Source organism: Elephas maximus, chromosome 1 (assembly GCF_024166365.1).
Source record: "Elephas maximus indicus isolate mEleMax1 chromosome 1, mEleMax1 primary haplotype, whole genome shotgun sequence".
Classification (NCBI taxonomy): domain Eukaryota; kingdom Metazoa; phylum Chordata; class Mammalia; order Proboscidea; family Elephantidae; genus Elephas; species Elephas maximus.
This window is the reverse complement of record NC_064819.1, coordinates 101,105,747-101,249,521: the sequence shown is the minus strand read 5'-3', so window position 1 is coordinate 101,249,521 and position 143,775 is coordinate 101,105,747. Positions and strand designations below refer to the sequence as shown.

Below are 143,775 nucleotides of genomic sequence, written 5' to 3'. Positions count from 1 at the left end.
TCTTAGATGCTGGGCAAACACCAGGCGAGGGAGCAGCCCTAACCAGCTCAACGTGTCTGCCGTTGGCCGTAAAGACGGGGCTTATTGGTGCTATGGCGACAGAAGAACTGAGGAGTCACAAAACAGCCTGTTTGGAGGGGAATAAGAAGGGAGGTTTATTACCCACAATAAAAGAAGAATGCTCAGACCTGGAACCAGCCCATTCTGGTGAAGCAGAGATAGGAGCCACCTCACCAGGCCTCCGGGACCGTAGGTGGAGAGATGGATGAAAGTCAGCAAGATCTTTGCTCCTTATCCAGCTGGGATATATTCCCTCCCCGATGGGCTTTCTGACGGGCTTTCTGACCTTTGCTGCCCTCCATCCTCATCTATCCAGGAAGAACCATGCCCAGCTTCCTATCTCCCCTGATGCTTGGGTTGGCTGTCTGGGTTCAAATCCCAGTTCTGTCACTTCTTGCCTATATGATCTTGGACAAGTCACTTCACCTCTCTCAGCCTCAGTGCCATCATCTGTAAAGTGGGGATAATAATAGAAGCTACCTCATAGGGTTGCTGTGGGAATTATATGAGGGCTTGTGAAGTGCTTAGCCCAGTGCATAACACTTAGTAAGCCCTCGGCAAATATTATTATTATGGCTACTATTATGTTGGAGGAAAACCTGATAGCATAGTGGTTAAGTGTTATGGCTGCTAACCAAAATGTCGGCATTTCAAATCCGCCAGGTGCTCCTTGGAAACTCTATAGGGCGGTTCTACTCTGTCCTATAGGGTCACTATGAGTTGGAAATGACTCGATGGCAGTGGGGTTTTTATTATGTTGGAGGCCTGGTGGCAAAGTGGTTAAGAGTTCAGCTGCTAACCAAAAGGTCAGCAGTTCGAATCCACCAGTCACTCCTTGGAAACTCTATGGGGCAGTTGTACTCTGTCTTATAGGGTTGCTCTGAGTCAGAATTGACTCGACTACGATGGCTTTTTTTATTATTATGTTTAGGAATCCCGGTGGCACAACAGTTAAGCACTCAGCTGCTGACCAAAAGGTTGGCAGTTCGACTCACCGAGTAGCTCCGAGGGAGAAAGATCTGTTGATCTGCTCCGTAAAGGTTACAGCCTAGAAAACCCTATGGGGCAGTTCTACTCTGTCACCTGGGGTCACTATGAGTCAAAAATAATTCAACAGCACCTAACAACAACAACATTATCATGTCTAGTTTATAATTTGGTGATGAGTCTATCTTTTCAACTAAACCATGGGTTCCTGACTTCTCATGTCTTCTCACATACTCTGTGTCATTCCTGCCTCCTAACAGTCCCATGACATACTTATTATCTGTCCCATTTTAAACATGATTGAACTCCGGACGATCCACCAACTCCCTGTCCCAAAGTCACTCAGCCAATACCATACAGGAGGCAGGTCACAGACTCTGTGGCCCTTCCACTCTGCTCCCAGGGCCTCAGCCTGGGTGACCTCTAGTGGCTCCCAGTTCTGGTGCCCTACCCCTGTGACTTGGTGCTGGCCTGCTGAGCAGTACACAGTTCAAGATGGTGGTCCAGGACTCAGGCAGGAGATAGTTAAGGAAAACTAACCTCAACTCCAGAGAGAGCAGACAGTTGGGTCTGCAGGGATGCCAGGAGGCTGAGAGGGAGCTGCCAGCTCTTCAGACCCAGTAACACCAGCCCGAGCTACCTCGACACCAGAGATACGCTGCTGCTGCACACCCAGATACAAAGACACGTATGAACACACAGGTACACGGGCACAGACACCCATAGAGATACAGGGGCACAGACATATGCACACACAGAGACACACACACAGACCTACACGGACCCAGAGATGTGCACAGCTATGCACTAACACAGGCCCAGCCCCCAAGTACAAGGAGCCATTGTACCTGCTTCTTACTAAGAGGCTGAGTGCTGCAATGCGGGGCCTTAGGGCTTCTTGTCATGTAGGAGATTTTGTGAGACCATGGAATATCCAATTCACGGGCCAGCACTATAGTGAGAGGAAAAGGGGTTCCTAGAGTTTTTCTCAACAGGAGTTTAGCGTGAAAGGGTCAGATGTCAGAGAATCTTAGGGTTAGCAGGTGGGATCTCACCTGACCCTAGTCTAAACAATTTTTATGACTCCCCCTACCTTCCATGCCAGAGGTTTCAGACTTTAGTGGACTTCAGATTCAACTGGGGCACTGATTTTAAAATTCAGATTTCTAGGCCACCCCACCAGATTATCACCTGTATCTTGAACCTGTGGAAACTGAAGCACAGAGAGAGTAGGTAGCTTAACGAGGACCACACAGCAGAGCCGGAGTATGACTCCAGTGCTCAAGCTCTGAACTACCATGTTAGGTGGGGGTTCCAGGCAAGGATATTTCCACTGGGGGGCTAGAGGCTCGGAGAAGAAACTGAGGCATAGGTCCAGTTGTGTGGGCTGGCTCAACAAGGCTGCCAGACACAGAGGCGATGTCTAGTGGTCAAGGACCCTGGCTCTGGATTTAGCATGGCCTGTGTGACCTTGGGCAAGTGACTCAGTCTCTCTGAACCTGTAGCAAAACCTGGATATCAAGAGTTGCCACCACCCAGGGCTGTTGTGGGGATTAAAAGAGTTAATGCACGAATCCTAGCCCGGGTAGGTGGTGCTTTAGCTTCCTGCAGACTTAGCCTTGAGTGACCCCCTGGTGGGGGCTGGGTGTACTGCCAGGGCAGCCACCTGAGGAGGTGTAGTCTGTTTCTCCTGGGCCACCTTGAAGCCACTGTGACCCACCTTCCCCTCCAGGAAGGGGGCAGAAGGAAGGCTGATCCCGGCTCCAGATGCAGCAGACCTGAGCTGCTAATAGAGTTTCCTGCCTCCAACTGGGACTACCATCTGTGCAGGGCTGGAAGGACCCACCCTTCTCAGTAAGCTAGCAACTGACAACCCGCCATGCTCTCTGTCCACTCGAGGCCAGAGCTGCCATACCCCCAAACCCTCAGCCTCTCAGCACAAGGACAGGGAGCAGAGTCGGAGGAACAAGTCGATCTTGAACTCCTTCTTTCCCAGGGATGCTTAGCCAAAAGGGCACGGAGGTGAGGCCTGCTTCCTCCAACCAAGCCTTGGCCTCAGAACTACACCTGATTGGTCCAGCCCATTTCTATGAGAGGAGGATGGCAAGTGATCAAGAGCATGGGCCCACAGCCAGACCGCCTGGGTTCAACCTATGGTGCTGACCAGCTCTGCACCCTTGCGCAAGTTGCTTAACCCCTCTGTGCCTCTGTTTCCTCATCTATAAAATGAGGCTAGTAATAGAAGCTGTCCCCCAGTGCTGTTGTAAAGATTAAATAATAATACAGATAAAGATTTCAGACAATATGTAGCACAGACTAAATGCTTAATGATCATTATCAGCTGCCGGTCCATCTGGCATCGTTGCAGGCATTGGGGACTCTAGATATATATTAAAAAAAAAAAAGAATGAGACAGACATGCTTTGAGGCCTCACCATCTGGAGGGGAGGGGGCTGATGTGTAGGAGGTCAAGATGGTGGGATAAGGGCCACAAGGCTGGTGAGGGTGAAGAGTGGAGAGCATGTGGGAGGAGGAGCGGGTGAAGTCAGGGGAGTCTTCTGGAAGAAGAAATTGAAAGTTTGGGCTGAGGCTGCCATACCTGGCACCTGCTTTTCCCCCTCAAACTGAGAGTCCCTGAGGGCAGTGTTATGTCTCCCCTCAGACTGGGGCTCCCTGAGGGCAGGACTGTGTCTCCCCTCAGGCCGGGGCTTTCTAAGGGCAGGAGATAGTATCTCCTTTGGTGTCACCTCACTTATCTCCAAGGATGAGACTTTGGCCTTATGGGTGCTTTAGGGAGAGGGTGACACATGTTCTCTTCACTCACAAATTTCCTGTTATCCTGTTTGGGTAGGTGGACAGTGAGACAGAGCATTAAAAGCCCTGGACAAGAATTCAAAAACTCAGTGAAAGTCACGGAGTCTGTCTATGCCAGCTTCTAATTTTGGTGGTCGGGACTGAGGGATGTCATGTTGGGGACACACCCTCTTCCCTGGTCCTGCCCCCAACTCCCGCCAGCAGCTTTCACAAACCTGGTCCTGGCTACAGGGACAGGAAAGAGTGTAGTTGGCTCCCTGACACCCAGTCCCTCTCCAGTGCCCAGTCAGAAGGACCATCTCTGCACCTGAACTACAGGAATTGCCTGCAGTTGAGGAGCTACCCAACTGGTAGTGTTTATTGAATGAATAATTGCAAACATGCAGACCAGCCACCCTCCCAGTCTAAACACTCACCTCTGCCAATCTCCATTTTTTTTTTAAATAATGTTTTATCGTCTTTTCAGTGAAGGTTTACACAGCAGTTTAGTTCCCATTCAAGAATTTTTACACAAGTTGTTCAGTGACATCAGTTACATTCTTCACAATCCGTGAACATTTGCATTATTTCTGTTCTGGTTGTTCAATTTCCATTAATCTAGTTTCCCTTTCCCCTCCCTCACATTCTTATCTTTGTTTTAAAGTAATTGTTGACCATTTGGTCTCATATAGTCGATTTTTTTAAAGGAGCACAGTGCTTACTGGCGATACTCATTATTTTTTGAGCCAATTTGTTATTTAGCTACAAGGTGACCTCAGGTTAGTTTCCCTGTTCAAGGTTTGAAGATTATGTCAGGGCGATAGTCTCAGGGGTCTTCCAGTCTCAACCAGTTGGGTAACTCCGTTTGTTTGTTTTAAAGGAATTTGTGGTTCTATTTCACATTTTTATCTCATTCCTTCAGGGTCCACCTATTGTGGCTCTGATTAGAATGGTTGGTAGTGGTGGCCGGGCACTATCTAGTTCTTCTGGTCTCAGTGTAGATGAGGCCATGGTTCATGTAGACTATTTGTCCTGTAGACTATTTTCTTCTTTGAGTCTTTGATTTCCTTTTTTCTGTTTTCCTCTAGGAAGGTGAGCAGCAAGATAGAGCATTAAAGCTATGGACAAGAATTCAAAAGACTTGGTAAGGGTTGAGGTTGGTGGTTGAGGTTGAAGGACATCGTGTTGGGGACACACCTTCTTCCCTGAGTGTACTTTAGATAGCAGTTTGCAAGCTTTTAAGACACCAGGTACTACTCATCAAACTAGGGTATAGAACATAACTTTATGAACCATATTATCCCAATTAACCGATATGTCCTACGAGACTATATCCTAAACCTTCAAACCCAGAAATCCAGTCCCACGAGGTGTTTGGTTATGTCTAACAAGTATCCATAACTGTGCCTCCAACAGCCTCCATCTTTCCAAGCTCTCCAGGCCCAGCCCGCATGTCCCAATCACCCCCACCCTACATTCTCTCAAACTTCTCTGACCCCCATTGCTCTCAAGTGTGGACCTCATCTTCAGTCCTTAACTTCAATGCTCATTAGACTACCCAGGGGAGTTTTCTAAAGCACTAACACTCAGGCTTCCCCACCAGAGATTTTGATTCAGTTGGTCAGGTTGGGGGAGATGGGCGGGGGGAGGCATTGATTTTTTTTTTTTTTTTTAACTCCAGGTGATGCTAATAGACAGCCAGGGTTGACAGCCATGGGACCAGGCTGTGGTCCTCTCCCAAGGAAATGGGATGGTTATTTTTTTAATCTCTAAATCCCAGTGCCTGACACTGTGCCTGGCTCATAGTAAGCCAAAACCAAACCAGTTGCCATTGAGTTGATTCCTACTCGTAACGACCCCACATGTGTCAGAGTAGAACTGTGCTCCATAGGATTTTCAACGGCTGATTTTTCAGAAGCAGATCAACAGGACTTTCTTCTGAAGTACATCTGGGTGGACTTAAACCTCCAATCTGACAGGTAGTAGTGGGGGACTTAACCATTTGCCTCACCCAGAGACTCTCGGCTGGTAGCAGTCACTCAATAAATATTTGTTAACAAATGCTTGCATGACAGGTGAGTGGGCCGGTCCCCTCCCTAGTGGTGCCTGAAGGTAAACAGGGCTGGAGTCCTTCTTCTCCAGCAGGTGAGGCAGTGATTAAGAGCTAAATTCTGTTGACTGAAGTTCAAACTCTGCCCCTTCATTGGTCTTGGGGAAGTTGAACCTCAGTTTCCTCATCTGTAAATGGGGCTAATAATAGCCCCTACCCTACAGAGTTGTTTTGAGAATGGAGATCATATCCGTGAAGGCTTAGCTCAGGCTGCTTATATTAATCAGGGCCCTGGAAAGAAACAGATGGTTCATTCAAGCTACTGAGGAAAGTTAACCAAAAGGGTTGTTGGCAAAGATGCACGCAGGGTTGAGGGAAAGCAATAAGGGTTAGTACAGCACCCCAGGGGGCTGGCAATATGGAGCTGTTACTACTCCTAGGTCTAAAAGCGTACAGGGAGGGAGCAGCTACTGGTAGCTGGAGATAGAGCTAGGAGAGGGGCTGGGACAGGAGACGTGAGTACTAAGGAAACAGTCACTGCCATCCCAAAATAAATATGCACCCTCACTCACCGTTCTCCCTCCCATCTCCTACTGGTGCCTCCCATGGGGCAAAGCCAACCAGAGGAGGAAACGAGAGACCCTGGGGATGCAACCACACAGGTCAACTTCCAGGGGGCACAGCACAGGGTAGGAGAGGGCCGAGAGAGGATTTGGAGGGGCAGACAGAAAATATCGCTACCCGGACATATGGTAAATGCTGATTAAATATTATTACTGTTATTACTGTTTATTCAGCTCATGTAGACCCTCTTATGATATCTGACCTTGATATTTAGCTGTAACGTACGCACAGGCCGGGACCAGGTCCTCTGTAGCCCTGCCCACATAGGCAGGCACCCAGTACACACTAAAGGAAGGAAGAACTGAAGGAAGGAAGGACAACACAGTTCCATATTCAGCCCTGGGCATTAGCAACGTTTGGCAAGCCATCCAAATGGCTTTGCTATATAGCAAGCTTCATTAAAATGGAAGCACATGGCTCTAGTATGCAGATGGGGCCATTTTATTACTTTTTAATTTGTTTACAGAAAGCCCATGTTGGTGTATACCATCTTTGCAAATAGTAACAAATGGGCATATTTGCTGCCTCCAAAGCTGTGGGTCCCTGGATAGACAGGCCGAAACCGTGTCTCAACACTGTGTTTGGTTACTCTTAATAGAATCTGACACGCTCTTCAAAATGCACTGGAGGCTAGATGGAGGGAAAACCAGTATATATGTGTGTGTGTGTGTGTGTGTGTGTGTGTGTGGTTCTGGGCCCACTTTCTTGATCTACACATATGTGACTTGGCCAGGTGTTCTACACGACTTTTGCAGCTCTCATATTGCACAAGTTCGTGATTTCTCTACCTTTACCACCCTGGAAGCTACCAATCTCCCTGAACCATTAACTTCCCAAATTCCAAAGGAGGCCCTCTCCACTAAAATGAAATAAAACCTACAAATTACTAAACGCATTTTGAAAATGGGTGAAATTGAGTGAAGAATACTTAATACGTGTAACTATTCAATTGGCAGTTCAAATACTTAAACTGTAGTCCCTCCAAAGCAACAATTTTATATAAATCCATCAGAGCCTCAAATCCCATTTTTACTTCTTACTAGCTGTGCAATGTTGGAAAAGTTAATTAACCTCTCTGGGCCTCAGTTTTTCATCTGTAAAATGGAGGTAATAATGGTATCCTCCTCCTGGGGTTGTTGGGGCATTAGATGAGTCGGTTCTTATAAACCACCCAGACAGGGTATGACAAGCACATAACTATTAATTATCATATTATTACACAGGGAAGCAGTAGCATTTTTATTAAAGAACTTAGGACAATCTCTGTTACATAAAGTTGCACACTCAGTAGACTCTATACTGTCCTGACCACTCTGAAGGAAGTGCCCTTACCCCCATTCACTCTCAATCCCATTGCCCTGGCTTATTTTCTTCAAAGCACTCATTGCAATTCAAAACCCACTTACTTGTCTTCCTGTTTATTGTAAGTCTCTCTCTACCGGAACGTGCCCTGACTGGTGTAAATGGTTAAGCGCTTAGCTACTAACTGAAAGGTTGGTGGCTCAAGTCCGCCCAGAGGTACCTCAGAAGAAAGGCCTGGAGATCTGTGTCTGAGAAGTCATAGCCATGAAAACTCCATGGAACACGGTTCTACCTTGACACACATGGGGTTGCCATGAGATGGAATCAACTCAATGACAACTGAGGTTTTTTTTGTGTGTGTGGGGGGGATGCAAATTGCTAAGCACTTGGCTGCTAACTGAAAGGTTGGCGGTTCAAGACTACCCAGGGATGTCTTGGAAGAAAAGTCTGGTGATTTACTTCCAAAAAATCAGCCATTGAAAACCCTGTGAAGTACAGCTCTATTCTGACACACATAGGGTCACCAAAACGTAGGCTCCATGAGGGCAGGGACCTTGTCAGTTTTATTCATGGCTGTCTCCCCAGCACCTAGAACAGCATCTGGCTGCTGCTCCATAAATACCTATCAGGCGAACGAACGTCTACGTCTGCAAAGCATGAGGTGTGGACTGAACATGAGCTCTGGAAACTAAAATAATTGTTATGATGGCGTCTGGCAAGGCTGGGCCTGCACAGGCACTACATGTGTGTACGGTATGTCTTAAACACACACATCTAACCTCTGAATCTCACCTCATAGCGTTGTCCATTAACTGGATTTTTGTGTTCACTTTTAGGACAAAACCAGATCAGAAAAGAACCTCAAAAGGAACAAAATAACATTCTAACCCCTGAGGAGAAGCCCCAGGCTCAGCACCCTTAGTCCATCTTCTGGCACTCCCCTTTAGGCGTCTGTGGCCTGGGATGACGTGGCTTCTTGTTCTGAAAATGGCTCCTCTCAGCAGGGAGCAGGGGCTCCATGGTGAGGATGACGTGCCCTCTTGGGTGTCCAGCACTTTACAGTAAAGTCCTCTTGATGCCATCACCCCACCTGATTTCCCCTCATGAGGAGGGAAAGCCCAACTTCATCTATTGTTGTTGTTAGGTGCTGTCCAATTGGTTCTGACTCGTAGTGACCCTATATACAACAGAAAAAAACACTGCCCAGTCCTGCGCCATCCTCACAACTGTTGTTATGCTTGATGCTTGAGCCCATCGTTGCAGCCGCTGTGTCAGTCCATCTTACTGAGGGTCTTCCTCTCTTTAGCTGACCCTCTACTTTACCAAGCATGATGTCTTTCTCTAGAGACTGGTCCCTCCTGATAACATGTCTGAAGTACTTGAGACGAAGCCTTGCCATCCTCGCTTCTAAGGAGCATTCTGGCTGTACTTCTTCCAAGACAGATTTGTTTGTTCTTCTGGCAGTCTATGGTATATTCAATATTCTTCGCCAATACCGTAATTCAAAGGCATCAATTTTTCTTCAGTCTTCCTTATTCATTGTCCAGCTTTTACATGCATATGAGGTGATTGAAAATAGCATTGCTTGGGTCAGGTGCACTTTAGTCCTCTAAATAACATCTTTGTTTTTTAACTTTAAAGAGGCCTTTTGCAGATTTGCCCAATGCAATACAGCGTTTGATTTCTTGACTGCTGCTCCCATGGGCATTGATTGTGGATCTAAGTAAAATAAAATCCTTGATAACGTCAATATTGAGCATTATTACCATCATTTTATGCATATGGAAGCCTGGAGTGGAGAGAAGATGGTGGCAGGACCGACTTGCCTGCCTTCCACCAGTCTGCGCAGGGCTCGTTCAATAATTACTTGCTGTGTCCGCAGAGAGGAATATCGACAACCCTGCTGAATAAAGCAAGGAAAGAGATTTGTGCATTTCAACTAAACTTTCGACTTCGAGGGGAATAAAACTAAAAGAGGTGGGCTACTCTCAGTTATCCAGAATATTCTATTAACCAGAAACACAGACTCATACACACACACCACCCCCAGCACTTCAACTAAAAGCATACCTTAAAGATCATCCTGTTGAGTGCTTCTTGGGATTTCAGATATTACATGTACCCCCATCAATCACTCCAGCAAAGATTCAGGGCCCATCGTGATAAAAATCGAGAGCCCACTTTTCCTGAGAAGTGTTGAAGTGTTGTAGTTATTGTTTACAGTGTTTACTCAACACTTTCCAGTTGCCGTTGAGTTGGTTCTGACTCATGAGGACCCCACGTGTGTCAGAGTAGAACTGCCCTTCATAGGGTTTTCAGTGGCTGATTTTTTGGAAGTAGATCACCCGGCCTTTCTTCTGAGTAAACTTGAATTTCCAACCTTTCAGTAAGCAGCCGAGTGTATTAACAGCACCACCCAGCGACTCAACACTTACCAAGTACTTACAGATGCCAGATACAGTCCTAAGCCCTTCCCACAAATTGATTCATTTGAACCTCACGACAACTTCATAATGTAGTATTACTATCTCCACTTTAGAGATGAAGAAACTGGGGCACAGAGAGGTTAAGGAACATGCTCAAGGTCATATAGCTGGTAAGTGGCAGAGCTGGGATTCAAACTCAGCCATTCAGACTCCTGAGCTCAGGCTTTTAACCACTATACCCCACCATCTCTCCAAGGAAAAAGATCTTAGTAAGTTTTAAAGAAGCAAAACGACACAGCCATATTGTTAGGAATTCATTTCAGCACTAGGGTTTTAAATCACCAAGATAATAATTAGCTATGAAAAATCATGATTGTACCATTGGATGTAAAAGTGTCCCTTTAATAGCGTTGTTGGTGGGTCAGACTGGCAGACAGCATGTTACTTTGGCTGGTGGACATGTGGGAAAGCGTGTTCGGGTCACAAGTATAAAACACTGTGTCCCACGGTGATTACTCTTGTGTCCCAGGAATGTTCCATTCATCTTGCTTTTGCTCTCCTTTGACACATTAAAAATAAAACTGGAAGAGGTTAGGTGACTTGCCATAGGTCACAAAGCAAGTTAGCGGGAGAGCCTAACCTACTCAGTGCGATTAACATTTAACATCTGCCACCTGATGTAGTTAAGTTCTCTGTGCTAAAGGCCAGAGACAAGCCCAAGACCAGGTCATGGTGAGCCAACTCATTAGCCAGCTGAGGGCTAGAACCAGCGCCTTCCGTGGCCCCAGCCCCAGGCCAGCTCTATTTTCTGTGTAAGTGCACCACCTGCTATGAGGCAGTCACTTAAGGGTTTTAGCCCTTGGTTCTCCTCAGGAGAGGAAAAGGGAAAGGCCAGATGCCTACTGGTCTTTTCATTTGGTGGCCAATGAACCCGTTTCACCTCTCAGAAACTTCCAAATAACACTCTCCCTTCTAATCATTCTAGGAAAATGAAAATTGACTCCCACCTGCCCCTCCTACCACCTTATTCAAGCTAATCGCTCAGGGAGAGGGCCAGAGACTGCTTCTTTGTGTGCCCTGGCCTCCTCCTCTTCTTCACAGGCCCCAGGAAGTTGATAATCCCCTCTGATGTCACTGTCCTGCAGGGGGACATGAAGACAGAGGTCCCCGGCCAGGTGATCGGGAAGGGGGAAAGCAAAGAAAAGGGGGCCCGGAGCCCCACTGAGGGCCCACATTGGAGGCTTTCCTGCGCTGCAGCCGCAGCTTATTGCAGCTGATTTCCTTCCCCTTGCAAGAACCGCAACTCCACAGGGTTTTCACAGCATATTTGTGTATCTGGCGCTCTCAGCTCGCCTTCCCTCAGGGACCATAACAGACACCAAGGAAAGAAACAACATGGTCTTCCATAATTTCAAAGTCCGTTCCGGAGTCAATAATAAATTAAGAGCTGGGGGTGGGATGGAGGAGGAATGGATGTGGAAGGCCCTGTGCGCCAATGTGTGTGCCAGTGTGAGCCAGTCCCCCCAGCAACAACTTCTAGGAGTTTGGAGAAATAGTGGGAGCACTGGGGACTGAAGATGTTGAGGGACAGGAGACTGGATCCTTGTGGTACCAAAGCCTGTGGGTCCCCAACAGCCAGGTTGGCTGGGAGTGGGATGGGGAGAATTTAAGAATATTGTCTCCGACTTCTTTCCCTCTCCCACTCTGTGGTAGGTGGGGGCAACAGAGCAAGCCCAGTGCCTCTCGGAGCACTCTGGTGCCCCCACGCTCTCTAAGAAAAGGCAGGAAGGCTGCTTCAGAGAAGACTGGAAAACCTCTGTTCCTGAAAGACTTTGAAAACCCTGGTGGCGTAGTCAAAAGGTCAGCAATTCAAATCCACCAGGCGCTCCTTGGAAACTCTATGGGGCAGTTCTACTCTGTCTTATAGGGTTACTATGAGTCGGAATGGACTCAACGACAATGGGTGTTTTTTGGGAAGACTTTACTAAACCCACTTGCCTCTGAGTGGATTTCCAGACCAGTAGCCACACTAGATGGAAATTCTAAATGCTTGTATAATTTTGTTATTCTTTTTTTTTTTTTTGGTCCTAGGAAGACTGTCTCCCGGACTAGGGGCCCCATGGACAGGGAGCCCCCTGAAGACCAGTGGCTCTGCCATCAGACTAGAAGTTCAATCAATTCTTGTCAGGAGTGAGATCGTAAGGGGACCCAGAAGCAGCCAATCAGGGCACTGGGCTTGTTGGGCCCTGAGAAGATGGGGTGGAATGAGGATAAGATGGCTGCCCTGAAATACCTGAAGGGCGGTCCCCTGGAATTCATCTTGTTCTATGTACTGCCCCCAGTTAGTAAGAGATGATACGGGTTACAGGTTCTAGACTTTGGTTCCAGAAAAAGATGAATTTTCTAAGAGAGTAGGTCAGTTAGAGGTGGTCAGCCTCCCGCCACAAGAGGTAAAGCTTCTGAGGAGGGGCCTGAAGGCACAAGGTGGCAGCTAGACTGGATGGTCTTTAATATTCTTTAAGACTCAGGAGTTGACCCATGATGAACGGATGGATGGACAGAGGGACGGATGGGTGTTCCAGTCTCATCCACCCCTGCACCTGGGGCTGCCCCTCCTGATAACCACGGGGAGGGGCCAGAGGCAAATATGCAGGACACAGTGACCCAGCCCCCGCCAGGGAGGCCGCTAAAAAAATTACTCGGGCAAACAACTGCAGGCAGAGAATGGTGAACAAAGTAGTGGTTGGTGCGGGCTTTGCTCCCCATGGCCTGGAAGAAGGCCCCACTGTTCGCCAGCTGAAGGGACAAATAAATAGGAAAATAAATCTTCCTTGCTGACCAGGGTAGTATTCCATCCTCAGCCCTGCAGGGGAGGGAGTCCTCAGCACTGCACACTGGAGGGGACCCACTCATTCTTCACAAGGGAAACTGGGACAGCAAGGGAGTGACCTGGCCACAGTCGCATGTCTAAGAAGGGGTAGGAGCAGGGCAAAGACCCAGCTCTCCTAACTTGCAAGCCAAGCGCTCTTTCTCCCGCTCTTAGCTGCCCTACAGCACCATCTGCTCCTGCAGCAACTGGAATTCCTTTTAAAAAATATGTTCATCCCAGGCAAGTCCCAAAGTGGACAGAGAAATGATAGATCTGTTCTTTGCTGGCCCAGGAAGAACAGGCAGAACGAGCTGCTGACATTTCTGGGATACCAGGAAACGTACTACACTCAAGGTCTCCAAGTCTCTGCATTTCCTCCCCACTGCCACAGCCTCTCCCAGGCAATGGGGAAGCAGGAGCATTTGTCTTCCTTCACCTTCCTGTGCCCCATTTTCTTTTTTCTGGGGGCCTCTCTACACCTTAGGTCACTGGATGGTGCAAATGGTTTGCACTTGTCTACCAACCTAAAAGTTGCTGTGTTCTAATCCACCCAGTGGCACCATGGAAGAAAGACCTGGCAAACTGCTTCTATAACAATTATACAACCAGAAAATCCTACCGAGCAGTTCTTCTCGATACATGGGGTCGCCATGAGTGGGAATCAACTAGATGGTAACGAGTTAGGTTTGGGGTTTTCTCCACACCTTGAAACCTAGCACCTGGTTCCTCCACATGGCTCCTGGTGGGCTGATAAACTCCTCCACTAGGAGAGGTTGGGGATTCAAAGTGTTGCCTCTCCCAGGAGAATTTACGTTTTAAATCAGGCTGTGCAAGAGTAATGTGTAATCTAGAGTACAAGAACCTCTACATCAAGGACTTTCAGACCTGATGGGGGAAAGACGTAGGGGATCTGAGATGCCTTCGTGGCACCCCTCAAACTACTCCCTGATGAGAAAGGAAGGCTGGGGTGGGGATGGGGACACTGCACAGATAACAAGGAACTTGGAGCCCAGCCTGCTATGCACACTGTGAAGAATTGCACAGCACCCTGCCCTAAGCTGAGGACAGCCCCCTCCCCCAAGTACCAATGGCAGGACCATCCCCAGCCTTGTGTGTTCTGCAGGGACCCATTCCCCCTCCCTGTTTGTTGGTAAATCTTGGAGAACAGGAACTAGGGTGTTCACTACTAGCTCACATCTGGGCAGACCAACCACCATGATTCACCACAGACCGCACGCTTCCTCCCCACAAAACAGACAGCCTATCTCACCTACTTGGGCCACCTCCTCGGGCTCATTAACCACACACTATCAGGAAGCCAAAGACCGGCTGCAGTGCCCTCTGGGGGTCGCTGGAGACAGTCCCTCCATCAATGCCTCTGAACTGGAGAAGCAGAGTGGATTCTGTGTAGGGGGCTCCTACTGATACCATTCAGAGGACCTGGAGGCTTGCTCACAGGCTTGAGAGCAGAGCAAGGCCAGAGCTCCTCCTCCCCTCCCTGGCCCCCTTCCTCCCCCGACCAGGGCAATTTCCCCAGAAGTGTGCTCACGCTGTGCCCTGCAAGCCTCAGTACCAATTGACTGGATTTCAATCAGAAACCCATCTCCCTTAAGGACCGCTTTGGATAAAAGCAGAAGTAACCTGCAATCTAGATGCTGATGCCAAGCCATAATGGGGGAGCTGGAGAGAGACAGCCTGCCCAGCTTCTGCCCCAGTCCCCAGTGAGGATGAAACCAGGCCACAGCTGGGCAGTCTCAGCTTCCAGGGGCAGGGAAAAGGGGAAGCCTGATCTCCCTTCGTGTTTGCACAGGCTAGGACAGGCCGAATTGCTGGGCCTGGTTGCTGGCAGACAGACAGCCAGGGAGTCCCTGGGTAGCCACGTGGTTAAACACTCAACTAACTAACTGGGAACCCACCCAGAGGCACCTCCGAAGAAAGGCCTGGCAATCTGCCAGTGTCCGGCAGGTAGCCTTGTGCGGTGGGCATCCCCTCCGTGTAGTTCCTGAAGCGCCCTCCGCTTTGGCCCCTATAGGCCGGCTAAGGGGGAGCTGAGTGTCCTTGAGAGTCTGAGAGCCGGAAGTAGCACTTCTCCCCAATACCACCCCACCCCCACCCCCGCCCTCAGCGCCAGCTGCCACATTCGGCCACTCGTTCCTCTCTAGGCCTCTGTTTCGGTCAGGAAAGGGTCACTGGGAGAGAGAGAAGTTGCTCTGGTCCCCCTTCCAGACTCCGCACCCTGCCGCGGGCTGGGCGGGGCTGCAGGGACAGGAGGGACCCCGCAGAGCGCTGGCGGCTCTAGTGCGCAGCGCTGGCAGCCTCCCTTGTAAATAATGCACGCCTCCCGGGCCTGGCTGCAGCAGGTAGTGTATCAAAGTAACATCGCGCGGCGAACTGCAGTGTAATCGCCTTAATTTAGGGCCCCGTGGGTGAGCCCGTTTCGGAAAGGTCGCGTGCCCGGACGGGCAAGGTGATTGGAGCGTCTGCGCAGGCTTTGACCTCTGGATTTCCTCCAAGCTAAGTGAGGCCATAAAAAATTCAGAAGCCCAGGCTGTCTCCAGCAAATGGGGTGTGGGCAGAGAGATTGTATTATCTATCTAGACCCTCTAGATGGATGCACGGGCTGGGAGAAAAGCGATGTCTCTGTGTGCGCACAGCCCGGCTCCTTGGTTGTCCGCGCCCTGGGCCCATCTTCTCCCAAGTGGCCGAGAGGCCCGGGCGGCGTGTCGGGTGCCCTGCCAGGAGCGAGGAGATGTTTTCATTAGGACTTGAGCGGCCCTAGCTGCTGGCCCGAGGATCCGTCCTTCCCACGGGCTGCTCGACAGCCATCTTCTAGTCCCTCCTAGGACCTGGCTGGGCCGCCGCGGCTCCTCCCCCTGCGCCGGGAAGTCGGGACATTAATATTCCTGCCCAGATCCCCTTGAGGGGCCTGCTGCCCGCCTCCCCGCCCCCAGCCCCGCCAAGGAAAGGCATTCTGGGGTGGAGAGATGATAACAAGAAATGTATTTGCAGGCTCCCTTCTAACTTCTTGATGGGAGCCAGCTGGAAGCGCACGAGCTGTGCTGTCCCTCTGCGCTCTGCTCCTGGTAACCTAAAAAAAAAAAAGAAGGTGATAATCATTGGCCTCTCTCAGGAAAGACAAAGAAATGGAAAAACTTATCGGGCACTGCAGCCTGTCGTATTGCATTAACCGAAAGCCTAGCGTCTGTGGGCCAGAGGGGCTGCTCCGTGTGTCTTCATGAAGGGCTCTCTTCCCACGCCCGGAATACCTAATTCCCCAGACCCCGGAGCTCCTGTTCTCCTTTGGCACAGCTCCAAAGCATTTTACATCCTTTAATGAAGAGAAACGGCAGGCACCAAGATTTCTTGGACTGACAATCTGCTGATGTTCACCAGTCCCATTCCGCCACCCACTCCCACTCCCAGTTGTTTTTCTCTTGCCTGGGCAGTGAGCTTGGGAGCTATGAGAGGCCTGAGAAATCAGCCGTGGTGCATCCTTACAGCAGAACATTCTGCAGCGGACCGGGGTGAGGGAGATTTATGTGCCTGTGGACATGGAAAGATGTCCAGGATATATGGTTAAACAGAAAAAGCAAGTTGCAGAATAGCATGCAGGGTACAATCTCATTTGTGTTACATTTTAAATAAAGGCTATATATACTCACACGCTTGCATATGCATAGAAAATGTCTGGAAAGATAAAAAAGAGACTGTTAACAGTGGTTGTCCTGCAGGATGAGGTGAAGGAGAAGGGGACTTTAACCTCTCCCTCTTTCCCTTTCTGTACTGTTAAAATTTTTTTTCAACAAACAATTGCATTGAATTCATAATGTAAACATAAATCTTTAAGGAAAAAAAAAAAAAGAGAGAGAGAGAAGAAAGAAAAAGAAGTCTTCCAGTCCTGCCTCTTTCTTTGAAACCGAAGCCCAGGAGGAGAGGTGGAGGGGGGCTTTCCCAGAGTGCACAGCCATCACTGCCGGGCTTTGGCCCCTGCCTTGCACCCTCTCCACAATCAGGTTCCTTCTCAGATACACAGCTCTGCCCTCCAGGAGGGAATCATGGACCTCCTCCTAGAGCAAGAAGGGCCCCTGGCAGGGGTGTGAGCTGATTCAAGGGAGCAATCAGATAAAGGCCAACCAACCAACCAGTTTCTGTTGAGTTAATTCCAATTCATGACTACCCCATGTGTGTCAGAGTAGAGCTGTGCTTTATAGGATTTTCAATGGCTGATGTTTTGGAAGAAGATTGCCAGACTTTTCTTCTGAGGTGCCTCTGGGTGGACTCGAACCATCAATCTTTCAGTTAACCATTTGGACCACCCCCGGACTCCCAGGTAAAGGCACAGGGAACCAAAGACAAGAGTCAGAGACAGATATGGAAACATGGCTGGGTGGCCTGGACTTGCCCATGGCCTGTGCCCTTGTCCAGCCCAGTCTTCTGATACAGCTGGCTTCTCTGGGTTCAGGCCTGGTGAGGGTGGGGGTGGAGGGTCATGCCTAAGGTGACCAGCCATCTTCATTTGCCCAGGACTAAGAAGGTTCCCAGGACACAGGACTTTCAGTGGTAAAACTGGAACAATCCTGGGCAAACTGGGACATGTTGGTCACCCTAGTCCTGCCAGACATATCTGCAGCCGCCCACTAGCGTTTGGCAAGGACACTCCTCATGGTCCCAGGGTGATGTCTCCCAGAGGATTTCTCCAGGCAAGGACAGCCAGCCCCTGCTCTGGCTTTTCTGAGAACTACAGGCTGCAAGAGTTAATTTACATCTTGTCAGTTGTGTTTTGCCCTCAGCCCGAACTCACACACACACACTGACACCTCCCTGCCTCCCTCAGTCTATCCAGAGGCACGTCAGCTGGAGCCCAGCTAGACCACCCAGAGCCCCTTGTGTCTCTTTGAGCAACATAATCCTCCAGAAATTTCAGAGCCTTTAATTACACACGAGGTGCGTCGCAATTTCTCATCTCTCCCTCCCCACCCCAGGAGACAAAAAGGAAATTTCACACCCTAGTGAGCCCAGCTCTTCTGTTCCTCTTTGATGCCAGCCCGGGGTTACAAAGCAGGGACAGGCAACACGTGCCTCCTCTGGGTCCTGATTCCTTTGCTGCTTTTGAAATTCGCAGCATGTGTCTTAAAGATCATAATCTGATTGGGACACGGCCGATTTATGGCCCCCTGGCTTCCGCACTGCAGCACCAAGCACCCTGCAGATGCTGCCTCCCACATACCCCCACCTAGGACTGGTAACCCAGAAGGAGAGAAGGCCAAAGATAGGCAAAGGTGTGTCAAGAAAAACGAGAGGTCCAAAGTCAGTTCCTGGTCTGTCACTAGCTGGCTGTGTGACTTTGAGCAAATTGCTTCCCCTCTCTGTTCTTCAGTTTTAGCTAGTTTCTAAAAAAAAAAAAGTCTCTAAGACCCCCTTATTGTTGTGTGCTGTCTAGTCGATTCTGACTTGTTGTGTGTGCTGTCGAGTCCATTTAACTCATCGCAACCACATGTGACAGAGTAGAACCACTCCATAGAGTTTTCTAGGCTGTAATCTTTACGGGAGGGTATCACCAGGTTTTTCTCCTGAAGAACTGCTGGGTGGGTTCAAATTGCTAACCTTTGGATTAGCAGCGAAGTGCTCAACAGCTGTGCCACCAGGACGCTTTAACACACCTTTTATTGGCTTTCCTCCCTTCCCTGTCTCCTTCCCCTAGGGCTTCCTGAGATCACCCTCCAAATAAACTGCCTGCACTCAGAACTTGCCTCCATAATTGCTTTGTGTGAATGCACTTTACAAACATCACCTTCACTAGTCACAACCCTGTGAAGTGGGTGTGATTGTCCCACATTACAGATGTGGCATCTGGGGCCCACAGAGGTTAAGTGCTGTGCCCAAGATCACATGGCAGGTAAGTGGCCCAGAGGGGATTTGAACCCAAGAGTATATGACTCCAAAGGGTCTATATCTGCCCGCCCACCTCCCCCCGCCCCCGCCCCAGAGGCTGAGTCCTGCCTCAGGGTGGGATATCTCATCCCTTCAGAGCTACAGCGGCAGCTCCTGTGCTCCAGGCAGGGAGAAAGGGCTCAGAGGTAGGCCCATCTGTGAAATTCCATCCTTGGCAGCTGCTGAGGCCACGCAGAAGCTCCTTTTCCAATAACATGGATGCCCACAGAGCCCTTGAGTGGTACAGTCCCAGGCAGAGCAATTAGACTTTTGGTACAACAGCCTCCAGTGTAAGAGTAAACGTGTGGGGACCCTTGAGAGAAAGTGGTACCCAAGGTGCTGGGGATGGACCAAACCACTGCCTCTCCCAAGGGGGCTCTGCGTCTCCCAGCCTCCAGCAGTGTTTGCTGATGGTAGGAGCAATGGACCATATGCCAAGACTCAGGGGAGCCAAACCTCACAGGCATCGCCCAGCACAGAGACCTCCCTTCAGATTTGGTCTCTATTACAGTTCCTGACGTTTTACACCAGGTTTTATACTTACGGACAGCTTGTATGTGCATGTTTCCAAATTCACAAAAGCCTTCCTCCCTCCCTGCTCCCCAGTTTTCCTCCCTGAAGACAACAGCTGGACACCAGCCACTGTAGCTCATTTACTATAATCATTCCAGGACTATTCTCTGGGTAGATAAGCACACAGATGTAGGCATTCCAGACATACTGTTCTTTTTTCTCCAGAACTATATGTTGGAGCTCTTTCCATGTCAGTTCATAAAGCACTTCCTCCTTCCTTTAAATAGTTGCATAGTGTTCTATGTATATGTGTCTCATAACTGATTTCACCAGTCCACTGTCAATGGACATCTTGAATTATTTCAAATCTTTTGCAAATACTAACCTTCTACGTATGTTATTTTGCTCACTTGAAGATATATCTACAGGAAAAATAACTAGAGACAGAATTACTGGGACAAAGGATACATGCATTTGTAATTTCGAATGATATTGCCAAATTGATCTCCAAAGATGGTGAACCATTTACACTCTTGTCAGTCACTCACCATGCTAAGCGCCAACTATATGCACTTATGTGCATTGCTGACTTTGGCCTCACAACAGCCCTGGGAGCGTGACATTATTACCCTTACTGAATGAGAAAGTTGAGAGAGATTCAATTTTGCCTGGAAAGACCCAACGAACCTTTCACTGAATATTTAATTACATGCTAGGCTCTGTGCTAGGTGCTTTATGTTTATTATCTTATTTAGCCCTCACAATAACAGGATGAGATGGGAATTCTTACCACCGTTCGTTTTACAGAAGAAACAAGTGTTGGAGCTCAGAGAGGTTAAGCAGCTTTCACAGCATTACACAGCCTATAAGTAGCAGACCCGGATTTGAACCTTCTCATTCTGGATTTGAACATCTCAGTCCAAGGATTCCTGGTGGTGCAGTGGTTAAGCAGCTTAGCTGCTAACCAAAAGGTCAGTAATTCAAACCCACCGGGTGCTCCAAGGGAGCAAGATGTGGCAGTCTGCTTCTGTAAAGGTCACAGCCTTGGAAACCCTATGGGGCAGTTTTACCCAAAACAGGTTTGGTTTTTTCAGTGCAGGTCCAGAGCCTGGGCTGTATATGCTCCCAGGAGTCTTATCACTGACACCCTGATTACTGCCTTATCATGTACCCAAAGCCCCTCTAGGCCCTGTGGGGGGTGCGCAAGGCAGAGTCCCCCACCCTTGAGACATTAGACATATAACTGAGAAGTCAGAGATTGGTAGAAAGTCAGAGCTGGAAAACACCATGGAAATGCTTCATATTAGGGAATCTTTGCTCCCGGACAGGGCGAGTGGGATTGGAAATGAGAGAGGAGATGTGGGTTCTACCTGCATCGATGCCTGGGAGTGCTACCAGTTACCCTTTGTTAAGGAGCCCATTCTGATTCATAGCAACCCTATAGGACAGAATAGAACTGCCCCATAGAGTTTCCAAGGAGCCCTGGTGGCTCAGTGGTTAAGAGCTTGGCGGCTAACCAAAAGGTTGGCTGATTGAATCCACCAGCTCCTCCTTGGAAACCCTGTGGAGCAGTTCTACTCAGTCCTATAGGGTCACCAGCAGTTGGAATCATCTCAGTGGCAAAGGGTTTGGTTTTAATCTTTACGGAAGCAGCCTGCCGCATCTTTCTCCTGCAGAGCTGCTGGTGAGTTCAAACTGCTGACCATCCAGTTAGCACCCAAGTGCTTAACGACTGTGCCACCAGGGATCCCCCTGGGGGGGCTACTGGGATGCTAAACTGCCCCCTCCGTGGGACAGTCTTGCACAACAAAGAGTTGTTCCCCTTGACATGCCCACACTGCCCTGTTGACGAACACTGCAATCATTTCTTTTGGCAGAAGAGGAAATAAAAGGAAGCCTCAGCTTGGGGAAGGGATGGGAGTATGACCAGTTCAAGCAAAGCCAGGACTCAGACTTGCTCTGCTGGCCCCAGGGCCAGTGCTCAGGGCTCTGAACTGGCCACAGTGCTGCCTCCCACACACACTTTAAAAAAGAGAGTGGTACCAAGCAGTTTAGGGCGTGTCAGGGGGGAGAGGGCTCATTTATTAAGCACCTGCAGCATTGACATGAACATTTAAGTCTGACAATAACTCTATCATCTTACAGAAGAGGAGACAGGTTCAAACAGTCCCAGCTGAAAGGTTGGGCTGGGAGTTGGAGAGAATGGGATAGGGAAGTAGGTGAAGATTTGGGGAAACACCTGAAACCTGAGCAGCAGAGGGGTTTAACATCAACTGTAGCGTCAACTATGATATTGACTATGGTGGGTTAATGGGGCTGATGTCAGGTTCTTTTTTTTTTTTGATGTCAGGTTCTTGAACCAGGACATCACTTGATCGAAGTTCTGCTTTAGGACACTGACTTTGGTGGCAAAGCTGTTGCCCCTGCCTGGAATGCCTTTCCCAGGCTGGTGTACCTGGAGAACTGCGGCTCAAGCGACGTCTCCTCTGTGAAGCCTTCCTTAACTCCCAGGACAGTTTGTGCATGGTTCATCCACACCCTTTGATGAATATGTCTAGACTTAGACTCGGCGCCCCTGAGGGCAGGGGCTGGGTCTTATCTTTGCATTCTCGGGGTTTGGTGGAGCTCAATAAATGAATGAAATAAATGAACGAATGAGGTGATGAAGACCTGCCTGAGATAGTGGCAGCAGGAAGAAAAAGGAAATGTGAAGCCAAGGTGAAGGGCTTCATGGCTGGTTCAATATAATAGTAACAGCTTACGCTTATATAGCACTGAATAAAACTAAAACAAACCCACTGCCGTCTAGTCGATTCTGACTCATAGCAACCGTATAGGACAGAGTAGAACTGCCCTATAGGGTTTCCAAGGCTGGAAATCTTCAAGAAAGCAGACTGCCACACCTTTCTCCCTCGAAGTGCCTGGTAGGTTAGAACTGTCGATCCTTTCAGATAGCAGTCAAGTGCTTTAACCCCTGCGCCACCAGGTGCAATTTGAAGACTGTTATATTATGAACTCATTTATCTTCACCAAAGCCCCAAAAGGCTGGTACTATTATTATCCCCATATGACAAATGAGAAAACTAAGAGACTACTACACAGCTAGTAAGTGCTTAAGGTCGTCCAACTAATGAGTGGTAGAGCCAAGGTTTTATCCAGGCAGTCTGGCCTAGGGTCTGTGCCCTTAACCTTTAGATGATTTTATACAATTTAGGACTGAAACAGGTGAATAAAGTCCAAAACATCCATCCAGGGACACTGGGCTGATGATGCTCGGAGACCCCAGGTGTTCTGAACTGAATCTGTTGCATTATCCCTGCCACCCCCCAATACCTTTCAAGGACTCCCTCTCCCTGGACCCACTTTTCACCTCCCTCCCATTCATCACCTCTTGAAGGCTCAGCCTAGCACCCTATCAGGACACAAACTTTGGTTCCCACAAAATGCGCAGCCTGGAAGGAAGTGGCAGTGTCCTTTCCTGGCAGGACCCAGTTTGCAGAATCAGGGGCTGGGACCCCCATGCGGGAGCTGGCAGGAGCAGATTCCACCCCACCCTGCTGGCCTGCCCCAGTGGGCTCCGGGCAAAAAGCCAGTGCAGCCGATAATACCATCTCTCGGCTACGCCTGCACCCTCGCCCAAGTCACCCTCCACACGCTCAGGTTCCTTTGTGGTGGGTGTTTTGATTAATTTTATTCTAATTAATTCAGTAATCTCAAGCTGTTTGCAAAATCTGCACTGAGCGCTGCTCAGTGATGGATCTGCAGAAGGGGCTGCAGACAAACAGGATTCATTTCTCCGTTGGCGCTATATATATCTTACAGCTGCGAGAGAGTGGGCTGGGGAGAGGTGGAGGAAGGCTGCCTGCCTGCTGGCTTTTTAGTATCATTTTCCGAATGCCCTCTGCTTGCCCAGGATGGGGGCTTGGTGACTGCCATTGGAAGACAGGGACCCAGAGGGTTCTCCAGCAGGCAGGTAGCCAGGCTTGTTGGCAGATATTTGAACCCTGTTTTTGCCTCTTTCATAGGTCCTTGAGTGGCACAAACAATTTGTACTGACTAGTAACCTCGTGGCGTAGTGGTTAAGAGCTACGACTGCTAACAAAAGGTCGGCAGTTTGGATCCCCCAGGCGCTTCTTGGAAACTCTAAGGGGCAGTTCTACTCTGTCCTACGGGGACTCTATGAGTCTGAATCAACTCAACGGCACTGGGTTTGGTCTTTGGGTTTACTAACATAGAGTTTGGCAGTTTGAACCCACCCAGCGATGCTGTGGAAGAAAGGCCTGGCAATCTACCTCCTACTTCCATAGAGGTCACAGCCAAGAAAGCCTGATGAAGTATTTCTGCTCTGTAACACATGGGGTCACCATGAGTCAAACTCTACATCAACAGGTTTTTGGTTTTTTGCCTCTTCCTGTTTGTGGAGCCTCAGGTGGTTGGCTCAACCACATTAACTTCACCACCTCACCTAGAAAGTGGGGATGAAAGGCCTGCCCTGGCCATCTCGGGCACTCAGAATCAGTCAGAGTGTGGGAACAGGCTTAGGAAACTTCAAAGACCTGCAGCCTTAGAGTGCTGCTGATGTCATTATTGGAGAGATAATAGGTGTGATGGTTAAGACTCAACCCAGATTCCCCAAAGAGGTGCAACATAATTAGCAATCAGGGAACTGCAAATCAAAATCACAACGAGACACCACTTCACACTGACTAGAATAACTATGACAGACAAAAGCACATATTAGAGAGGATGCAGAGAAATTGGAACCCTCAAACACTGCTGGTGGGAATGGAAAATGGTGCAGCCACTTTGGAAAACAGTTCAACGGTTCCTCAAAAAGTTGCACATAGAGTTACCGTGTTACTGGGTGCCCTTGAGTCCATTTTGAGTCATAGTGACCGCATGTGACAGAGTAGAACTGCCCCATAGGGTCTTCTTGGCTGTAATATTTACAGAAGCAGATTCACCAGGTCTGTCTTCCACAGAGCCACTCTGCTGGGTGGGTTCAACTTACCAACCTTTAAGTTAGTAGCTGAATGCTTCACCATTGTGCAAACATGGCCCTTTACCATATGACCCAGCCATTCTACTCCTAGGTATATACACAGGAGAATTGAAAACACAGTTCCACATAAAAATTTGTACACGGATGTCCATCATAGCATTATTCATAATAGCCAAAAGGGAAAAACAAGTGACCATCAACAGATGAACGGATCATCAAAATGTGATTTATCCATACAGTGGAATATTACTTAGCCACAAAAAAATGATTCACGCTACAACATGAATGAACTTTGAAAACATTATGCTAAGTAAAAAAAGGCCACATATTGTACGATTCTGTTTATGTGAAACTTCCAGAATAGACAAAACCATAGAGGCAGAAAGCAGATTAGTGGCTGCCAGGGGCTGGGGGGAGAGGAAATGCAGAGTAACTGCAAATGGGCACAGACTTTCTTTTTGGGGTGAAGGAAATGTTCTGGAATTAGATAGCGGTGTTGGTTGCACAGCTTTCTGAGTATGCTAAGTATCACTGATTGTACACTTTAAAAGGGTGAATATTATGGTATGTGAATTATATCTCAATTTAAAAAAAGTAGATTTTCAGGGTTTGACTCCTGCTCCAACCTCTTACTAGCTAGGAACCATGAGGAGGTTACTTCATCTCTCTGTGCCTCAGTTTTCCCAGAAAGATGTTTACCTGTGTTTTATTGACTATGCAAAGGCATTCGACTGTGTAAATCATGACAAATTACGGATAACATTTTGAAGAATGGGAATTCCAGAACACTTAGTTGTGCTTATGAGGAACCTGTATAGAGACCAGGAGTCGTTCAAACACCTACTGCATGTTTTAAAGTCAGGAAAGGTGTGCGTCAGGATTGTATTCTTTCACCATACTTATTCAGCCTGTATGCTGAGCAAATAATCCAAGAAGTTAGACTATATGAAGAAGAATGGGGCATCAGGATTGGAGGAAGACTCATTAACAACCTGTGATATGCAGATGACACAATCTTGTTTGCAAAACGTGAGGAGGACTTGAAGCACTTACTGATGAAGATTCAAGACTATGAATAAATCTGTCTTGGAAGAAGTACAGCCAGGATGCTCCTTAGAAGCAAGGATAACGAGACTCTGTCTCACGTACATTGGACCTGTTATCAGGAGGGACCAGACCCTGGAGAAGGACATCATGCTTGGTAAAGTAGAGGGTCATCGAAAAAGAGGAAGACCTTCAAGGAAATGGACTGACAGAGTAGCTCCAACAATGAGCTCAAGCAGTATGAATTGCACCTCAGCATAAAGAAAACAAAATTCCTCACAACTGGACCAATACGCAACATTGTGATAAGTGAAGAAAAGATTAAGGTTGTCAAGGAATTCATTTTACTTGGATCCACAATCAACATCCATGGGAGCAGTGGTCAGGAAATCAAATGGCATGTTGCATTGGGCAAATCTGCTGCAAAAGACCTCTTCAAAGTGTTAAAAAGCAAAGATGTCACCTTGAAGACTAAGGTGTGCCTGACCCAAGCCACGGTGTTTTCAGTTGCCTCATATGCATGCGAAAGCTGGACAATGAATAAGGAAGACTGAAAAAGAATTGATGTCTTTGAATTATGGTGTTGGTGAAGAATAATGAATACACCATGAACTCCCAGAAGAATGAACAAATCTGTCTTGGAAGATGAGCAGCCAGAATACTCCTTAGAAGCAAGGATGGTGACACTTCATCTCAAGTACTGTGGACATGTTATCGGGGGCGACCAGTCCCTGGAGAAGGGCATCATGCTTGGTGAAGTGGAGGGTCAGCGAAACAGAGGCAGACCTCTAAGGAAATGGACTGACACAGTGGCTGCAACAATGGGCCCAAGCATAACAACCACTGTGAAGATGGCACAAGACTTGGCAGCGTTTCATTCTGTTGTACATAGGGTAGCTATGACTTGGATTCAACTCGACAGCACCGAACAACAACAAAAATGGAAGTGATAATAACATCACCTCTTTGGGTTCTTATAAGAATTAAATAAATACGTACAAACCTTTTTTAGCATGCTGCCTGTCATGGAGTCCAGCACTATACATGATAACTATTATTATGATTATTTTAGTTGCCTTCATTCCTTTAAAATCTCCCAAATGCAACACAAATGCCCATTTACAGGAACGCTTCTCTGATTAACCATTAACACATCTTGCACCCTAGTCCTAAAGCACCCAACTTTCATCATTTCTCTGAATGTGTTAAGTCTTGGTCCATAATCTCTATTTTCTCTGCAGGGTAGCCCATTTTTCTTCTTGCTCAATAAAGCACCCTAGATTGCAGGGCCCAAATTGCCCCATGTCTACAACTCCCACCATTTCCAGGTGCAACTTGGGTCATCATGGTGGACTCAAAGGGGTTTAGCCCAAGGCTGTTCCAGAAGTCCCATCCATAGGGACTTAGGGACAAGATGGTTAGAAGGGACATCGTTTTAAAGCTGAGTTTGCTAAATATGCACAATGATTTTATTTAAAATCTAAATAAATATTAGAAAGTTTTTAAAAATTGAGAAAACATCAATTGTCTATATGAAGGGTTGTTTTTCTTTATTTGGAGGGATATTAGAATGGGCATATGGAAATGGGGAGGGAGATCTCTCCCAAGACACCCTTAGAAACTGTACTAGTGCCATGAAGGGGAAAACAAACAAATCAACAAGGTAATGAACTAGGAGATGACTGGCAAGGCAGGTGATGCTTTAGATGTTTTAGGGCCTCTCTGAGGCACTGTTTTTTGAGTCAAACCCTGAGAAATGAGAAAAAGCCCAGCATGTAGCAATCTGGGGAAAGAACACCCCAGATAGAGAGCATGATCAGTGCAAAGGCCTTGAGGCAGGAATGAGTTTGGCATGTTTGAAAGGCAGAGAGCAGTGAGTGAGGGGACAGTGGAACAAATCAGAGAGGCGTGGCCACAGGGTCAGACCCAAGGGCCTGGAAAGCCATGGCAAGGAGCTGGATTTCATTCTAAATGAGCTATGAACACTTGGAGGGTTTTAAGAAATGAAGTGACCCGATCTCATTCATGTTTTTTAAATGTTCATTTAGCTGCCTCTCTAGCATCCATCTATGAGTCCATCCATCAACCATCACCCATCCATCCATCCATCATTCCATCCATCTATCCATCATCCGTCCATCTACCCAGCCACACACAAGACTTACTATACACCTATTTATTATGTGTTAAAGTCTATGCCAGCCACTGGCAGGTCAGAGATAAGTGAGACATTGCCCTCCTCTCATGGAGCTCAGCTTTGAGGAGAAAGTGAACACACAGAGGCTTTCAAATTCAGGGTGGTAAGTGCCATGGTAAGGAGCCCTGATGGCACGCAACGTTTAAGTGCTTGGTTGTCAACTGAAAAGTCAGTGGTTCAAAACCACTAGCTGCTCTGTGGAAGAAAAGACCTGGTGATCTGCTCTTGTAAAGATTACAGCCTAGAAAACCCTATGGGGCAATTCTACTCTGTCATATAGGGTTGCTATGAGTTCGAATCGACTCGATGGCACACAACAAGCACCATGATAGAGGTGTGGACAGGGTGTGTGTGGAGGAAAGGACTAGGGGCCTGGGATTGGGGCCAGAGAAAGCTATTGGTTAGAGCAGTGATCCTCCAAATTATGGTATCAGAATGCCCTGGAGGATTTGTAAAAAACACAGATCTCTGCTGTGCACATCCTTCCCCACGGTGTCCGATTCAGTAAGTCTAGGGTGGAGTCCAAGAATTTTAACTTTTAGTAAGTTCCTAGGTGATATTGATGCTGTCGATCCAAGGGCCACACTTTGAAAACCACTGGGCTTTCAACTTCTCCTATAGACCAGAAAGGAGTCCCTAGGTGGTGCAAACAGTTAGGTGCTCAGCTACTGAGGTACCTCAGAAGAAAGGTCTGGAGATCTACTGCAAAGCAAAGTCATTGAAAATCCTATGGAGCAAAGTTCTACCCTGAAACCTCCAGGAATCCAGCTCAGCACCTGGGAGAGCTTCCAGAAGCTCCCTTCAAGCTTTCTCTCCCCTCCTCCTACCCAGGCCTAAGAAAGGGGAGCCACCTGGGGACAACCATTTCCCTACCATCCCCTTCTATGCCCTGCTACTTGGAAAGGTCATGGATTCCACCTACTCCCTCTTTCTCTCTCTCCTATCCCTGGGAGGCACATCTTCAGACGGTCTGTCCTGCATCTAGAGGAGGAATTTCATTCTCAGCTGCCTTCACTGATTCCTTCCAGGATGCAGAAGGCCTCAGTTACAGAAGCACCCAAAAACCGAAAAACCAAACCCAATGCCATCGAGTCGACTCCGACTCATAGCGACCCTATGGGACAGAGTAGAACTGCCCCCATAGAGCTTCCAAAGAGTGCCTGGTGGATTTGAACTGCCGACCCTTTGGTTAGCAGCCGTAGTATTTAACCACTACACCACCAGGGTTTCCACAGAAGCACCCAGCTCTTCCCAAAACTGGACCCCGGGCTGGGGCCCTAGAATCCCCAACTCATCTGCGTGCCAAGGGCCCTATTCCTTTCACATTCCAATGGGAGATGTCTTTCTCCCTGTCCCCTGCTCCCTGCCTCTGTCCTGCAATTCCCTTTCTCTCCCACCTTATTTCTCCAGCCCTGTCCTTTGCCCATCCCATCTGTGCTAAGTTTGGTGAGTTCTCCCATGAACACCTTCGTTACCAGAGTTTCCGGTAACCATGGCCCTCGGCCTCTCAAAGACAAAGAATTGAGGCTTCCAACATCAACCAGAACCTGAATTTCAAAATTATAAAAATTCCCCAATTTGGCATTCCTGACTGACCCTCAAGACTAGAAATTTCCTTGGTTTTTAGGGGGCAGCTCATCCAGGTAGCCCCTCTCCCACCAAATTGTAAACTGCCTGAGGGCGAGGAACGTAGCTACTCAACTCTGACATTTTACATGCTTAGCACGGGGCCTAGCACCTAGCTTAGTAAATGGCCACTTTAGTATTACTGTTGCTATCTTTACTGCATTGTTGTTGTCAGGTGCTGTGGAGTCGATCCCGACTCACAGCTACTCCATGTGACAGAGTAGAACTGCCCCATAGGGTTTTCTAGGCTATTGTCTTTATGGGAACAGATTGCCGGGTCTTCCTCCTGTGGAGATGCTGGGTGGATTTGAACCGCCAACCTTTTGGTTAGCAGCCAAGTACTTAACCGTTGGGCCACCAGGGCTCAATGCCTGGCACACAATAGGGTTTTAATAGTCTTGCAGGTAAATAAATAACAGAACCCATAGTGGTCATTCTCACCTCGCTAGCCTCGCCTCCTTCCGCCTCATTCACCTGTAACAACTTCTCCTTCATTTGCCTTTTTTTCTCTCCTTAACTGCTGCCGTGTTTCATGTTTGGAGCTGGAGCATTTGAATGATTTTTGTGTGATAACTCCCCACTCCGACGTCCCAATCTTGGAGGCTTGGGAGATGAGTGTCAGGAGATTTGGTGGGTAATGGGCTCTGAGCAGTGGAAAACAGCCCCCTTTACAGAGATACAATTATACAGGTTACACTTCCCTGGGTTCGGACACAGCCACGGACCTCGGGGAGCCTGGTGTCAGAGTGGCTGGCACACAGGGCCACATTATATGGAATATTCTCCACTTGCTGTAAAACTGTTGACAAATACATATAAAATGCAGTGGTTTTCTTTTCCTTTTTTTCTTTAGCCAAACACTGCAGGCCCTCGTGAGTCACAAAAATTTTGAGATATTACTCAGGAATATAGGAGGAAAACTCCATATTTCCCCCTGTCAAAGGTTTGGTTTTCTTATTTATTTACTAGTGTGCCACTGGGTAAATTGAACCCTGAACAACATTAAAAGAAAATAAACATATCTCTCAGCCGCTCACGGACTCAGCGCTCACCAGGGACCTTAGTTATCAACAAGCCTCCCTGGCCAGGGATAAAGTTACAGCCGGGAGGCAGGATGAGGAGTCAGGGGCCTGCAAAGAGGGGACCTTTAGCTGCCCACTCCAGGAGCGTCCTAGCCCCCCTCCCCATCTGTCATCCTTCAGACCCCAATGGATGAACAACACCACATGGTGTCTACAGGATGTCCCAGCAGCTCAGGAAAGGCAGAATGACTCCCTTTTTATCCCCATCCTTCCAGTCCCTGTGCCTCTCACCATCCTGAGACACCCACACACACATCAGCAGAACCAAACGAGCAATGTCATCTCAGAGTCATATCTACATGGTTGAAATCAGAGGGTGGGAAGCCTGAAAGCATTCTTATGGTCTGTTTACAGTCTCTGAGAATCGATACTTCTGGGGGGTAAAAAATATATATATATATATATACACACGCACACATATCTGTGGTGGATGGATGGAGCCCTCTCACACTGAAAACCATGACAGATGAGTTTTGTTTGGACCTCTATGCATTTTAAAGGTGAATTTAAACTCACTAAATTAGAATCTGGGTTCCAACACCCACCCAGCCCTGGCCTCCTCTCTCCCTCAACAGTGGTGGAGGTGGGAGGGGCAGTAAACGGGGTCCTCATTCAGAATTCAATCTCACCTGAGTGGTGTGACTGCGTCTCTCTGTGCCCAGTTTCTGTGATGAGAAAAGCTGAGTGCTCTCACCAGGGAAGCAGGCCTGGGTTTACAAGGGCAAAGGCTGAGGCCCCACTGCTCTGTGGTCTTCAGAGGGACCCTCTCTCACTGTGGCTGTAACTCAAGGCTGACTGGGATCAAGGCAAGCAGCTCACCCATGCTTCATAAATACGATACCCTTTCTCACACTCATTCTCCTGCTCAAGAGTCTGTAGTGGCTCCCAATATCCCACAACAACTATGTTTCCCCTCCCGTGCCAATTGCAATCCACAGGCAGGGGCTACCTGGAGCTCTGTGTTGAAAAGGACTCTGAGGCCGCATGTGATTCAGCAGGGAGAGTACGATGATTGTTTAGTGATGTCTGCCATGGATGAAGGAGGGGAAATATGAGGCACTAGTGCTGAATATGTGTTTTCCCTGTATTACAGAATGAAGTCCAAACGCCCCTGCTGGTTTTTCAAACCCCTGCACAGTCTGACCCCTCATTTCCTCTCCAATGTCACTGCTTCCTCTTCAATAAGGCCTCCCCGGTTACACCGGCTTCACTTTGTATCTGGAATCTGCTACCTTCAGCACAACCTCAGTGCCTTTAGTCAAGCTGGTACCCCTATATCCCTCATACGTGGATTTAATTCCTATGACTTCTTCAGGTTCAGCTCAAATCCTCCTCTTCCATGAAGTTTTCTTTACAGCTCCAATGCACACCGGCTCTCGCAGGTATTACCACATACCATAATACCTGAATGTTAGAAATGTTTCCTATTTCCAAGTGCCCTGGAGGCGCAGTGGCTAAGGGCTCACCTGGTAACCAAAAGGTCAGTGGTTCAAATCCACTACCTACCCTGGGGGAGAAAGACGTGGCAGTCTGCTTCCAAAAAGATTTACAGCCTTGGAAACCCTACGGGGCTGTTCTACTCTGTGCTATAGAGTCACTGAGTCGGAATCGGCTCGATGGCAGCGGGTTTGATTTTTTTTGTTTTTTTCATATGCCCAACCTGATTGTAAACCTCCCCAGCCACCATGAAACAAGCATTGTATCTTAATTTCTTCTGCTTCCCCAAAGCACTTCACACAAAGCTTGCCAGGAATCAGCCTGGCCACAGCACTTGGTGATTGTGAGGCCATCCACAGATTTAACCTGGTGTTTTAAGACCCCTAGAATCTTAGAATCTGTGCCTGTGGGGCTGGTGATGAGTCAGATGGGCCTGGCCTGGATCAGGAGTCCCCAAGACCCAAGCTCCATCCCTGATCACTGTGCATCCTGTGGCCTGGAGGCAGAAATCACTTAACTAAATTTCTGGGCCTTGATGTGCCTGTCTGCAAAATGGGAGACCCTATTTTGGCCACCACCCCTTTATGAGAGGATGGGAAGGGGCTGAAAGACACACCTCAGTTGGAGAATCAAAGATGGCAGGAGGAAAATGTCTCCCAGGCCAGCAGGGCCCCAGTCCATTAGCCCTGGCAGGCCCTTCTCAATCAAATGCACACGAACCCTTCCTGACCGCCACACAGGGACCACAGCCACCCTTTCTCCAATACACAGTAAACCAGAGCTGCTCTGTCCCACCTTCCCCCCATGTGGCCACCACAAATGGTGATTACAAAAATTAGGGAAAAATGTCTGTGACACAGTTAAGTGGAAAAGCAGGACACAGCACAGTATGTACAGCAAGACTAAAAAAAAAAAAATAGTACCACAGTATAAAAAACACTGATAAGAGGGCAGACTCTCAGGCTAGCCCCCTGGGTTTAAATCCCAGCCCTGTGTCTTACAATCTTGGCAAGTTATTTAACTTTCCTGTGCCTTAGTTTCCTCATCTGTAAAACAGAGATGACTAATATTGGTTGGGGATTCTTAAGGTGGTACAAACAGTTAATGTGCTTGGCTGCCAACCCAAAGGTTAGAGGATCCAGTCCACCCAGAAGTACCTCAAAAGAAAGGATTGGTGACCTACTTCTGACAAATCAGCCATTGAAAACCCTACAGAACACAGCTCTATTCTGACACACATGGAGTCTCTATGAATCAGGATCTACTTGATAACAACCTTTTAAAAAAATATATATATATATTGGTTGGTAAGTAGCTGGAATGAGTTACTCCTCAGAAAGCACTTAGAGTAGCGCTTCCTATCACTATAGAAGCCACTGAAAGATTCTGGAAGGTGTGGGCTTTTGTCTGTTTCATTCACTGCCTTATCGCTGCACCTAGAACAACACCCAGCACGTAGTTAAAAAAAAAAACCCATTGCTGTTGAGTCAATACCGACTCATAGCGACCCTATAGGACAGAGTAGAACTGCCCCATAGAGTTCCCAAGGAGTGCCTGGTGGATTCAAACTGCTGACCTTTTGGTTAGCAGCCATAACCCTTAACCACTATGCCACCAGGGTTTCCCCAGCACATAGTAGGTATCAACAAATATTTGTTGAGTGAGTGAATTGGGGAGGGAGGAACACAGAGACCAATTAAAGGTAAACGCACACACTGTGACCATCAGTACAAGTTTTTTCTTCCGTAAACATTGAGCACTTTCTGTGTGCCAGACAATGCACTGGGAGTGGCAGGGAACACAACACAGGGATGAACGAGGCAAGGGCCCTATAGCAGAAACTGCTGGTTGTCCCCATTTCTATTCTCCTCTTCTCCCATAGTCATGGGGCTTTTGGCTGGGCTCGTGGCCACACAGAATAATGACTACAATTCTCAGCCTCCCTTGCAGCTAGACATGGCCATGTGACTACCTTTCGACCAAGGAAGTAAAAAGGAAAGTGTCCAATGATCGCTTCTGGGACTTCCCTTAAGAGATAGTTTGCACTCATACTTACCCCAGCTGTCTGGATAGTGAAAGTAATGGCTGGAATTGCAGCAGCCATAATAGAATATGAGGAGATCTTGGGAATGGTGGCCACTCATGATACAGCAGCAAAATAGTAGGAGACTAGGTCCCAGAGGACTGTGGGGAGAGGAGCCACTATATCAGCCTGGACTCCAGACTTTCAAGAGAAAAAGAAATAAAACTTCTATATTATCTAAGTCAATATTTGGGATTTTACTATTACCTGGAACCTATCTCAATTTTAACTGATATTGACCCCATCACTAGCAGCTCTCAGTCAGCAGGGGTAGGCACACAAGAGAACAGACCAACCTAGTGTGGAGATAATGGTTATACACAGAATATGGTGGGAAGAAGCACAGAGGAAGGACCACAACTCAACTTGTAGAAAGAGGGGGAGGGGGGAAAGGGATGTGGGAAGGCTTCCTGAAGAGAGTGATGGCATACATCAAAATCAAATCCCAAAGAATGGGGAGGTGTTCTTAAGACGGTGGGAGTTAGGAGCTGTGTGCTATACGTAAGACATATGCTGAGAGCTTGGGGAGCTCTGGAGAGAGAGAGAAAAATTCTGTCCTGATGGACTAAGAAAGGTTTTCCAGAGGGAGTGAAGCCAGTCTCTGAATGATGAGAAGAACTTTGATAGGCCAAGGTTGGGAGGAAGGGTATTCCTGGCTGAGGAACTGCAAACGCAAAGGCAAAGAGGCAAGAACTGAATGGCAGGGATAGACTGGCATGGCTTGAGTGTAGTATGCACTGGGGTGTGGGTAAGAATAATGGAAAACGTGTTACAAGTGTTTCAAATCCTATGTGGAGTAAGATGTGGAACCTGGGTACCAAGTGCTAAGTGTTTTAAGTGTGTAACATGTATTAACTTGTTTAACCTACAGCAATTATATACTATTATAATCTCCCTTGCATTCATCATCGAAAAGAATGTTTCAACATCTATCCTGAAGTACAAAGCTGTCAGTGATAGGATAATATCCATACGCCTACAAGGAAGACCAGTTAATACTACTATTATTCAAATTTACGCACCAACCACTAGGGCCAAAGATGAAGAAATAGAAGATTTCTATCAGCTGCTGCAACCTGAAATTGATCGAACATGCAATCAGGATGCATTGATAATTACTGGCGATTGGAATGCGAAAGCTGGAAACAAGGAAGAAGGATACGTAGTTGGAAAATATGCCTTGGTGATAGAAACAATGCCAGAGATCGAATGATAGAATTTTGCAAGACCAACGACTTCTTCATTGCAAATACCTTCTGTCACCAACATAAACAGCGACTGTACTTTTTTTTTTTTATACACATGGACCTTGCCAGACAGAACACACAGAAATCAAATTGACTACATCTGTGGAAAAAGATGATGGAAAAGCTCAATATCATCAGTCAGAACAAGGCCAGGGGCCGACCGTGGAACGGACCATCAATTGCTCATATGCATGTTCAAGCTGAAACTGAAGAAAATCAGAGCAAGTCCACAAGAGCCAAAATATGACCTTGAGTATATCCCACCTGAATTTAGAGACTGTCTCAAGAATAGATTTGATGCACTGAACACTAGTGACAGAAGACCAGATGAGTTGTGGAATGACATCAAGGACATCATCCATGAAGAAAGCAAGAGGTCACTGAAAAGACAGGAAAGAAAGAAAAGACTAAGGTGGATGTCAGAAGAGACTCTGAAACTTGCTCTTGAGCATTGAGCTAAAGCAAAAGGAAGAATTGATGAAGTAAAAGAACTGAATAGAAGATTTCAAAGGGCATCTCGAGAAGACAAAGTATTATAATGACATGTGCAAAGAGCTGGAGATGGAAAACCAAAAGGGAAGAACAGGCTCGGCATTTATCAAGCTGAAAGAACTGAAGAAAAAATTCAAGCCTCGAGTTGCAATAGTGAAGGATTCTATGGGGAAAATATTAAATGACTCAGGAAGCATCAAAGGAAGATGGAAGGAATACACAGAGTCATTATACCAAAAAGAATTAGTCGATATTCAACCATTTCAAGAGGTGGCATATGATTAGGAACCGACGGTACTGAAGGAAGAAGTCCAAGCTGCTCTGAAGGCATTGGCGTAAAACAAGGCTCCAGGAATTGATGGAATAGCAATTGAGATGCTTAAACAAATGGATGCAGTGCTGGAGGTACTCACTCGTCTATGCCAAGAAATATAGAAGACAGCTTCCTGGCCAACTGACTGGAAGAGATCCATATTTATGCCTATTCCCAAGAAAGGTGATCCAACTGAATGTGGAAATTATAGAACAATATCATTAATATCACATGCAAGCAAAACTTTGCTGAAGGTCATTCAAAAACAGCTGTAGCAGTATATCGACAGGGAACTTCCAGAAATTCAGGCTGGTTTCAGAAGAGGACGTGGAACCAGGGATATGATTGCTGATGTCAAATGGATCCTGGCTGAAAGCAGAGAATAGCGGAAAGATGTTTACCTGTGTCTTATTGACTATGCAAAGGCATTCAATTGTGTGGATCATAACAAATTATGGATAACATTGAGAAAAATGGGAACTCCAGGACACTTAATTGTGCTCGTGAGGAACCTGAACATAGGTCAAGAGGCAGTTGTTCAAACGCAACAGGGCAAATACTGCATGGTTTAAAGTCAGGAAAGGTGTGCGCCAGGGTTGTATTCTTTCACCATATCTATTCAATCTCTATGCTGAGCAAATAATCTGAGAAGCTGGACTATATGAAGAAGAACGGGGCATCAAGATTGGAGGAAGACTCATTAACAACCTGTGTTATGCAGGTGACACAACCTTGCTTGCTGAAAGTGAAGAGGACTTGAAGCACTTACTAATGAAGATCAAAGAGCACAGCCTTCAGTATGGATTACGCCTCAACATAAAGAGAACAAAAATCCTCACAACTGGACCAATGAGCAACATCATGATAAACAGAGAAAAGATTGAAGTTGTCAAGGATTTCATTTTACTTGGATCCACAATCAACAGCCATGGAAGCAGCAGTCAAGAAATCAAAAGACGCATTGCATTGGGTAAATCTGCTGCAAAGGACCTCTTTAAAGTGTTGAAGAGCAAAGATGTCACCCTGAAGACTAAGGTACGCCTGACCCAAGCCATGGTATTTTCAATCACATCATATGCATGTGAAAGCTGGGCAATGAATAAGGAAGACCGAAGAAGAGTTGACACCTTTGAATTGTGGTGTTGGCGAAGAATATTGACTATACCATAGACTGCCAAAAGAACGAACAAATCTGTCTTAGAAGAAGTACAACCAGAATGCTCCTTAGAAGCAAGGATGGCGAGACTGCGTCTTACATACTTTGGACATGTTGTCAGGAGGGATCAGTCCCTGGAGAAGGACATCATGCTTGGCAGAGTACAGGGTCAACGGAAAAGAGGAAGACCCTTGACGAGGTGGATTGACAGTGGCTGCAACAATGAGCTCAAGCATAACAAAGATTGTAAGGATGGCGCAGGACCCGGCAGTATTTCGTTCTGTTGTGGATAGGGTCGCTATGAGTCGGAACCAACTCAATGGTGCCTAACAAACAAAACAAACTAAAAATAATCTCCCTTAAAAAAAAAAAAGAAGTTGCTGTGGAGTTGATTCCGACTCCTGGCAACCCCGTGTGTGTCAGAGTAGAACTGGGCTCCATGGGGCTTTCAATGGCTCATTAACCTCCCTTTGTAGATACAGAAACCAGAGCACAGAGAGGCTAAGCCACTTGCTCATAGCTGCACAGCAAGTGAGTCCAGGGCTGGAATAGGAGCCTAGACAGTCAGACCCTCAATCTATATCTTCCCTGGGACCCGATACTGCCTCTCCCAGGGTTGTGGGCTACAGCCCTTTCCTTCTGCCCAACCTGACCGGTGCCCGTAAGGCCAACCCGGGAACACAGTGTAACACCAGCATTCTCTGAGCAGGTACCAGTGCTGTGCTGGTTTACAGCAACATGTGAGGTTTTGAACTTGTTTCTGAAGGGAGAGGGAGGGGAAGGGGCTCCAGGAGGCCCAGAGGTATCCAGAGCAGTCAACAAGGAAGGCAAATCTGGACTTTGGATTTACTCAGACAGGTCCTCCTCTCACTTCAGGCATGCATTTCCATCAGGAAATATCATGCCTCTAATCTTGTGTATATGCTAGGAAGGTAATAACCATCTACAGATTAGTTGTTGTTGAGCGCCATCCAGTCGATACAGACTCATAGCGACCCTATATGACAGAGTACAACTGCCCCATAATGTTTTCCTGACTGTTACCTTTACAGGAGCAGATCACCAGGTCTTTTCTCCTCTAGAGCTGCTGGTGGGTTCAAACCTTTCAGTTAGCAACTGAGCACTTAACACATCAATCAACCCCATGAAGCCAACGCTCTACCCTCATTTGACAGATGAGACGAGACACAGAGAGGGTAAGTGACTTGTCTGAGGGTGCCTAGCTCTTAAATGTTGGAGCTGGAACCTCCCCGATCTGTGTGGCTGGAGCCCACACTCAGTCGCCCTTTGTGGTGCCTCTCTCACTCTTGCATGTCCTCTGGCAGGGCTCTTTCTACATCCGTGACAGAATGCTGTTCAGATGCGCTTCCTCCTCCTTTCTCTCCCTTCCCCTCCCCCACCATCCTGCTGCCACAATCTGTAGTCAACATATGCCTCCAAAAGGCGACAAAGCCACAGACGTCCTCAGAGATTTTAAAAAATGTAGTATTATTATGCAAGAGCTGAGAAAGCCATTGCTAGAAACACCCCTTGCCTTACTCAGTCCTGGCACGTTCAGAAAACCCGTCCTAAGACATGAATCTGAGCGCCTTGGGGCACCAGAGACCTTGGACCGGTTTTCTCCTCCATCCTCTGCCTTTGGGAAGGAGGCTTCTTAAACACCAGCAGAGGGCCTCTCCCAGGATGGAGACTTTCCTTTCCCTGACCTGGCCATGGGTCTGTAATAACCTCTCACAGGAGTGCCCCATTGCACAACTCCAGGGGTGCGTGACCACGGAGTGTGGTGTGCGGCCTGTTTGCACCTTGGAGCTGCTGCAGCCGGTGATTTCCTCCCCACCTGGCCTCAATCCCTTAGTGCCTCAACACACCACCGGGCAGTCCTCCGGGGCATTGCATTGACCCAGGCCCACCAGCTTCAGGTATTGCGACGTTCTAAGCCCAGACTTGAGTCTGACTGAAGGTTGAATGCTGCAAGGCCTGCTCATCTGGAGTCCTTCCCAGGAAAAGGCCCAAGTACAGCCAGTAAATCAATAAACAAATTAATAAGCAAATCCTGCTATCTGTTGAGCCAAACTGGGACTCCTGGGTGAACAGATTAAAATCAACAACAGACGGCCACCACTTCAGGGCCGCATTCCTGTGTGTCTGTGTGTCTGTGTGCGTGCACACGCACACGTGTTGGTGGGCAGGGGAGGAGGGAGGGACCTGATGTGGGGTCGACAGGGGACAGCAAGGGGACTGGAGACTGCTGTCTTAAGAAAAACCCTTTCCATCCCAATCTCAAGCTCGGTCTTTCATCCTCACTTGCTCCAGTTGGCTGTTCCCTGCAGAGAGGAAAGCTTGGTGTGCAGCTGTCAGGAGCTTTGATCTTGGTACCAGGGATGGTGATGTGGGTGACAAAGAAGCCCCGAATCACACAAGGTATACCAATTAAGGGAGTTGGCCCTTTGTTGCTGACTCCCAGCTACACGGTGGGCTGTAGGCGGGCAGTGTAGCTGCTTCTGTTCCCTCCGCTATGGGGCTGCAAAGGGGAGAGAAAGGCCTGGCAGGCAGAGGGGTGGATGCCGGGCCTGTGCAAGGGACTGACTCCTGTGGATGCTCCCCCTCACGTCATTTGTGGACCTTGGGGAGACCACAACCCCAGCTCGGCAGAGAGACTGAGCAGCCAACAGCAAGCAGATCCTACCTGCAAGGAAGCCCTAGGAGAAATCTTCAGGCCAGCCCCTCTCCCCAGGCATCTAGTAGCTACCTCCCACAGGGCCCAGGAGGCCAGGGTCAGGATGCAAACAGAAATGCCTTGACGGCTGAAAATAGACTCAAACCGACCTCAGGGGGATCTCCAGCCAGGAGCCTGTAGCGCCCTTTTGCAAAAGGGCCTCCTGAATGCCCCAGAGTCTTCTCTTTTGTGCTCACAAATGCCACCCAATCGCAGAGAGACCGCAGAAGCTGAATAATAAGGCAAAGAGAGTGTCTGCCTGGGGCGCTGGCCTCTGGGCTGTCTGCCAGGCCTGTCATACCGCCCAGACTTCAATACCAACAGAGTTAAGGGAAAAGAAAACAGCTCTGGTACAGGCGTGGAAGCTGGGGAGGAAAATGACCTGTCTTGTGCAACGACGGAGTTCAGTCAGCCCAAGGCCTTCTGACATGAGCCTGTCGATTGGCACGGCCCCTGCCAGCGGGCCTTCCCCAACAGGGCAGGCACTAATGGTGCCTGGCAGCCAGCGGAGCAGGCCTTGTAAGCGCTGCCCCATCTGGTTGCCCTCAGCTCTCGCTGCTAATGAGCCCAGGCCCACCAGTTTCTTCTGCAGCCAGTGGGGAGGGGTCTTGTCAAGCTGCCACTGCTCTCAGCAGACACTTCAGAAAGGAGGGATGATGCCAGCCCCAGATACCCTGGGACACTTGGAGAATTCTGATCCTAAAATGCACCAGCTGAAAAACCTCTGATGACCCCACCTTGGCCCACGTATCAAGACTATACCTTGCCTGATGTGTCTCTTCATTTGCTTTCTTCCTGCTTATAATACATAGGTACAGTTACCCATGTATTATAACCAGAAAGAATGCAAGTGAAGAGACAGAGAAGGGATTCTGGGATGTGCTGTAAGATAGATAGATGGATGGATGGACGGACAGGTAGGCAGACAGACATCATATGGGACAACCCAAAATCCCTTCCATAATCCAAATGGTCACTGGGGGCCTGGATGTCCAAGCACCTTTGAGGAAGGTGTACAGGCAGTGACAGTGAGCAAGACAGACGTGGGTCCTACTCTTCCTGAGCTTATAGTGAGAAGGGCTCTCAGGCCTGGCTCTCAGGCTCAGACAGAGTAGCTACTGTGGGTGGAGTGGACGGGGCACTCTCCACAGACAGTGGGATTTTAACAAGGCCTGGAAGGCCAAGGAGGATGTGGATGGGCCAGGAGCAGGAGCACATTATGGGGGTAGGAAGGAGAATGGTCAGCCAGGGAGGGGGAGGAAGAGCCATCCTGCTGGGGGGTGTCTAGGCAAACACAAACCCTCCCTTTTACAGGCTGGCCTTGCAGGAGAGCCTCCTGGTGGAGCAGGAGGCCCAACCCTAGGGCTCTGACTCCTGTTTGTCAGGATGCTTTCCCTGGAGTGCTGCTAATTAGTTACTATGCATTGCCCAGCTAGCCCAGACCTGGACTCAAGTCCTACATCATTCACCATGTGAGAGGAAGAAAGTTGGGGTTTGTAGAACATGAGAGAAAAAAAGAGAGATAAGCTTTGAGGGGACAGGATCCGAGTGCAGCTTCCTTCCTGGCCCCGTGGAAAATAAGCCAAGGGAAGCCACATAGCTGTGGGTAAGAGCACAGACCCTGGGGCCACTAAAGCCCAGCTATACTCCTTACTAACTGTGTAACCTTGGGCAAGTCATTTTCCTTCTCCGTGCCTAGATTTCCTCATTTGTAAAATGAAGGTAAAAATAAAAACCAGTAGAGCCCTGGTAGCGCAGTGGTTAAGAGCTACAGCTGCTAACCAAAATGTTGGCAGTTTGAATCCACCAGCCACTCCTTGGAAACAATATGGGGCAGTTCTACTCTGTACCATAGGGTCACTATGAGTCGGAATCGATCCAAGATGGCAACAGGTTTGGGGTTTTTTTTAATTATCATTATTCATAGGGTTGTTTAAGGATTAAATGAGTTAACGCATGTTAAGTGTTTAGAGCAGCACCTGGCACGTAGTAAGTGCTTTATGAGCGCGACCCATTGGCTGGTCCTCCTCCTGGAAGGTACCCTGGGCCAGGCCACATCAGCTGTGTGAGGGGAGAAGGTAAGAAGAGAAGAAAGACAGAGGTAGCCCTGGATCAACTGACTGCTCCAGCTTCCCACATGAACAATGGAAAAAAAGAGAGAACCCACTGGTCCCAGACCTGTGTGGGTGTGCATGTGTAATTTACATATAGTAAAATGCACTAACTGTAAGTGAACTGCTTGATAAGTTTTTATATATATGTACGCTGGTATTGTACCAATTATACAACATCATGATAAATGAAGAAGAAATTGAAGTTGTCAGTGATTTCATTCTACTTGGATCCACAATCAACATCTATCTTGGTTATCTAGGGCTACTATAACAGAAATACTACAGTGGATGGCTTTAACAAACAGGCATTTATTCTTTCACAGTCTAGTAGGCTAGAAGTCCAAATTCAGGGTGCCAGCTCTGGGAGAAGGCTTTCTCTCTCTGTGGATTCTGGAGGAATGTCCTTGTCATCAATCTTCCCGTGGTCTAGGAGCTTCTCCGTGCAGGAACCTCAGGTCCAAAGGATGAGCTCTGGTCCTGGTGCTTCTTTCTTGTGGTATGAGGTCCCCTGTCTCTCTGCCCTTCTCTCTCTTTTACATCTCAAAAGAGATTGGCTCAAGACACAATCCAGTCTTATAGATTGAGTCCTGCCTCATTAGCATAACTGCCGATAATCCTATCTCATCAACATAAAAAAAAATCATAGAGACAGAATTTTCAACACAGAGAAAAATCAAATCACACAATGGAATACTATGGAACAATAAAGGACAATGATGAATCTGTGAAATATCTCACAATATGGATGAATCTGGAGGGCATCATGCTGAGTGAAATAAGTCAATCAATCACAAAATGATAAATATTGTATGAGACCACTATTATAAAAACTCATGAAAAGGTTTACACACAGAAAAAACAATTTCGCTGGGGAGCAGAAATCAGTAACGAGATAGTAGACAAGTGTCCGCTTTGGTGAAGGGAAAGACAACACAAAATATAGAGGAAGTCAGCACAACTTGACCGAGGGAAAGTCATAGAAGCTTTCTAGACACATCCAAACACCTTAAGGGAACGAGCTGCTGGGGCTGAGGCCTGGGGACCATGGTCTCAGGAGACATCTAGGTCAATTGGCATAACATAGTTCATAAAGAAAATGTACTACGCCCTACTTTGGTGAGTAGCATCTGAGGTCTTAAAAACTTTTGAGCAGCCATCTAAGAGATATCTATTGGTAGAAAAGAGAATGAAGCATTTGGAGCAAAGGAGAATGAAGGAGACCAAAGACACAAGGGAAAGATTAGCCCAAAGGACTAAAGGATCACATGAACCATAGCCTCCACCAGCCTGATCCCAGAAGAACTAGATGGTGCCTGGCTACCACCACCGACTGCTCTGACAGGGATCACAATAGAGAGTCCTGGACAGAGCGTGAGAAAAATGTAGAACAAAATTCAATTTCACAAAAAAAGACCAGATTTACTGGTCTGACAGAGACTGGAGGAATCCCTGAGACTACGGCCCCCGGACACCATGCTGAATGAACTGAAGCTACTCCTGAAGCTCACTTTTCAGTCAAAGATTAGACAGGCCTATAAAACAAACAATAACACACGTGAGGAATGTGCTTCTTAGTTCGATCAAATATACAAGGCCAGATGGGCAACTCCTGCCCAAAAGCAAAGTGAGAAGGCAGAAAGGGACAAGAAAACTGGATGAATGAACATGGGGAACCCGGGATGGAAAGTTGGAGAGTGCTGTCACATTGCAGGGATTGCAACTAATGTCATTAAACAATTTGCGTATACATTTTTGAATGAGAAACTAGTTTGTGCTGTGAATTTTCACCTAAAGCACAAAAAACTTTAAAAAACAAAAAGAAATAAAATGTATTTTGCTAGACAAATCTGCTGCGAAAGACTTCCTTAAAGTTTTAAAAAGAGAAGATGTCACTTTGTTGACCCAAGCCATGGTCTTTTCTTTTTTTTAATTGTACTTTAAGTAAAAGTTTACAATTCAAGTGTATAAGTTTTTTCTCATACAAAAACTTATACAGATTGTTATGTGACCCTAGCTGCTCCTCCTATAATGTGATAGCACACTCCCTACTCTCCACACTGTATTTCCCGTGTCCGTTCAACCAGCTCCTAACCCCTTCTGCCTTCCCATCTTGCCTCTGGATGGGAGCCACCCACCTAGTCTCAGGTATCTACGTGAGCTAAGAAGCACACTCCTCACCAGTATCATTTTATGTCTTATAGTCCAGTCCAATCTCCGCCTGAGGAGTTCCAAGCCATGGTCTTTTCAATTGCCTCATGTGCATTCAAAAGCTGGACAATGAAAAAGGAAGACAGAAGAAGAATTGATGTATTTAAACTGCGGTGTTGGCAAAGAATATTGAATATACCGTGGACAGCCAGACAACGAACAAATCAACCTTAGAAGAAATACAACCAGAACACTCCTTAGAAGTGAGAATGGCGAGACTTTGACTCACTTACTTTGGACATGTCATCAGGAAAGACTAACTGCTAGAAAAGGACATCATGGTTGGTAGAAAGTCAGCAAAAATGAGGAAAACCCTTAAGGAAATAAATTGACACAAAAGCCAGAACAATGGAGTCAAGCATACCAGCAGTCATGAAGATGGCAAGTGAAACTGGGCAACGTTTCATTCTGTTATACATAAGGTTAACACGAGTGGCAACTCACAACAACAACACACTAGTGTAATCACAGAAGGATGCTTTTGGGCCGCACTGGGTTCATAGAGACCGTTCAGTGGCATGCCCTTTAGGTAGTGCCCAGGCACATTCCATACCTGCCATACCTTAGATAACACCTCTACCCCTGGCTCCCTTCCTGTAGAGCCACCTCAGGCTGCCTGTGTCCTTTTACTGGGAAGCTCCTCACAGGTTGACTCTCTCCTCCCAACTTTTGGTCACTGCTTCCTCCCCTCTCCTTTGGACCTATGGGTGGTAACAGCTCTGCTGCTACCAGCCCCTGCTTACTACACTGTCCCTTGTGACCCTCCCTACACCCATACCTTTATCAAGAGTCTTTTGTGAATAAACCTTCTTAAATAACCCTAATTTAAATGTGGCATCTATTTCCTGCTAGGACCCTGATACATGACACGTCCTCAAGAATGTTTACACACGGAATGGGTGATCAAAATATTTGGATTTATTTTAAATATCTGTTTAATGCACAGTATGGTACCCATTTGTGATTCAGTCTGTGCCCTGGACTCTTGACCCATTGGGAATGAATTCTTTCTGGAGGAGGAGTAACAGACAGCCATTTTCAGCATTTTCTCTCCCCTCCATGCTTGGATGCAGTGAGCATTTAGTCTGGTTTACAAGATGAAGTTGACTGTAGCCCACCAAGGGGTCTCTCCACCGTTCCAGGAGACCGGCAGACGGAGCCCTTCTGCTTGTCTGAGGCCTGCTGTCTCAGTCTCACTTCCTGTCTGGGGATTCAGCAATTTCTCAGGTGGCTGGCACTTGATTCAGTCAGGGTCCTGGAAGCAACAAGACGGCAGATGCACACTGGATAATTTTTTTATATATATATAATTTTTATTGTGCTTTAAGTGAAAGTTTACAAATCAAGTCAGTCTCTCACACAAAAACTTATATATACCTTGCTACATACTCCCAGTTGCTCTCCCTCTAATGAGACAGTCCACTCCCTCCCTCCACTCTCTCTTTTCGTGTCCATTTCTCCAGCTTTTAATCCCCTCTACCCTCTCATCTCCCCTCCAGGCAGGAAATGCCAACATAGTCTCCAGTGTCCACCTGATCCAAGAAGCTCACTCCTCACCAGCATCCCTCTCCAGCCCATTGTCCAGTCCAATCCATGTCTGAAGAGTTGGCTTTGGGAATGGTTCCTGTCCTGGGCCAACAGAAGGTCTGGGGGCCAAGACCACCGGGGTCCTTCTAGTCTCAGTCAGACCATTAAGTCTGGTCTTATGAGAATTTGGGGTCTGCATCCCACTGCTCTCCTGCTCCCTCAGGGGTTCTCTGTTGTGTTCTCTGTCAGGGCAGTCATCGGTTGTAGCCAGCCACCATCTGGTTCGTCTGGTGCACACTGGATAATTTGAGGTGAGTTTAATAAAGGGCTTGCTAACAGAGGTACAAGCAGGGAGCCTTGGTGGCATAGTGGTTAAAGCACTTGACTGCTAATCAGAAGATTGGCGGTTCAAACCCATCAGCCACTCCATAGCAGAAAGATGTGGCAGTCTGTTTCTGTAAAGATTTACAGCCTTGGAAACGTTTTGGGGGAAGTTCTTCCCTGTCTTCATTTAGGGTTGCTATGAGTTGGAATCAGCCCCATGGCAGTGGGTTTGGTTGTTTTTTGGTTACAAAGCTTCAGGCCGGGTTTAGGGAAACCCAGAAGGGGTGCTGCAGTACCCCCGGGCTGGCAACAGTGGAGTGTCATTACTACCCCTAACCCTGAAGGGGAAAGGAGTGAGAGCAGCTCCTGGCCAAGAGACAGCCATGTGGAAAGGGCTGCCTCACAGGAGCTGTAATCTTGGGTCAAGGGACACAACCAACCCCTGGTGACCTTGCAGGGAGGGAATAAAAAAACAGTTGTTGCCATTGTTTTGTTGATTCCAAATCATGGCAACCCGGTGTGTCGGAGTAGACCTGTGCTCCACAGGGCTTTCAATGGCTGATATTTCAGGAGATCACCCAGCCAAGGTACCTCCGGGTGGACTCGAATCTCCAATCTTTTGGTTAGCAGCACAGTGTGCTAACAATTTGCAACACCCAGGGACTGCCGCAGAGAAGGGGCTGGGGTAATAAATACCCTCTGCTTACTCTTTGCCCATCCCTCAAACCCACCTTGGATGTCCTCCAGAGAGGCCAGTCTTCCAGGGCAGAGGGCAGGGTGTTGAAAGGTGGAGTGCTGATCTTGGGGGGCAAAGGGAAGGTTTTCTGCACAGCAGTGGAAAAGAGCTCTGCCCCAGAAAGGCCTTGCCCCCTACCCACAGGGCTCACTCTTTGCCCCGCAGGCCAGCACAAGACAGCCACATCCCACCTACACACAACCCTCCTGCAGGTCTCAGAGTGGGTGGGCCTTTCATAGAGGGCTGGAGGCTGGACAGGTGAGCTGGGGCGGTTCAAGGCCTGCTGGGCCGGCACATGAAGTTTGAACTTTTCCCACAGACAGAGCTGTGTAAGGCAGCTAAGCAGTGATCTAGCCAAAGCCAGGCCTGCGCCGAGGAGCAAAATCCAGGCAGGAGGGCAGGCTCTCTCTGTGATTCCTTTCCAACCTCAAAGTGAGGAGGCGAGGGAGATGGGAGGCTATAGATAAAGTGCTGGTGCCTCCAGCAAGGGGTTTAGGAGGGGCTCCCTGAGCCTTTGTTCACTGCAAAAGACACGGATTAGGTTCTTACTTCCCCTCTGGAGTGAAGGTTTCGGTGTTTCTAGCTCCAAAGGAGAGGGGGAGAGGCCGCTGGCAGGGGGAAGGGAGCTGGCTCTCCTGCCTTACTGGGAAGACTCAGCTGGCTCCGACCTGGCTCTGGCCTCATTGACGTGGCTCTGGGCAGGTTCCTGCCTTTCCCTGGGCCGCAGTGTCCTCATCTGGAAGCAGCAATAACAGCATCTTCCTCCCAGCAGTCTTGGAGGAATAAAGGCTACAACACGTGTGGAAGCATACGCTTCTCACCAGAAGAGACGGAGGAGGGTAGACAAGTGCCATTTTATGGAGCCCAAAAGGAATACTTGTCTCTAAATGTGTCTTGTGGAAATAACAGGACCTTTGCCTCGCTCTGTAAGGGTTTCCTGGGCATCTGCAAGGCCCTCCGCCCTGTTGGCTGCTCTGGTGCACGGCAGAGACATGGAGGCCCACCCTTGGCAGCTGGCATCTGGAAACAAAACAGATATATACAGGAAACAGCTTGAGAACTCTAGGAGGCAGCAAGCGTCCTGAGGGGAAGGGAACGGGTTTCCGTGTAGAGGGGTTTTGTGTAGGGGACATTGGGCCTTGTAGGGAGTGGGGCTAAGCAAGGCGAGAGAGGTCAGAATTCCGGGGGTAGAGGGGTCATCCAAGTACAAGCAGGAGCCTGGAACAGGAGCATCACCTTGGAGGGGACAAGGCAGCCCTGCTTGCTGGGGGAGCTGGTGGGAAAGGGCTAGGTATGGTGGCCAAGGATGCTGGGTATAGAAGCTACCGAGATTCCCAGGGACGTCTCCCTGGCCCCTTTGACCTCCTCAAGTCTTGTGTTGTTGTTGAGTGCTGTCAAGTTGATTTCAACTCATAGCAACTCCATGTGATGGAGTAGAACTGACCCATAGGATTTTCTAGGCTGTAATCTTCATGGAAGCAAATGGCGGAGCAGCTGGTGGGTTTGAACTGCCAACCTTTCGGCTAGCAGCTGAGTACTTAACCACTGCACCACCAGGGCTTCTTAGAGGGCCTTATAGGCTATTACAAAGATCCTCTTCCCCTACTTTCTGTACTCACCTCTTTTTTCTTTGCCTACTATGAAATATTTAGGACCAACATAAAAGGTATAAATAACAATGAAATTAATACTCATGTACTACCTCCATCTGAAACCCTGGTGGTGTAGTGGTTAAGTGCTACGGCTGCTAACCGAGAGGTCGGCAGTTCAAATCCACCAGGTGCTCCTTAGAAACTCTATGGGGCAGTTCTACTCTCTCCTACATGGTCGCTATGAGTTGGAATCTACGTGATGGCAGTGGGTTTGGTTTTTTCGAGACTACCTCCATCACCTAGCTTAAGAAATAAAGTGTTACCAATGCAGTAGAAGCCCTCTGGGCACCTGTCCCCGATCACATGTCTCTCCCCTCACTGGGGTAATCACTAGCCTGCACTGGATGTTCACCATTCTGAAGTATTATTTATATCCGTACAGCATATGTTTGAATAGTTAAGCAATATACCGTATTGTTGTGAATGTTTTTAAACTTTTAGTAAGTGGTATCATCTGGCATACATTCCTCTGCGACTTGTTTTTTTCACATAACATTATGTTTGTGAGATTTACCCATGTTTCTATGTGCGGCTGTAGATCAGGAGTCGACAGGGTTTTTCTGTAAAGGGACAGATAGTAAATATCTTAGGCTTTGTGGGCCAGATAGCCTCTGTTGCAGCTACTCAACTCAGTCACTGTAGCATGAAAGCAGCCTGAGACAATGTGTAAATGAATGAGCATAGGCGGCTCTGTTCCCAATGAAAGCTTATTTAAAAAAACAGGCTGCCAGACAAATTTGGCCAGCGGGTCACAGTTTGTTGACCCTTTCTCTACGTTATTTGTTTCATTGCTGTATAATATTGTATGACTAGGAGCCCCGGTGGTGGTGCAATGGTTAAGCACTCAGCTGCTAACCAAAAAGTTGGTGACTTGAACCCTCCCAGCAGCTTCTTGGGAGAAAGCCATGGCAATCCACTTCCATAAAGACTACAGCCCAGGAAACCCCACGAGGCAGTTCTGCTCTGTCACGTCAGATCACTATGATTTGGGATCAGCTCGATGGCTCCTAACAGCAGCAACGACGTAACCAGAATTTATTGATTCATTTTTCTATTGATGGATATGGTTGATTGAGTGATTGTTTCCAAATCTTTATGGCTGCAATAGGATTATACAATCATACCTTTCGCCATATATATAGTAGGTATACATCCCCTGCCCCATTAATGTTGGGCTTGACCATGTGCCTTGTTTCAGCCAATGGAATGTTAGAGAATATGATGTGAGCAGAGATTTAAAATGCACTCATATGGTTTAGCTTGGCCTCTTGAAGTCCTGCCATCTGCCGTGAGAAGGATTCCCAGTGAATTGTCTCCTCAGCCTGAGTCCCAAAATGAGAGATGCAGGAAGTAGATGTGAATCTGAACCGCAGCTAACCTGCAATCCTGTGAGCAAGAAATAATTGTTGCAAGCCACTGAGATATTTCCGGGTTGTTTGTTACACAGCATTATTGTATCAGTAGCTGACGATTACAATGGACGTTTAAGTTGTTTTCTATTCTTTGCCATTGCAACAAATACAGTCTTGTATGTGTCAAAGCGTGCACAAGTGCATCTTCAACTAGTTAATGAGGAGTTGTTTTCTAAACTGTTGTACCAATTTACACTCCCCCCGCAGTATATCAGCGTTGCCATGGCTCCACATCTTTGTCAACACTTGTCTTTGTCAGATGTCTGCTGAGCTGATGGGTGTGAAATTACATTGCCTGTCTCTTACTCATCTTTCCCTTCTTCTGAGCTTCCTTCCCTAACTCCCCGGTGTGGGCTATGTCCACATACTCAACACATCCGTACATTCTTATGCTTACCTCTCTCACAGTGCTGGTAACATGGTATTTCTCTATTAGTCTGTCACTATACAGAGAGCTCCTGCCCCCAAGCCCTGGCATAGAGCTCACCATGCAGTAGGCACTTAGTAAATACGTGTCGAATGAAGATTTGATCAAAAACTTTGATCAGGCTGGTCCACTCCTGCCCTAGTGGTTGCATGAGCTGATACAACTTAACCCGTCACAAGTACAATACACATATCAAAGCTCAGAGACTGATTGTTTTTCTTGTGGTTGTCAGGCTTGGACTTTGAATGTTACTTGTTTGTATGCAAAAAGTACAATTGGTCCAAAGCAATTCTCAGGGGAATAGCAGTTCCCCTATTGGAGGTTCGAGTCTACCTAGAGGTACCTTGGAAGAAAAGCCTGGCAATCTATTTCTGAAAAACCAGCCATTGAAAATCTATGGAGCACAGTTCTACTCTGACACGCATGAGTCAGAGTCAACTTGACAAACCAGTAGAGAGATGGGCCAAGCCCCAAGGGTCAGGGAAGGTTTTGTGGGTAAATACAATGCTAAAAAAAAAAAAGCAGGTTGCTCACATAATAAATAGACAGCCTTTGTTGCATACTGTCCTAAGCATTTTATACATCTATGAAGTCTTATATCAACTTTATGAGAAAGAAACCAAGAAAAGTGACTTGCCCATGGTACACAGCTAGTGAGTTGGGGACCTGTATTGACTTGAACTCGGTGTCTGGCTGTAGGATCTGCACCCACTCCTGATGCAATTGCTTCAAGGAACAAGAACTTGGCACCTCCCAGAGATCCCCTTCCCTGAAACCCTTTTGATGGCATGAGTTTGGCATATCCCTGAAAGTTCAGAATTCTGAGAGATCCTTGAGGAGGGAATCTTCGATGCCAGTCAGTGTGATGGAAAGAACACGGGTATGGGAGACAAAAGCTTTGTGTTTTAACGGAAGCTCAGCCACAGTCTGAGTTAAGGTTATTTGTGTTGCAAGTAAAAATAACATTAATAACTTCAAACATAAGCCCCCAAAAAATGAAGAGGAGAGAAGATATGTTGCAAGGACCCAGAATACTACACATGACTCAGGACGCGTGGTGCTGGTAAGACATTTCTGTGCTAAGATCAGCATCTCATTCCAGAGCTAAATTCCTGGGAGGTAAAATCTAATTGGCTCAGCCTCAGTCAAGTGTTTTCCTCTGGTCCCATCAGCTGTGACCAGGAAGGCAGGGGTCACATAAACCTCAAAAAAAGGGGCCATTGCGAGCTAGGCAAATATTTCTAGAAAGTGTCTCCCAAAGTCACTAATTCGGTGCAGACCTTAGGGAATCCATTTTACTTCCTGGAACTCAGTTTTCTCATCTGTAAAATGAGAAATCTAATCAGAGCCTGGTTCATCAGTACATCTACTCTGCCTGCTATACTGATATTCAATAAATGTTGAATGGATGATGGGACTAGAGTGATCTGTATATTATCTTCTGGCTCTGACCATCTGTTTCCTAGAATTCTTGTATGGGAGACGTGTGGGTATGGAGAGCTGGCAGTGAGGAAGAAGATGGAGAAAGGCTGTGCCATCAGGGTGAGCAGACACTGGCTGGTCTAGGCAAGCCAGCTTAAGCAGTGTTTTCTAGGGGCATCTCTCCAGCACCAATCCTCTGTCCTCACCAAGCAGACTTCTGGCTGGAATTTGGCTTCTACAACGAACTCTGTCCCTAGAGGGGATAGTGCCCTTTAGAAGCTGTTAAATTGGCTTCCTGACAATAGCCAGCACTGAGCCATTTGGGAAGCAGGGTCCAAAAGAGAGGACCCGGCAACTGATTCTGACATCCAGAATTCAAACTCTTTCACTTATGTAACCTAGCCTCCCTGAGCATCAGTCTTCATGGCTAAAGAGATTTGCAGATATTTTCTCTGCCTCTTTCAAAGGAATGCTTGAGGGATACTGCGTGAAAATTGTCCGAATCATGTAACTACATTTGTGGTGTGCTAACTTGGTGGTGTAGTGGTTAAACGCTATGGCTTTTAACCAAGAGGTCAGCAGTTCGAATCCGCCAGGCACTCCTTGGAAACTCTGTGGGGCAGTCCTACTCTGTCCTCTAGGGTCGCTATGAGTCGGAATAGACTCGACAGCAGTGGGTTTTTAACCAGGTGCCAGGCAAAGCATTATTTGCGAAAATGGACTATTTTGTACACTCCTCACAAGAACCTTAATGAGACAGCTACTATTATTATCCTCATTTTAGAAATGAGGAAGTCGGAGCTCAGAGAGGTTAAGTAACTTGCCCAAGGTCACACAATTGGTAAGCAACAGATCCAGGAGCCACACTCTAAACCACTAAGCTCTCCTGCCTTTTTTTATGGTCTGGATCTAGACGGATGCTTCCTAGGGTCTAAGACCCCTTGGAGAAGCTAAACATTGAGGTTCCAGACCTGTGGAACTGGAAGACCAAAACTTGAACTCCACAGAATCAGAACTTAAGGGTCTATTCCCTCCCCACCCCCACCCCCTAAAAAAAAAAATCAGTCTAAAAACTTCATGACTGATTAAATCTCTGGACTGTAAATGAAAGAAACCTAGTGTTAAGGAGATTTATTTGGGTCCATCCTGGGATGTGCCTGGTACTCAATTTCAAACATTACTGGGACACTCTCTCATCATCTCTCATAGCTGCTACGCCCTACGCATGCTGTCTGCCATCTTTCACGGTCCACACGGCTGTCAGCAGTTCCAGGATCACATCCCAACAGCTCTGCTACCAGAGTAGAGATGAGACTTCATCTCCTAACTACAAACTATAAAATGCCAGGGAAGGACTCTTATTGGCCCAGCTAAGGTCATCTGACCTCCCTTTTGAACCTATCACTTTGGGCAGGAGCATGTGGTTCTATGATTGGTTGCCCAGACTGGATCATATGCCACCCAAGTGAGCAGCGGGAATGGGAATGGATCTGTTACCAGAAAGTATGTGTGTGTGGTGGTGGAGGGTTAGGGATGGCATCACAGATAGGGAGCCTGGAGGAATCTCTGAAACCAGTGTTCACCTCAACTTCTGTCCCCTCCAATTGGCAACCCCAACCTTGGTTTCCTTCTTCTCAACCTACATCTACTAATAAAAAATCGCCTAGCACACCAATGTTCACTGCAGCACTCTTCACAATAGCCAAAAGGTAGACACAACCTCAATGTCCACCAACAGAAGAATGGATGAACTAAATGTGGTATATGCATACACTGGAATATTACTCAGCCATAAAGAGAAGGGAAGTCTTGAAACTTGTTACAACATGGATGAACTTTGAAAACACTGTGATGAGTAACAGAAGGCAGTCACAAAAGGACAGATACTATATGACCCCACTTGTAACAGGACCACTATGAGTTGGAATCAACTTGGCACCCAACAACAACAACATAGAGACCAAAGCTTATTAGTGATAACCAGGGGTGAGAGGGAAGGTGAGAAGGGGAGTTATTGCTTAGGGAGCACTGAATTTCTGTCAATGGTGGTGAAATAATTTGGAAAAGGATAGTGGTAACGGTTACACAGCATGATGGATGTAGTCAACATCACTGAATTATACATTTAAAAATGGCTGAATTGGCAAATGTTTTTATATATTCTACCACAATTAAAAAACAAGTCACCTAATAGAATGTTAATTTCATATTTATATCTCCTTCTTCAGAAGAGTTCAAGTGATCTTCTCTACAGAAGAAGGGGTAGATCGGTTCTCTTCTGCAAGCCACTTCATTTGTGGACATATCTCAGCTTCCTTGTCTGCAAAATGGGGTGATTGAGCCTGCCCTACTTTCCTCACAGAGCTGTTTGAGGCCCCACAGAGTGAAGAGATGTGAAAATTGCTTTAGAAAGAACAAAGTGCCATATTTACAAACACAGGATGTATTTATTGATGTATTTATCTTCCTTTGTGTTCCAAAAAAGGATTTGAGGTAGCTTACCAAACATTACACAATACAGTGGGATAAAAATACATGAAATGTTAGAGCAAAGGGAAAAAAACAAGAGTAGAAAAAGAAAATTAAGCTGGGGAAAAAGCTGGAACATGGAAACTTGTGCTCAAAATCCCTGTACAAGTACAGGTCTGAGCTTCCTCATGAATAAAGGAAAGTGGGAAGCATGATCAGTTATTAAAGGTATAATAACCATAAGATAAAAATTGATCGGCTTGCTGGAAAAGGCCGCACAACTTATCTGGGCACTAATGTCTGATTTGTGGTGTTGGCGAAGACTATTGAATATATCATGGACTGCCAAAAGAACGAACAAGCCTGTCTTGGAAGAAGTACAGCTAGAACGCTCCTTAGAAGTAAGGACGGCGAGACTGTGTCTTACATATTTTGGACAAGCTGTCAGAAGGGATCAGTCCGCGGAGAAGGACATCATGCTTGGCAAAGTACAGGGTCAGCGGAAAAGAGGAAGACCCTCAACGAGGTGGATTGACACAGTGGCTACAATAATGGGTCAAGCATAACAACGACTGTAAGGATGGCACAGGGCTGGGCAGTGTTTCATACTGTTGTGTGTGGGGTCGCTATGAGTCGGAGCCGACTCAATGGCACCTAAAAACAACAACAGTATCTGATACAAATTTCTTCTCATCAAGAGGATATTGTGTGATGTAGTGATCAGCACGTTCAATAATATTTAGAATCCTGTCCTTTCGCTTATATCATACATGTTGTTGCTGTTGTTGGGTGCCATCGCATCAGTTCCAACTCATAGCAACCCCATGTGACAGAGTAGAACTGCCCCATCTAGGCTGGAATTTTTATGAGAGCAGATTGCCAGGACTTTCTCCTGCTCCAAATTGCCAACCCTCCAGTTCACAGTCAAGTGTTTAACCGTTGTGCCACCAGGGCTCTTCCATGATGTTTGTTGTTGTTGTGCACCGTAGAGCCAACTCCAACTCATAGTTACCCTATAGGACAGAGTATAACTGCCCCATAGGGTTTTCTAAGCTATAATCTTTATGGGAGCAGATCTCCAGGCCTTCCTCCCCTGAGCCTCTGGGTGGGTTTGAACTGCCAACCTTTTGGCTAGCAGCCAAGTGTTTAATGGTTGTGCCACCAGGGTTCCTACATGATTTTTACTTACATCTATTTCAGGGCCTCATGTGGATTGTCTATTTATTATTTGATTTAATTTGATTAAAAAAACTGGATACCAATCAAATAGAAAGCTAGAACATTCTTTCGGTCCATTTTGCTTTCTTTTCTTCATATGGTTAAACGAGATTGGGTGCAAGGAGTGGTACATGAGTTGTTTGTTTTGTTTTGTTTTTTTCCCAATGAAGTATGGGACAAAAAAGTTCAAGCATCTTGGCTTAGCTGAAACATATAAAAACCGCTAAGACATAAAACTGATCCAAGCAGGCCATAAAGACCCTGCTGCCTTTGCCTCAGAACTTGGGCTATAATCTGCTGTCCTGGAACAAAATTCAAACATAAATCAGACTCCACCATATTTTTAACCACCTATGAAATTCTTCATTTCCTGCCTGAAATGCTTTTGACAGTGAGAAATTCCACTCTCCCCCATCCCTGCTCTGAAATGGCTCCCTCAGGGCTGTGGCTGGGATCCAGGTCTGGTGAGAGGTCACAGTGGTCAGCCAAGCATAGGAGGAGGCAAGATGAAGGAAAAACGACCCAAGAGTCTCCAGGACAAATAAGCCAGTGCTGTGACATAGCCTATGGAGTCCCTATGTGGTCTCCATAATTGCTTGCCTACTAACCAAAAGGTTAGAGGTTTGAGTCCACTCAGAAGTGCCTCAGAAGAAAGGCCTGGCAATCTTCTTCTGAAAGATCAGCCCTTGAAAACCCTGTGGTGCACAGCTCTACTCTGATACGCGTGGGGTCAACTCAAAGACAACTCATTTGGTTCAACTTGTTTGCTTTCATGCAAAGTTGAAAAGGGTACCCCGTGCAGGCATGGGTTTGTTTTGTTGTGTGCTGTCAAGCCAGTTTTGACCCCTAGCGATCCTATAGGACAGAGCAGCTGCCCATAGGGTTTCCTAGACTGTAAATCTTTACAGGAGCAGATCGCCAGGTCTTTTCTCCCGAGGAGTGGCTGGAAGGTTTGAACTGCCAACCTCTCAGTTAGCAGCCAGGTGCTTAGCCATTGTCCCACCAGTGTTCCTTAGGCATGGGTGGTCCCAGCTAAAGGAGCACATGTTGGATTTGCGCCCCTACTCCTCTACCCTCTTGCTTGGAATCATGTCCATGTCATTGTTGTTGTAAGTTGCCCTTGAGTTGATTCTGACTCACAGTGACCCCATGTGTGCAGAGTAGAACTGCTCCATAGGGTTTTCGAGGCTGTGGCCTTTCAGAATCACATCACCAGGCCTGTCGTCTGAGGTACCTCTGGGTGAGTTTGAACCGCCAACCTTTGAGCTAGTAGTCAAGCACTTAGCCATTTGTGCCACCAGGGATTCTTCCTCTACCCCCTTGTTTAACTTGTTCCCCCCACCTGGGATGCCCTCTCCACCGACCCAATTTCATCTACCCTTCAACACCCACAGCCTCCACAAAGCCACCCTAAATACTCTAGCAAATAGCTCCTAATGCATCAATAGTAAGTACCAGCCAGCTGGCACTTAATTAGATGATGTCTGATATTCACTATTTCATGCTGTCAGTCTGTCTCTCTAACTTGATTGAAGATATCTTCAGGGTAATGATTAACTCTTATTTTATATGTCTACGTTACAGGTTACCAGAGTGTCTTGTATCTGGGAGCAAGACCAGCAAAAACAGAATCCCGGGGCATCTCAGCTGAAGGAATCCCAAGCATTTTGTAATTCTCGCTGTTGTGCCCTTTTTGCAGATGAGGAAATTCAGAGCCAAAGAAGAGGCTTGACCTGCCCAAGGATATGCAGTGAGAACTGGCCAGGAGTGAACCCAGTGTTCCATTTCCCTTCAGCACTCTAAAACTGCCAAATAGCTACTCAGAATCATGGCTCACTGGGAAACAAAGACAGACAGACAACCCCCAGTAATCCATCTGCTTGAGGGCAGAATTTCCAGCATGAAGCCAGGCTGTGCTGCATAACGCTTGACAAACAGCTCCCGTGGGAGTCAAAGTTGGTCTCCATATGTACCAGGGGCACGAAAGGACCTTGGAATGTTGCCTGGGGTGCTTTATGTCTCCCTGATACTACAGGGGTCACCACTGTCCACAATATCTGGGCACACCAAAGGTCTCAGAAGGAAGGATAAGTAGAGAGGTGAAGTGGGCATCTCGCTCTAAGCAAAGAAGCACCCAATGGGGGCTGCCTTTGCAATGAAATATACACCCTTGATAATAGGAAACAACCCAAGTATTTGCCCCACACTCATAACAAGATATGCACAGTAATGTTGAAGCTGATAGAAACCAATACCAAAATGTTACTGGAATAATGTTCCTGCCTCTCACTGGTCAAGAATGAGCAGGTAAATCACGTAGTTTTCCACACGAGCAAAGCTTTATTGAAGAGGCTTGCAAGCAGAGACAAGGAGGGCCTAGAGCAACGCTTACCCTCATCTCACAAAACAAAAGATGGGCCTGAGATTTTAAAACTTTTTGGGCAGGAAAAGATTCATGTTTATTCATAGGCACAGGTGGGGAAATGTTAGCTAAGGTGCGCACAGCAGCTTTCCAAGACAGCTCCTGTCCCGGAGGTCTCTGGGATTCATAGCAGGACTTATTATGGGGTGTTGCACCTGCGCAGTCTCTCTCACTCCCCGGGTTCGATTCCCCGGCTGGGGCTGCAGCCCCTCGCTGCCCCTGGTGGAAGTTCACACAGTGGCCACAGGTGGATGTTCTGCGCATGTCCCTGGGCCTGGTTTTCTCCAGCTGCTTCTGAAAGGCAACTTTAAAGAAGTTTGCAGGCTATTTTTAGAAACTGTGCCCCATTGTTCTGGGGAATGGCTTTGCTTCTGTGCCCTGGCCCATTTCTTGTCACTTTGTTTGCAGATTTGGGGCCCCTTTATTCCTTGTCTTATTAAGTCTCTAGGTTCCACACTCAACCCCCTATTACCTCCCTGATAGTATAGTCTGTTTCTCTTTACTTGCTTCTCCTCTAACCACACCAGTCTCTTCGCTATTTCTCAAACAGGCACCCTCTGATCTCAGGGCCTTTGCTCCCTGTCTTAAAAACAATAACAAAAACTACGAATGACAACAATTGCTAAGTGAAACCCTATAATGAAAAGCTAGCAGCAAGAGCCATTGGTCCAGCAGCATCTCTTCTGGTCAGTCACCAGCCAGAGCACCAACCACTAACTCTCACAATGATCCTGTGAGCCTGGCGCAATGAGCCAGTCTTACAGATGTGGAAACTGAGGTTCAGCAAGGTCAAGGATCTTCCTCCACATCACACTGCTGCCAAGTGGCAGAGCTGGGATTGGAATCCAGGCTGGTCTCGCTACACCCCACATAATCTCTCCTTCCAGCCTTGTTTCAAGTATTTTGCTCCGTTACCAGACCTGTGCTACAAGGCTTAGAAGCCCCAGGTAGAGCAAACAGTTAAGCACTCAACTACCAACCAAGAGGTTGGTGGTTTGAATCCACCCAGAGGCTCCTCTGGAGCCTTGGTGGCGCAGTGGTTAAAAGCTTGGCTGCTAACCAAAAGGTCAGCAGTTTGAATCCACCAGCCACTTCTTGGAAACCATATGGGCAGTTCTACTCTGTCCTGCAGGGTCACTATGAGTCTGAATTGACTTGATGGCAATGGGGTTTTTTTTTTTTTTTGAGCCTCCTTAGAAAAAAGTTATGGCAATCTGCTTCTGAAAGGTCATGATCTTGAAAACCCTGTGGAACACAGTTCTACAGTTCTACTCTGATACATATGGGGTTGCCATGAGTTGGAATCAACTTTACAGCAACTGGGTTTTTTTTTTTTTTTTTTTTTTGGTTTTCAGGGAAAAGGATGACAGCTCACCCTTCATTTTGCAGGGGAATGGAGAGAGACAAGGGACTGACATGAGGTGCACGCAGATCTCCTTGGCTTTTCCTTAGAGCCAAACAAACAGAAGGAGTCACTTGTAAAAGAACACAGTGTTTTTCCTCCTCTTCTCACCTCTCCGGGGCTGGCGCCTGTGATAATTGGAAAGTACAGAATCTGGTTTTTCTGGATTAGAACCAGTGCTGCGAAGAATGTTCTGACAATAAATGCTGTTGATTGATGGTTGACAGACAATGTTCTTGAATACAATTTTCCTGTGCTGGGTGTTAAACGGAGGGCTGTATTAAACAACTGCTCAACAGCCTGCTTCCTGTTCAGACAGAATTTACTACGCTTTCCCTCTTTTTTTTTTTTTTCCCCTCTGCCGGGTTCATTGAGGCAGCCAGGCAAGATGCTATCTCAGGTCCTCTCCAGTTCCATCACTCAATGACTCTATCAGGAAGAGAACACAGATCTGAAGATGTTTTTCCTCCCAAACACTGGGTTGGGGTTATTATTCACACACAGAAACACAGACTCCGAGAGATAACAGGTCTGGAAATAAGGAGCTTTGATTCTGGTCTCACACGCTTTGACCCAGTAATTCCACTTCCGCAAACTTATCTTAAAGAAAAAAAAACTGAAAGAATAGAGCTATGTGCACAAAGATGTTTGCTTCAGTATTTTTTGGAGGCAACGCCCAGTAAAATACTGTCCAATACAAGACTGGAATGTATTCACTTGGCGGCATATACAACCATCACAAATGATGATTTCAAAGACATGGAAAAACGCTTACGACAGTGTTTTCCAGTTTGAAGTTCACTATCCACTAATGAAGCAGCCCTGGTGGCACAGTGGTTAGGTGATCTGCTGCTTACTGAAACATCAGTGGTTTGAACCCACCAACCAGCTCCTTCCAAGAAAGATGTGACAGTCTGCTTCCATAAAAATTACAGCCTTGGAAACCCTACGGGGCACCTCTACTCTTTTACACGGGGGTTACTATGAGTCAGAATCGAGTTGAGACAGCAATGGATTTATTCATTAATGGGTCAAGAAAAAAACAATAAGGTCTCCTACCACCAGCTTTTTTTTTTTAAAAAATGAAATAGACTAGAAAAGATTAGAGTGCATCACAGGTGATATAGGCACTTATCATGAAAGTTTGGTTATATGGTTAACTGCGCCACGATGTAAAATACATTTTTTATTGTGGGGTCACAGTCAAAACATTTCAAAGGCCAAAGGTCTACCGCGTACTGTGGCTAAGCCCAAAAGGGAATACCCAGAGACAACGTTAAGGATAGCAGCATGAAGGATACTACTTTTCATTTATGTTTTCTGTGATGTTGGTAGGCTGTTTTTTACAATGACACAAGAAAAATGAGTAAAAACACAAGACAAAAAGGAGGAATAAAAGGCCATTATCAGATCCCAAGGGGATCAAGACGAGGCTTCCCAAAGACGAGCACGGCTCCAGGTCCGGCCTTACGGGATGGACAGAATTTAAATACGGAGTAAGTAGGTTGCACCAAAGCCAAACGGGGTGCGTTCTGAAAGGATGAAGGGTACAGGAGAAGATGGGGGTGAAAAAAAGTCTCTCAGCCATGTAAAGAGGCCCGGAGCTAGGAAGGCAAGGAACAGCTCGACCTCAGGTCGGGTCATTGTTCCTCCCGGGTCAACCTTCTTATCCTCCCCTACTCCTAGGGCTGAGACTGACGCTTCAAACTACAGATTGCCCCTCATAAACATGGCCGCCCCAAGCTGGCCGCGCCCCTCAATAAGATGGCGGCCTCCAGCCACACCCCCGCCCCCATAGCCCGGCAGCCAATGAGAGAGGACGACGCGTACTTGCGCATGCGTGTTGCGACTAGTGGGCGTGTCCAGTGATGACTGGCGGTTTCCGGCAAGTGACATGACTAAAAAGAAGCGGGAGAATCTGGGCGTCGCTCTAGAGGTGAGGGGGAAACGGGGTTGAGCGAGGTCATTAGTCGTCTTCAACGATCTCCTGAGAGATAGTGGGTCGGTCAGCCGTAGGTTAGAGGAGGGCCCAAGGGGAGGAAGTAAGGACGACGGGGGGTTGGGAGAAGGAAGCGAGGGGTGAGAGGGCCCAAGGGGGCATCCAGAAGTGAGGGGGACCGAGGCATCGGAGGTGAGGGGACCCCCAAAGGGGAAGAGACTTGGAGGTGAAGGGGAGCTCCAAGGGGGAGGGACACAGAGGTGATGGAGTTCCGTGGGGGTCACGGAAATAAGGAGGATCTGACTGGGGACGTGAAAATGAAGAATACAAAAAGAGGCGGGGCTCAAGTGAGGGGGACCCCAAAGGTATGTGAGCCCACGCTGTTCAGTATGTTACTCGTTGGCAGTTCGAACCCGCCCAGAGGCACCTGGAAGACAGGCCTGGCGATCTGCTTCCGCAAAGATCACAGCCTTGAAAACCCTATGGAGCAGTTCTACCCTGCACACATGGGGTGACCCTGAGTTAATATCCCTTGAAATGGGAAGTTTTTCCTCTAGTGGGACTGAAGCAGGTAGCTTGAGATTTACTTTTGAACCTGTGAAGAATTCTGGGATGGTGATGTTACCAAAGGGCTTAAAACCGATGTGTATTGAGCAGCTACTTTCACTTGCATTCTTAGTTATCCTTACTACAAGCCCATAAGGTGGAGAGATATAATTCCCACTTTTACAAATGGGGAAACTGAGATCCCAGTGGAGGCCAGGGTGAACCAGTGGAGCTGGTCGGGCTGAGAATCAAGCGTAGACCACCTGCCTGGCAGGGCACCTTTTTTCCACTAGGTTACAGTTCCCTTAGAGCACCCTCCTAGAGGTTGCAAGAGGTACGGGGTAATAAAAATCATGCTGTCTTCTTAGAAGGAACCCTGGTGGCACAGCAGTTAAATGCTTAGATACTAACCAAAAGGTTTCCATGTTTGAACCCACCTAACCCTGGTGGCGCAGTGGTTAAGTGCTACGGCTGCTAACCAAGAGGTCGGCTGTTCGAAACCGCCAGGCACTCTTTGGAAACTCTATGGAGCAGTTCTACTCTGTCCTATAGGGTCACTGTGAGTCGGAATCGCCTCAACGGCAGTGGGTTTGGTTTTAGTGGGTTTAGCGGCTCCTCCGGAGAAAGACCTAGTGATCTGCTTCCATAAAGATTCCAGCCAAGAAAACCTCATGAAGCAGTTCTATTTTGTTACATGGGATCGCTGTGAGTTGGAATCAACTTGACTACACCCAACAACTGTCTTCTTGAGGCTTGCTGCTGCCGCTTGAGGCTTACTACCTAAGTGGTTCTCAAACTGAAGAGTGTATAAGAATCATTTGTGGAGCTTGTTAAAAACTGAGTGAACCTCCCCTCCCCTCTGACAACTTGAGTGTGAATTTCGAACAAGCCTCACACTCCCACACAGGTGGTTTAGTACCACCCCATTGAGAGATACTCACGTACTTGGTGGAAGAAAAGTTTGATAGAAACGTGACTCTCCTTCTAAAAGGAAATAGTTTACGTATGGGACAATGAGATGGCACTACATAGTGGGAGCACAGACGTTATAACCTGTATTAGGGTAGGATGAAAAGTCCCTGGGTGGTGCAAACAGTGAAGCGCTCGGCTGCGAACCAAAAGGTTGGTGGTTTGAATCTGCCCACAGGTGCCTCAAAAGAAAGCCCTGACAATCTGCTTCTGAAAGATAATAGCCATTGAAACCCTATGGAGCGTAGTTCTCCTCTGAATCATGTGGGGTCACCGTGAGTCAGAATCAACTCAACGGCAACCGTTTTTTTTTTAAGCAGCCGTAGGGCATTGAAGGCCCCTGGGTGGTGCAAGTGATTTGCAATTGGCTGCTAACCAAAAGGTTGGCAGTTCAAACCCGCCCAGCTGTGCTGCAGAAGAAAGGCCTGGTGATCTCCCATAAAGATTACAGCCAAGAAAACCCTATGGAGTTCTACTCTATAACACATGGAGTCACCATGAGTTGGAATTAACCTGTCGGCAGTGTTTTTAGGTTTTTTTTAAATAAGGACATGGGTGGTTCAGTGGTAACATTCTTGTCATCTGTACGGAAGACTTAGGTTCAATTCCTGGCCAATACACGTCATGAGGTCCATCTGTCAGTGGACCGTGTTCCGCAACAGTCATGGGATGGTGCAGAACTGGACAGAATTTTGTTCCGTTGTGTATGGGGTTGCCATAATTCAGGGCTGACTCAATAGCAGCTAACAGCAACAACCACACACCAAAATTTGGTGGCTTCAAGAACAAAGAAGTTTATTTCTTTCTAACTAACAGCCTAGAGCAGGGGTCGGTAAACTTTGTAAGGGGCCAGATAGTAAATATTTTAGGCTTGCAGGCATATGATCTCTGTTGCAACTACTCAAGCCATCTTAGCACAAAAGCAGCCATAGATAATATGTCAGTGAATGGGTGTTGCTGTGTTCCAGTAAAACTTTATTTACAAAAACAGGCAGTGGAATGGATTTGGCCCAGAGACTCTAGCGTGCCCACCCCGGCCTAGAGTGCCAGGACAGTGGCGGTTTTGCCATCTGTCAAGGCCTTGTTATCACCTGCATGACTGAAACCAGGTCGCACCCCATAGATGTGTCCACTGGCAGGGCAAGAGAGAGTGGAGAAGCACACCCACTGTCTTTAGGACCCTGGGCCAGCAGTGCGTGCTTTCCACTGGCCGGAACTAAGACTTGTGGCCTCACCTGACTACAAGGGGGGCTGGGAAATGCATTCATCAGCTAGGAGGCCATGTACCCAGCTACAGCTCGGTTACTATGGAAGAAGCGGCTAGCATGTTTTAGGGGACAGCCAGCAGTCTCCACCACAGGTCCCAGCCTACCTCACAGTGTGGTTGTGAGGATTAAATGAGTATGTGTACAGGGCCTAGTGTGTACTCAACACAGTGTGGGTAATCAATAAATGGTAGCTCTTTCTTATTAGTAACCAGTTGCCATGGTGAGCCTATGTGTGTCAGAATAGAACCGCACTCCATAGGGTTTTCAGTGGCTGCTTTTTTGGAAATAGATTGCCAGGCCTTTTTTCGATGGCACCTCTGGGTGAACTCGAACCCCAACCTTTTGTTTAGCAGTGAAATGTTTAAATGTTTGCCTGTGTAATTCATTTGCATCCTTCTACCGTGGCTTGGTCGACTCTCTTGTTTGGGCTTTAGTTTTCTCATCTGTAACATGAAGGACTTGAAAGTCATCAGGGGTTACAAACTCACTGACTATGGTCCTGATACAAATCACAGATGCCTTTCGTTTGGCTGACACATTTTTTAAAGTGTTTTGAATTTGGAGGAGTCCCTGAGTGGTGCAAACATGCTCAGCTGCTAACCAAAACGTTGGAGGTTCAGTTCGTCCAGAGGCACCTCGGAAGAAGAGCCTAGTGATCTGCCTCAGAAAAATCAGCTGATGAAAACCCTCTGGAATACAATCTACTGTGACACACATGGGGTCACCATGAGTCGAAATTGACTTGACAGCAACTGTTTTGTGTTTTAGTTTGGAGGGGTATGTACTCTCCTAGTGCCTTATATGGGTCAGGTTCACCTGGTATGTTACCCTGTATATACCTCTTCAGGTCTTCACATTTGCCATCTTGGTCTCTAGCGTTACTTTTTGCTTGGGTATTCTCGAGTTTGAGATCTGTAACTGTGTTCCTTAGAAAAAGCCTGGCATCTGGCTGTATTCCCACCTTGTGTCTCCATCACCCCCAGCGGGTCTGAGTATTGAATGTGCAGTGATGCTCAGTAGCAGTAGATATTGTCCTCTTATTAAAAGTCGTGTGCTCAGAGCCAATGAAGTGGTGATTTAATCAAAAATGTTTGTTAATCTGACGAGTGCAATAAAAACCCCACAAGTGAGCGATCTCAGCACCTGCGCACAGTTACCACTTGTAATGAAGCACTTACTGAACAGGCGGCACTCACCCCACCGGGCCGGCTTGGGCCAGCTGTACTGGGCAGTCACCTGCTGGGACAACCAAAGCACCTTTAGGATCCCCTCGCCCACTGATGGCTCTTCTCAAGACCTTTTTATCCAACTCATTTGCTACCTTCTGAGATCTCAGAGTTGGAAAAATGGGTGAGTTCTAGCTTCTGAGAGTTTACTCTGAATAACAAGAGAGAATTAATAGTCCCAGTGAGAAATTGCCAGCCCTGGTACTGATTTTAATGCTGTGTGGGAGGAGAGAAAGGTGGTATCAGTCTAAACTGGTAGTTAGGAAGATTCTGGCTGAGAGAAAAGTTCATTTTAGTCTAAACTGACAGGAGGATTCTGGCTGGGCTGATGTAAAACCCTATATGTTTTTTAAAATCTCTGATGATAATGAACTCTTTCTTGGTCATTGCACTTTTCTTTCATAGCTAGACCGCTCAACCTGGTGTCTTTAGGTATTGCAACAGCCAGTTGGTCTTAACAGATGTCCAGCATCTTAGCTGACATCTTAAAGGGGAAAACTTGGTTGGATCTTGTCCCTGGTACAAAAATCTATCCGTTCGGAAAGCTTTATGCTACAGGTACAGAACATTGACCCTAGCGATTTTTTTCCTCATAACAAGAAATTTGGATGTGGGTAGCTATTGGATTGGTTCAACAGCTCAGCTGTATCGGGGCAGGTATTTCTGCATTCCTATGCATCCCTTCACAGTCACAAGATGGCTGCTACAGCTCCAGTCATCGTATCTAACATTAAGGCAGGAAGAAAGGGAAAGGAACAGCAAAACTGTTTGCCCCTAATAAAATCTATTAAGAAAACATTCTGTATCCCACTTTGGAGAGTGGGTCTGGGGTCTTAAACCCTAGCAAGCGGCCATCTAAGATGCATCAATTGGTCTCAACCCACCTGGAGCAAGAAAGAATAAAGAACACCAAAGACACAAGGTAATTATAAGCCTAGGAGACAGAAAGGACCACATAAACCAGAGATTACATCAGCCTGAGACCAGAACTAGATGGTGCCCAGCTGCAACTGATGACTGCCCTAACAGGGAACACAACAGAGAACCTCTGAGGGAGTAGGAGAGCAGTGGGATGCAGACCCAAAATTCTCATAAAAAGAGCAGACTTAATGGTCAGACTGGGACTAGAAGGACCCCGGAGGCCATGGTCCCCAGACCTTCTGTTAGCCCAAGACAGGAACCATTCCCAAAGCCAACTCTTCAGACAGGGATTGGACTGGAATATGGGATGGAAAATGATAGTGGTGAAGAATGAGCTTCTTGGATCAAATAGACACATGAGACTATGTTGGCATCTCCTGTCTGAAGGGGAGATGAGAAGGCAGAGGGGGTCAGAAGCTGCCCGAATGGACATGAGGAGAGAAAGGGGAGGGAAGGAGTGTACTGTCTCATCAGGGAGAAAGCAATTAGGAGTGTATAGCAAGGTATATATAAATTTTTGTATGAGAGACTGACTTGATTTGTCAGCTTTCACTTAAAGCACAATAAAAATGAATTTTTAAAAAAATTAATGAAGAGTTAAACAAAAAAAACTGTTTACCCTTTTATCAGGAAAGCAAAGCCTTCCTAGGAATCTCCCTCTTTATTTCTAGAACATCTCATTGGCCAGAGCTGGGTCTTGAGGAGGCTGGGAAAGTATCTGTTGAGCTTTTCCAAACTCCTGTAGTAGAGGTGGACAAAGGAGGAGGGGTTGGGTATCAATGTTGGGTTGACCAAATAATAGTATCTGCTATGAGGAAAAAGGTTAACGGAAGTCTTTTACAATTCACTGGAACCCTTGCCAGAAAAAGAGGCCAGGGTCCGTGATGACTAGCGAGAGGTGATAGGTTGAGGGGAGCAAATGGACTAGGCTAGGATGAACACCAGGAGGAAAAGAGACGGGACACTTGTAGTTATTTTAGCCACTAGACTGTCAGCTCCATGAGGGCAGGGAGGGGCAGAAGCACTCGCTAAGTATGGATGAAGGCAGCCTCAGTTCTGGAATAGGCTGTGCTCAAGGCTGGGGGAAGCTACCAATCTTCTGACATAAGGGACAGAAGCTACTTAGTGGACCGTCAATAAATATTTGCCAAATTGGCTTGAGTGGCAGGAGGAGGCAGTTGAACCCTCGACACTGACATCTGGGCCAAGTTGAGGGGTCCTGTGGTCAGAGGTTAGGAGGCCACAGTGGAGTAGGCAGGTGCATGCTGCTTTGCTGGGGAGCCACATGGCCAGGGACTGGGAGGAAGGCTCACTGCACGCCGAGACTGTTCAGAGGCCACTGACCCTTAAATGAGCCTCACCTGCTGCCAGGTGCAAGCGACAGGTCACCACTGGGCAGGTGGTTTCTCTTGGCAGCCTGTGTCTGGCTCTGCTCCACTCGTTGGGGGTCAGGAGACTAAAACCTCATTACCTAACGCGGCTGGATGTCAGCATGTGTGGAGTGGCTGTTTGCCAGCATCTTAATTAATGAATTCATAAGGCATGGAGTAGATGCCAGTTCTTGAAAAGTGCTTTGAGCCTTTCAGCGGTGAAGAACCTTTTGCTAATTTATCAAAAAATATATATTGGAGGAAAGAAGAGAAAACAAACCCTAAACAATGTTCTGGCCCAGGGAATTTTGAAGGCTTCAGGCAAGAGCTGACGGGCGCTCTACTTCGAGGGCGCACAGCCTCATGTCAACACATCTGAAGTAAGGCCTTGGAGCTGCGTGGGCTTCAGCTGGGCCTGCAAATTCTAACTTAGGGAAGGAGGGGCTGAGTCTCCATAGAAATGACAGCCCCTCAACTCTTTCTGCTCTTCCTGAAAATTGTTCACTGGCTAAATAAAAACTGAAGGGGTTTACTGTCTTCATCTGCTCAGCCTGGGAGAGAAACTGCTCATGGGGACTGATAATCTAGGGCCATGGTCAGAGGTTTGTGTTCTGCCCCCACAGATCCCTATGAGCCTCCTCCACCAAAAAGCACCCCTAAGGGGTGTCAGGGTAATCAGCGCTTCTGGGCTTGAGGCTGGTCACCTGGAAAACCAATGCCTATGACACAAGGACTGTGTCGTCCGTATGCCCCAGATGGAAAGCCCAAGCTCTGCTTGTCAGAGACCATCTGGGCAGGGCTCTGGCTTCTTACCCATTGTAATACATGTCCTGGGGCCTCCCCTATGTATGAAAATGAGTGGCTGTCCAGCCTGGGAATCCAGTCCCCAGGCTGCTGGGGCTGGAGAAGAAACAGCTGACCCCAATCTCCACATTGTGAATTAGCAAGTGAAAAGGAATGCTTCGATCCCCACTGGGGGAACCCCACAGTTGGGTTTATCATGCCCAACTAGCCAGCTTTTTCCTTCGGTTAACTGGTTGTTTTTATGTGAATTTTGGGGGGGTGCCTTTTTTTTTTTTTTTGGCAGTTTAAGTGATGGGGGAGGGTGCCTGGGATGTTGGGAGAGAGGGGAGCTGGAGGGTGATTGCTGCTTCATGAGAGATGCTGGGCTCCTGTCTCCTTCATCTCAAAGCAAACAGATTTCAATCAAGTTCTTCCTGCACAGAGAGCATCTATTGTGTGGACAGAGACCAAGCAAAGCCCTCATACAAGATTATTCAGAGGAGAGAATCTGTCGAAGCCAGACCAACAAGCTTAGATTGACTTTGACTGGTATGTGGAAATGTCTTTGTTCCACAGAACCGTTCTTTGTCATCAGTGTTTTCTTGAGGGATTTTGGAAAAAGAGCGTGAAATAGTGGAAAGAACATAAGGTTTGAGGCAGAAAAACCCAGATTTGTGTGGACTTTTGGTGTCCGGACACTGCTTTGACTCATGCTGTGTCATCCAGACTGATAGCCGAGGCTCCGCTTGGCTCAGGTACCCTGACACCATGCTCTTTAGTAGGTCTCAGTGCCCAGCAAGGGCCTGATAGGAGGTGCAGAGTGTGCCCCACAACCATGGCCATACCCTCACAGAGAGTATCTATTATGTGGACAGGGACCAAGCAAAACCTGAGGCCACCCATTCCAACAGCTCCTGAGAGAGAGCAAGGCAGGCAAGACAGAGACTGGCTGCCTAAGGCAGAAAGAAGAGTGGCCGGCATGGCCCACAGCCAAGCACTGAGGGGGCCTTCTGCTCTTTCCCAGCAGAAGGTCTCGCCCTAGACAGTGGCTCTTTAGGGGGTGGGCAGGGAGCTCTGTGGGTGTGCCATTCAGCCACCTTGCGTGAAGGACAGCCTGTGGGTTGTGTTTGTCAGTCAGCAGGATAAAAACTGCGGTGAGGCCCCCATTGGCAGGGACACCCTGGAGCTGCACCCACTGTGGGCCTGGCCTGACCAGTGCGCTGGCTGGGGCAGTTGTCCTGCAGGAGCTGGAGACAGGTGCCCTGCCCCTGAAGAGGCCTCATTCAGGGCTTTGATTTCCGAGGACTCCACACTCCTGAAAAGATGCCTCACGGGGATTGCAGACGAATTTTACAGTTTCTTTTAACACAGTGGTTTTATGGTATATAGGACCCCAGGGAGACTTCCCTAAAGCTCTGAGAATAAGGTGTTATTCCCCGAGTCAGGTGGCAGTGGGGATTTTGCTTAGCTGGCTTTGGGTTGCTGAGCTGCCAGCTGAGCACCACCCCTCCCTACCAATAACACACACACTCTTCTCCCAGCCCCACCGAGCACCCGGCTCAGAGCTGCATCTGTGTGGAAGGGGCACTTGTCCCCAGTGACTGGGAATGAAGAAGCCCTTTCTGCCCTTGGTTCCTGGCTGGGGCTGGGGCCTTGTCCTTACCTCTAAGGACTCTGAGGCAGCCTCTGCCAGCCTTGACTGCCTGTCTGACTTCAGGTCTTAGAATTCTTTTGCAGGAAATGCCCCCTCCTTTGTGGAGGAGCCTTTGGCCCCTTACTTTGTCTCCTCACTGAGCCTTCTCTACCCAGTACTGGAAGGTCACCAGCCAGGCCTCGATTCCCCCAGGTTCGCTTGGATAATGAAAGGCAGTGGTTCTCATCCTGCTGGGCACTGGGATCACCTGCGGGGCTTTTTGTTATTGTTGTTGAAATGCAGACTTACTGGATCCCAGCTTCCAGGCCTCCCCCTGTGGACCCACAGCTCCCTTCCACTTAAGGGATTGAAGGATGCTGCTTCCACTACTGCCACCTCCTGTACCCCTTTTTTCTCCCTTTTCCTCTTTCTCCTGCATTGCTTCTCCCCTGTGGCCCTACGGGCACTTTAAGCCCAGCTGCTGGCCTCTGGATCAAGAACGCATTCCCACTGGGATGCCCTGCACCTTCTGGTCCCTTGAACTGCCCACATGGGCTTACACAGGACCCACCAGGGCCACGGGGTGCTGCCCTGAAGGAGTTTACTAACTTGTGAGGAATTCACACCACCATCCTTTCTCACTTCCTGGTGTCCCCTCTGCTCCCCTTCCGGCCCACAGCTTTGCTTCAGCTGCTGTCATCTCTGTGCTCTGACTCTTGGTTTTCTGAATATAAATGTGTGCGTGGACACTCCTTAATGTTACCGTGCATCGCTGGGCCTGAATGAGACCACCTTGACCATTTCTGCTTTGTCCATGGCAGACACAGCCGGCAGAGCTGCCCCTCCAACTCCAGGCCAAGTACAGCACCTGAGCCAATCTTGGGCCTACCGTGGCTCTTCCTGTCAGATCCCTCTCCAGCCTGTCAGGCAGGAGTCCTGGGAACATCCTTAGCCTCTGGAGTGTAGCCTTCCTTACCCACTGGGTCGGTCCGATCCCTTTGATGGGACCTCTTTTGCCTAGTTTCTGGGTTTTGGGTTCCAGCCCCCAGCTTAGTTAGATGCTAGACCCTGCTGGGCCATGGTGGGGGTGAACCCCGACTCCTTGCCACTGGGCTCCACCTGCCATTCACGTCTCTTCAGATGCCCACAGTACCTAGACCTCATCTGAGTCTCCTCTACCTCTAGGACACTGCTCTAGCCCTGTCATCTACCCCAGCTTCCAACCCCAGGGTAGGATCATGAGGTTCCCAGCATGCTGTGTGCCTGAGCCAGCTGCACTGTCTGGCCTGCAGAGGTGTTGCTGTTCTGATGGTCTTCCCTGGGGGCCCCTCACTGCTGAAACCCAACATAGCCTCGGAAGACTGGCCCGAATCCAAGCCACCGGGGCTCCCCTTCCTGCTGCTGCCAGCCAGTAACCAGTGGAGATTCCACTCCAACTTACAAATCCACTTTTTTCTCCCTTACTCTTGCCACAAATTAACTTTTCTTTCTACTCCCCCAAAGTTCCAGTGAAAACCACTCTGTGATAATGATAGCAAACACTTTTATTGAGCTTTTAATATGTTAGGCACTATCCTAAGCACCTTACGTGTACTGCTTCATGTCATCCTCAGAACAACTCTTTGAGACGTGAAACATCCTTTGTTTTACACCTGAGGAAACAGAGGCACAGAATTAAGTAATTCACCCAGCAAATGAGTGGCAGAGCCGAGGTACCTGATGAGAGCCCACGCTCTTTACCAGGACATGAAGCCATGATTCCAGGCTTCTGGCCATTCAGGCTCCCGACTGCTTGCCCATATCTGATCCTCGCACTTACAGGGTCTCCTAGCATTTGTGTTCTTGATCTGCCTGGTCCCAGCTATCTTGTCCCTGCCAGTCCTCGGTTGCTTTCAGCATGGTGGCGGGGAGGAAGCTAACCGAGGGCTACAGATATACATTGGCTAATTGGCAAAGTGCATAGTCCACATGCATGTAGTTGAGAGTTGACTGAAAATCCAACTAGAGACCTCCTTGGAGGCCCTCTTTCTGGGGTCTCTCTCACCTTGCTGGGCCAGCTCTGCAGCCCCCACTCTTGATGCCAGTCATAACTAAAAGATGCAGCTGTCCTGCCCCTCCCTCCCTGCCTTCTCTGCAGCCAGGAGATCACCTGGAGTCTTTGCACCCATCATTACAGCTGCCCAAGAGCGGGCTTTCTGCTTCTGCAAGTGCTGCGGCGTGTGTGACTGCCAGCTTTCAGAACCAGGCCCAGCTGGGGACCCAGTGGGTCACCTGAGGGTGGGTTTGTGGTCTATAAGTGCACGAGCCTTCTGCTACTCTCAGTGTCCCCTCACTCGCCCCACATCAAGCAGCTGGGTGATAAAGAAGGGGAACTTGCTGTTTAGAAGGGAATCAGAGAGCTGTCAGCAGGACATAAATATTCATAGAGGGAGGTTAGAACTTGAGTCCCTAAAACCTTGATTTGTGTTCGCCCGTTTAAGCCTCATTAAAAAGTGGTAAATGAAAGTGGGGATATTCAGTGGAACTGAGAATAAATTGGGCTTGTCCAGATAAAGGCCTCCAGCTGCTAGCTCCGCAGCTCCTGCCCGGGGCATGATGGCAGATTGGCTTGGCCACTTGTGGTTTGCCAACCTCAATTTTAAGATTTTGCCTAGCATGAGTTCCTGGCCTTGCTCTGGGCCAATACCACTTGTTTCGGCACCTGGTAGCCTTCCAGAGGTGTTTAGGGATGAAAATTCCCAACCTACCCCCTCCTCAGAATGATGTGCAAAGCAAGGACTGGCCCCAGGAGTGGCAGGGAGAGATTAACCTGGGACTAAGATTTGCGTTGGGTAATCTGCAAAATGCAGAATCTACATGCGTGTATAGTTGCTTCTTGCTTCTGTGGGCATGATGGGATGACTTCAGACTCCAGTTGCTACATGAGGCCTAAACCATCTGTCCCTAGCCCTTCGGCCCCACCCATTCCTCCATAGCTACAAAGACCGCTGTGGGCCCCGTGTTGTGGTGGGCACAAAGAAGAGACAGATGGCCACCTCACCCTCTAGGACAAGAGCTACAAACTCAGGCATCCTCAGGGGCGAGGCAGGTCACATGTGAAATGGGTCAACCTAGGGACCAGATGTGACCTGGGGGCTGCCAAGTTTACATCATCTGCCCTAGGGGCTCCTGGACTTTGGGAAAGATAACACGTGAAAAACAGAATGCTCAGTCTCCTGAGAGGAGGGCGGTACCCCTCCAGCCAAGGGCAGCACCGAAGGCCTTATGGAGGAGGTAGAGCTTCAAGAATTAAGCTTTGAGACTCAGTGTGGAATTTGGTGCCCTGATTGCTGTTTTGCCATCACGGAAGCAGCATGCATCAGGGCCCTGCAGGGCTAGGCTGTGTGTGTTGGGGATTGCTGTGTGGGTCCTGACGCTCCTGTTCCTGCTGGCCCCACTGACCACCCTATCAGACTGTTCCTCTTCCCTGAAGCTGGCTGTCCATGTTCATGTCCGTGTAGTGCAGCTTCCAGGAAAGCCTTCGGCCTCCCCAGGCATGGACCCCATCTCCTGACTGGGGCTGTTTCCCAGGATGGCCCTCCCTTTGGTGCCCATTAGCAAAGAAAATGACACAATTAACCAGGCAATTAACTAAGGCTCTGCAGTTGCTCCCTCCCACAGGGCCCTGCTTGAGGAGCTGGAGTTGGCAGAGGGCTGGGGCTGGAAGGGAGGAGGTAGATAGTGTGTCATCTGGGCTGGCCTGGGAAGAGGAAGTGGCTGACCCAGAAGTGGTCAGGATGGGCGCTGGCTGGGGAGAGGAGCAGCAGGCAGCCAGAAGGCCCAGAGACTTAGAATTCAACTTTCCTGAGGCCCAACCTGCAGAAGCCCAGGGTTCTGACTCCTCACCTTCCTGCCTTCCTGAGTCTATGCAGCCACTGATTACCTTCTCTGCAGGAGGCACTCCAGAAAGGAAAGGAGACAGGTAAGGAGAGGGTGCTCCACTCTGACTCCTCAAAACAGTTTTTCCATTTGGGGATCCTGTTCTTCCCTTTGTGAAGTGGAGGTCCTATTTCCTATCCCTCCCAGGGATATGGTGGGAATAAGTGAAGTCAGAGATAGAAAAGCAGACATTACAGGCACCCAAGGCACCATTCAGTCAGCTGCTAAGGGACACAGGGCCCTTGGAACCTCCCCCCACCTATTCTAGGCTCCCACCAGCAGGGTGGAAGTGAACATGGAGCAGACCCAGGCCCAGAGAGGTGGCCAATTAGACAGACACTTTGAGACTGAGTCAGACAGACACACAGAGAGAGATGGGTTTTCACAGCACGATGCCAGAACCAGGCTTGGATAACCTAGTCCAGTGTTTTATAAAATATTTCTCCACAACCCAGATTACTTCCCAAGAGCACATATGAAATTATATTAAAAACAAATGGGAAATCTACCTTCAGGAACCAGCCTTTCAGGCGCGTAGCAGTTTTGCCACCCGAGTTACTTCTGCCTCCGTGATGGGCAGTGTTTTTGCATAAGAACTAACTCAGAAACAGAAGGGTTTATGAGCTCTTTTTTTTTTTTCCACAGTAATCTTTACTGATTCTCATGGGAAAAATACTAAGATGAAGTGTGTGAATGAGAAAAATACCTACGCTTTCTGGTTCCTAGATTCCTAATCTTCTGCCCCTCGTGTGTGTGCTTGGAAGCAGGAGCCTCATACCACCTTGTTTCACTGCAGAAGCCCGTGGGGCAGGTGTGCGCGCTCAGAGCTCTGGTTGCTCCTGTTCAGGGCCCACATGAGGCATCATGCTGGGGAGTGAAAGCTGACTGCAGGGCTGGTCCTGGTCCACCCCACCCACATGTGGCCTAGAGGGTCAGGGCAGCTGAGACCCCCCCAAGCAGCACCCACAGCAAGGGACAGCCCTAGTTCAGGAGAAGCCCACAGTTGAACCACGGAGGTGGGGTGGAGGATAAACACAGGACAGCAAATAGATGCTCTGGGGAAGAGGTACTTGGGCCCCCTGCCCACAAAGATTAGTGTAGGCCTTGGGGGGAGGGAACCTGTCCAAGAAGACTCCGAGAGGCTTCCTCCTCCAACCCCAATGTTTTGGAAGCTGAATGATGGCTGCCTTCTCCGTGTGCTGTGTTTCAGATCGATGGCCTGGAAGAAAAGCTGTCCCAGTGTCGGAGGGACCTGGAGGCTGTGGACAACAGGCTCCACCGGGCAGAGCTGAGCCCAGAGGCCAGGTACTGTTCCTGCCTAGCTACCCCACCTTCCCCCATCTCTGCCCTCCCAATCTATCCTGGGGCCCTGACCGCTGAGCTTCCAACCCAGGAAGCCTCTCTCCCACCGTAACACAGATATTCTGCCTCTCCCAGGGTGTTTCCCACACCTCTTCTTGCCAGAACCCTGGGGCATTCACTGGCTTGGGCCTTGGTGTTTGCCTGCCCCCCAGTTCTGAGGCACCCACATAGTATTGTGCTTTATTGTCTCTAAGGCAAGTCTCCACCCGCCCACTCCCTCACCTGCTACTGGAGACCTAAGCCCTTGTCCCCCCATCCAGCCTGGTGTGCTGGCTGCCCCTCAGGTAGGAGGAAGGAAAGGGCTTGAACCATAAAACCCCTTCCTCTCTCATAGGAGGTCTCTGGAGAAGGAGAAAAACAGCTTGATGAATAAAGTTTCCAACTATGGTAAGAAATTTCCCTTCATTTAACAGCTCCAACCTCTAGTCCCGAGAGTTGGAGGGGTCAGACAGCCCAGGGGGCCTGACAAGGTTGCAGGGAGCAAGGGGGCTCTCTGGAGGGAGCCAGCCCCCAGGAGGCTGCAGGAATCTGCTGTAGGACCAGTAGCCTTGAAGGCACCCATCCACCAGCCTGGGAGCAAAGTGGGTTTGTTCCTTTGTTTCAAGGGAGGAAGAGAGGTGGCCTATGTATAGGACCATCTTCTCCCTTTTGGCAGCCAGGTTCAGAGACTTACGTTGACTCAGACTCAGTCTCCCCTCCCAGCCTTCTACTCCCTCCCACTGAAAACCCTTCGAAGGGAGTGGGGCAGTGATGAAGGAAGATGAGCCTCCGGTGGGAGCCCGGGGAAGGGCTCCTGTGGGTAGAGAAATGCTGCCACCTTGTGGACACTGGGGGCAGAGCCCTGGCATGGCACCAGGCTAGAGGGGTGGAGGTGGCTGCCCCTGGCCTTGCAGGCCTGGCCCCTAAAAGCCAGGGAGGAAAACATCACAGGTGGCTCCTCAGACTTGTCCATTCTGTGCTTCCTCTGCGGAGCCAAGAATCTGCCCCAGAATAGCCCAGATGGCAGGGACCCTCCAGAGGGAACAGTCTAAAACAGTACTTTAAGCACTGAGCGCCCACACATACAACACACATTAATTACATGCCCCTGTAATTAAACATGGCTGGAGCAGGGGGTATCCTGGCCCCAGGCATGGACTGGCCTACCCAGATCTTGTTTGCAGGTTTGTCTGTCTCCCATCCTTTTCCAGGTAGGGCTGAGATCAGTTCTCCCTCAAGCCTAGCAATTTTTATAGAAAATCGCAGCATCACCACTCAATTTAGCTCAAAGTATCTGCCGCCTGTGTGTCACATGGAAGGAATTAGATACACACATGGCAGCAGAATAACAGGACTGACTTCCCCTAGAGCCAAGACAGTGCCTTGTGGGCACAAACTGCCTCCTCTCAGCACCCCTAGCTCCTGGCTTGGCTGGGCACCCAGCAGAGGCAGGGGCTCAGGGAACTTCTGTGGAATGGATGCACCAGTGGTGTGGCCCCACCCTGCACCTCCCCATGGTCAGGGCCTAGGAGGTCCCTGCCCTCAGATCTAGTTGGCAGATGAGAACCCTGGAAGGATGAGCACCACAGAGCCCAGAGGATCACCTGGTGATCCCATACTACCTCCTACCGTGGCTTCCAGGTACGGCCTTTTTGGTGACACTTCACACATCCTATCCTCAACCTAAATTGCATTTGAAGAGAAATGGCTGGGACTTTTATTAGGTCGGGATCTGTAACCAAAACATGCAAGGATCTGGGCAGATCAAGGAAGACAGGTCACTTTTATGGATAAGGAAGAAAGTAGCTGGGAGAGGACACATCAGCAGTGTGTACACCCATTTGTTGACAAGAGAGAGGGAGGCAGAGGCAGACGAGAGGGGTCTAAACTACCTCTCCCATCCACCACCCTTTTTCCTCCCAGAGAAAGAGCTGAAGCTGCTTCGGCAAGAGAACCGGAAGAACATGCTGCTCTCTGTGGCCATCTTCATCCTCCTGACCCTCATCTACATCTACTGGACCATGTGAGCCTGGGACTCCCCACAGCCAGTACAGGCAGCTCTCAGCTTGTGAGGACCAAGCAGGCCCCTCAAGCCTCAAGAGGACCAAGATGCTAGGAGCACTTGTCCCCGACCCACACGCCTGAGCGCAGCTTTGAGTCTGCCCAGTGTTTGGGAACCAGGCCTGGCCCAGGCCCTCTTGCCTCCCTGGCTGCCGTGGAGCCTGGGTCTTCAGGAAGACATTGTGCCGGCTCCTCCCTGAACCCAAGGAAGAGGCAATAAAGAGCGCTGGGCTGCTCCTGTCTGCTGAGTAAATGTCACGGTCTGACTGTGGCTAGGGGCAGCAGGGCAGCACTTGGGAAGAGATATCCAAGGGAATGCTCTTGGCTTAGAACTGAGAAGGGAGGGAGAAGAGGGGGCTGCGAAGGTGAGCCCCCACTTAAATGGCAAATGAGGGCGACAGCGGGAAGCACTTTCCAAGCCACAACTATGCCAGGAGCCACTTCCAGGGCCTGGGTACAGTTGGAGCCGCAGGCAGACACCACACCATCTGCCTCCCCAACCAAGCACACTGCCTTGCCCTACAGTCAGTGTAATTATGACAGAAAAAATGCAGCCTGTGCAGTGAAGGGCAACTTGGGGATTTCAAGTGGCCATGAGGAGGTCCCGGGGGAAGCACAGAGTTAATCCATCTTCAAGAGGCAGGCAGGGCTGGTGAGGCCTCCCAGAGAGCAAGTGGACAGCAAGAGCCATGGTAATGACCAGACAGACTTATGGTGACGGTGGCCAGTAAATCAGGCGGGGTCTGCAGTGAGAAGTGGTAGGGGTGGAACAGAGTGGAAAGGGAGGGGGAGTAGGGAGGCGGGAGCTGCAAACACAGACATCACCCACCGTCCCTGAGCACACTCCCAACTCCCCTCCTGATCTGCCTAGGAAGTGGGGGAGCAGGAGGCTAGAGCAAAGAGCAAGGCAGAGCAGAGTAGGTGACCAAAGGAAGGGCTTGTTCTGGGGAGATTAAACTAAATAAGCAACAAGGAAAGGAGTTATCCCAGGGAGCTAAGGGCTGTGAACGTCAAGGAGGACCCTCAGGGGCCAGGGCTAAGGAGCCAAGACAAGTGTAGGCAGACTTTTGTGAAGGGTGAAGGGGGGCAGCACCAGTGTGAGAAAACGGGGGGAGAAAAGCCTGACTGGAAAGGGAGGCACCATCAGCAGGGCCAGGGGTCAGCAAACCCATCTCTCCCTCCTCCCCCTCCCCCGGGGCCTAGTGACACTAATTGGTCTGACGCCTCCATTATTTTAGTCACACAGGCTGATCCTGGACTGTCACAGTGTCACCGTGGAATGAGTGGTGTGATTCATGGAAGGGGGAAGGTGTCTCTTGCCCTGCTGCAGTGTGGGTCCTTCATTAGCCCATCCGACGCCTCCCTGGAAGCCCTGCGCCCAGCAGACTAGGCTCTGATTAAACAAACCGTCTCCCCTCCCTCTTCTGAGAGGAGCTCCTTCCCCTTCACCGCAGCCCAGGCTGTTTCACATCCAAGCCAGTCCCAGACCACAAAGCACCAAGGACAAAGAACAGCAGCCCCAGTACAGAGCCACACAGACATTAAAAATATGTTTATCTTTAATGACCCAAGATTTTGCAAGACACACGATATACCCAGAATTGGGTGGAAATACAACATCTCAGCAGTGCTGCTGCCAGTTGGGGGGTGGAGGGGGTGGCGCTGGATGCTGGCTGGAGAAGCCCCACGGTGGAGTCGATTGCAACCTCACGGGAGACTCAGTGCCCTATCTCCATGGAAACCAGTCTAGCACTGGGATGGGGCCCTAGGGAGGCCCATGAGCATCTCTGAGAGGTATTTCCCATTAAAACAAACACAGATGCCCTCCCCCACCCCACAACGCTACTGCCCAGCCTCCCCTCTTCCCTCTGCCTCTGCCAAGAGAGAGGAAATGGAGTGACCACATAAGACAAAGGAAAGCAGATTGTATCTCCTACCGGGGAAGAAAAACAAAGGAGGGAAAAGGGTGGCAAAGAGCTGCCTCCGGCTCTCAGGACTCTGCCAAGGCCCTAGGCTGGCTACGGCCAGTGGTGGCGCCATGATTGCCAGATGGCTGGGCACTGACCCAAACCCCAGAGGTGCCTTCTGTTACTGGTGGGGCCACTGCTGCTGGAGGAGAGAAGATGGCAGGTCTTTAAGCTGCTTCCTCCCCTTCTAGAGCTGCCCAAGGTTTGGATGAAAGGGGATGGGGCTCAGGAAAGCTCTCCAACTATGGGAGGCAGTCACGTCCAGTACCAGAGAAGGTGCTACCTGGTCAGATGTGAGGTCAGGGATGTGGGGCCCACACTCCTCCCTTCCCGGCCTGCCGGGACTGTCAGAGGTCCAGGCTGGGAAGAACTCCAGGGAAGGCTAGGACAGGGTATGTGGCGAGGAGACAAGAAAATTGCCAACTTGGCATCAAAACAGAGGAAGTTCAAAGAAACAAAACCTTGATTTACAAAGCAGCTCCTCCTGGCCAGCTCATGACAGTGGGCCTCCCCCCACTCAAGGTTTGCCCAATAAAAAGGTGGGCAAAGCAGGGGCATGGCCACCCTCAGGGGCAATGCATGGAACTCAGAAAAGTGAGTCTACAGGATACAGGAGAAAACAGCGGAGCCCAAGCCCTGCCACTCTCCAACACTTCCTCCACCAGCCCCATGTGCCCAGGGCACTGACCTCAAACCCACCACAGGGCCAGCTTCCTTCAGGCTGAGTTCTGGTAGGGGAAACAGTTCCCAGGCTTGTCCCTGGAGAGAGGAGCCGAAAAGGTGTCCCAGAAGAAATGTTGAGTGTCCTCTGAAGGCCCCTGACTGCGCTCTTCAGGGGAGACAAGGAGGCCACCCCTCGTGGCCAGGCTGCAGTGACCATGCGCTGCAATCCCATTCCGAGAGGAGGAAGAAAGCCAGCACTGGGGACCCAGGCACAGAGCACCCTGCCTAGTGAGTGGCAGGGCAGGCAGCAGGGGTGGGCCGCCCAAGGCCCTCAGGTGCTATGCATCTGGATGAAGGACAGGACGTCTTCCTTGGACAGCTTGTCCGGATCCTGGGGCTTCTGGGAGTCGTGCACACGTATGCCATCCCCCCACTCCCAGAAGAGCCGGCTGTAGTAGCAGATGCTGGGAAAGAGGAGAGAGAGGGAGGTCAGTGGCTGCGTCCAGGTGGAGCAGGACCAAGAGGCCACCACCACACTCCTGGCAGCAGGGACTTAGGTGACCTTCAAGGCTGGCGAGGGGTGAGGAGAGTCTGCCAATGACTCCAATTTGGAGTCTTCTCTCTGGCAGCCAAAAGGCCTCTAACTCCTTCTTCCTGCCTTGCAGAACCAGTTTTTCCCATCAAACAGCTGCTGCAGCTAATTGCATCCAAGCAGATTCCTACAATTACTGATATTCCTGGTTTATCTGTCTGCTGCTCTAATATAATAGTATTAGTGTGGTCACAGAAAGACCGTCGATGTCTAACTATAAGCACATTAGGGCCGTGGGCTACTGTCAAAACCTGTGACCAACAATCTGGTAAATGGATGCTGAGTCCTGACGAGGGAGGACTGGGGTCCTCGTGTGAGGGGCAAGGCTGTTGGCCCTCAGCAAGTTTCTATCATGGGGTCAATGTCAGAACATCACGTAAGCCGCGACTACTTCCTGGGGCAGATGCTTTCACACCCAGGACACCTAACCATCACAGCAGGTCCTGGCATCACAGCCCCTCTCTCACCAAGTATACTACCCAGGCCCAGCCATACCCTGTGCTGGACCGCCATCCCCATCCCTGTGGGGAGGAGGGTAGTCCCAATACGAATAGAACCTGCCCACTCAGGGGAGCCCCTGCGAGGGCAGCCATCAGTCTCAGGTCATGCAGCATGTCCTGGCAGCAATACCTGGGGCTGCAGACGGGGGCAGGCTGGAGGAGGGCTACTCACTGAAACGGGGCAATGGAGTCTGCAGGCAGGACATAGGTAGAGGTCTTGGTTATCTTGTTGTAAAAGAACTTCCTTTTGAAGCTTTTGCTGAATGCCATCGTCCATGGCTCTGATGGGAGGAAGAGGGAAAAGAGCCCAGAAAGGACACAGAGAACCCATGGGGGACAGCTCTACCACTGTAGGGGTGTGCCTCCCCACTACTCCCTCCCCGGAAGGCAGGCGGAGAGCAGCTGTGAGGATGCTGTCTTCACCACCAGTCCAAAGGGGCTCTGGGAAAACGACTACGTCTCAACCCTAGCCCCAGTGTTGCCAATCTGCCATCAGGGCAGCATCCCTGGGCCCCTGACAGAGGGAGGGGGACTGTTAGCCAGAGGGCACTGAAGAAAGGACTCTACCAAGGATGTAAACTGAGAGGAAACTAAATGTGACTTTCTGGATCTGTGCCTGCCCTCCAAGAAGGCCCTTCCCACTGCCCTATGAGCATATACAAGTTGGGCTCCCTCTCCCCATCCCAACCCAACCCCCAAGGCCCACCAAAGAACAGAAGAGGCTCAGGGAACACAGTTACCCCAACATACACAGTGAACTGCCAGCCTGGCTACTACCTGCTTTGGTGGGACCTTTAGCCTGGCTCAGGCAGGTCTGGGCAATCGCCCTGGCTGGGGAAGGAGAGGAGGGTGAGAATCAGGAAGGGCAATCACTCCTCACCCACCATTCACTGTCCTGACGATGTAGAGGCCGGTGGGTACAAAGTGCCGGTCGTCCCGTCCTGTGTAGCTGAGCTTGGGTGTGCCACTGGAACCCTTGATGATCTTCATCTCTAACCTGATTGCCCCAAGCAGGTGTGCAGACAGGAAGTTCAAGTGTGTGCATGTAAGAGAAAGTACAAACATTAGTCTCTGGTTAACATCAAAATCACACCAACCACAGTATTTTACTCAGTTCAACTTAAGAAGAAACCGAGGCACGAAAACTTCAGTGGGCTGCTCCAGGCCACACAGCAAGTCTGTTAGTGGCAGTACTGGGTTTAGAACTCAGGCCCTCAACTCCCAATCAGGCAACGGCAGCAGAGAGGGGCAGATGACCCTGCTGGGTTACTGCTCTTTGGGGGTTTTAAGGTGACACCAATGAGGGGGAGATTAGGGACCACAAATGCCACTGGGTCTTCAGTCCACCACCCATGGCATCACTGTGGCCACTGAAAAGTATGCAGTAAACCCAGCCAGGAGAGCAGTGAGACCAGCCAACTCCCCAGTGACCAGAGCACCCATGCACACACCCAGGATCAGACCCAAAGACCTGCGAATGGCCGGCACGCCACTAAGAATAAGAGAAAGCATTTATGCCCCCTCTACCCCTCCAATCTCCCTGTCAGCACCAGGAGCTGGGATTTACGGTGTTTCAAGCAGTTTGCTGCTCTGCCCCTCACAGGGACAAGTGTAACTGTTACAGCATCAATGAGCCCGTATTTCTGCCTGACACACACAGCCCTGCTCCACTCCTGACAGAGTGCTGAATCAGCGCTCAGCTGGGGGGCTCTTGGCTGCCCCAGAGCCACACTGAGGCAAGTGAGGCAGGGCAGGGGCAGCCTGCCAAGGCCAATCCACCACCTCACCCCAAACCATCTCTACAAATAACATGGAATGAATCCTGGGCACTGCCACACCCCTGCCCCCGACCCTTCAAAAAAAACCCATACCCATTGCCATCGAGTCAATTCTGACTCACAGTGACCCTATTGCCCCAACTCCTCTCAAATTTTGAGCTACCCTGGTTCAGTCTCTCACCTGACGAAAATCTTCTCCATCTCCTCCAGCCTGTATACCTCCTTCACCCTGCAGGTAAAGGGATGGAGAAAGGTCAAAGGCTTCCTTGGGGGCATGGAGGCACTCTTGTCCAGGCAGCAGCTGGTAGACAGGAGCCCTGCCCTTGCCCTCTGCCTCAGGTCCCTCCCCTGCCACCAGTCAGCCCACTAACTGTGAAGAACCCTAGCCTGTCACACGGCTCTCCTGCACAGACATGCCCTAGGTGTTAGGGCTGGCCAAACATGTCCTCAGGCCTGCCTCAGGGCAGCTGGGGAGTACAACTATGGTTACTGGAAGATGAGAGGAAGAAAGAGGAAGAAAAGTCTAACAAACAAAGATGTCTCTGCCAGCATTCCTATCCCCAGGTCATCTTCACTGTCACCAGAGGCCAAAACACCAGGGGCCAGGCTCTTGCCCAAGTCTGTCTTCATGGCTTTTAGCCCTTCCTACAGCAGTTACTTCTGAATGGTCCTAAAAGTCTAATACACATGGGGATAGGGGGCCCCTAATGGGATGCAAGGCTCCTTGGCTCTGGGGGGCTCCTGAACATGGCTTTGGAGCTGCTACTGGGAAACGTCCCCAGAGACCCAGCAACCCAACCACAAGCATCAGAGTCAGGGATCCTAGAAGCTGCCTTTCAGGACTGGCAGACAGGGCATTTTAAAGGGCAGACGGAATTTGCTTTTGGACTTTCAGGTGCAACAATAAATGCATTCTCCGTCTTGAATTTAATTTTACCTAAGTAAATCTACATTAAAAAGCACAATAATAATAAATTTTGGTAACGTGTAAACAGACACCTGAGGCTCCAGGTGTATGAAGTGCCAAGCAGCAGGGCTAGGCAATGCCCTTCTGGCCATAACCTCAGGCCTCAGCCTACCCTGAAAAATGTGTTCTGTCACCTTCTCCCTGGCTCTGTTCCTGTCCTCCTCAGACCTGGAACTTTCACACTACCTAACACGGCAGCCCTAGCCATTCTCCTCAAGCACCAAGACCCCACTCCCTCAAACCATCCTTCTTTTTTCACGTTTAAAACTCCCATTCCCTCAGCAATTTTTCTTACCTTGAAAAAGATGTGTGTGGGGGGGAAGGTGATATGCTAATGATAACCAGGCATGAATGGGAGATTCACAAGGTGACTTACTGAGTTCAGAAGCATGTTTACCTTCAATGAGGATGCTCAGATGTGCCTTAGCATCAGGAATGCAGCTCTGCCTGTAGAGGGTCACCCACTGCGACAGGCAAGCTGGGGAGATAATCTCGGGCCAAAGGGCTACCTACCTAGCACCCCCAAACAAATACTCTTCAGAGGCAGTCTGAGCTCTAATGCCAGCCTTACCCGGTCCACCAGGGACAGGTGTGTCTCCACCACTGAGTCCCCCACCCCCTACTGAAGGGGGTAGCCAAGCATTGGCCAGAAAGCAGCAACAAGGAGGGGTGAGTGGCGATAGGAGAGACACGCTCACCTGATGGGATTCATGTCAGGCCGACTGGGCTTGGAAACAGCTTTCACAAATTTCTCAGCAAGCTGAATTCTACAATTCAAACAGAGTGTCTCAGCGACAAGCAAAGGTCCAGCAGCACCCCTATCTCCAGGGCATTTTCACAGCACTAGTAGGAGAACACTCCCCAACCTACAGCAAAGCTGCCCCAAAAGGCAGCGCTCATGTCCTCCCGGAAGCCCACCCTGCCCTCCTCCACTGACGTCTGTCTTTATTCAGGCCCTCTCCTCTTCCTGGAATCTGACCTCTAATTTCACTATGTCTTGGCTGGTTTTCCAGAAGTGTGTCTTCAGCTGTGCTCAGTCACCTCCACTAGACATCATCTTTACTGTATCTGCCTGCCCCTTCACCTCAAACCCCAGATACTACAGTGCACCCACTCAGATGAACTGCCTCAAACAGGACCACCCAAGCACAAGCTACATTCTTCAGAGAAGACCCTATCTTTCCACAAGATAGCCTGGCTCCCCCGTTCAGTAGCGGGTGGCGGGGGTTCAGTGGTGGAGACATAGCTGTCCTTGGTGGACCAGGTAAGGCTGGCATTAGAGCTCAGACTGCCCCTGAAGAGTATTTGTTTGGGGGTGCTAGGTAGACAGCCTCTTGCTCAGCCTTAACATAGACATCACCTCTGATCCGAGGAGATGTGGAAAAATGGAGTAAGCTGGTATCAATGACAATCAAGACCCAAGCCCTAGCATATTCTGTCTAGCCAGTGGGTGGGAGAGGAAAGCTAAAGACGTCTTTGGAGAGAGAAGACCAGTTAAGGAAGGGGCCCAGCCTTGGAGGCTTCCTGCCCACCGAGCCTGTGGGCCCACCTCCACCCTCCCACTCCCGGGGCCCAGGTCAGACCGCTGGTTAAAGTGCTGCTCCCTCACGTCACTGCCATTCAGCACGAGGACATCGAGGATGTGGATGGCACTAATCTTCCGCTGGGCCTTCCCCTAAAAGGACAAGTACATGGCCACCCTGCGAGACACTGGCCTTAGCCTACTCTGCCCACCATGTCATATTGGCTCCTTTCTACCCAAGGCCAGGATAATGGAAGGGCAGGGCTCTAAACACAAGTATTTCTCTTGCTTCCCTCCCGGCTGATTCTCAGCATTAGACTGGCTTGGGCTCCTGAGGCTTTGGGTGACAAGCCCTCTTGAACTTCAAACCCAGTGAGGCTGCTGCCACCATGATACTCCAACTCGGGGCCTGGCTTCCCACCCTGTGCCAACTGCTCCCATTGACAGTTCTGAATGTCACCCATATGGCTATAATGCCCCAAACTCCTGGGAAATAATAAGTAGCTTCCTTCCCAAGGAATCCCTGGTCAAAGAATAAGTCAGCTACCAAAACAACACCAAGCAGGCCCACTAGGCCCTCCATAAACAGAAATAATCAAGGACTCCTCCTACACACATAGAGACTGTGGTTATTTCTCCCAGAGTATACCATGGCTTAGAGTAACTGCTCAAGGAGACAGAAGGGAAAACTACACAGCCTTCCCCCAGCCCTGGGCCCTGTCAACTACCACACACAATGTAACCGAGTTAACTCAGGGCAAAGGGCCAGACTTAGCAGTGCCCTGCCTGGTCCCCCAGCTGGCAGAGCAAGAACACGTGAGCAGAACCACCTCTGACCTCCCCTTTCAGCTCATGGACAATCTCCACAGAGAGCAGAGTGTCCCGAGGTAGCTCTGTCTTCAGGTCCAGCTTGACCCAGCGGTCTGATTGGCGGCCATCCCATGTGTAGATCTGGGACTTCTATATGCAGAGAGAAAAGATCAGGTCAGGCAGGCACGGAGATTGAGGGGTGAGAGGCTCAGTTCTCAAAAAATTAAGTTGGTGGCTGCAACTGATGGGTTTGGGAAATGTCAGAGAAAAATGTCTAGGTGAGATTAATCTAAGTTATACGTCAGTGACGATGGCAGTGTCATCCTTCGCTGCCTCGGCAGAAGAGAAGCAGAGGTTCTGGCCTGTTCTTCTGGTAGGGAACAATCCCAATGCAACAAAGTGCACCATTCCAAAGGCATAAGTCTATGACTGTGGCCCTTAAGAAAGAATGAGTTTGGTGTGTGTTTGGGATGGGTTTGGTGAAGGGTCCAAAAAGCAAAGAGTGGGGAGAGAAAAGTAAAAGGAGAAAAGGACAAAGTGTGAGAGGATGCTGGGAGTAAATGAGGAGGAAGAGGTAAAATTATGTAGAAAGACAAGTCAGAGTTGAAAGAAGGAACAACTTCACCCAATGAAGTTAATTAAGATAGAGCACTGCTAAAGCTTTCCCTCACCTCATTTTAGACTCCAAGGGCCCCTGAGTAAGGACATGTACTGTCTTTGCAAGATAGGGTGCGGCATGGGGTGGAGTGGTGCTGCAGAGAAGTGGCTGTATGTGTCCAAGCCAGATGAGCCTGCTGGCCATCCTGCTAGCCTGGGAAGCACCGTATCACAAGACACAGGGTAGTGTTCCCCTCAGCGATCCAAGAGGGGGGTCAGACAAATAAATGCCTTGCATAGAGTTCAATAAACAAATACATGAGTAAGTGAAAGAATGAATGAATGATACCTGACTAACTCAGAAGAGAAAAGGGAATGAAGTTCTAAGAAGTATCTTCACTGAGGCCCAGAACTGTCCAAGACAAGTCAAGCCCTAGCTCCTGGCTGAGAAGGTATGTGCCCAAGAGAACATGCACCCAGTGTGGCAGGCAGCTTGTCCAGGTCCCACAGACAGAGGGGACTGCTCAGCCATGCACGCTGGAGAGGGAGCCCAGCTGCAGACTTACCCCCAGGCCAATGAGGAACTTCTGCTCACTGCCAGATACCATGCAGCGGTAGTCCAATACAGGGCGGATCTTCTCCAGGGTTTTGGAGGTTAGCAGTGTGGGCTTGTAGCTGAAGATGTCAATCTCAGTGCCCTATAGCCATGAGTCAGAGAAAAAACTGCTGCTTTGGGGGAAGGGACAGGTGCTCAGTATGGGTGCCTACAGGGGGGTGGGGGCAGGTTGGGAGAGGTAAGGGAGGGGAAGCACTTGCTCTCTGGATTGTGCTCCCCCATCCCCTTCTCTACCTAACCACGCACTAAATGGGATCTATTTCCTCCTTGCTCAGAGTTTTCCTTTAGGACCTATTAGAGGAAGCTGGAAAAGGAAAGAACACCGAGTCCCCAAGTACAGATAGATTTACCAGAGCTATAAGGAAATGTCACCAGAATATAAAAGCTGACCCTTCAATAAAACTGAAGGCAAGGATTCTCCAGCAGTTGGTTTGAGAGCAGTTAAGTGGTCTCTCCACCCCACTCATAAAAATGTACACATGGTGTTCTTCTGAGGTCATCTTAAACCTCATTCTCTAGTCCCTGACCCCCACGGAACTGGCATATCGGCCCATGTTCTGGGCCAGATTTAAATGAGATCCAGGGAAAAGCTGGAGGTCAAGCGGTAGGAAACACTGAAGGCAAAAGAATTTCAAGGACCAGCTTACCAGAAACAGGCCTGGCCCCACCACAGAGCCACTCTGGCAGCCCCTGTTTGGCTCTCTGCCCAGCTCCCCTGCTTAAAATCACACCACACTCCCCAGAGCATGAGAAACTGCACCACCTCTGAGCAGCAGGAATGTGAAGCACACGTACATCTCAGAATAAGAATCATCAGGCAACCTGATGGGCTCTTGGGCAACTCCAGACCCCCACCCCAAAGCTTCCCAACTGTGGCAGCATCAGTCCAGGCCCTGGAAGCAAGGAGTGGGGCCTATACAAGCCCTCTGGAGGCCAGGCACCTGGGGGTTTCAGTGATACCTTCCACAACCATGGTTAAGGTCTGTAACTTTTTATTTCCACCACAGGTACCAAACTTACCTGGATTAGCTCAAAGAACTTAGATTTTGGGTCTGAGGAAGAGGGAGCAACTCGAGCTTGGTCTGGGATCTGAAATGAGACAGCATGGAGCTTTGATTTTCAAACACCCTTCTGGCCAAGGCTGTGTGTGCGTGTATGTGGTCAAGAGGATAGATTCCAACCGGGGAAGAGGAAATGGCACAAAACAAAGGAGGACGGGATAAGGAGGACAGAGGTGGATAATTCAGTCCCCAATCCCTTTCAGATCCTATGGCAGCACACGCAATAACACGTCCCTCTGTGGTCAGTGTTGCTACTTGGGGGCCACGAGCAGCAAAATGAGGCCTGTCCACCTACCACCCCTTATACTTTCTGACCCAGCTCTAGGGCCAAACTGACAGGGAAACTGTCAAGGAGATAATTCCCAACAATGCCAAGACACCTAGCCCTGGAATCCTGTGAGGGTAGACAGGTGTTTTTGGGCTGAGGAGACCCTAAAGAAAGCATTCTTCTTTACAGCTCTCCTGCTAGAGCAACAAGTGCCTGGGGGAGATGCTCACCCCCCAGAGTCGGAGGCACTCTTTCCGGATCTCTGCCTGCCGAGGCTCACTCAGGGTCCTAGGAAAACAAAGCCAGCAAGTTGTTAAAACCTCCGGAAGTACAAGTACCCTACCCTGCACGCCCCTCGGAACTCCATAGAGAAGTCTGCAAGAGTGAGCACGTGCACGCACACACAGAGGCCGTTAGCCCAGCTTGCTTACAACATTTACATAGCCCTGCCTCTTAGATGACGGGAGCTCAGATGCACAAAGTGGAATTACCTCCCATTCCCACCACAATGGGAAGGGAGGAGACTGCCCTCCTGACCACCCTGGATGCCAGGATCCCTCCACACCCTTCTTCCAGCCACCCATCAGCACGTCTGACTCTCCCTCTGCTGACACAGGCCACATTAAGCCCATCCCATAGGATGTCACCATGTCCCGCAATGCTAAACTAGCTTATGCTCACCTCCTACCACAGCTTTTCCTTGACTAGTCCCACCTCTCAGTGCTCCATGAATAGCATGCATTCTACTCACACTATGCCACTCTACACCTATGATACACTGTTAGTAACTTTTCCTGTATCCTTTCCTTGGCTTACTCTTATCTGCCCAAAGACAATATAACCTTTTCAAGGGCAAGGTTCATGCCATGTTTCTCTGGAATCCTTCACAGACCACAGCACTGTATGAGATGAAAGAGTAGGTTTTTTTTTTTTTTTAAATAATTTTTATTGTGCTTTAAGTCAAAGTTTACAAATCAAGTCAGTCTCTCACACAAAAACCCATATATGCCTTGCTACACACTCCCAATTACTCTCCCCCTAATGAGACAGCCCGCTCTCTCCCTCCACTCTCTCTTTTCATGTCCATTTCTCCAGCTTCTAACCCCCTCCACCCTCTCATCTCCCCTCCAGGCAGGATATGCCAACATAGTCTCAAGTGTCCACCTGATCCAAGAAGCTCACTCCTCACCAGCATCCCTCTCCAACCCACTGTCCAGTCCCATTCCTGTCTGAAGAGTTGGCTTCGGGAATGGTTCCTGTCCTGGGCCAACAGAAGGTCTGGGGGCCATGACCACCAGGGTCCTTCTAGTCTCAGACCATTAAGTCTGGTCTTATGAGAATTTGGGGTCTGCATCCCACTGCTCTCCTGCTCCCTCAGGGGTTCTCTGTTGCGTTCTCTGTCAGGGCAATCATCAGTTGTAGCCGGGCACCATCTAGCTCTTCTGGTCTCAGGATGATGTAGTCTCTGGTTCACGTGGCCCTTTTTGTCTCTTGGGCTCGTAATCGCCTTGTGTCCTTGGTGTTCTGCATTCTCCTTTAATCCAGGTGGGTTGAGACCAATTGATGCATCTTAGATGGCTGCTTGCTAGCGTTTAAGACCCCAGACACCACTCTTCAAAGTGGGATGCAGAATGTTTTGTTAATAGATTTTATTATGCCAATTGACTTAGATGTCCCCTGAAACCATGGTCCCCAGAGCCCTGCCCCTGCTACGCTGGCCTTTGAAGCATTCAGTTTATTCAGGAAACTTCTTTGCTTTTGGTTTAGTCCAACTGTGCTGACCTCCCCTGTATTGTGTGTTGTCTTTCCCTTCACCTAAAGTAGTTCTTATCTAAGAGTAAACAAACAATACTTTTTTAATGTTTGTTGAAATGCAATAAACAAAGACCTCAGGAGAGAGGAGCAGACAAAATCTTCCCTTGAAACAGGTGAATTCTGGAAAAGTGGGTAATACTCACGTGTCTTGAACGAACGCATGGATTTTGGCCAGAGCTTTGATCTGCACACTGCAGTGGCTAAAAGCAAAAAAAAAAAAAATTGACCTCAGAAGGCTTACCAAAAAGACAGCCAAAAGACATCAGGACACAGAAATTTACTTGGATCAGTGGCCATCTGTATTTGGGCGAGGGGCTGGAGAGCTGAGAGAAAATCCCTCTTCACTGCGCCCTGAGGCACAGGTACATTGGGCCTGCTGAAGGCTGAGGGCAGGACAGAACAACTAAATCAAGCCCTCCAGGCCTCAGATCCCTTGTAAACAAAGAGTTCCCATCCCACCCTTAAAGATTTTGAAAGCAGTGGTGAACTCATTCTAAATAAAGCAACAACAAAGCCAGGTCCAGTTCAACTACAGACTAGACTAACCAGACAACCCACCTACATAACAGCCACCCTTCTCTGAGCATAACTATAACCCACTTTAGTCTCTACTGCTTTTTTACACACATCTGCCATTTAATCAAAAATTACGAGACAGACACATGAAGGAGCCCAAAAGTGTGACTCACTGACAAGACAGAAAAGAGTCCAATAGAACAAGTCCCAGAGATGGCCCAAATGTTGGAATTATCAGACAGGGCATTTACAATAACTGATAAACATGTTAAAGGATCTGATGGAGAAGATGGAGAACAAGTATAAAATTATGGAGAATTACAGGAGACAAGTACAAATTACTTTTTAAGAAGGCAAATGAAAATTCTAGAAATGAAAAATATGATATTAGGATTGAAGAATGATTTTGATGAGTTTATCATCACACTGAACATGGTAGAGGAAAGAATCAGTGAACCTGAAGACCTGAAGAAAGGTCAATAATAACTTGAACTGAAATATAAAGAAGGGAAAAGATGAAAAAAAAATCTGAGATCTGTGGGACAGTATCAAACACTTTAACATAAGTATAACTGGAGTTCCAGAAGCAGAGGAAAGAACAGGACAAAAAATATTAACATGATGATGTCCAGCAATTTTTCTCAAATTGATGAATGAAATCAATCCACAGATCCAAGAAGCTCAGTGAATTCCAAGCAGATTGAAAACAAATAAAATCACATCTAGACACATCATGGTCAAACTGCTGGAAACAAAAAATAAAGAAAAAAATCTTGAAGGCAGTCAGAGGAAAGAAGACACATGACATATGGGGAAACAATGGAAACAATAATGGCTAACTTCTCATCAGAAGCAAGGAAAGCAGAGAATAACAGAATAGAATCTTTAAAATGCTAAAAGGAAAAAAAAAAGGTCAACATTAAATTCTATATCCACTGAAAATATCCTTCAAAAATCAAAGTGAAATATATACATTTTCTAAGAGATAAAAAGCTGAAGGAATTAGTCCCTGGCAGATTTTCACTACAAAAAGAATGCTAAAAGAAATTCTTTAGGCCAAAGGGAAAATATCTCTGACAGGAACTTGCTTCTGTAGGAAAGAAAGAACATCAGAAAGGGTAAATATGTCAGTAAATATCAAGAAACTTTTAAAGATAATTATACATATACAGGTAGGTTTATGTGTCTTTAAATTTCTTTAAAAGACTATCAACTCTTTAAAAATAGTAACAATGTAAAAAGTGGGGTTATATCAAATATACTGTTGTAAGACCCTTACGTTGTTCACGAAGTACTTGAATTTTCTTTGAAGGCAGAATATAAGTTAAAAGGTGCACACTGTAATTTCTAGAGCAACAACTAAAAAATTACACAAAAAGTCATTAAAAAAAAAAAGATAAAAAGAATACTAAAACATAACAAATTCACCCCCAAAAGGAGGAGGAAGGGAAGGAACAAAAAGCAGACAAAATAAACAGAAATTAAACACCAAGATAGAGGATTTAAACCCAAATGTATCAGTAATTGCTTTCAGCATCAATGTACTAAACACCACCATTAAAAGGCAGAGACTGTCAGGCTGGATAAAAAAGTAAGACCCAACAATATGTTGTTTACAAGAAACATATTTTAAATTAAATTATTTAAAATAAAATAAAAAATATAGCAGTTGAAAATAAAAGGACAGAAAAAGACATGCCACACAAACAGTAAGCGTTTAAGAAAGCTGATGTGGCTATACCACTATCAGGCAAAGCAGACATCAAGACAAAGAGTAATACTAGAGATTAAAGGATATTTCATAAGATAAAAGGTCAATTCATCAAGAAGACAAAATAATCTGAAAAGTGCATGTGCCTAATAACGAAGATACTAAATAGAATGAGGAAGTAAAAATTGAAAAAAATGAAAGGGAGAAATACACAATTCACTTATCATAGTTGAAGGCTTTAATACCCCCGTCTTGGCAATTGACAGAGTAAGTAGTCAAAACATCAGTTAAGATACAGAAGATGTGAAAAACACTATGAATCAACTTGACCAAATTAACATTTATAGAAACTATATCCAACAGCGGAAACCCTGGTGGCATAGTAGTTAAGTGCTACGGCTGCTAATAAAAAGGTTGGCAGTTCAAATCCACCTCTTTGGAAACTCTACTGGGGGCAGTTCTACTCTGTCCTATAGGGTTGCTATGAGTCGGAATCGACTCGACGGCAACGGGTATATCCAACAACAGCGGTTGGAATATCCATCAAGACAGATCATATGATGAGCCATAAAACAAGCCTCAATAGATTTCAAAGGATTAAAATCATAGTATGTTCTCTGACTATAATGAGATTAGATTCCAATAAGGTATCTCAAAAACCCCAAAATATCTGGATATTAAATACCATACATCTAAATAATCCATGAATCAAAGGACAAATCACAAAGGAAATTAATATTTTGAACCATATGATAATCAAAAGACAACATAACAAAACTTTTGAGATTCAGCTAAAGCCGTCCTTAAAGAGAAATTTATAGCATTTAAATCTATATATATTAGAAGAAAAGACTAAAATCAATGAAGCTAGAAAGAGAATAAATTAAGCCCAAAGTAAGCATAACAACAGAAATAATAAAAATAAGAGTGCCAGGTCACTAGTTCGTTCTTTAGGAAAAAAAAAAAAATTTTTTTTTTTTTTTTAGAAGATGAATAAAATTGATAAACCTCTAACAAAATTAATCAGAATAAAAGAGAGAAAACATAAGTTACCAATATAAAGTAACACAGAAGGAATATTACTAAATCCTACAGACATCGAAGATAATAAGGGGATATTATATGAACTTTATGCCCATAAATTCAACACCTTAGATGAGTACACATTATTAACTGAAAAGCACAAATTCATTGAAAACACAGAAATCTGGAGATTTCTATATCTGTTAAGAAATTGAATTTTAAAACTTCCCAGAAAGCAAAATCCAGGCTCAAATGGCTTTACTATTAAGTTCTATCAAAGACCTAGGGGAGAAAAACTACCATTCTTACACAAATTATTTCAGAAAATGGAGGAGGGGGAAACACTCCCCATGTCATTTGATGAGACCAATATTAACTGTGACAGAGATTGCCAACATCAAATGTTGGCAAGGATGCAGTGCAATCAGAATCACACTTTGCTGGGTGCAGCCACTTTAAAAAATTGTATGGCATCATTAAAAAAGCTAAATGTACATCTACCCTAGGGTATTCAGCCAAGAGAAATTAATACCTGTCCACCAAAAACCTTGTGTAAGAATATCGCACCTTTATTCCTAACAGCCCCAAACTGGAAACAGCACAAGTGTCCGGACAGATAAACTGTGGTATACCTATCCACACGATGGAAAACTACTCAGCAATAAGAAGGAACAAACTAATGCAACATGAATGACTCTCAAAAACATTACGCTGAGGGAAAAAAGCCAGATACAAACATGCATACTGTGTGATTCTTTATATAAAGTTCTAGAATGGGAAAACTAGCCTCTGGTGATAAAAATCAGAAGAGTAGTTACTTTAGGGAGAGAAAGGGGGTTAACTGGGGAGGAGCGGAAAGAAATTTTCCTGAGGTGATAGAAATGCTTTTTTTTTTTTTTTTTTAAAACCTTGATAGGGTGTGGGCCCCACGGATGTGCGTGTGTATCTGCCAAAACTGACTGAAAGGTATGCTTAAGAGCCGCACTTCACTTAAGGAATTATACCTTAATTTAAAAAAATGGTACAAAAAAATTGCACAAATAAATCAAAAAGGACTTATAATAATAAAGTTACAATGTAAAAATGAGTACGTCTGCAGAACCATAAATTTGAAAGAAAAATAAGTTCCCACAGAATAAAAGAATCAAATATAACTTGTACAAATAAAAAAACTGTATCCATGGAAAGAAAGAAAGAAGTGATTAGGTACGGCATTGCTTAAACACTGTGCTGTTGGAAGCATTAAGAAGTTCAGTTCTGCCATGTATTCGTGCATACCCATAGCAGATGGTGGCACGGTTCAGCAAAAATTGTTCTGTAGCCCAGAACCAACGCCCAACTTTCCTGATTGTCGGCTGGTCCCTGGGCCTGTTTCCTCACCTACAATGTCTGCTCCACCTTGGTGCTGAGCATTACTATCAGATGGAGAGCTAATGAGGGAGTACTATGGAAAATTAAAATACCATGCAATGCTGGATGAGCTGGAAAGAGCAGGATAAAGTCAACTTCCTCCCGTTCTGATTCTCCAGGGTCACCCATACCTTCAATCTTCTATGGGAGACTTGGAAATGGACCTATAGATATGGCTTTTGAAACAACTGCTTGATCCCCTAAGAAAGCACTTCCTATTGATTCATTGCTGCTCTCAATCCTCCAAACTACCTCAAAATACCTTTCCCTAAGGCCTGCCCACTTACAGAACAATGTGCCAACTGCCACAGCTTTAAATTATTACCACTAAAAAAGGGAGGGGGGCAACTAATGGTATAATTAACGGTAAAATACAAACAAACAAAAAATAGCATTCAGATCACCCATCTGAGCAACTCATGAACTGGCAAAAGCTTTGGTACCAGAAACTTCCTAAGCATGTTGTATACTTGCTCTCCAGCCATCTCCTGCCTCTGCAGACAGGGGACTTCACAAGGCAACCACAAAGATGGCCTTCTATAAATAGAAGCAACTAAAGGGAAATTATTCCAGCTTCCAAGGACACAGGGCAAGGTTGCTCCCTGTCAGGTTTTGTTATCACACTTGGGCTCCTGTGGACAGGGCCACGCCAGCCAGGGACTCACCAGCTGCCCTCAGGATGGGACATGGGAGCAGGACGAGGGTCCCCGAGGTAACCAAAGCCCAAGGAGCCCTGAAGCCGGCAGAGCAATCCCAGTTACCAATTTGTCAGGATGCACAAAGTGATACCAAGAGCCAGTCACTCAGACCTTCATTCTCTAGTCTTCCTTGATACCCCAAGCAATGCCAGCAAAAAGCACCTGGTTTGCTTACCTCTCGTTGGACCGTATCATGTAGTCAGTAAATTCATGGTCTCCCTTGATCACCTCCAAGGGGACCACAAGGTTGACATCAGAATCTGTGTTCCGCAGCTGGTTGAGTTTAATATTCACTGAGAAGAGGTAATCCCGCACGTCATCTATGCCCACCTTCAGGCCCTTGCACACCACATACCTGGCAAGAGATATCCCATCACTCCACTGAGCAAGATCTTCCTCCACGCACATTCCTTTCCCCACCGACCCCTTGCCGAGTCATGAAGCTAAAAGGGTTCCTTGTTCAGCCTGAAGTTTGTGCACAAAGACTAGCACTGACCCCTTGTGCTGCAAAAGTGCACCTCTAATCCCGCCTTTTTGTATTAGGCTGTTTCTACTGTCTACGGCAATGGCTCCCACCTGCCCTGGGCCAAGCTGGCTGCATCACCATCACCTGGGGAGTCTGCTAAATTACAGACCTAGCGAATCAGACTTTTTCCAGGGACAGGGCCCAGAAATCTGTTTTTAACTAGCCACCCGGAAATTCTGACTGGCTGCATCCTCTCTCACATTATTTGAGGGCACTGCATCCCACCTGGAGTGTCAGCAGTGCCTCTGACTGGCGACCTCCTTGCCCCTTCCCAGCACACGTCCCTCCAGACATCCTTATTACTGGTCACCTTCTCCATCCTGGGCCCAGCTGAGGATCCCACCTACATGCATGAATAAGTATCTTGGAGAAGGAGACAGGCTGAGCTGGCACATCACAGGACCATTAAGATCCCCAAATCCTGACTCCTAGTGTCTCTAATCACTTCCCTGATGTCAAGAGTTTTAATGCAGTTTGAGAGGTCATGCCAGGGAGATGCCCCAGGGTTCACTGTTCTGACATTTAGCCAACTAGTGTGGTTAAAAGAAGGGAAGGCCTCACCTCTCTGAGTTGGCTGGACGGCTGGTAATTGGCTTAAAGAGACATACTCTTTCAAAGCAGCAGTACAGCAGGTAGATGAGCCCCACGCTGAATGGTGTGAACAGGTCAAAGGTTTTACAGATGAAGTGGCCTCCTGGATTAGAGAGGAAAAAATCAACAGCAGTCAGTCAGTTTTACTCCAGGAGGTGAGTAAAGTGGTCTCAGGGGATAAGTACAGCAACGTCAGAACACCTGGGTCCATTAAAAGTCTGTGGCAATTTAAGAGGTTAGAATCAGCTTTAGAGAGTACTTTGGGGATTCCATAGAACTTTCTTCCCTAGGTTTCTCGTTTAGCCACGTTCCACTTGATATATAAATAGTTACATTTCCAAGGCAACACATGCACATGCTCTTGTCCAAATTGGCCTCTGGCAGGTCCTGGGGGGAGGAGACAGCTGAGGAAGTGTTACCTGTCCGTACAACGGACAGCGCCATGAGGAACTGACACAGCAGCAGCTGCTTGCTGAGGATCTCCTGCAGGTTCTCCTGCCCTTCCACTGAGAAACCCTGAAAAGAGAGCACAAGGATAGGAGTAGGAAAGAGAAATGATGAGGACCAAAAACAACATCCCTACCTCATCTTCATCAAGGTTTCTTCAAGTGTGTTCACTGATCACCACCATCTGACTGACAAAGACATAACTCAGTGTTTAAATTATCTTAGCAGGGTCATGTGGCCAAGCACGAGCATGACAGATAGAGCCAGCATGAGCACCCAGGTCCGCCTGCTGAGTCAGTGCCATTTTTCTGTTTATCACTCCCAGAGGATGGAACCGAGTTTAAACTCATGTGGGAATTCGAAGGAAGAATAATGGAGAACAGAGACAAAATATTGGTTTAGCCACAGCCAACTACAAGATAGGAACCAGAATGCCTGGTGAGTCCCAACAAGACCCAGTGAATAAGTGTGGCATGAGTCCTCCACTTGGAGTCACCCAATTGCTGCACTGCCCACTGAACAGGCCCCAGTCTGGGGACAGGAGAAAAGTTAGCACTGCTCTGAAAGATACAGTAATTGCTCTCGGCTGACCAAGGGTTTACTCACAGTACCCCCCTGACTGTCCCAAGATTATGGAGCCCCTCCCTCTAGCTAGCAGGCTCTCTATGGCCAGGGTGTCTGCTCAAAGAAAGTGTGCTGCTGTTCCAGGGTAGCCGCCCTCCTCAAGAGATCTCAGCAGAAAGCAGAGATCCTTGTTATATAAAAGTAAATACTCCCAAACTCATTCTATGAAACCAACATCACCCTGATACCAAAGCCAGGCAAAGACATCACACAAAAAAAGAAAATTACAGACCAACATACCTCATGAATATGGACATAGAAGTTCTCAACTATAAAGCACATAGGGAGCAGTTACGGAGACTTCCTAGACATATCCAAACACCTCACGGGATTGGTTTACCAGGTTAAAAGGCTTAGGACCTTAGTTTTGTGGGACAACTTGGTCAACTGGCACAACGTAGTTCATACATACTCACTTGGTGAGTAGCATCTGGGGTCTTGAAAGCTTACAAACAGCTATCTAAGATACAACTATTGGTCTCCACTCATCTGGAGCAAAAGAGAATGAAAGAAACCAAAGACTCAAAGAAGAAACTAGTACACAGGGCTAACACCCCACACAAATCACAGCCTCATTTAGCCTGAGACCAGAAGAACTAGATGGTGCCCAGCTACCACTACTGACCATTCTGACTAAGGACACAACAGCAGATCCTGGATAGAATGGGAGAAAAATGTAGAACAAAGCTCAGATTCCTAAAAAAGGCCAGGCTTACTGGACTGATACAGGCTAGAGGAACCCTTGAGACCATTGCCCTAAGATACCCTTTGAACTTGGAACTTAAACCACTTCCAGAGGTTTCCTTTCATCCAAATAAGATTGTTGTTAGATGCCCACTGAGTCACTTGCCTCTTCTACTATCTAAATAATAGATTGGTTTATAAAACAAACAATATCACCTGTGAGTACTGTGTTCCCTTAAATAATCAACTATATCAGATCAAATGGTCAACATTTACCCTAAGGCAAAGATGAGAAGGTAGGAGCGGCAGGGAAGCTACATTAATGGAAACAGAACAAACAGAACGGAAATGAGAATGCTGACAGATTGTGAAAAATGTAACCAATGTCATGGAACAATTTGTATAAAAATTACTAAATGGGAACCTAATTTGCTCTGTAAACTTTCACCTAAAACACAATAAAATATCTTTTAAAAAAATTCTCAACAGAATTCAACAACATATTAGGAAAATCATACATCACGATAACGTGAGATTCGTAGTAGGAACACAAGGGTGGTTCAACATTAGAAAATCAATCAATGTTATTCATCACATAAACAAAACAAAGGAAAAGAATCATACGAGCATCTCAATTGATGCAGAAAAGGCATCTGATAAAATCCAATGCCCTTTCCTGATAAAAACTCTCAACAAAGTAAGAATAGAAGGGAAATTCCTCAACATTATTCTCAATGGAGAAGGCTGAGACCTTCCTCTTGAGAATGGGAATGAGACAACGATGCTCATTATCGCCATTCTTATTCAATATTGTACTGGAAGTCCTACCCAGAGCAATAAGGCAAGAAAGGGAAATAAAAGGTATCCAAATCAGAAAAGAAGTAAAACTATACTCACGGATACATGATCCTAATAGAAAATCACAGGTATTCCACAAGAAAGCTGCCAGATCTAAGGTAAGAATTTAGTAAAGTTGCAGGGTACAAGATCAACACACAAAAATCAGTGGAGTTCCTCTACACTAACAAAGAGAACTCCGAAAAGGAAATCAAGAAAACAATACCATTTACAATAGTCCCCAAAATAATAATATATCTAGAAATAAACCTAACCAGAAATATAAAAGACCTATATTTGTAAACTATAAAACACAAGAGACCTACGTAAACGAAAGGACATTCCATGCTCATAGATTGGTACGCTTAACATGTGAAAATGTCACTACCCAAAGCAATCTCTACATACAGTGCATTCCTGATCCAAATTCCGACAACATTCTTTACTGAAACGGAAAAACTAATTACCAACTTTATATGGAAAGGATAAAGGCCCCAAATAGTCAAAGAAATATTGAAGAAGAACGAAGCAGGAGGTCTCACACTCTCTGACCTCCAAACATACTATACAGCCACAGTAATAAAAATGGCCTGGTACTGGTTCAATGATAAACACATGGACCAGTGGAACAGACTTGAGATCTCAGAAATAAACCCATCCGTCTATGGACAAGGGATCAAAGTCCCTTCAATGGGAAAGAAATAAGTCTCTTTAACAAACGGTGCTGGCAAAAACTGGATATCCATTTGCAGAAATATGAAACAGGATCCATACCTCACACCCTACACAAAAACTAACTCAAAATGTATCAAAGACCTAAATATTAAGCCTAAAACTATAGAGTTCCTGGAAGATAACATAGGGACAAAACTATGGCACCTAATTTTTTTCAAAAACAGGTTATCAAACACAAGTACAAATGCACAAACAGAAGACAAATTAGATAACTGGGACTTCATAAAAATTATTTATCCTTTAAATATTATCAAAAAGACTTTATCAAAAGAGTAAAAAGACAACCTACCGACCAGGAAAAAAATCTTTGGGAACCACATATCCAACAAGGGTCTAATCTCCAAAATATAAAGAAAACTTCAACAACTCAACAACAAAAAGGCAAGCCAATTAAAAAATGGGCAAAGGATATAAACAGACACTTCACCAAAGAGGACATTCAAGCGGCCAAAAAACACATGAAAAAATGCTCACCATCTTCAGCCATCAGAGAGCTGCATATTACGCCTACAATGAGATACCATCTCACCCCTGCTGAAACAGCACTGATTTAAAAAAAAAAAAAACAGGGAACAACAATGCTGGCAAGGATGTGGAGAGATTAGAACTCTTATCCACTGCTGGTAGGATTGCAAAATGGTACAACCACTACGGAAAATGGTATGGTACTTCCTCAAAAAACTGGAAATAGAAATACCTTATGATCCAACAATCTCACTCCTAGGTAATCACCCCAAAGATCTAATAAGAGACACGAACAGACACATGCACACCTATATTCACTGCAGCACTATTCACAATAGCAAAAAGATGGAAACATCCTAAGTGCCCATCAACAGATGAATGGATAAACAAAACATGGTACATACGTACAACAGAATAATATGCAGCCATAAAAAAAAATGATGAGTTCTCAAAACATATTATAACGTGGATGAATCTGGAGAATATTACACTAAGTGAAATAAGTCAATCACAAAATGACAAGTATTGTATAATCACACTTTTATAAAACTAGAATAGCTATATATAGAGATCAACGTTCATTGGTGGTTACCAGGGATGGGGTGGGGGGACCATTCTCCAGATAATAGACACTTGACACTTGTCATTTTTGGTGATGGGAAAAGTAACACCGAATGTGGGTGAAGTGCGCACAGCCTGACCAAGGTAAATGAGCTCACTGAGAAATATACAAGAGAAAAGGACATTTTTGGTAAAGGTAAGACAATATAATCTTGCAACAACAACAAAAACAATGTGCAGTTATGTATGTATACATACGGGTGTATATGTACGCAGACACATATAGATGTACGCAGACACATACAGATGTACACAGACACATATAGATGTATCTACATGTGTGTGCTGCCGGCAAGTCAATTCTGACTCCAGTAACCCTACAGGACAGAATAGAACTGCCCCATAGGGTTTCCAAGGAGTGTCGACCTTTTCGTTAGCAGCCATAGCACTTAACCACTACGCCACCAGGGTTTCTAACAAAACACATAGGCACGCAGTTATGGATACTTCTTAGATATGTCCAAACACCTCACGAGTTTGGTTTTTTGAGTTTGAAGGCTTATGACCATAGTCTCATGGGACAACTTGGTCAACTGGCATAACATAAAGTTTATGTTCTACATCCTACTTTGGTGAGTACGATCTGGAGTCTTAAAAGCTTGTGAGCGGCCATCTAAGATACAACTATTGGTCTCTACTTGTCCGAAGCAAAAGAGAAAGAAGGAAACCAAAGCCTCAGAGAAGAAACTAGTCTATAGGACTAAACGTCTCTATGAACCACAGCCTCATCTACCCTGAGACCAGAACTAAATGGTGCCTGGCTACCACAACCAACAGTTCTGACCACCGCCACGACAGACTGATCTTGACAGAATGAGAGAAAAATGTAGAACGGAACTCTAATTCTTTGACAGTCTGGATTTACTGGACCTGTTAAGACCAGAGGACTCCCCAAGACTATCGCCCTGAGATACTTTAAACTTTGAACCAAAACTATCCCCTGAGGTCATCTTTTAGCTAAATAACAGATTGGCTTATTAAATAAATAATATAAGCCATAAGTACTGTGCTCCTTTAAAAAATCATCTATATAAGACCAAATTGTCAACAATTACCCTAAAGAAAAGATGAGAAGGTAAGGGACAGGGAAACTATATTACTGGAAACAGAACTAGAACAGAACTAATAAGCATGTTGACACTCTGTAAAAAATGTAACCAATGTCACTGAATAATCTGTGTAGAAATTGTTAAACGGGAACCTAACCTGTTATGTAAACTTTCATCAAAAACACAAAGTATTTTTTGAAAAAAGTAAAGGAGGCTGGCCTCTGCTAATCTGGCCCCAGCCAGATCTCCCCAACTCAGTTCTGCCAAGATAATAACTAAGTGACTCAGAATCAAAAATGTTCTAGCAATGTCTTCCAGACTTACAGATGCTGCTCAAAATGCATGCCTGTTTATGGGAGTCTATTTAAACAAACAAACAAACAAAAAGCCAAGGTCAGTAGTGTATGTTGCTTAAGCTGCCCCACAAATACTACGAGGCCCCCACTCTAGTGAGCTGGAGCAGGCCCTCACTCATAGCCTATCTGTTGCTCCCTGGCTGCGCTCCACACTCTGGTGAGCCACAGTGCCTTCAGAGCCTGTGCGGATGTCCTGCCCTCCTTCTTGCACCTTTCAACACAGCTCCTGTTTGAGAAGGCATTCACAGAGGGTCTCTCCAGAGGCTTTTCTCAGCTCTAACCACACAAACCTGGCAAAAACTGCCATATTCCGTGTGCCTCATCTACACTAAGTGGAAGCTCATTCCAGAAAGGACTATCTGCAGGGTCAGATTACTGGGTGAGAACTTTTGCTGAGCAAAGCTGCAGCAGGCTCCCCTCTGTGCCTCAGGCAGCAGCTCTGGAACAAGGTTCCTTGAATATTTACATTAGCCTCCTGTAGACTTCCCTAAGCAGCTGTCTTTGGTGATGCGGCCATCTGTCAGCCTATCGCAAGCTTAGGAGAGGCCACACATAGACAATCTCTGCCAGGAGCAGGCTGTCAACACCACCAAGGTGACAAATGATGGGAGTGTTTTTCCCATTCGCTTTTTTTAAAATAATTTTTATTGTGCTTTAAGTGAAAGTTTACAGATCAAGTCAGTCTCTCACACAAAAACTTATATACACCTTGCTACACACTCCCAACTACTCTCCGCCTACGGAGACAGCCTGCTCTCTCCCTCCACTCTCTCTTTTCATGTCCATTTCTCCAGCTTCTAACCTCCTCCACCCTCTCATCTCCCCTTCAGGCAGGAGATGCCAACATAGTCTCAAGTGTCCACCTGATCCAAGAAGCTCACTCCTCACCAGCATCCCTCTCCAACCCGTTGCCCAGTCCAATCCATGTCTGAAGAGTTGGCTTTGGGAATGGTTCCTGTCCTGGGGCAACAGAAGGTCTGGGGGCCATGACCACCGGGGTCCTTCTAGTCTCACTCAGACCATTAAGTCTGGTCTTATGAGAATTTGGGGTCTGCATCCCACTGCTCTCCTGCTCACTCAGGGGTTCTCTGTTGTGTTCCCTATCAGGGCAGTCATTGGTTGTAGCCGGGCACCATATAGTTCTTCTGGTCTCAGAATGATGTAGTCTCTGGTTCATGTGGCCCTTTCTGTCTCTTGGGCTCGTAATCGCCTTGTGTCCTTGGTGTTCTGCATTCTCCTTTGATCCAGGTGGGTTGAGGCCAATTGATGCATCTTAGATGGCTGCTCGCTAATGTTTTTAAGACCCCAGACGTCACTCTTCAAAGTGGGATGCAGAATGTTTTGTTAATAGATTTTATTATGCCAACTGACTTAGATGTCCCCTGAAACCATGGTCCCCAGACCCCACCCCTGCTACGCTGGCCTTCAAAGCATTCAGTTTATTCAGGAACCTTCTTTGCTTTTGGTTTAGTCCAATTGTGCTGACCTCCCCTATATTGTGTGCTGTCTTTCCCTTCACTTAAAGTAGTTCTTATCTACTATCTAATTAGTGAATGCCCCTCCCCCGCCCTCCTCCATCTCATAACCACAAAAGAATGTTTTCTTCTCAGTTTAAACTATTTCTCAAATTCTTATAATAGTGGTCTTATACAATGTTTTTCCTTTTGCAACTGATTAATTTCATTCAGCATAATGCCTTCCAGGTTCCTCCATGTTATGAAATGTTTCACAGATTCCTCACTGTTCTTTATCAATGCGTAGTATTCCATTGAGTGACTATACCATAATTTATTTACCCATTCGTCCGTTGATGGGCACCTTGGTTGCTTCCATCTTTTTGCTATTGTAAACAGTGCTGCTATAAACACGGGTGTGCATGCATCTGTTCATGTAAAGGCTCTTATTTCCCTAGGATATATTCCAAGGAGTGAGATTGCTGGGTGGGTATGGTAGTTATATTTCTAGCTTTTTAAGGAAGCGCCAAATCGATTTCCAAAGTGGTTGTACCATTTGACATTCCTGCCAGCTGTGTAGAAGTGTTCCAATCTCTCCACAGCCTCTCCAACATTTATTATTTTGTGTTGTTTTGATTAATACCAGCCTTGCTGGAGTGAGATGAAATCTCATTGTAGTTTTCATCTGCATTTCTCTAATGGCTAATGATCGTGAACATTTCCTCATATATCTGTTAGCTACCTGAATGTCTTCTTTAGTGAAGCGTCTATTCATATCTTTTGCCCATTTTTTAATTGGGTTATTTGTCTTTTTGCAGTATCGTCTAGATTTTAGAAATCAGGCACTGATCAGAAATGTCATAGCTAAAAACTTTTTCCCAGTCTGTAGGTAGCCTTTTTACTCTTTTGGTGAAGTCTTTGGATGAGCACAGGTGTTTGATTTTTAGGGGCTCCCACTTATCTAGATTTTCTTCTACATTCTTTACAATGTTTTGTATGCTGTTTATGCCATGTATTAGGGCTCCTAAAGTTGTCCCCATTTTTTCTTCCATGATCTTTATTGTTTTAGATTTTATATTTAGGTCTTTGATCCATTTTGAGTTAGTTTTTGTGCATGGAGTGAGGTATGGGTCTTGTTTCATTTTTTTGCAGATGGATATCCAGTTATGCCAGAACCATTTGTTAAAAAGACTGTCTTTTCCCTGTTTAACTGTTTTGGGGCCTTTGTCAAATATCAACTGCTTATATGTGGATGGATTTATGTCTGGATTCTCAATTCTGTTCCATTGGTCCATGTATCTGTTGTTGTACCAGTACCAGGCTGTTTTGACTACTGTGGTGGTATAATAGGTTCTAAAATCAGGTAAAGTAAGGCCTCCCATTCACTTTTGCTAGTTTATTTTAGTCATGGTCTTCCTCTCACCACATCTCACAGCCAACCAGAAGCCCTGTGAAAAAACGAGCTGGGAAGTTCCACCTTGCTTCAAGCAAACGTACCTATACATCACAGCTTTTATAAAATTACCACTGAAAATCTGCACAAAAAGAATAAAATCATGCATCCCTGCGATGTGAACAGTGAGCTACCACCTGCGGGGACAGCTAAAGGACCAAACAGAACAAAGCAAAAACAGCTCTCAAACCTCTAAAACATTAAATCCCTGAAGTATCACCCTGTGGAGAAAAGGTCACTTACCCCATCAGCCATCAGGAAGTGTACCCCTTTGCGATCTGTGTTATCCAGGACAAAATTCCGAAAAGCAGTGATGTTCTCTGGGCGGGTGATGTCTCCATCTCCATCGATCCCACCCTCGCCTGGCAGGACACAAGATTCAGAGTGAGCTCATCTGCCCTGTGCATCCCAGAAGCTGGGATGTGAGCTCTCTGGGACAGTGTACGTGGGTACCAGGAGGCTGTTGAGCCCCAGGAGAAAGGCTCCCGTGAGGAGCTCCTCAGCACAGCATCCATTCCATAGGGCTGCCTTGCAGTGAAGATCAAGAGGTCAGAAAAGGGCCCTGCTGCTATAAACCGGAGTCCAAAAGGAGCTGACCAGCCAAGAGTTATGAACTGAAACAGAGGGCCCTCCTCTTCAAGACCGCAGCTGTGTTTAAAGCACCTACATCTAGGAACCAATATCCACTTTTTCAATATGCTCTAACTCCTCCTCCTAAACAAGGATTGTTAAGAAAGGACGTAGGAATTGCTGCCAAAACATGAGAATCTAGACAGAGCGAGAGGACTGCTGTGGGGCTGCTGGGCTGTCTATTAGACACAGGGCTCAAAGACGGGCGTGGGGTTTGTATTGTTAATAACCCTGCCGGTTCCTGGCAGTTTCATTATCTCCTGTTCCATAAGAGAAGAGTGCTCCTGAAAGGAGGAATTAATATGGCTTTGATGAGATTTTGCCAAATGGAGCACTTAACCTGTATCCTATAGGCTTGGGGTAAAAAGGGACAGTGTAGAGGAAACGGAGCACTTAACCTGTATCCTATAGGCTTGGGGTAAAAAGGGACAGTCTAGAGGAAACCAAGACCCTTAGGACAGGGATAGCAACCCCCAAGCTAAGACACTTAGGAAAGAAAACATGGCATGTGGACAACAGTGGCTTCTGCCCTGAAGTCCCCACAGATGGGCAGTCCCTCCCACCCTGGGACCCTCCTTGACGTCCCTACCATAGTATGGTTCGAAGAGCTCACTGGAGGCTGAGTAGAAGTCCTCCAGCTTGAAGTCGTTAGGGCCTTTCAGAGTCATTCCAAAGCCCTTGGCGTGCCACTTCTTCCTCCATAGCACATACTCTGAGAAGCCACCCGGGCCTGCACAGACGTCAGCAAAGTACAGGAGTTCAGCTTCCCGGTCCTTCACCAGTGGCTTCTGCAGAGGCAGGTGGAGGACAGGAGAGGAAGGAAAAAAGATGGCTCAACAGAGAACAGGAAGAAGAATGCAGAAAGAGGAAGCAGAAGACTCAGCTCCCCCCAGGGCTACAACATCCAGGAACTGTATCCTCTGTGATCATATCCATGTGCATTTTTTATTTTTCAGTATTTTTCTCACCATATCCTACCTTACAAGAGTACTACTGAGTAGAATAGATGCTGTATCCCTGCATTACAGACAGGAAAAGAGAGGAACTGAGGCAGAGTGGCCTTGTTTACAGTCAGTCTGCAGCAAAGCTAAAACTAGAATCCATTTTGCCTGCCCTCTAGTCTCAGGTCTGCCTGTCCAACCCAAGTCTTGGGGGGTTCTAACATCACCCCCTCCTGGCAACAAAGGCTTGCCTTTCCAGGCCGTACCCTCTGCTTTTCCTTTCCTTCTTTTTTTCCCCCCAGTAAACTTTTTACTTTAGAATCATTAGATTTATAGAAGAGTTGCAAAGACAGCACAGAAAGTTCTTGTATCTCCTTTACCCAGTTTCCCCTAGAGTCAACATGTTACAGCACCATTGTACATTTGTTAAAACTAAAGAGACCACCATGGGTACATTAATTAAACTCCACACTTTATTCAGATTACACTAGTTTTTCCACTAACATCTTTTTCCTGTCCAAGGCTATTCCAATCCAAGATACCACACTGCATTTAATCTCTCTTCTTAACTGCACTCCCTTCCTTCTTCTCCTGCCTTTGCCCCATGCTAGCCAGGGGCGCCTGGAGCAGCGTAGAGCTGGGGACTGACAAGGCAGGGAGGGAAGGAGACACTGCGCTACAGCAGCAGCAGTTTCCATGCAACCAACCTTCAAAGCCCTCACCTACCTCAGGAATGACAATAGTCATTTGAATTTTTATCTGATCCTATTTTTTAGTCAATTGAGTAGCTTCACCTCAACCTAAAATTTATGCTGAACCCAACACTGGCCCAGACTGTTTTTACACTTCTTTTTTACGTGAATGCTAGGGATGCTCTTGCCCACACCTGGGCCCTAGACGGTGAATTCCACTTGCCCTGGCTCTCCACAGCAGAGAGGACGTGCCATCAGCACTGGGGATATGAGGGTGAGCTCTGGGGAGTGATTCCAGAGGACTAGGGTTGGCCTGGGACCCCGATGAACATGTAGCAGGAAGGGGCTTAGGAACCTCAGCCTTCCCTCGCTACAGGTTTGGCATGACTGAATGCTTGTCCAGAGTTCTGTAACTGCCAGATACAGACCAGAACACTTTAGGGGAGACAGCTATAAAAGAGAGACAGAAATACGAATGTTCAGGATCCAGTCCCTTTCCAGGTGACAATGGGCCTCTGATGATAGCTATCTAGCTTTATCAAGACACTTATAAAGTCTCTGAAGAAAGTAACTTTAGCTAAAAATAAACATCATCCTCTGACAAGCCCACCCTGGGCCCAATGCATGCTGGGATGTATCAGCTCTTTTCCTTTCTCCCCAATCCACCACATTTTCTGTTTCTGAGCTGTCAGCTATTCATATTTTTGGACTATATTTACTAGCACACACACACAAAGATCTAATGGCATTTCCCAAGAACATTATTAACACTTTCCCGATAGCACAGTGGTAATGAGGCTGGGGTCACAAGCTGAAGCCCAGCACACACCTGACAGAAGGAACAACGTTCCTCAATACTGGCTGCTGCCCTGGCCCCCAGCTTCAGCCTCTCTGGTGTGAGTCACTGGACCAAAGGAAGACTGGGAGAGTGAAGACCAAAGGAAGGGAAAAATAATGAAGGCATCTCACTTCCAAAAAAAAAAAGGCATAAATATCTCATTCTGTGATTTCAACACATGTGGCCCTCACAGGCCATGGTCAAGTCCTTCATAGGAAGAACAGCTGGGGTCCTCAGCTCTGCCACTTACTGGCTGTACAGTTAAGAGCAAGCACAGAATTTAAGTCTTTACATTCGAGGTTCCTTAACTGTAAATTGGGATTAGTGTAGCTACAGTATTTCTCGAGACTTAAAGGATTAAGTATCATATGTCAAAGGCCTTTATAAACTAAAGTACGAAACTGTAAGGTAACATATTCAGCTAGATCAACTTCCTCGAAGTCAAAACTTTTACCTTTTCCATCTTTTTCCACACTCAGCAGGAACTTTGTAAACGTTGTCTACTTTCCTGAGATATGACTGAAACTTAAGCTCTACATTTAGCTTCTGTCCTCTGTTATGTTGTACAGACTGTTTTCTCACCTCAACAATACCCCCAGGCACACAAATCCTTCACGTAGCATTATGGTTTATAACATGTGTCTATATACCCAAAGAACTTAAAAAACTTAAATGCCCTTCCTTCCCTTCTGTCTCTTTCAATTCTTATTTACAGTTTCTGTCTTTTCCTACCCTAGTCCCTTTTGTCACTTTACCACAACCTGTAGCCCCAGAAACTCATTCAAAAACCTCAGAGTTCCCCTTCCCACCTCCCAGCCTCTCCACACTCCTCAGCTTCAAGTTCTTCATGCTCTTATTTTATAATTTGCCTGACTCAGGAGGTACACTAAGACCCCAGCAAACCTGGGTGTGTGCCTGGGCCTTCAGCAACTCCCACCTCCACTGGGGACTATTCTGGAGTGTCTTTCTGCTCGAATGAAATATACACCAAGCCTGCTGGGCTTGGCTGTCACTCTTGTCCTCAGAGGAAAACAAAGATAAAAAGAGAAGAGAACACTGGGGGCTCAAGAGAAATCACTTTTTATAGTAGAGTGCAGGGAAACGTCTCTGAAAGGGCAATTCTCCATGGCCACTACCAATCAATTCAGGTCAAGAAGCTGCCTGGAGTGTTACAAACGCCGGCTGCTTTTTCCTGTGTAACTAACATCTCCACCCTCGAACTGAATGGTACAACCCTGGTGCCTACTTCATTTTCCTGACAGCAAAAGACAATAACCAGATAGCAGCTGCTGGAGGCGTTTACATTCAAAAGCCCAAAATGACACTGTGACTTCCCATCAGCTTGACAGAGATCCTCTGCCAGGCAGGGGTTTAAAGGAAATCATTCGGCACTCAGAAAATTAAATCAACATTATATCAACCTAATTTTCTTAAAATGCTAATTCCAAGAGCCCTTTTGTGCTGCCTGCCGGTACTGGAAAATGGGGAGGGGAGCCCAGAAGAGAGGAATGACTCAAGGCTGGAGAGGTCTGCAATGCCAGTTTGGCCAGCTTGGAGGAAGCGGTGAGGTGGATGGGAACTGAGACATCACAGAACTTGGAAAATACGTTTCTTCGCAAGTAGATAATCAGGGCCTAGATGAATGAAGACGAGTAAAGCAGAAACAGGTTTGGGTACAGCTGGCTCCTGGCCCCTTCATTGTCAAAGAGAACTAACTTTCTAGGACTGAGTAAAAATGCTTTAGAACCCTGAAGGGAATTCTAGAATGAAATTTCCTTTTTTCTTTCATTACAGAGGGACTGTGTCCAGAGAAACGAGATGTAGCAGGGTAGAAAATCATTTTACTCTACCACTTCAGAAGAAAGGCCAGGGCCTGATAATTACGCTCCCCCACATGAAGATTGTTCAGAGGCAGAAAGGGAAGGTGGCCTCATCTGAAATCACAGATCTTAGAGCTGGAACAGATCTTAAGAGCCTTTTGGCCCCACCCCAGCCCTCTGGCAGCTTGTTGTTGTTAGGTGCCACCAAGTTGGTTCTGATTCACAGCAACCCTACAGGACAGAGGAGAACTGCCCCACAGGGTTTCTAAGCAGAAGCTGGTGGATTCAAACTACTGACCTTTTGATTAGCAGCCGAGCTCTTAACCACTGTGCCACCAGAGCTCCTCTGGCAGCTCACTAGGACTTATTTCAGAGATAAGGCAGCTAAGGCCCAAAGAGGGCATGCACTTATGTGGTGCCACCTGGGTCATAAGTGCTGGTCCATCCCACCCTCCTCCCCCAAACAACACAGTCTAGATTCGCAGGCAAGGTGCTGATTCTAAATAGACCATTGAAAGGACCTGAAACGCCCACATTTCACTCAACACTCAAACCATACTTGCCAGAGTACTCCCCTCTCACACCAGAAACAACCCAAATCAGATGGCATCACAAGTTTTGATCTGGAAAATAAGCTGACTGCAAGAACTGCACACTCACCCATATACTCTACCCTACCCAAAGAAGGCAAGCCAAAGCTCTCTAAAGAGCACAGAGAGGCTTTACAAACATCCCAATCTTACACCCTTCCCAGATCTCCAGTCCACCGGAATGTCCAGAACGTACGCACCATGGGGACAGGGATCATAGGGCTATCTCACTCAAAATTATATGCCGGGTGCCTACCAGCACTGTGCCTGGCACAAAATAGCAGCTGAAGAAATGTTTAAAGAATGGAGGAGGAGGGTCCAGGCCCTACAGATACCATAGTTGGTGATTCTGCCCAGGTGTGGTCCTTCTCCACTGCTGCAAGCAGCAGGATCTGCAGAGCTGGGGGCTGGGACTCTGGGTGTGAAGCCCTGGAGAAAACTGCTTGCTGGGGCACCCTTGGGGCCACAGGAGGTTATATGGGACACGATGAAGTTCAGAACAACGTATATCTCTATCATAGAGCAGGAACACTCTCCTAGCATTGAACAAATGGCAACTTCTGAGCCACTGAAGCCTAGGCCCACTTAGCACCATGAATTCAAAAGCAGAATCTTGTTCTCACCCCACAAGAGTCCCGTGGATTTGTAAACATGCGATCAAACACAAAATCCATGTTAGCCATCTTCATCGCTGCCCTGCAACAGAGCAAGACAGAAAGAAAAGTGTGACTCTCAGTACCAGACATACAGAGAGCAGAGGCTCAAATGAAAAGAAGGAGTGGGGCATGTCAGAGGAATGAGGAAATGTTGGCAAACCTGTTTAGGAAGAAAACTCCTCGGATCATCTCGTAGGGATTGGCCCGGGTCCGGGCTCGTCGCATCTCTTCTCCATCCAGGACATCAAACACACTCTGCCCAGAGAAAATCAGACCCCCAAGTGAGTGCCACTCCAGTCCTTCCAGGATGGGACAAGGGACTTAAAGCCTGAGGACCCAGCAGAACTAGATGGTGCCCGGCTACCACCACTGACTGCTCCGACAGGGATCACAACAGAGTCCCAGACGGAGCAGGAAAAAAATGTAGAACAAAATTGAAATTACTGGTCTGACAGAGACTGGAGGGACCCCTGAGACTATGACCTCCATTCGCCTTGCTAACTCAGGGATGAAACCTCTCCCAAAGCTCACTTTTCAGACTAAGGTTGTTGCCAGGTGCCGTCGAGACAGTTCTGACTCATAGCAACCATATAGGACATCGCAGAACTGCCCCATAGGGTTTCCAAGGAGCAGCTGGTAGATTTGAACTGCCGACCTTTTGGTTAGCAGCCGAGCTCTTAATCACTATGCCACCAGGGCTCCAGACAAAGATTAGACAGGCCTATAAAACAGTAACACATATGAGGAATGTGCTTCTTAGTTCAATCAAATACACGAGACCAAATGGGCAACTCTTGCCCAAAAGCAAGATGAGAAGGCAGGAAGGGACAGGAACTGGACAGGAAATGGACACAGGGAAACCAGGGTGGATAGGTGGGGAGTGCTGTCACATGTGGGGACTGCAACCAATGTTACAAAATAATATGTGCGTAACTTTTTGAATGAGAAGCTAACGTGGGTTGTAAACGTTCACCTAAAAAGCACCATAAAATTTTTAAAAAAGGACCCTGAGGAGCCCGACTCATAGCTCCTAATTGTGTGTCTCGAGACAAGTTACTCAAGCACTCTCTCAACTACCTCGCCAGTAAGATGGTAAAAGGGAAATATAAGCACGTGCCTGGCACATGGTAAGTGGTTAATTAGTGGCACCTGTTGTTATGCACAGAGCTGTCTCTTGGCATTGCTAATCCTCATAACAAATCTGTCTCTCACTCTACCCCGACAGCAGCCATCCACAGGGGGAGAGTTCTGATACCAAGGCTCACCCAACTGGGGCTCACTCAGAGACAGAAAACAAACCAAGACCAGGGCTTTCTGATAGCACCTACCACAGTCCCTGGCACACAGCAGGGATGCCTTCTCCCCTCAAGCTCCCTTCTCCCCTTCCTCTCTGAAAGAAGGAATCCTAACTTCACCTGAGTGCCAGTCACCTAAATGACACTGAGCCCCTGCCGAACAGAAAATAACTGTGAGGCTGGACTGAGGCCCTCCTTCTTCTCTTGCCCATTTCCTCCTCAGAGTTTCCCTCCACGGATTCTTCCCCAGGCGATGGGCTTCCTGACCCATAATCAAGGAGACACTAACAGTCACCACTGTAACTAGGAACTTCATACCCACTATTTCATCTAAGTCTCACAATAACCCTGGAAGGAATGCATTTTCTCCCACTTCACAGGGGAGGAAGCAAACTCAGAGAAGCCAAATCAACTGGCCCAAAGTCCCAGAGCACAAAAGCTGTGGAACTGGGATCTATCAGATGCTAAAACGGGGTTCCAAACCTATGCTCCTTCCACTGAGGGTCCCTCGAGATTACAGTGAACCAGCCCACTGGTATTGTAAGTGAATCCTTCCTGGCTACTGACCACAGGAGCCGCACGACATTATACGGCAGGGCAGTGACCCGGAAGAAGGACACCTTGGGGAAATAAAGAGGGTTCAGTGGTACCAAGCTACACATCCTATCTCCAGGAAAAACATTAAGTGAACTTCAGCCACCCCCACAACACACTCAAAAAGAAGACTAGAAAAGCCCAGCAAAGCACCTCGCACAAGGTTTTCAAGTCCAGCTTTCAAGTTCAAGCACAGGCCTTACCTTACACTGCAACACACTGTGAAGCAGCTCTTCCCCACAAAACTCTGTCTCATCTTCGATAACCATCTTTCTCTAAAGGGAGAAGGAAACAATAAATGACGATCGTGTGTGACTGCATTTGGGGGGGGATGAATGCAGAAACTAGGGTTCTGAATGAATAGAGTAAGAAGGGGCTTGAGTCTCTGCCAAGGAACATCAATCCCTGAGGGGTGGAAAGAGAAAATCCTAAATCCCCCTGGCTATACTCCAGATGGCTCAGAGATGAAGCAGCCCCCTGGGAGCTCTGACTGGAGCACCATATGGATACAAGACTCACAAATGCTGAGGCTGGGAAAAGCAAGCAGGACGGAGACATTCAAGCTGTCTGCCCCTGGAGCATGCGAGCAGAAGGATGAGGACTGCCCCAAATGACAGAGCCTATCCTTCAACCTGGAAGCATCTCGTTCTGTGATGAGTATGAATGCACAACACCAGGCACTAACCTGGTAGTGTCATAGAAAATAAAAACTTAAAAGGCCTCATGGGGACGTCAAGTGTAACCTGATGTCTGAATGAGGCTTCCTCTAAACCAGCGGTGCTCGATACTACGTGCTCTCAGGTCTTACATTCTTAAAAATCACTGAGGACCCCAAAGAGTTTTGTTTATGTGGGTTATATCTATCAATATCTATTTTTAGAAATTAAAATGGAGAGATTTAAGATATCAAGCCACTTTCAAAGAACAAGATGCTATATTAACATCAATAACATATTTTAGAAAATTACTGAGAAGAGTGGCATTGCTATCCATCTTTTTCAAATTTCTTTAATGTCTAGCTTAATAGAGCACAGCTAGATTTCTCCTGTCTGCTTCTGCATTCAATGGGTTGTGATAACGACACACCATAGCCTCTGGAAAACTCCACTGTAACTTGTGAGACTGAGAGTAAAAAAAAAAAAGGCAAACAACTTTTTAGTATCATTATGAAAATAGCTTTGACCTAGTGGACCCCTGAAAGAATCTTAGGGATCCCCAGGATCCCCACACACTTTGAGAACTATCCTCTAGACCATATTGATTTGGTTGCTATCTACTTTATTCTTAGGATTTTCCAGAAGGAGATTAAACAAATTCTCTCTGTAACAGCTCGCTCATTATTTTCTGAGGACAGGGAAATTGTCTTTTCATCTACCTGGAACAGTGCCCAGCAGTGACCAGAATATACACAGATGCATAATCAACTACTTCCAAAAGCACCCAGGAGGAAGACAGACGATATACATTTTATGCTGCCTTGCAAGTTAAACAACTAGAAAGAAAAAAAAAAAAATCTGTCACATCTCCCAAGGGTCTATTTGTAAAGCCCTTGATACACCCTCTTGACACAGCCGTATTCCACCCGGAATGGTCAGGATCACATTTTTCTTAATCTGCAAGTAGACACACATACCAAACAAGAGAAAGAGAAAAGCCAGGAGATAAACGCCAAGATTCAAAGTGCACCTTCCTGAAACCCTACCTTTCCCACAACCATCCAATCGCTCATTTCTTGAGTGTCAGGAATTTCAGTGGTACACTCTGGGAACCATGACACCTGCTCACAGGCACTGGGCTAAAAACAAAAGAGAGGCAAGTAAGATAGGTTTAAGACAGACCCTCAGGACTGTGCCCCTACTCGCCAGGGCTCCCCAAAACAATCAAGAGGGGTTCAGTGGCAATAAGTCTTCCCTCTTGATGCCTTTCAAAGTGTTATTCGCAAAGTTACCCAGAGACTGCTGACTCGTGAATAGGGTTCCTCCCCATTCACTCCAAGGCTGGGCAGAAATTGGCATCTCTGATAGCTGCTTCCCCTTAATTTCTCAACTACTGTCCTCATCAGGCTATCACAGTGGTTCTCAAGCCGGCTGTACATTAGGACCATCTGCAGTCCTTTAGAAAAGTAGTGATGCCTGGGACCCACCCCCAGAGTATATGATTCTCAATACGAGGTGGGGACTGAGCACAGTCCTTTTTAAAAGTCCACAGATGACTCCAATGTGCCATTAGGGATAAGAAGCACTGGGCTAAGAGAAATGTGGATTATAAAAGCTAAACAGGTGACTAACCTGCATGGCAGCTTCACACACAGCCTCCCAAGCAAGTGTGGAAAAGAGATTCACCATTGCAAATTGAAGCAATGCGATTAAAGGTAATATTACATGCTCTGAAAGGCATAAAATGGCATCACAATGCGAGGTCTTGAGAGTAAGCCAACCACCATCAACTGAGAAAAAGTTTAAAAGAAAAATTACAGAAGCCTTTTGTGGGTGAATCTGGCAGTGAATCATGGCTTCTCCCCCTGGTCAAATCCACCACCTTTAAGCATGAACGGTTGTAAATTATAAACTCTAAGAAAGAAGCTCATGTCCACTTTCAGATGTCCCTCTGAAAAGAAAAAGCAGAATCAGTCTCCCCATGGAAACACGGGCATTAAGGCCACCTGCAAGGCGGACTTTGTCCAAAGGGTCAAACCTTCCACTGCGCATTCTCCCTGAGGTGTCTCTGAAAATTGGATATTCACTTCAGGCCACCCAGACTCATCTATCTTAAAGCAGCAGCTACCAATTATCACCCAGGCCAAACTCTCAATCAAAAGATAGGGCATCTTTTGCTAGAGAAAAACGGAATCATGGTAAATGGTAGTGAGGACAGCCAGAGTCCACAAGGAATTTCAACAGTTTGTCTCCATTAAAATCAGAGATTTTATAGGCAAATTTCAGTTTCCACATTTAGCAAAGTTAGTTCTAAGTTAGTTCCGTTGAAAAGGACTGGGATTCTTTACTTATTTTCACACAAACGAGGTCATGGAAATCACCATGGATTTCTGAGATGAAAGCCTACATCTAGCAACCAAGTGCACATATTTACCCTATTCTTCACTGTTTCATGTGCTATTCTGCTAGTGTCATCTCTTCACAAGGCAACACAGCAGGACCACCCCAGAAGCCATTAGGCCTGGCTTGTCAGTATATGACTCTGAAGGCTTATTAGCCTTTCATCATGTGCAGGTTCGCTGGAGTTCTTTCCTGAACTGCAACATCAGGAAGACAAATAAAACATCAACTTTCCAGAGTTCAGAGCCACATGTGAAGCTCAACTACAGCAACTACGTAGAAGGCTAAACATCTGTGTTCTATTCTCTCTAGTCTTGGCTCTGTAATGGTAATATTTTGCTATTACGTACGGTCTTCAGAAGGCACCCAATCCACCTCTCACACTGTGGGAGAATGGGTCCTCATTCAGCCCATTTGAATACCTTCAGTAGGGAGAGCACACTACCTTGTAAGGTATCTTAGTCCGCCGATAGAGAGCTGGATTTATTTATTAAAGTTCTTGGTGGGGCCAAACTCTGCCTCCCAGCATCTTATACCCACTGGTCTTAGACAGCCCTCTAAAGCTACAGGAAACAAACCCACATTCTACCACACCTGACCCCAGTCTCCTCGTTTCCATTCTGGACATACCCAGTACCTTCCACGTAAGAAATCAGTTCCGATTTCTTTTAGCCACCCTAACCATATTGCCTCTGGAGCTTTCCGGTTTGTTAATACTGTATCTTAAACCCACGCATCCAAAAACACAAGAGCCTTTCCTGCTCCCCCTCCCCACACCAGTTACCTCTGGTTCATCTCGCCAGTCCACGTTCAGTTCTTGGTCAAAGCCCCGCAGTGTCAGACCCAAGCCTCTTCGACCTTTTTGATTAGAGGCCTCAACAATGTCCTTGCGACCCTGGCTGTGTTTACCTAATCCTTCACCTTCCTTGAAGCCCATCTTGGCCTGACAAAGAGAAGTAATGGACCACAGTTAATTCAATTCAACAGACATTTATGTAGCCTCTACTGTGCGTCAGTCATTGCGCTAAACCCTGAGAATATAGGTTCAGTAAAGCCTAAAATTTGCCTTCTAGTCTAATGAAAAAAAGAGACTTAAAAAAATAACTGCAATATAACTGTAGGTCCAGTGGCTGTCTATTTTGGAGGGGAAAGTCTAGGGCAACCAGAAGTTGGATAAATGAGAAAAAGGACCTCATAGCTGTAATTGAAAGCATCAGAAGTACTTAATAAATCTCATTGGACATTTGCACAACTACCCTTCCAGCTAATTTGTCTGATTAAGTGAGAGGTAGATCTAGAGTACAGAGTTTACAAAGAGAACATAATTTAAAACGAACTGCTTCAAGCAACTTCTAACCTACCCTCAGCCAGTCATGCAGCCTTACTAGACAAGGACAATGAGGGCCTGTAGGAGCCCACTTAATCAAGAGATTAACTGAAAACTCGTTTCATGTAAAACTGAGGTATGGAAGGTACTATAAGATCCTGGGACAGAAATACTTATTAAATGTCACAGCTGTTTATAAGCTTACACTAAACTCTAGAGCCACTGGGCTCAGTTGTATACCTCAAAATCTGGGGCCCAAATCCCAAACCCTACAGACCTTTGCCTAATAAAAGAACTCTAACCCTAAGATCTAATTCCCCATGGAGAGTCTATATTCCCTTTGGAAGGCCATTACCAGCTCAAGAGCCAGCTGGGCTTCCTACAGGAGCCACAAATCTTTCCCCCAGGTCCAAGAGGCTGACTGAATCACAATCCTCCCATCTTCCACTTCCTCAAAGCTTGTGGCCCCAAACCAGAATCTTAACTATGACTTCAGAATTGCCAATTCTCATTCCTAAATGAATTTGAGAGAAAACAGAGGCGCCAACCATAACATTCCTGATGATAGATGGAAGGCTAACTTGCAGGTCTTCCTATTCGCCTCCTTCTTGTGGTGTATCAACGGGGTGTGGAAGTTGGGAAAGAGAAATGTGCACTTCTTTTGGGAAGGGAAGACTGTGCCATTTATCATTTATTTTAGGCACCTGGGAGTGAAAAAGTTAGTAATTTCTTTTGAGATTACTCACTAGAGTAAAAACTCACAGGCCTCTTTATCCATCTGCACACATGCATATGTAGGGAAGTATGTTCATATGTGCTCATAAGAACTCATTACTAAGGGGAGCAAAAAGTGATCCAGCTCCGGACAACACATGAGAAGCAGGCCTCAGCGGCCATTTCCCATGGATGATTCAAACGTGACAGATATTTCTATTGAGAAGAGGGCTTTCTCTATTGAATTTCGGTAGCTGCGACACAGAGAAAACACTCATGCCCTGGCTTTTCTTCTTTTCATCCCTTCTCTCACTCTGCTGGTGGTGCTTTAGACACCCAACCCGAAGACAGACATACCATAAGCTTCTGGGAGACACTGTTATACATGGAATAACGAGAGGAAGTTCCCTCCACGAGTGAGTCTGCTTTGAATGCATGGTCGAAAGAGTCAGAGCTGCGTTGTTTCCCCTCAGTTTCACTGTCAGAACCGCTTAGGCTTGTAGTAGATGCTGGGGGAAGAAAGGAAAATATTCAGGTGCGTTTACGGCACAAAACAGCCTCTAGAACTCCAAGTTTCATCATTCAACAAGTGTCCACATATAAAGTTTATTAAATGATCCAGCATCAAAGCCACTCTCTACCTCTTCCTAGCTGTATCATCTTGGGTAAGTCACTCTTGCTCTTAATGGTACACGATGCATAAAGGGAGCTCAAAAATACCACTTTTCTTTCCTCATCCCCTCAGTTTCCTCTCCTCTAAAACTGGGATGGTAATACCTACCACACAAGGTTGTTTGAGAATTAAATAAAATAATGTATTTGAAAGTACAATGTCAAATACGAAGCATATTTATTGAAGATATGATTGTTGTTTCTGCTGCTGCTGTTTGTTATTCGAATCTCAATTTCCGAACACTGATGCCTGTTTCCATTTTCAACTAATCCCTTCATTAGAATAACATTTTCTGATTGTTCTATCTCCTAACTCCTTTTCATAGTCCTTCCAATTTATAGGTAAGAGGATTGAGTTTACCAGAGAAGAGCTAGCTCATAGGGAGAGAAGTAGGAGAAGAAGAAGGGGGAAAAGTGAGAAGGAAAAAAAGAGGAGGAAGCAATAAGAAAAAAAAAAGAGGAGGTAAGCAGCATCAACTGAGGCAGAGAAGAGAGAAACTGCAGCTAAAAGCTCCAGGAGGGAGCTGGCAGCCTGAGGGAGCTAGGCCATCACCTTCACGTCAACAGCCTTGTTGCCAAAGTCTCAAAAAAAAAGAAAAGACCATTCTTAGCTGCTGGAAGTGGTGGGCTACTTGTGTTAGAGCTGGAATGATCCCCCGTCTGGATAGTCACTGTGACTGGCTCTTTTCCTCTCCTATGTGGGTACATGAATCTGTTAGCTTGAAAGTTCTTTCAACCCAATGTAATTTTATTCCAGTAGCTTCTCAGGAAAACTCACCCAAAATTTGAAATAGACTGTATCTAAAAAATTTGTTGTTACCTGTCTGAAGGCAAGATGAGAAAACAGAGGGGGACAGAAGCTGGTTGAATGGGCATGGGAAATACGGGGTAGAGAGAAAAAGTGTGCTGTTACATTGTTGGGAGAGTAACTAGGGTCACATAACAATGTGTGTGTGAGTTTTTGTATGAGAAACTGACCTGAATTGTAAACTTTCATTAAAAGCACAATAAAAAAAATTTGGTTGTGAGTTAACATATTCCCACAGAAAACAGTATATATCACAAGAGAGGAGGAATGCACAACAGGAAACATGGGTGGTGGTGCCTGACTCCAAAGTTTGAGAAGCTGTACAGTACCCAACAGATACATACATCTCATTAATAAGTAACTGCGGTTATTTAAGGAAAAAAAATTTTTTTTCTTTCAATTTATGTGTAAATTCTTTCAAATGTCTATTACTTGTTAGTATATAAATGCTTATTGTTTAGGCCTAATGACTTAATATACTGAACTATTAGGTATTTCTTTTGGCCTACGGAAACTAAGGAAAAAGTTACAGTGAAAATACGGGTGCTGAGAGCCAAGAAAGTTTGGAAACCTCCACTCTGTGCACTGAAATGGACAGATGACCAGGACACACAGTCCAGTGAATAACATATGACCCAGACTATATGCATGAGCACAGATTCCAAACTCTTGTGCGTGACCCAAACCCAAACCAAACCCACTGCCATCAAGTCAATACCAACTCATAGTGACCCTATAGGACAGAGTAGGAAACAGAGTTCTACTGGCCCATAGAGTTTCCAAGGCTGTAAATCTTCACGGAAGCAGACTGCCACATCTTTCTCCTGTGGAGTGGCTGGTGGGTTTGAATTGTCAACCTTTCAATTAGCAGTCAAATGTTTTAACCACTGCGTCATTTTTATTTCTTTTAATAGCACAAAGAACTTTTTGAAAGAAAGATATACACGGTCAATAAAAGTGATTATCCACATATGCTGGGGCTGGGACATGGAACAAGTGAAAGAAAACTAAGTGACATTTGATTTACATTTTTATATCACTAGAGTTTACACTGGATTTTTTTTTTTAATTTTTTGATGTATGAACTAAGTTAGTGCCATTAGAATCTTAAATAAATAATTTTTTAAAAACTGACTTGGCAAAGTGGCACAATTGGTTTAAAGAGATGCTGAGTTAAAGCATGACTGCTCGTGGGGGATTGACAGAAGGGGCAGAGGGCAGCAGTGTAAAAAAGTCTCTATATACCCAAGACAGTCACCATTCAGACATTCACAATGTGAGGATTACATCGTAATTCGTCTATCTGCACTTATCTACCCATTACCCTACCAGAACACAAACTGACCTAGGGCTGACGTTCTTCAAGAGCAAAGAGGCTTCCCCAGCACCGCAGGCCTAACTAATTAATCCATATCTTTAGGAGCCCTACACTCCGTACCTGGCTGACAAGTCCTTCAATTCTCTACAGTGTCCATGCAATTAATGCTTCACACAATTATTACAAAAAGTTCAGAACTCTAAAAGTTTAAGGATGAGGATGGAATATTTATATCCTAACTGGGACCTCCTCAGGCTATGATTTAGCGCCTCAAGTAAGCTGAAATAGGACATTTATCAGGATCCAGGACGCTGGTATTGTTTAACAGATCAGACAACCTTGGTTCAGGACCTGTTCTATAAAAGGTCAATGCTATGTAAATGAATGGGGTGCTTACTAAAAGTAACAATCCCAGCCTCAGGAAGCCTAAAATTCTAATAGATAAATACACATTTTTTAAAAGGACATAACATTTTATAAAAGAAAGAAAAGGCAGGTAAACGTGTGTAATAACATTTGAATAAACTTAATACAAAAAGTCTGCCTCCTAAGCAGTTAGCAAAGAGGAATTTCGGTTGAGATTGTTCCTCTATGAGAAGCACCAAGACTGCCCCTTCCCGTTAAGGTGGCTGTCCAATGCCATTAATAAGAAGCTGACTCACTTATGTGGACCAACGCAGCACACCAGTCACAGAATGCCACGCAGAAGGAGAGACACTAGAACATTAACCACAAGTAACCATGGAAACTGAGATGTGAGACGATGTGTATTTTTTTTATCTTATGCACTTTTCTGCATTTTCTCAATCTGTGGAGAATAAGAATATATTAGTCTGAAAATTAGGGAAAAATAAAGTACCACACCAAGCCTTCGGAGGAGTCAGGCTCTTTTCTAGGGAAATCTTCAGAGGGCAGCAGGTCTGAGGACAAAGGGCCCCGAGTGGCTCAAGACTATCCCTGGGCCTCTCATTTCATCTCCCATGCGGAGGAAAGATGGGCTCTGCAACAGAGTGCCCACACACTAAAGAACAGCACTTCTAAAGGTATAGATTCTCTTCACTTTATTTCTAAGTCTTCAACCTGTGCTGCCTGTGATGGAAAGAAGTGGTACCAGGAATGTGGGCAGTTCCCTGAGCGCAGCTCTCAAGTTTCCTTCTGTGCAGCCCAGGGAGCCAGGGTTCCTACAACGTTAAATCTAATCAGTTCTTACTCCTTTCAACTAGCTATCTGGGGACTCACGGAGTCTATCTATGCAAAGGTTAGACAAGCCTGGTTTCCTTCTCAAAGGAGAGTGTGCTCCAGCTCCAGGGCATTACCAGGCGGTTAGACTTCCTTGAAGGCCCATCAATGGGCACTAGACTGGTTTGATTCTCATTTCTGGGTAGGGTTCCTGCTATTCACAGATCTCAGAGATCTTTTGTTTTGTCTTCATAACATTTTCAGTCAAATATGACAAAGACAATCAAATTTGAGTGGAAGGTTCATTAGGCAAATCAGTGGTGATTCTGGTGCAAAATCCTAGGGTTCTCGATACCTGGCACAAAGATCTTTCCACTCCATTCCTCCTCCCAGGGTGTCACCTACTAAACAGCTCCCCTTTCCAAGTTCAGAGAGGGAGGTTGATGGGGGCTAAAATATCATTCTCCTAGCCATTTCTTTATCAGGTTAAGAAGTGTGCTGGATAAGCAGATAAGTCTTATTTCTCCCTTTTATTTCACATGGTGTTCAAAACCAATTCTTAGACTGACATGATTTAAGACAACATTCCCTGGATTAGTCCTGCCACAGACACAACTCATTCTTAGCCCTGGGCCCTTGGGGCTACTCTTTACAGATGAATAGGAGGCAACTGTCATGGCCGCAGCAGGAACTAAAGAGATTTAGCCTCCCAAGACTAAAAAGAATTTAGCAAATACTGAGCAGACGATTTTATAATGAGAATATAAATTAACAGGAGTAATAAGGTCAATCTATTAAAATCATTAACTTCATTAAGAACTTGCCAAGCCTGGGTGGCATTCCCATTTACCTCCCCAGGAGCTCCCCTTCTTAAACCTACCAGTGAGCTCAAAACATTATTTAGAGTTTTCATTTAGTTTCTTCTCTACCTGATAGAAATCATAATTCTTAAGTCATTTTAAAGAAGAAAGGTTAACTTTATAGAGGAACCAGAGGTCTTCCAGCTGCTGGCAAAATTTTTCACACAGCAAGAGAGCAGTAAGGTGAACGTGTCAAGATTAAAAACGACAGTCACAACACACAAGGAGGAGCAGCTCCAACCACTTACAGCCAAGGTGAGCAGCACACAGATAGAGAATAAATTATGGATTTTAATAAACACATCCTGCGAAACAATCGCTGTATAACACACTCATTTCTGTTCAAAGACTTAATTTCTCCTTCATGCCAGACAAATGGCAACTCGTTAGAGCAATTTAAACGGATACCGATAAAGGAAGTTTTTGATTAAGGTCATGAATCTGGGCTGACAGGAAAGCAATGGTGTCTCAGGGCAAATAGCCTACCCAGGCGAGAATCAAACCTGGTGGAAGGAAAGCATATTTACTCTGGTTTGGTGAAGGAAGCTGGCAACTTCCAAAGCAACTTGATGCAGAAGGGCCAGAAGCCCACGCTGGCTCCACTTCTGAGGAGAGGAAGGAAAGATCCTTGGGGTCTAGGCAACAACCAAAAAGAACAAAATGATCTCATCTACCCCTCCTTACTTCGAAAGGTTGCCATTAGCAAATTTCCAAGAGTTTATGCTTGAAAATGCCTTCAAGCTCCTCTTAAAATACTCAAAAGAACACATGATGCAACACTGGACACGACAACCACATCCCTTTTCCCATTACTCTGGCCAGGTGTCCGTAATGCAGCTACCTTGCACATAGTGTAAAATAAACAAGCTGGTTGAACAAAACAGATCTATTAATGAGTCATTACATTGATCTAGCAGAGGAAGCGATAACAAGGCCCAGGCAGACAGAAACAGTAACTACTAGTTTTTTGTTTTGTTTTTTCTAATTGTCCTCCCTAAAGAGCACTTTTCAGTCTTCTGTTTGAACAGTATGTCCAGGTAGAAGTGGTTGGAGCAAAAGGAAATGCACTTACTTTAGCAATGACTTGATTAAGAAAAGCTGCATATACACCTCAGGGGACATGTAGTTTCTGGGCAAACAGCAAGCTATCGGGGCACACCATCCAGGGGAGGTATAAGAGGAGCAAGTACAGGACACAGATGATATAAATATTCAGTACTTAATGAAATGATATTCTATAGACTGGAGGAGGGATAGGCGAAATAAAAGATGTGAAACATTTTAAGTTTCTTGGAAAAGACACTATTGTTGCCTTCTACCAATTCCGTTCAGCAAATATTTACTTAGCATTTTATTCCAAGCCAGGCATGGGGTGGGGTGGCTGGGGGCGGGGGGGGGTGCATAGAGAGCAGTCTTGCTGATAAAAACCTCCAAACTATAACCCTCAGAGTTCTTGTGTCAATGTGGAGTGGCTCCTTCCTAAGACAAACTGACCCAGGGAAATTTAACAAAGTTGCTTTGCCTTTGCCTCCTACCTCATTTTCTGCAAATCAAAGGGACCAACTGGCCTTCTGCTGCACACACACAAGGGAGTGGCCACCTCTGGATTTCCATTCTGTGCACACAATAGCAACAGTCAGTCCTGGCTGAGTCATATGGTGCTACTCTCAGAAAGGTTAAAGCTATTTGGTAAAATTAAAGGGAATGTGGGGGAGGGAAACATTCTCAATTCGCAGTCACAGTTTTAAAAGCCTGAAATTTAAAACAGACTGGTCCCCCTGAAGGATCCTTATACACCCTTACCTCCCTTCACCCAAGAGCTGTCCTCTCCTTACTTCAAGGAGATGTAACTGGAGAGCAAATGTCCCCCAAGATCCACTTAGAACCAGATGCCTCCACCACCTGAATATTACTTATTCCCCTGACACGCCCTCCTTTCTTCTCCCTTGTAGGCTCTCTCTCCAATACCCCAGAGCCCTATCCAAGAGACGCTCTACCTTCACCAAGCTGCTCAGTTCCCAGGTGGTGAAAAAAAAAGAAAAGGAGGAAATATTCCCTTTCCTCAACAGGCCCTAGTACCAATGGGCCCAACGTGTTTTTGCTTTTCCACTTAGGAACCCCAATTACATATATCCTTTCTCTCCCATCCTGGAATCCACCTCGACAACTTTAAAGGCACACATATCTCCACACATAGGGCTATCAGAGAGTCTCTTATCCAGCCTGGATCACAGCCACACAAGATGCTTCATTACGTGTACTGCCTGTTAAGCTTCTTCTCTTTGGATCAGTTTCTCAGTAACAGCTGATGAGTAACTGCCCTTCAAGTAGCCTACACTTGTGAATAAACTGTATTTTTTACCAGTCTCAAAGGACGCTTCACACCCGCTCAGTCACCAATATGTTACCAAATTTCATTCCAGTTTACCAGTGCTCCAGCAGAGGATTCAAAACGTAAGGCTGCTGGCAAGTTAGGGTAAATGCAAATGCAACTACTTCTGACCGCTTGGTATTTAAGGCAAGCTCCTAGATGCTTCACAATTTCTCACAGGAAGCATCCGTGGAAGCTGTGGATGCCCATAACCCTAAAAAGTATGCTAAACAAAATGCTAGTTTCTATCAGATCAGTAAAAGCCTTTGACCTTAATGCAAACAGTGAACACAGAGATTCTCCTATACAGTTGTCTGTTTCTGCCTACTACTGCAGCCGAGTTAAGAAAACAGAATGCAAAAACCTGAGGGGAATTAGGCCGACGAAGGGACAGCAAAGGGTCCCTCACTGTGAAAGAGCCCCAGGATCATTAAAAGCTATTAAAGGAACAGAGCACTCCACATTTCCCCACTACTTCCAACTGGTTTAAGACAGCAAAAGAGTGCCACCTATTGAAGGGTCAATTACAGAACTAAGGCACTTTTGGAAAAATTCCAATTTTTTATTTAAAACAAGTTCCCCACGCTTAGAGAATGGCAGAAGGGAAGAAAGTCTACAGCCAACATTTCTCTGTAGAATTTGCCTACTTTTCCTCAAGGGGCAGTGGGCTGTACACTGCCCAATTCAGGTATCACAGCTTCAAATAACCAACCAACGGCCTCAGACCACATGGGCAAGCATACCTTTTGCTGCATGATTGATGGAGGAGGGAGGTTCATCATCAGATGTGGAACTGAGGTTCAAGGCAAGCTCTGCAACCCTTTTCTTCTGCTTCTTGATGGGGGCAGTGCATTCTGGGTCAGCTCTCCTCTTCATTGTTACTGCAACCATAAATCCAGACATTTAGCTGCCCTTCAGTCACAGTCACTGGGATCTGAGCAGGGATTCCAAGTATAAATGGGATGGAATCTGGCAACTCCAAACACTTTCCAGTGCGAACACTTGAATAACCTCTTCCTCAGAATGAAGTTCAAAAAGGATGTTAGCCAGGCTCTGGTTTTCAAAGACGTTAGTTTTACTGGACAAAGTGCTGCTCACAGACCCTGAGGCCCCTGGGTTGCTGTCAATATCAGATACCAAAAAGTCATAGATCAATTTCCGCAAAGGAAAAAGGGGTCTTGGGTACTTGTTATTCTATGCTTTTGATCCAAAACTGGTCATAACAATGTACACTGGAAATGAATTATGAAGCCTAATCAACAAAACCAACCAATACTTCCAAAGTAAAGAGATTCACCCAAATGGTTATTTCATCACCATTATTATTTTACCAAGAAAATTAAGAGATACATGTTCAAAAATATTAAGGAATTGGGAAAGTTTATAACCAGAGTAAGGAGTACAAGCAGTGGTTGACTTAGGACTGAAGGAAGAGTGGGAAAGTTACTGGGTAGCCATATCACAGGACTGAAGTACATAACAATAATTTTAAGAACAGAAACCCACCTCCACAAAAAACAATGGGGAAGGCAGGCACCATGTCACCATCATCCATGTCCATGGGTTGATATAAGAGAGGCAAGCAGGAGAAGAAAGAGGATCGAATGACATGATTATAAGACCCTGAAATCTTAAGGAATGATCAACTTAAAGAGCATGCCAAGTGAAGTAGTGAATACAGTGTGGTTTATGGACATCTGATTGGTTGTAAAACAAACAAACAAAAAAACCCACTGCCGTCAAGTCAATTCCAACTCACAGCGACCCTACAGGACAGAGTAGAACTGTCCCACAGGGTTTCGAAGGAGCTGGTGGATTCGAACTGCTGACCTTTCGGATAACAGCTGAGCTCTTCACCACTATGCCACCAGGGCTCCAACTGGTTGAGAGAGGCCCCCAAAAAGAGAAAGGACTCAAACCATAAGGACATACAGCTTGGGTAACCAGCTGGGCTACAATCCTTGGGGAAGAAGAACTACAGGGGCACAAGAGCAGGCTTACAACATAAGCCACAGCAGCCACAACAAAAAAGCAATAAAGTCCAAAGGTGCCACTAAGCTCTCAACCTCGTGAAACCCTAGGTCACATGTTTTACTTCTCTCTAGCTCAAGGATGAAGCAGCCGATCCAATGCACAATCTCATCCCTCCTAAGGACGCAATCTCTTACTAGGTACAGGCAGGGACTGCTCTGGAGAAGCAGGAACTGGAGCAAAGGAAAAGCAAGACCAAGCTCAGCCACATTTCACTTCAAAGCAGTCTGAAATCCCTCAAACAAGGCCCACAATGTGAGCTGTGGGAAACTCCATCACAGAGCCAACAAGTAGCAAAAAACCCCTTCTGAATCTTAAACGACTCTGGGGGAGATTGAAAGCACAGAAAACGCAATGCAGACTGTTTTGGGGTAGTCGAAAGAAAAAAAGAGGAGGTATCTGTGTGAAAGGGAGCTGCTGATGCTTCTCTCTAAATCACATGACCTTATATTTGGGCCTTCCAAATCATCTAGTTCAACCCTCTCATTTTCTACTGGAAAAGAGGGTAAGGTCACATAGCTAGCCAGTGCTCAGCTCAAGTGACCTACACATACTAAAAGAATGTGCGCTAGCAGGGAACTTGTAAGTAGAAGGCAGGTAGCTTGGTTCAACCTGCTGCCTCCCCCAAGGGGGGGGTGCAAACCCCTTCTAGTAGTCTCTCCCTGCGCCTCGGTTTCGCACTGCAACCTCCATTCACGGAGGAAAGAGATGAGAAGGGCTCCCTTCTCCCCAGGCCTTTTCATTTGAAGACAACGTGTGTGAATGCGTGCGCAGAGACATATGTCAGCGGCAGCTCCGGGTCCTGAGAGCTGGAGGAGTAGGGAGCAAGGGAGGAGCAGAGCGACAAGAGGCGAGGAGGCGGCGAGAGTAACCACCGCGGGTTGGGGGCCCAGGCGGCGGTGGAGGGGAGAAGAGGGATGCCGAGCCCGCGCTCCCGCCCGCTCGCTCCCCCCGGGCCGCGCGTCGGCACTCACGCTGAGGGAACAGAGCGAGCTGCCAGGGAGCGGAAAGGGGGATCAGGCCGCCGCCGCCGCCGCTGGGCCAGGCCCTGCAGCTGCCAGAGCCGCCGCCTCCTCCCTCAGTTTCGTTTTCCCACAAGCCAGCCCAGGCTCGTCAGCCCCGCCGTCGCGCTCCGGTTCCGCCCTGCAGGCCGCGCGGATTGATGACGTCACAGGGCACCCGCTCCCTCCCCTCCGCTGGGTCTTGGCCCCAGGAAAGGCGGGTCCATTAAGTCCACGAGGGAGTTCCACGGCGCCTGCGCGGAAGAGCCGATGGCAAGGATACAAAATAAAAAACCAAACCCAACCCAATGCTATCCAGTCGATTCCCACTCATAGCGACCCTATAGGACAGAGTAGAACTGCCCCATAGAAAACTGCCCCATAGAAAACTGCCCCATAGAGTTCCCAAGGAGTGCCTGGAGGATTCGAACTGCGGACCTTTGGGTTAGCAGCTATAGCACTTAACCACTACGCCACTAGGGTTTCCCAAGGGTACAAAAGCTAAAGCAATAGAGCCCTTTCTTTTCCGACTCCTGAGGATGAGGAACAGATATAAAAAATAAAAGGGCCAGATGCCTTCACATTTCCTCGTCTTAACCTCATTTTGACATTCATTCACAGAACAAGAACAAGTTCAGAGAGGCATACTGTAAACTGGCTGAGGGCAAAAGCCCAGTCGTCTTGTTCACTGCTCTACCCCCAACATCCAGCATATATAGTAGATCTCCAACAGATGTTGAACGAAGGAAGGGAGGGAGGGAGGAATGCTGGCTCCCCATCTAAAACCCCTCTTCCAGTTTTCAGACTAATACGTCCAAAATCTAGAGAGCCCTGGTGGCACAGTGGTTAAGCGCTTGGCTGCTAACCGAAAGGCTGGTGATTAGAACCCACCAGCTGCTCAATGGGAGAAAGATGTGGCAGTCTACTTTCATAAAGATTTACAGCCTTGGAAACCCTATGAAGCAGTTCCACTCTGTCCTATAGCGTCGCTATGAGTCAGAATCAACTCCAGGGCAATGAGTTTATGTCCAAAGTCAATTGAACATCCTCACTCAGTCACCTCCAACCCGGCACGTTCAAGATGAACTTATCTTCTCCTATTAGTCTACTCTCTTTCCAGTGAATAGCATCAGTGGCATCACCACCCAAGCTGTTGGGCAAACCAGTAATCTGAGGAATCTCCATCTCCCTCATTCCCCAAACCCTCCAGTCTACCCATCACTGAGTTTACTTCCTGTGGTGGTTATGGTTATGTGTCAACTTAGCTAGGGCATGATTCTCAGTGGTTTGGGAGATATTATGTAATCATCCTCCATTTTGTGATCTGATGTGAGCAACTGTAAAAATGGCCTGACAGGGGCATCCGACCTCCTCTAGCTTCACAAGGGGGAAAGAGAATCGAGATCAACAGCCTAAGGCTGATGCCTATGAGGCAGAGGTCAGACATACCTCCCCTCTCCAACCTTTTTACCAATTCTGACATCAGCTGTCCCTCCTGTGGCACCCTACTTCTCTGCTTGGTTTGCTAATTTGTTGCAATAGCCATACAGAACTCACAGACAATATTTACAATTATGGGGCTTACTAGGGAAGTAACAGGTTACAATTCAGGTTCAGGAACACTTGAGATACAGTTCTTCTATCAGGACAGCCTCTTCTCAGCCATGCCCGCAGGCACGCATCCCTCTGACCCCTTGGCCTCTGCCCTGCTCAGGCAAGTGTTACAAAGTTCTTTTAGCTCTGCGGATAAGTGCTCAGAGGCATTCCACTCCACCAGGAAGCCTCTTGCACAAAAGTGCTCAGCTTTCTCATTCTGTGGACCAGGAAGCTCACTGCGCCATCTCCTCCTGGTTTCCTGGTTCTGCTGCCGCCATTTCTCTGCCACTGCTTCTCCCCATCTCTCCCTGTCTCCAGTGTTACCACTCTCTCTGTCTCTTGGATGTAGGAGGTTCTCAGCACACGGATCCCAGGTCCAAAGAACATGCTCCACTCCTGGCTGTTCTTTCTTAGTCATGGTGAGATCTTCCTTCCCGCCTTTGGAATGGCTCGTTTTAAGCCTAGTGGGATGGCAAAACTGACCAATCTCCTCATTAAGGTTCCATACATTTTGTCTGCATGGTCCTACCCCCACAAAGGAGCCCTGATGGCACAGTGGTTAAGAGCTCAGCCGCTAACCAAAAGGTCGACAGTTCAAATCCACCAGTTGCTCCTTGGAAACCCCATGGGGCAGTTTACTTTGTCCTATAGGGTCACTATGAGTCGGAATTGACATGACAGCAACCAGTTATAACCCCCACAAAAGTGCCATGCACCTTATTTACATTATTAGAAAGCTATCCAATCCCCTGGGTGGGCCACAAGCACCTCATTTGCATAGCTCCCCCCAGTAATTTGTTGGAAGTTACAAAGACAATGGCTAGAAGGGCCATATTAAGTATTTCATTGCACTGCAGCAGCCAATCAGTTGAAAGGGGAATTTCCTTGGGGGTGTGGCCTGCATCCAATATATATGGATGTTCTGGCAAAACTTGCTGTCTCATGATCCTGCAACTGACTCGTCATCCTCTGACCTCTGGTTCTTGGGACGTGAGCCAGCAGTCTACCATCTGACCTGCAGTTTTTGGGATTCACCAGCTCCTGCAGCCCCGTGAGCCTGTGGCTTGCAGTCTGACCTGCTGATTTGGGGTTTGGTTCGTAGGCCCCTGTGACCACGTGACTCAGGAGAAGCCTCCAGCCTGACACCTGACCCACAGATTTGGGACTTGCCAGCTTCCACAACGATGTGAGCCATTTCTTTGAAATAAATGTCTCCCTCTCTATAGGAAAACCTGGTGGTGTAGTGGTTAAAAGTTTGGCTGCTAACCAAAAGGTTGGCAGTTTGAATCCATCAGCAACTCCTTGGAAATCCTATGGGGCAGTTCTATTCTGTCCTATAGGGTGACTATGAGTCAGAATCGACACGACGGCAATGGGTGTGGTGTGTGTGTGTATCCATATAGATGGCAATGGGTGTATATATATATCGCTCCTTGGAAACTCTATGGGGCAGTTCTACTCTGTCCTATAGAGTCACTATGAGTTGGAATCAACTCGATGGCACTGTTTTATATATATATATATATATATATATATATATATAGGCTTCATTGGTTTTGCCCCTCTAGAGAACCTAGCCTAAGACACCTCCTAAATGTCTCTCAAATCTGTCCATTCCTCTCCTTCCCCATTGCTACTACCCACATACTAACCCTCTCTAACCAGAATTTCTCCAATAATTTCCAAATAATTGCACCTCTCTCTAGTCTCAATCCCTCTAACCTGTTCTTCACACGACCAAAATTATCCTCTTAAAAATTAAACCCAATCCCATCACAACCCTGATTAAAATGGCCAATGGATTCCCACTGCTCTTAGGATGAAGCTAATGGCAATGGGGATGGAGAGAAATGGATAATTTGAGAGACATTTAGGAGGTAAGCTCAATGAAGGGTAGATTGGAAGGTCTAGGGAATGAGGGAGAGGAGGAGTCCTCAGATTTCTGGCTTGCACAACAGCATGGATGGTGATGCTATTCACTTAAGATGGCTTAGAAGACCCTTCAGTCAGGCCCTTGGCCCCTTCTGCAGTCCTTCCTTCTACTATTGGTCCCTTAGTTCTCCCCATACTGGACTCTTTCAGTTTTTCAAATGTGCCATGTCTCTTTAGGCCTTTGTACATGTTCATTCCCCTGCTTGGATCACTTTTATCCTGCTCTTTGCTTGGTTAATGTCTACTTATCCCTCAGGTCTCAGTTTAGTGCTCTTATCTCTGAAAATCTTTTCTGACCACACAAGTCTAGGTTGGAAGCCCCACCTCATTGCTCCCTAGCACTCTGTACTTCAGCTATCAAATCACTTACTCACTTACATTGTGTAACAGTCTGTTGACTCCTCTGCCTTCTTCACTCTATTGTAAACTCTATACAGGGAAGTCTTGTTCACTAGAGTACCCACAAGATTTAATACAACAGCTGGTAGTTGATGCTCAATAGACATTTATTGAATCTGTTGATTTATGAAAGCTGAATGAAGGCTCAGTGATGTGCCCAAAGTCACAGAGCTAGGAAGCAGTAAACTGGTATATAACCCACCTCTTTTGATTCTAAAGTTGAGTGTCTTTCTACCTCACCAAGCGTTCTTAACTTCTGTTGTGCCATAGATATCTTTGACAATCTTGTAAAGCCTGTGGACCTATTCTCAAAATAATAATTTTAAGTGTATAAAATAAAATATATAGAATTCCAAAGGAAATCAATTATATTGAGATGCAGTTAACAACATATTTAAAAAACACTGATATACTGGAAAGTTAGGAGGTATTCCACAAGACCACCTTCATTTCTGACACCAATTGCATGTTCAGGGGTCCTTAATGCCACCTTATGGTTTGGGAATTACAGAACCCACTAAAAGCTGTTATACTCATGATTATGGTTTATTATAGTGAAAGGATACAGATTAAAATCAGCTAAGGGAAGAGACTCAAGGACAGAGCTCAGGAGAATTCCAGGCAAGGAGCCCCCAGTTGTTCCTCTCCCAGTAGAGTTGTGGACAATGCTAACTACTCTTGGTAATGATGTGTGACAATATGTACAGAGTATTCCAACCAGGGAAGCTCACGTGAGCCTTGGTGTCCAGAGTTTTTATTGGGACTCAGTCACATAGGCACGATTGTAACGGACTTCAGTCTCCAACCCCTCAGGAGGTTGAGGTGATACCATGAGACCCAAAGCCCTGGCCATAAATCACATTGTTCCACTATCTGGCCCCAGGTAAATTATTTACTATACATAACCAAAACCATTTATTTACTATACATAATTTTTTACCATACATAACCAAAACCAAACCCACCGCCATCCAGTGGATTCCAACTCATAGCGATACCATCATAAATGTTTCTTTGATAAAGAATTAAATAAGATAATGCATTTAAAATATAGACAAGTTAAAGTTAAATTTTATTTTTTAAATATACGTGAATGTATTCAATGAATAGGGTTGGAACAACCAGATAATCAGATGGAGGGAAATGAACCTTGATTCCTACCTCCTACCATATGCAAGGAAACCCTGGTGGAGTAATGGTTAAGTGCTACAGCTGCTAACCAAAAGGTTAGCAGTTCTAATCTACCAGGCGCTCCTTGGAAACTCTATGGGGCAGTTCTACTCTGTCCTGTAGGGTCACTGTGAGTCACGGCAGAGGGTTTGGTTTGGTTTTGCCATATACAAAATTCAGTTAAGATGGATCATAGACCTAAACATAAGAGCTAAAATGACAAAGCTTATAAAACGAAACTTAAAAAACATCTTTGTGGCTTTGGAATAAACAAAGTTTTGTTTTTATTTTTTTAAACGTGTAAACATGTGACCCAGAAAGCATTAACTGTAAAAAAAAAAAAAAACTTCATAAAATGAACATCATCAAAATAAAATGCTTCTGCTCATGAAAAGACACTACTGAGAAATTGAATAGGCAAGTCACAGACTGGAAGAAAATATTTACAACACGTATATCTGATAAATGACTTATATCCAAAATCCATAAAACTCAATAATAAAAAGACAAACAGGGTTCTAGTTCCTGTCAAGCTGAAGAAAGCATGTTCCACCCTATTTCTCTTACTGAATACAATTAAAAACTCTGGACAGAATGCATAAAGGAGCTATCTGAGGATACTGAAAAGTAAATGCTACTGAGTGTTGAGGAAGTAAACTGAAGTCAAAGAATTGCCAAATCAGTGGTGAGTTTCCCAATTTTTCACTCTCTGGTATCTCTTGGCCTAGAGTGAAAGATAGCCTGAAGCCTGGAGCTAAGCAACAAGTGAAAAAACAAAGAGCCCCAGGAAAAGGCTTCTATTTCTTGTCCCAGGAGAAAGAAAGAGGCCTCTGTGGGTCAGAGAAGTATAGAAAATCCCATGTTGTTTTGTTTTGTTTTTTGGTTCACTTTTTTTTTTTTTTCACCCCAGCCCCAGGCAATCATGGTGACAGTCACAGTGTAAGCAGTGGCAGTTGGGGAGGCTGTAGTCCCAAATCCTCGTTGCATTTTTCTTTCTTTCTGTCTTCTCTTGCCACAAGGCTGTGGAGGCAAATACAGTTAGTGAAGTGTATTGCAGAGTACGGGAAAATAAGCCCTGGCTTTCTAGCCAGACAGCCAGAAAGGGAGTCCTGTAGAAGCTGAGAGTGTCATGAAAATAGCAGAAAGAAGGAAGCTCAAGAAACAACCCCATAAAGTTGTATATGAATAAGGGCCCACCCTGAGCCCTGCCTGTGAGAATCTAACCCTAAATAGCACATCAAAGGCTTGGAGAATTGAACTATGGACTACACCATTGTTCAGGCCCATAAATAGTCACTGGGTGGTGTGCACACAAGAAAGATCCAAATAGCAATGGAAATGCTTTAAGCACTAAATTGACATTGGAACCCTAGCCCACAGATGGTGGGTAGGACCTTGTGGCTTGAACCTAACTGGGAAAGGTGTCTGTTAAGAAAACAAAAACAAAAAACAACACAAGATTCTCCATAGCATCTAAACAAGACTCAGAGTCATATAACAACTATTCAAAATGTTCAGAGAAAATCCAAAATTACTCAATATACAAAGAAGCAGGAAGATAAAATCAACAGATTCCAACTCTAACTGTGGAGTTGTCGATCTATTTCTTCTTGGTTGAGTTTTGGTGGTTTGTAGCTTTCAATAAATTGGTCCATGGGTGTAGAGATATTTTTAGTATTTCCCCTATGAACTTTTTAATGTCTTCAGGGTCTGTAAAGAATTTCCATCTTTCAATTCTGATATTGGTTATCTGTATCTTCTCTCCTTTTGTCTTTGTTAGTCTGGCAAGGAGTTTATCAATTTTACTGATTTTTCCAAAGAATCAGCTTTTGGTTTCTTTATTTTTCTGTTTTAAATTTTATTGAGTTATGCATGTATCTTTAGTATTTTCTTCCTTCTGCTTGCTTTGGGTTTACTTCTCTCCTTTTTCTAGTTTCTTAACGTAGAAGCTTGGATTGTTGATTCATGACCCTTATTCCTTTCTGACAGAGGTATTTAATGTTGTAGGTACCCTTCGAAGGATGCTTTAGTTGCATCCCACCAATTTTGATATGTTGTGTTTTCATTTTTATTCAGTTCAAAATTTTCTAATTTTCCTTGAGGCTTCTTTTTAACTCATTGATTATTCATCTTAATTATTTAAAAGAATTTAATTTCCAAGTATTTGGAGATTTCCCAGTTATTTGTTATTGATTTCTATTTTAACACTATTATAGTTAGATCTTACTTTGTATGATTTCTATTCTTTTACGTATGGTAAGTTTTGCTTTATGACACAGGTTAGCATCTATCTTGCTGCATATGCACACTTTAAAAGAACATGCATCCTGCTGCTGTTGAGTGGAGTGTTCTATAAGCGTCAATTACATTCAGTTGGTTGGTGATGTCATTCAGCTTTTGCATATCCTTCCTGATTTTCTGTCTACCGTTTTCACAAATCTTCATAGAAAAAAATGTACATTGAGTAAAATGATATCTAAGAAATATGTATAACAAGTTAGTAAAACAAGGCAAGTTTTACACTTTGTCTGAAGTTTTATCACTTTTAATGACTCAATCCTCAGAAAGACACGTGAATTATAGCAGTAGCAGCTCAAGAATTGTAACCTTCCTGGAATTTGGCTATTGTTGCACATAATATCAAGTAGCTTTCTGTGTCTTCCTAGGTACATCATTTGGTTTTCTCATAAAGTTTTTATTGTCATATAACATCTATATGTATTATAAACCCAACAATACAGCATTATAATTATTGCTTTATATAATCTTAAATCTTTTTAGATATTTGAGAAAATAAATGAAAGATAATGTATTTAAAAAGTCTTTTATATTAATCCATATATTTACCATTTATGGTACTCCTCATTTCTTCCTGTGGATTCAAGTTGCTGTCTGGTGCATTTCCTTTCAGTCTGAAGGACTCCTTTTAGAATTTCTTATAAGGCAGTCTACTAGCAACAAAATCTCTTACTCTTTGGAAATACCTTTATTTTGCCTTCATTTTTTCTGAAGGATAGTTTTGCTAGATATAAAATTTTTTTGTTCAGTGCTTGGAATATGCCATTCCACTGTCTTCTGGCTTCCATTTTTTCTGATGGGATCATTGTATTATGCTCCCCTGTATGTGATAAGTCATTTTTTCTCTTGCTTCCATGATATTCTCTTTGCATTTCAACAAGGTGTCTAGGTGTGGATCTTTTTGTATTTATCCTACTTGGGGTTTGTCTCATTCTTGTATCTGTAGATTAATGTTTTTAAACCCAATTTGGAAGTGTTTGACCATTATTTCTTCCACAATTATTTTTCTGCTCTTTTCCCTCGCTCCTCTTATTATAAAGACTCCCATGAGACATATCTCAGTGTGCCTGACATTTTCCCACAGGTCTCTGAAACTCTGTTTATTTCTTCTCAATTTATTTTTTCTGTTCTTCAGATTGAGTGATTTCTATTGATTCAAGTTCATGGATAATTTTATATCATCTCAAATCTGCAGCTAAGCCCCTCTACCAAATTTTTCATTTAGTTACTGCATTTTTCAACTCCATAATTTTTATTTATTTATTTATTTATTTCTACCTCCTGATCGTGAATCTCTGTTGACTCATCGTTGTCACATTTTCTTTTACTTCTTTAAACATGGTTGCCTTTGGTTCTTTGAACATATTTATAATACTCACTTTGAAGTCCTTGACTGCTAAATCCAACATTTGTAATACTCAGAGTCTGTTTCTATCGACTATTTTTTCCCCCTTAGTTTGGGTCACACTTTCCTCTTCCTATGCATGTCTTTTCGTTGTTGTTGTTGATAAATGGACATTTTAGATAATATATTGTAGCAACCCCGAATTCTAATTTTTCCCCAGAAGGCTGCTATTGTTGCTAATTTTTGTTTTTTTCTCTGTTACTGTCTAAGCTAAATCTGTGATATCTGTGTCCCCTTTAGTGTGCAACTGCTGATGTCTCTGGTTTTGTTTTGTTTTTTTCTGTTAGCTTTTAGTTCTTAGTTTTATTTCTTACCTCCTAAAGGTCCTGGTGGCACAGTGATTAAGAGCTCAGTTGCTAACCAAAAGATTGGCAGTTTGAATCCACCAGCTGCTCCTTGGAAGCCCTATGGGGCAGTTCTATTCTGTCTTATAGGGTCACTATGAGTCAGAATTCACTCAACAGCAACCTTTTTTTTTTTTTTAAGGGTCACCTCATGTCTGTGTAGCTTAGTGGTCAGTCACTGATTGGCAGAGGTTGTGCTCAACTACTTCAAGCCAGTAAGCCTTCCATCTTCTGCTGATAAATCTGTGTGTGGGTAGGGAATGACATTCAAACTTTAGTCAATTTTCAAGTCTTCCCCAGCTTCCACTTTCTGTTGACACCTTTTGTATCACCTGTGCACATGCACACAACCTCAGGAATGTGTAGCTGACTTGGGTCCATTCCAGTCTCCTTTGCACATGTGTGCTGCCTCAGCCAGGAATATGCTTGTCCCAAGCAAGACCACAACCTCAGGCTAGTAGAGCCATTGGCCCTCCCTGCTCACCTGCCTCTGAAATCATCATTTCTACCAACAATGCCACAAGGCGTAGTCGTCATCCATTGCTCCAAATCCAGTGAACCTCTTTCAACTGCAGCAGAGAATCTGCCAGTCTTCACAGCCTGCCACATTCTAGCAGAACCTCTAGTTTGAACAAATTGGGGAGGAGTTAGATGGAGCAGGAAACGCCGGTGGCATAGTAGTTAAGAGCTACAGTTGCTAACCAAAAGGTCAGCAGTTCGAATCCACCATGTGCCCCTTGGAAACCCTATGGGGCAGTTCTATTCTGTCCTGTAGGGTCGCTATGAGTTGGAATCAACTCAATGACGATGGGTTTCATTTTTTATTGGTTTTTAGATGGAGCAGCTCCAGACCAGAGCACCACAGATTCCTACGGTCCTTATCTCAAGTTTAGCAGCTTCCTAAGCATAAATGGTTCTCAGATGGCTGTATGCCTCTTTAGTTGATTTCTAAAGCACTGAAAAAGTTGGATTTTTGTTTGTTTTTGTGCCAGCTTTGCTTTTGTCAATAGTTGCTTTTGAGGGGGAGATGATTTGCTGATCTCCTCACTTGGCCATAGTTACATAACCACAAGTCCCATCACCAGTTTTCTTTTTTTAAATGGTAGGTATTTTCCAAAGAAAAATAACATACAAATATCATCTGTACAACATACTGTGTTTTTATGCTTTTACTTCAAAGCAGACAATGTATTTAAAAAAAAAGAAATTTAAAGAGAAAAACAAGTAAAAGAATCCCTGCTGCTCACAGAACTTATAACTCTATACATGACTTGTATCATGTGTTAGCTATACTAAGTTACCTACTACCATCATACATGTTTGAAACTGCTTGGCCCATACTCGGATTGCACAATTATCCATGTTACAAAAGGTCTAGCTGAAAGACTTTGAGAAGAATGGGGGGAAGGCCTGAGTGCTTGGTCACTTTGTCCTGGGGCCTGACTTCCAGGATGTGTGGTATGTTTTCTCTGAGGAAAGCTCCTTGCAAGACAGTCCCTCTGCAAGAGGGTGAGGTTGAGGACGTTTATCTCTCTCCTTCCTAGATTTTTAGGTAGCTCCCTCCATCCCCTCTTGCTTCCCACCTCCCTCAGCCTCTGGAATATCCATTGTCCCCAAGCTGCCCAGTATTTCCTGAGTTTGTGAGGGAAGATAACGGGTGGGGGAGGAGAGCAGATTAAACCCATTTGTTTTAGGATACCAGGAACTTAAAAGAGAATCCTAAAGGGGCTAAAGGTCAATCAGCACCTCAATCTGGCACTCAGTACTCAGGACAGATCTTTTAGATATTACCCAAAATCTGTAATCAGAGTGGGTTAGAGCAGGGAGTACCTTCTCATCTGTTAGGGGAAATAACTGAGGCCAGAGAGATCCAGTAACTAGCTGAAGGTCACAGAGAGAGTGAAAGGTAGACTCAAAGCTCCTACTCTTTTCATCACCCCATGCTGCCACCTACAAAAGCAATGGAACCTAGATGATGCTAACTCAAGTCAAAAGGAGTATTTTGGGGGATATAAGCTAGCTCATCCACTTGGGGCAAGGTTCAACCAGGCTCTGTAAGTTCTCTGACTCAGGTGTAAACAACAGAAATGGATTCTGGCTACATTAACTAGAAAAGGAATAATGAAAGGATAAAGATGTATCTTTGGGAGGACCAAAGAACAGGGCTTGGTGGCTATTCCGCCAGGAAAAATACCCCAAATCACACTGTAGAACCACTCGGGTGAAGTCACCACTGTCCCTGGCACCTGCGCACAAACACCAAAGCTTGCATGGCAAATACCCTTGACCATGGACAACGCTGCCAGAACTGTTGCCACAACCACCTCTGGAAACTAGACTTCCCAGCCACCACCCTTACAGAACCACGATTCTGCTATTCCTGGATGCTTTCCATCATTAGTTTCCAATTCACAGCCTGAGTGTGTCTAATTGATGGCGCCTAGTCAAGTTTCGGAGCCCTGGTGGAGCAGTGGTTAAGCACTCAGAGGCTAACCAAAAGGTCAGCAGTTTGAACCCACCAGCTGCGCCGAGGGAGAAAGATCTGGCAGTCTGCTTCTGTAAAGATTACAGCCTTGGAAACCCTATGGGGTTGCTCTACTCTGTCCTATAGGGCTCCTCTGAGTCAGAATCAACACGATGGCAATGGATTTGGTTTTGTTGTTAGTCATGTGTCCAGCTCTAGCTGCGAAGGATGCTGGGAAAGCCACGTGTCTGGTATTTTCAGTTTCTTTGGAGGGTGGGTGTTACGGGTGGGCTCTGCTTCATAAAGATGGAGGCTAGTTAAACATAAGAAAGTAAGCCAGGTGCTGGTCGACAAAAAAGAAGGACAAATGTAGGTAGGACAGTTGCAGGAAAAGGACAAGAGGCAAGAAAGATTTTTGTAACAGCATTTTAAAATAATGTTTAATTTGTCTGCCCAACACCCTGCTGATGCGGCTAGAAATTAAGGTGGAAGGAAAGTGGAAGATTAAGGGGTATATTAAGAATATATTCTTGAAGATGAAGAGTTATTATAAATACATTCTTTAATAATATATTCTTATTTTTAATTAATATAAATGATAAGAATATACCCATAATTGCAGTGTGTTCATAAATATATTTAAGAAGAATATCCAAAATTATTTTCATGGAGAGTTCTCATGAGGCAAAGCCTATCATTTTCTTTTTGGATGAGGACATCCATGTTTGGTCATGGAACTATTACAGATTTTAAATACTAAATCCACACATCTGTTCTCTGACTTTAGGCTGTCTCCTTCACATACCATTTTTTGACTCCGCAGGTACCTCCTCCAGGCCCTGGTCCTCTCTACTTTTCACTTATCAGCTCCCCCTGGTCTTCATTTTCCACCCCAATCAGCCTTAACTTTAAGCTCCATCACTTCAACTCCTCTTGATCCCCATGGCACCCCCTTGCCAAAATCCCAACCCTGAATCCATCTAGCTCCATTTTCTCCAGACATATGGGACTGAGCCCTGCCAGGGAAAATCACATAGTGGTACCTACTGTTGTTGTTGTTAAAACAAAACAAAACAAAACACTGCCATCAAGTTGATTCCAACTCATAGCAGCCCCATAGGACATGATAGAACTGCCTCATAGGGTTTCTGATGAGCAGCTGTTGGATTCGAACTGCTGACATTTTGGTTAGCAGGTGAGCTCTTAATCACTGCGCCACCAGGGCTCCATTGTTGTTGTTAGTTGCCATAAAGTCCATTCCGACTCATGGCAACCCCATGTGTACAGAATATCACTGCTCCACAGGGTTTTTTTTTTTTTTTTTACTGTTTATTTTTTTTTATTGCGCTTTAAGTGAAAGTTTACAGTTCAAGTTAGTTTCTCACACAAAAATTTATACACTCATTGTCATGTGACCCTAGTTGTTCTCCCTATAATGTGACAGCACACTCCTCCTTTCCACCGTATATTTCCTGTGTCCATTCAACCAGCTCCTGTCACTTTCTGCCTTCTCATCTCACCTCCAGACACGAGCTGCCCATTTAGTCTCATGTATGTACTTGAGCTAAGAAGCACACTCTTCACAAGTATCATTTTATGTCTTAATAGTCCAGTCTAATCTTTGTCTGAAGAGTTAACTTTGGGAATGGTTTTAGTCTGGGCTAACAGAGTCTGGGAGGCATGTCTTCTGAGGTCCCTCCAGTCTCAATCAGACCATTAAGTCTGGTCTTTCTACTAGAATTTGAGCTCTGCACTCTACTTTTCTCCTGTTCCGTCAGGGACTCTCTGTTGTGTTCTATGTCAGGGTGGTTATTGATGGTAGCCTCCATAGGGTTTTTTTAGGCTGTGACCTTTTGGAAGCAGACCGCCAGGCCTGTCTTCTGAGGCTTTGAACTGCCAATCTTTCAGCTGGCAGTTGAGTGTTTAGCCATTTGTGCCACCCAGGGACTCTATGACGCCACAGAAATCCTTGGCCTCCCTGGACACCATACCTCCATGCAGCCCAGCAATCCATTTCCCTAGTGAGCTCTCTGCAGCAGCTATCTCAGACCTTCTCCACCACCTTCAAATCTCCTATCCCACCATTTCTCTTTCCCTTCATTCACAGAAGAAATAGAAACCATCAGTAGAAAAATTTCTTGACTTCCCTCCACCAAGTCTTCAGACTTTTATTTCCACCTCCCCCTTTTTTCCCTGAAAGTTTTGTTGTTGTTGTTGGTTGCCACAGACTCTTAACAGTTCTTTATTTCTCACTCACTTCCTAATGGAGGGCAAATGGTTGTTTTGTCTCCACTATACTACTAAAACTACTCTTCGAAGGACCTTCTGGATGCTAAATCCATTGATACTTTTTTTAGGTCTTAATCTTACCTGACCAAACAGCAACCTTTGGCCGAGTCAACCACTCTGTTCCATGAAACACTCTCTTGCCCTCTGCAATATTTTTTTAAAATACCTCTTGCCTCCTATCTCTTCTTGGTCTTGGTAGGCAACTCCCTTGAACATCAGTGTTCCTCAGTGTTCTGTCTTGGGTCATTTCTCCCTCTGCCCACTCTTCCTGGGGGATTTTACTCTCTTTTATGACCCCAATGATCATCTATACATCCACAACTCCCACAACTGTATTGCCAACCCAGATCTCACCTTTGAAGTCTTGACTCCTATGTCGAGAAGCCACAAATGTCTTGCACATGGCATAATGTCTTCTATCCCAGAACAGCAGCCTCCTCTTGTCCTGATGTGGGCAGCAACTTCAGAAGATCATTTGATGGGATATTTCTTTTTGTCACAAATGTCAATCACAATGCTTGAATATACTTTATATGTGATTGTTTTCCGCACGTCTGTGTGGGGGAGTCTTGAAGCAACAACTTCCCTGCTCCAGCACTTAGGCTTTCCCGGTTGGTGAACATTTATCTTGACGACCAATTCAGTGGATGTTGGAATGGATGTGTCTCTGATATCCTATGGCACACTTAACAACGTGACAATTCGCCTCAGGGCACTATGGAAGAGAAAATTCTTAAGTCTACCTAATGACAGTTGAATTCCTGAAAGCCGCTATCTAGAATTAATTTAATGAATTCTAACCATCACTATGCAATGGAAAATGATGTCCAGAAGGCTATGAGGAAAAACTAAAATTTGAAGGGAAGCATAC

At 46.5% G+C, this 143,775-nt stretch overlaps 2 protein-coding genes and 1 long non-coding RNA gene across 5 annotated transcripts; 1 reads left to right on the top strand and 2 right to left on the bottom strand.

Annotated features, from left to right (window-relative positions):
- Positions 1–16,554: 16,554 nt before the first annotated feature.
- On the bottom strand, positions 16,555–40,179 carry LOC126079837 (uncharacterized). Its single transcript, XR_007518255.1, has 3 exons — positions 40,061–40,179; positions 16,774–16,798; positions 16,555–16,654 (listed from the first exon to the last, which is right to left on the bottom strand). It is a non-coding gene; the product is annotated as an uncharacterized LOC126079837 (long non-coding RNA).
- Positions 40,180–61,158: 20,979 nt separating this feature from the next.
- CCDC167 (coiled-coil domain containing 167) lies at positions 61,159–78,806 on the top strand. Of its 2 annotated transcripts, XM_049891176.1 has the most exons (6): positions 61,412–65,355; positions 73,872–73,899; positions 75,067–75,161; positions 75,553–75,605; positions 77,121–77,220; positions 78,497–78,723. In XM_049891176.1, exons 1-6 carry the CDS (start codon positions 65,093–65,095, stop codon positions 78,507–78,509), a joined length of 552 nt encoding a protein of 183 aa, XP_049747133.1. In that variant the 5' UTR covers positions 61,412–65,092; the 3' UTR covers positions 78,510–78,723. The 2 variants fall into 2 exon arrangements, with proteins under 2 accessions (XP_049747140.1, XP_049747133.1); XM_049891183.1 differs by lacking the exons at positions 61,412–65,355; positions 73,872–73,899 and adding an exon at positions 61,159–61,219 and having other exon boundaries at positions 78,497–78,806.
- Positions 78,800–129,130, bottom strand: CMTR1 (cap methyltransferase 1). Of its 2 annotated transcripts, XM_049890889.1 has the most exons (24): positions 128,981–129,130; positions 126,719–126,856; positions 119,125–119,276; positions 117,511–117,669; positions 115,373–115,465; positions 113,874–113,945; positions 111,942–112,036; positions 111,749–111,821; positions 106,834–107,032; positions 105,858–105,976; positions 97,309–97,405; positions 96,860–96,992; positions 95,948–96,127; positions 90,558–90,614; positions 88,830–88,887; positions 88,291–88,359; positions 87,221–87,352; positions 86,085–86,207; positions 85,309–85,400; positions 84,424–84,492; positions 82,940–82,987; positions 81,865–81,977; positions 81,153–81,261; positions 78,800–80,352 (listed from the first exon to the last, which is right to left on the bottom strand). In XM_049890889.1, exons 2-24 carry the CDS (start codon positions 126,849–126,851, stop codon positions 80,220–80,222), a joined length of 2,508 nt encoding a protein of 835 aa, XP_049746846.1. In that variant the 5' UTR covers positions 126,852–126,856; positions 128,981–129,130; the 3' UTR covers positions 78,800–80,219. The 2 variants fall into 2 exon arrangements, with proteins under 2 accessions (XP_049746846.1, XP_049746855.1); XM_049890898.1 differs by lacking the exons at positions 126,719–126,856; positions 128,981–129,130 and adding an exon at positions 125,140–125,706.
- Between the last annotated feature and the right edge of the window lie 14,645 nt (positions 129,131–143,775).

Excerpts from the sequence above, each read along its gene's own strand:
- CCDC167 (XM_049891176.1), top strand. The coding sequence starts at position 65,093 with ATGTTTGTTAATCTGACGAGTGCAATAAAAACCCCACAAGTGAGCGAT. Across the intron at positions 73,900-75,066 it reads CCAGAAAGGAAAGGAGACAG|ATCGATGGCCTGGAAGAAAA; the intron begins GTAAGGAGAGGG and ends GCTGTGTTTCAG. Across the intron at positions 75,162-75,552 it reads GAGCTGAGCCCAGAGGCCAG|GAGGTCTCTGGAGAAGGAGA; the intron begins GTACTGTTCCTG and ends CCTCTCTCATAG.
- CMTR1 (XM_049890889.1), bottom strand. The coding sequence starts at position 126,851 with ATGAAGAGGAGAGCTGACCCAGAATGCACTGCCCCCATCAAGAAGCAG. Across the intron at positions 97,406-105,857 it reads ACTTCCTGATGGCTGATGGG|GGTTTCTCAGTGGAAGGGCA; the intron begins GTAAGTGACCTT and ends CTCTCTTTTCAG. Across the intron at positions 88,888-90,557 it reads CATGCGTTCGTTCAAGACAC|GACCCTGAGTGAGCCTCGGC; the intron begins GTGAGTATTACC and ends TTGTTTTCCTAG.